The sequence below is a fragment of the Accipiter gentilis genome, chromosome 9 (assembly GCF_929443795.1).
Source record: "Accipiter gentilis chromosome 9, bAccGen1.1, whole genome shotgun sequence".
NCBI classification, from domain to species: domain Eukaryota; kingdom Metazoa; phylum Chordata; class Aves; order Accipitriformes; family Accipitridae; genus Astur; species Astur gentilis.
The window spans coordinates 14980012-15124190 of record NC_064888.1 but is presented as its reverse complement, the minus strand read 5'-3'; the positions used below and the strand labels follow the sequence as shown (position 1 = coordinate 15124190).

The 144179-nt window shown below is 39.2% G+C and overlaps 1 protein-coding gene across 1 annotated transcript; it reads left to right on the top strand.

Annotated features, from left to right (window-relative positions):
- The first annotated feature begins 56736 nt into the window (after nucleotides 1–56736).
- On the top strand, nucleotides 56737–142487 carry RET (ret proto-oncogene). The gene is made up of 20 exons (XM_049809828.1): nucleotides 56737–56842; nucleotides 102746–102997; nucleotides 104743–105036; nucleotides 105508–105749; nucleotides 107475–107676; nucleotides 108144–108343; nucleotides 112496–112754; nucleotides 113912–114037; nucleotides 114930–115040; nucleotides 118844–118963; nucleotides 120561–120817; nucleotides 122586–122733; nucleotides 125980–126087; nucleotides 127641–127855; nucleotides 127964–128086; nucleotides 130991–131061; nucleotides 135091–135228; nucleotides 137174–137273; nucleotides 138913–139060; nucleotides 140950–142487. The coding sequence occupies exons 1-20, from the start codon at nucleotides 56794–56796 to the stop codon at nucleotides 141105–141107; spliced, it is 3321 nt and encodes a 1106-aa protein (XP_049665785.1). The 5' UTR covers nucleotides 56737–56793; the 3' UTR covers nucleotides 141108–142487.
- The last annotated feature ends 1692 nt before the right edge of the window (nucleotides 142488–144179 follow it).

Here is a 144179-nt window from a genome sequence, read left to right as displayed (position 1 = left end):
TCCGATGTAGTACTCAGAAACACTTCAGGAAAGTTTAAATGTTGAATTCATAAACAAGTGAAGTAGAACATTGCTGATGTGTAAAAAGATGCTTCTAAGAAGAAGACTATAAATCAGTTTGCTAAGATGTATATGGGGTCCCTCCAGTTGTCCTCTGTTTTTGGTGGAAGAAGCATCCACTCTTGTCCACAAGTTTGGGTTCACTAGAATTTTAGAGAAAATCAGAAGAAATTACCATTAAGGAATCAATTCATATCTTTTCTTTTTCTTTTAAAACTTATATTTAATTTGTTATTCATATTAATGACTCTACTTGGCAATTTTTCAGTAGGACTGGCAAAATTCAATGCTTTCCTTATTAGTTTCTATCCAGAGCACACCATATTCTCAGATAAATTTGAGTTAATTTTCTGCCAAAGAGTATGTTTTCTGAAATTTTTTTTTTGTTTTGCAGAAGTCTTGACTAATTCCCATGTCCATATTGGTCCATTGGCACTTCTAAGGTTGAGCTCATTAAATCTCAGAAGTCTTCTCAGAAGGTCAGTTGGTGACAGGGTGTTGATTAAATTTGTTAACTGTAGAAGGAAATTGAGTCAGCTTTGGGTTATGTGATCTACAACTGAGCTTAAAGAACTCATTTGCATTCCATTTCACCCTGTAGGAAAAGATTTTGTCTTTTGTTTCCTGCTTCACAGTAGATGCGGTTACCAAACATCCACATTTCCAGACAGGCATCTCAAACAGTCAAAAGGTGAATGTCTCAAATAAAACAGATACATATATATATTAGAATTTATTTTTTCTTGTGCATGAGTGAACTTTTTTTTGCTATGACTTTCCTGTGTCAATGTTTTCCCTGGCTTGTAAGTGGAAGAGGGGAAAGAAACACTATATGCCATGGGAAACCGATGTTCCCTTCTTGTATTAGCATGTATTAACTAATTTTTATGACTAGCTTCTAAACATCTTTTTTGTTGCATCTCAGTATTCTGTTCTATCTAGTCCTGGGAATGTGTGCCTTCATACATACTCTCACAATCTTTGATAATACCAGCCATTTCACTACCAGTAGTGATAGGACATGATTTTTTTGCTACACAGGAAATCCAAATGACCTGCTGAATTGGTTTATGTTTCAAAATGATGGGAGGCATGTAACTGCCGCAGACAAATTCAAAAATGATAATTTGCATAGATAAGAAGGCTAGCACTCTTATTCTGACAAAATATGGATTTAATACTTCAGTGTGCTTGTATTTTTCCTTATCACATTTAAAAGGTAATAAAGGCTTTTTATTTCTGCGAATGAAGTTCTTTATATTTTGTAGCAGAGGGAAGATTATCACCTGCTGAGTCACTGATACCACCTTGTTCACAGGTATAATTTTTTCAGTGTTCACATGGAGAGCCAAGACTTGAGCTTTGCACACGTCATGAAACTTAAGCAAAGAAAAAGCCTTACAAATCTAGTAACTGGATGTGGCAATTAGGGAGACCTGGATCCTTATCAGAAGTAGCGGTCACCAATTCAAGCGTATCTGTTGTTCCTTTGAAACTCCAAATCTCTTTTTAAAAATATGCTGGTCTCAAAAGTTTCAGGTGCAGACTAGAAGTTTGGGGAAACTGGCTTCCATCCCCACCTCTGCTGTGATCTTAAAATGTGACTTTGAGAAAACTTTTTCTTGTTTGTCCCATGGTGATTTGGTGATAATGTTCAACAATACTTATTTCAGTTGCAGCATCCAAGAGAAGCAGTGGGTCAACAGACCATATGTGGTCCCAGTATTTGTTTATTTCAATCTGTATATAATTACCATTCATCTGAAAGACACGAGCCTTTTATTAAATTGACAGGGTCGCTGAAGAAAATAAAGAAAAAACCTGATGGTAGCCAGGTACAGAAGTTTTATATTAACAGCATTTTTCTTGTTAAGAGTACAATGCGGGAGGCACAGTGCAAATTACACTCTCAGCTCTCTTCGTGGGTATCTGTAGAAAATATTATGTCTCTTGTTCCTCTTGTGTGCAGAACGCTATCAATCCAAAACTGCATAACATGAATAAACATATACTAGCAACTGGAACAAGTCTGCCAAAACTTGTGTTTTTCCAAGGCCCGGTCCTCCAAAATGGATACATGTTTTTAATTAGCCATGTGATGACAAGATTAAGAAGGCAGGCACTTATTTTTACTTACCATAGTCCCACAGCTGTTATGGGCAAAAGTATAAAACTAGCTTTTGGGGTGGGGGGGAAGTGAGGTTAATAATTAGAACTGAATTCCCCTAGTTACAGCTGAATGGGTACATTGCAATACTTAAGGCACAGCATTTGTAGGAGTAAATTGCTATAGATCCATTAAGTTAATTGAAATTAAGATAATTTAAACTTGCTGAGAATTTAACTATTATGGTGAAAAACACAAGGGAAGGCCAACACGTTTTTTTGCCATTTATTTCATGGGGGAAGGAAAGACACCTTCAGGTCTGTCTTCTGTTTGCCATGCAATGGGGCAAATCTGTGACTGTTTCCATGCCTATAAAATGCGATAAGTTCCATTTAGGGATGGACTAACTTTATAAAATAGTCCCTTTATTGACTTTCGAGAACTAACCTTGGTTTACAACAGTTGTACACCATTTGTAAAGAACTTGGGGATCACTGAATGAAAGGTGGTATGGACATGCAGATGATTTTACATTAATATAAATACAGTATCAATTGCTTGTTCTTACTTGTCAAATTTTAGATCTTGAATATCCTCCTTCATTAAACTATATAGTAAAAAATGGTCTACCTCTTTTTCCCTGGATAACCGTCTTTGAAACACTCATTCAAATATCTAATTATTTGCTGACTACCCTGAAGTTCAGTTTCTATATCTTAGTGCTGTGCATGCACCTTTTTTTCTTTCTCTGTGCTGGGAAACTGTTGCAAATTATTTCCTTTGGCTGGGTCAGGAAGTATTTTTCCATTTGGCTACTCTTTATTCCTGCTTTTCATTTACAGAGTAATTTCATAGTTAGGCACTAGGCAGCTGCTCTTCTAATGTGTGGACTGGCTTAGCATATAATTTTATTATGTCTACAGTGCACCAGGTTGCATTATAAAGTTTCAGACAAGGCTATCTCCTTCCTTTCTCATTCATAGCTTTTAGCTATGCCTATGCAATTAAATGGGGTAGCTGACTCTCTGCACATCTTGATAGATTCAAAGAGGAATAGCCTCTTTGGGTACTAAGGGTATTGCTTCAAGATTAGTTTAAGCCAATCTAATTGCAGGCTGTTCCTGTTGACCCTCATTGTCCCTGTTTCTCCTCCTCCCCAGCTAATTTTCAGCTGAATTGGTTCCCTGAACCCTGTTCTTGGCATAGTTATGTGTGTGTGCCAGTGACAGCAAAAGGGAAAAGTAGGAATGAATAGGAGGGAGGAGGAAAGGACTGGCATAGTCATGACTTGGGCCATGCCAAGCCAGGACCAGAATGGTGCCCTCAGCGACTCATACTCAGGAGGCTGAACAGTTGAATTTCATTTTACTTATGAAGGTGACTTTCGTGAGCACTCTTATCTCCTCAGTTCTGCTCTGGTAACACACTATACATTAATGGCAGAATTTGTTCTACCTTATTCCAGATTCTGAATCTTGTAAGATTCTGTAAAATTTGGAAGGCATGCTAAGGTAAAGGACATGAGTACAGGGTTTCATTTTTATTGTTCCCATGTTTATGTTGAAGACAGATTAAAGTGTTCATTCAGAGATACAGTAAGTCATTTTTAGTAAGCAGTATAGCTAATGTATTTTGTGATACTACTTTTGGTTTTGCAAATAGTATAGATTTAGGACACAATGGTACAAAGATAAGACAAAAAAAAAAAAAGTCATAGTTATATTTCATGGCAGACTTTGCCTTGAGTTTAGGAAGACCAGCTCCAGCATGTGCTTTTCTCAGTGGCAGAGCTATTTCAATTTAAAGAAGTCATTCAGAGAAAACAAATAAGCTTTAATTCTTCTTAACAGATATCAATCTGAGGCATGCAGATATGCCCATCATATGTAAAGAAGCCAATTGCAATCTTGTTAACATCAAAAGAAAGCATTCTAGGCACATGATCAGAGAAAGCATGTTCCTAGTCTTAGAGCCAATAGGAAACACTAGTCAATGCTATTTTGATGTCTCTTGATGATACACTTGAAAGGATCCTCACTAAACACCGTTGAGTGATGCTGGGGACTAAACTCTGAAATCTGTCTGCTCTTTCTATCACTGTCTTCAGTAAGACTCCCATAACTGCATATATTTCTGAGCTGTCTCTTACTGTAGGATTTGGAGAACATGTATACAATTACTTTTAGAAGAATGACCAGTTCTGGCATGTATGTAACCTCAGCAAATTAAAATTTCCACTAATAAGAGCCAGAAAGCAATTATAACAGCAGCCTATTTGCAAAGCTGAGACTCACCACACTGAAGTGACAAATTCTGGCTTTGTGAGGCTGATAATGGCAGAAAGAGGCTGGCTATAGCGTAAGTCAGGAGCTTATGAGAAGCTGTTGCCATTTAGAAAAATATTTCCTTTCTGTTCTTTATATGAAAGAGCTATAAGTAGTTGGTATATATAAAAATGGGGCTTTCTGTAGTCTTGTGCTGAGGTAGTTCATTTGTGTAGCTGCTGTACCCATTCACTGTAGGTTTGTGGATCCCCTTTCTGTAGTGCCATTAACAAAATGTGCTAAACCACATTAATTTAATCTATTTCCATCTGGAAAGTAAGTAGATAGCATGGGGGGGGGAATGAACTTTTATCAAGGCATAATTGAGAAATGCATTAATTGTTCTTGTCTAGCCATTTCCTCTCTGTAATTCTTTCACAAATTTGAAAAGACTGTTTTTGCCTTTTCTGCTAATAGGGACAGAAGTCATTGTCTTTGTAGATTTCAGAAGTGCTTTAGGATGTACAGTTGATACACGTATGTTGGAGCATGTTCTGTTTAGTAGAACCTATTTAACAGTGCTATTTGTCTGATTGTAGCCTCGGAGGAGATCAGATGCCCAGGCTGAGATTACACAGCCAGCTCCATTTGGCATAATTCTGCAGTGTTGTTGAAAGGGACAGTCCCCACCTCGGTCCCTATCACTGCCAGCTGCTCACCCTGTTCCCTCTGCAGGCCTGAGTAAGTGTCTGTGTGATCATGCCCTGCACCTAGAACAAGGGACCTGATCCAGCCTGAGAACTAATCTTTTTTTACTTAGGAAGTTTTCTGTTGAATCAGGTTCCTGACCTAGCACATGTTACAGTAGCATGGTTGTTAGTGTCAGCCCGAGGTAGGAGCAAAGAACTGGAAACAGAGGGTAAGGCCACACTTTACATGGCAGCTCGTAATGATGTTTGATTAAGATGATTTTATGATTAACTTCTTAATTATTACTTTTACGCTTTCCTTACAAATGAACCATGTTGAGTACTGTAAGATGCCATTTTGCTTGTATCTCACAAAAGCCTTTTATCATCATTGTGTTAATGTGCATTTAATTAAAAGTAACAATGATGCAGATGATTGCTGTGGAAGTTCCCAGTGAGAGTGGATATATGATCTGTTTTGCTGGAGTCATACCTTTCCGCTGTGCTCTTCTCTTGTGCTGGTGAGACTGATTGCTTCTGTTGCCTAAATCCACATATTCAGAAGGGTCTATTGCGTGTGTGAGCTCTCACTTTTTTTTTTAAATTTTATTTTATTTATTCCACTGAAGTTGTTGATATGTTTGATCAGGGGTTACAGCTGATATTACTGAATTTTTCCTTTAGGAGTTCCTGTGCTCCATCGCGAATCCCTAAAAGGAAGCAGAGATGGGCTACCTCTCTTTGGAACATACTGCTCGAGTTTTAATATATTTTTCCCTGAGCGACTTCTCTGTGATTCCATACGGCAACTCTCCAGCATTGGGCTGGAAAGCAATTTCATATTTCCTTGAATTTCTCTGGCAGCACTGCCTTGGACTCTGACTAATGCTAACCAGTGCAATTATCTGTGACTTTCCTTCTATGCTTTCCATTTCCACTCAATCCACAGAACGATATTCTTCAATCCACAGCAATTATGAGTACGATATATGAGGTAGCTGGAAGAGGGCATTGAGGATAAAAAAATGAGATGGTAAACTAAACAGCCACTGCTAAATCAAATGCATAACAGGTCTGAACTTAAGCTGTCTTCAAAACTCCCATTAAAATCATTGAGGATTCTGCTTCTACACTTGCATGTCCAATGCTTTGATCTTTATTCTTGGAAGTCTGTGTTTGAACTTATCTCAGTCTGTTAAGGTATTTGAAACAGACAGTGTTGAATTGTTCTTGCTTTTCTGCATGCAAGAGCCAAGGCCAGCCTGTTTTTTTTTCAAACAGATGGAAACATTGTCCGTGTTCGTATAGAGATGTGTGGAGAATCATGTAAAGATTCTTGTGTATGTCCTAAAATAACAACATCCACATTAGATGACATTTGTACTGATAGTAGGGATATAAGATAGAAGGGATAGTGGATTTCTGCCTGAGTCCCAGGAAAACAGGGTTATGCAGTCAAGAGTCTAGGTTGGTTGGAAGAGTCTCATGATACTGTGTTTGCTAGGTGCTGGTAAGCATCTCCTGCAGGTCCCCCTCAGCTCCAGCTGTTTCTAGCCAGTGAATGCACAAATCCCAGAGGGTTAGTTACCAATCTCAGATAGGCAGTACTCTTTCTTGCTTTCGTTTGTGCTGAATTTCAAGATTTTTCTTATCTATTTAATAGAAATATATATGAGAGATTTCTCAATTTCTGTTGTTGGCCTCTGACCTTTGCTTTTGCTGTTACCTCCTTGTGGATTCTGATGTGGAGGAATCTACAGACAGATGGCAATACAACTCAGGCAGAAGGGCATATCTTCTGAAGAAACTACGTACATCCTGTATGTACCAAAAAGATGTGGTATAGAATTTGATGATTTTATAGAAATACTGGAAATATAAGATATACATGCTGAAAAAATAGTAGCAAATCATGGAGAAAGCAAGTAATGCAAAGGACATTGTTTATTGAAATAAATATCATCTGCATTATTAGATATTTCTGTTGCTGTAGGAAATTAAAAAAATGGGGAAGATTGTCTCAAGGCTAATGTCTGCTTTTTTGTATATTGAATAGGTAAATGTGTGATTTTCTCTTTTCTTATTTCTCATGCAAAGCTTTAAACTTTTATCTTATTGTTTCTTTGTTTTATCTTTTTTACTGTGTTAGGTGCAAAATACAGGTTCCATTTCCTGAATGTCTTTATTTTGAATTTTATTCCCCATCCCAAGTCTGCAACTAATATTTGCTACCGCAGTATCTGCCAGTTTGGATTACCTTCTAAACTCTGCTGCAAGAAGATCAAGTTTTTGGGAAACATTTATATAGCAATGTGTAGTTTCCTTGTGCTTAAACAGTGATGCACTGTGATCGTCTTCTTTAATAGCTATTTTTTTAGTTTCTTAATGACATCAATCACCTTACCGGTTCAAAGGAGATTTGAGAATGGTTGTAGTGAGGCCAAATGCTGTAATCAGAGCCCCACTGTCTTCCTTTGATAAACCTTGTAATAGAGGACACAAAAAATATTGATACTTTAACTACTGCAAGCTCCCCACCCCAGGCCCCTGTGTGTGCACGCGCACACACACATACACACGTGTGCGTTTAATCTCTAACACTGAAAATGTGCCTCCAGTTGTGGTAGACAAAGACATTACTTGAGAGCTGGTGATGCAGCAAAACAAATGAGCTGCTGAATGAAACTCTAAAGTCAGAGAGTGCCTATTCATAGTTTTCCAGAAGGCTATTGGTTTTGGTTGCCTGCAGAAACAGGAAGGTTGCAGAATGTTTAATCATGTTCTGAAACTTGTTTTGCAAATGTTAAACCTAGGAACTGAAATTCTGCTGTTTCACTTGTCAGGTAAGGAATTAAGTGTTAGTGAGCTGCAAAAAAACATCTCCTGCTGATCATTTGTAGCTTGTGGGGCTCAGAGACAGTATCAGAGTGTAGCAGCAATAAAATAAAATTGTGTTTAATAGTTTTGGAGAGACATAGGACCTAATGTGTTATAGTCCTGTTTTAGGCCTATGCCTCAGTTCCACTTTTTAGCACCTGCAAGTTAGAAGACTGTTGTTGGTTCCACTCAAGCTGAAAGAAACAGAAGATTCCTGAAAAATGTTGTGTTTTTTACACTGAGTTAATAGGGTACACAGAAAGTCAGGGTATGCAAAATTCTAGTCTTAGGGGAAGAAAAAAATAATAGAATAGGTTTATGCCAATTATCAACCAATTAACCTTTTTTTTTTCCTGAATGATGTCTACTAATGTCTGCTTTTGATTTTGTTTTTTGATTTTATTTATTTATTTATTTGTTTGTTTCCAGGCTGGAAAGATTATCCTGTTGCACTGTAAACAACCACTGAACCTTCTGAAGAGATTTCTCATCTGGGCTGTTTTGCTGGTGAGTTGCTTGAAGCCTGATGCTATAAAGATAATAGAATTAGCAGACCTAGCAGGCCTCATTATTTTTAATTACTATTACTGCTGCTCACATACTACATGTAATTCAGTAAAGCTGGAGTGGAGTGAGGGGAGAACCCAACAACTCTGCATTTCAAAATGGGCTATCATAGAAGCGGCTGTTGTCAAATCCTCTGTGAATTATGTGTTTTTCAGATTTATCGTTCTAATAATATTCTGGACGAACCTCAGAAACCCAACAAAGCAAAGAAGAAAAGGGAATGTGGGCTGTAAATAGGTCAAAATCTAAGTACCTTCAAGCTCACATTTTGGTTCATTTATCAAAGCAAAATCAATTGTTATTATTAGCCTATTATCATCATCCTTCCAGTGAGCTGGCTTCATTTTAATCAATATTTCTAATTAGACTACATCAAATACAGTTTTAAATTGTAGCAACCTAGCTCAATGTAGGCTAAATTTATATGCGTATCTGTATCCATTCTTTTCATTCTATCTTTATTAATAAGATATTTCTTTACAAATAAGTAACAAACAGCTGTATTTCAAACAGCTTTGATATTTCTTTAGAAGTAAGTAATAAGCAGCTGTGTTTCAAACAGCTTTGAAGCATTTATACATCAGAGTTGGTAACAGACCAGCTACTATGTTGGAATGCTGTTTGTCTTTGTATGAACTGTATGCTTTAAATAGCTCTGAATCCATCATTGCATTTTCAGGTCACAACGCAGAGAGACTAAGGACCAATGCTCTGTGCCATGGTTTCCATTGGCTCCTTTGGACTTAGTAAGTATTCATGGAAGTGGACACAAGCAGCCCATTTCCCATTCCTTGGTAGTTTCTTTTCATCCTATAAGTATCTGTTCTACTCTTTCAGGGTTTGTCTGATAGCTCAGTCTGTGTTTCATCATTCTGATTTCCCTCTGTGAAATTGGTATTGCTGCTTTATGCATGCAATGCTAAAAGCAAAAGCAGAATTAGTCCACACTTGGACTGTCTTGCTCTCATGTCTTGCAGTGGGCAAAGCAGGGATTTCACAGCTTCTAAATGAGCAACAAAAATGCACTGTTGAAATTGTTGGGGTATTTTTTTATTGCGGCTGTCTATTAGAAGGCTCTGCAGATGGCCCTCCTCTTCCCTCCCATTAATACAAATACAGGAACTGTGCTATGGCAAAGAATAATCGTTTAGCTTCCCTGTAGAGATTTAGACACTAGTTAATGATGCAATAGCAGTTTCCATAAGATGTACTTTCCAGGACAATGATAGAAACATAGAATCATTTAGGTTGGAAAAGACGTTCAAGATCATCGAGTCCAACCATCAACCATGCCCACTAAACCATGTCCTGAAGTACCCTGTCCACTCGCTTTTTTAATACCTCCAGGGATGGTGACTCAACCACTTCCCTGGGCAGCCCATTCCAATGTTTGACAACCCTCTCAGTAAAAAAAATTTTCCTAATATCTAACCTAAATCTCCCTTGCCTCAACTTGAGGCCATTTCCTCTTGTCCTATCTCCAGCCACCTGACAGAAGAGACCAGCACCCACCTCACTACAACCCCCTTCAGGTAGTTGTAGAGAGCGATAAGGTCTCCCCTCAGCCTCCTCTAAACAGCCCCAGCTCCCTCAGCCGCTCCTCATAAGAGTTATGCTCCAGGCCCCTCACCAACTTGGTTGCCCTTCTCTGGACACGCTCCAGCACCTCGATGTCTTTCCTGTAGTGAGGGGCCCAAAACTGAACACAGGACTCGAGGTGCAGCCTCACCAGTGCCAAGTACAGGGGGACGATCACCTCCCTGCTGCTGCTGGCCACACTCTTTCTGATACAGGCCAGGATGCTGTTGGCCTTCGTGGCCACCTGGGCACACTGCTGGCTCATATTCAGCCGGCTGTCAACCAGCACCCCCAGGTCTTTCTCTGCCGGGCAGCTTTCCAGCCACTATTCCCCAAGCCTGTAGCGCTGCATGGGGTTGCTGTGACCAAAGTGCAGGACCTGGCACTTGGCCTTGTTGAACTTCATACAATTGGCCTCAGCCCATCGATCCAGCCTGTCCACATCTCTCTGTAGAGCCTCCCTACCCTCAAGCAGATCGACCCTGCCTCCCAACTGGGTGTCGTCTGCAAACTTGCTGAGGATGCACTCAATCCCCTCATCCAAATCATCAATAAAGATATTAAACAGAACGGGGCCCAACACCGAGCCCTGAGGAACACCACTTGTGACCCGCCGCCAACTGGATTTCACCCCATTCACCACAACCCTCTGGGCTCGTCCATCAAGCCAGTTTTTCACCCAGCGAAGTGTACACTTATCCAGGCCACAAGACACTAGTTTCTTGAGGAGTATGCCATGAGAGACAGTGTCAAAGGCTTTGCTGAAGTCGAGGAGGATAACATCCACAGCCTTTCCCTCATCCACTGGGTGGGTCACCCGGTCATAGAAAGAGATCAGGTTGGTCAAGCAGGACCTGCCTTTCGTAAACCCATGCTGACTGGGCCTGATCCCCTTCTTATCCTGGACTTGCCATGACGTGGTTCTAGTTCAAGCATTCATGACTCAGGAGTATTCAAGATCTCTATGTCTCACCTAATTTATGACAGCGAGAGAAGCCTTACCTCCACTATGTTTTTCCTAAGCACATGTATACATGGGTGGGCGTTTGCACAGATGTTTATGCATGTGCGTGTTTGTATATATAAATCAGAAGCCTTTCTTTGGCTGTCAATGAAGAGATTATTGGAAGAAGTCTAATTCCGTTGCCTGTGTATGGAAGTAATTTTGAACAGTGAGGTTAGAAAGGGCACACTTTGTACTGCATCTTTCCAAATAATTCTGTTGTAGTTTAATTGATGTGACTCTAGGACCATGTTTTGCATTTAAAAATAATTCTAAACCTTAGCCTGTTTACTTATGTATGTTGTAACTGGTCATCCAAACATTCCTCTTAGCAATGGACATATAAATTCAGAACAACCAGACCTTCCTTGACTGTGGTCCCCTAAATATGCAGTTTCTGTGTTTTTTGCTTTGACAGGCTGTTATGTCTGTTTAGAGTCTCATACTTCCTTCAGTGTATGCTCTGGTGTCAGCTGCAGTTTTCAGTAATACTTTTATCATAAGGGATGTTTAAAAGCATAAAACCAAAGTGACCATTACCCTAATGGGAACTGAAGTGCAAGTAAGTATATCAAAATGTTACTATGCTTACTCGTATGCCAGTCATACGTGCGGTCAGTATACATGTGTAGAGTGCAAAGGAGAAAGTAGTTTTAGAAGTGGGACAGGCAGAATCTCTAAATGTTTCAAGGCACATTCAATTCTTTCTTCACAAAGTTTATTCATTCCCTTTCTTCCTAGGAGACTGTATAATCTAACATACCCACAGCCTAAATTAGGCAGGTATTGTGGAAGAAAATGTATGGAAAACCCATATAATCAAAGACTGGATCACAATATATTTCTATACAGGACCAAATTTGAGTTACAAGTCACAATAGTTCTGGTGTTTCCTAACTTTTTAACACATAACTCAGCATGTTTATATTTTTTTCTGGTTTTTGTATATCTAATAGTGACTAGCCCTCATTTACATGGAATATATGTACTATGTGTGTATATAAGGGCACAACAATGTCAGTTTTCTGTTGTTCATGCCAGAACCATACATGGATAGGGTGAGTACTTGACTGCTAATGCATGTTTTGCCCACAGCTCTTCAGTTTGAATTAGACTGCTACTCATGTGAGTTCAGCAAACTGACCTGCTTCACCTCTCTGGTGTCTCTTTCTTGGTCTGTGCACCTCTGCTATAATTTTCCATGGCCAAGATCATAAACATGAGAGAGGTATTGTGTTTTCTTTAGCACAAGTGAGCTTCATATCCTAATGAGTTGAACTCTTGAGACACCAGAGAAATGCTGTAGGGAGATGATAATCTTTTGTAGTAGATTTCTACAAATATGCTGAAATAGATCTATTAGAGTTAAGAATACTTTTATTCATATATGTATTCAAATACATGTACATTTTCATCCAACTGTGTTATACTCTTCCTAGGATAAAAGGTTGAAGTAATTTTTTAATATTAATTCTGTCACAGGATTCATGTGAGTCAAAGAACTAAATCATTCCATATATGGTGAAACTGATGCCCTGGAATATTATTGTTGAAATGTGAAGAAGTAAGATGCCCTTTTGTCAGAGAATTTCAGTGGAATTTCTCTGTGGAATTCCTTTAGGCTCCATTATAAATCCCATCTCAATAATAGGCCAATGATCACAGAAAAGTTAATGGAGGAGCTGGAAGGAGAATCAGGTGTCTTTTCACCCAGATACCTTAATCTGGGATATAATTATTTGACAAGCTCATCTGAGGATACAACAAGCTTCGCAAACTTCGAAGTCAGGCAGATGGATAGTGTGCATAGTTCAGCATGTGAATACTTTTCACAATATACTTGAAGGTACCTGATTCTGTGCCTCCCACCATCTCTTTTTTTTTTAATGTTTTAAAGGCTTTATAAAGTTCTCAATTAAGAATGCTTCTCTACATGGTATGAAACATTCCTTGCAATAAAAAATTACCTCTTCCAGTATTTACTCTGGTATCATAAGTGTTATAGACGTTCGTTAAGGATTGAGGTCTGTGATAAGAATTTTAGCATCGTATGTATTTTAGAACATTTTCTTCATTCATAGATATGAAATATGGCACTTTCTCATGTGATAGTACTTTGTAATTTAGAAAATTATAGTTAGTTGTGTGTGAATTAATCTTAGCACACAGTACTTTAAAACCAGAATAATCAAGAGTGCTAAGCTAAACAGATCCTCTGTAGAAGTTGATCATGATTTTCTCTAAGCCATGTAAGCACTATCCTGCATATTTCCAACATACTCCTTGTACTGTTCTGTGTATTTTAACTGAGCAGTTGTTTGATTTATTGTATATACACCAGAACTGATCAAAAGCTATCAAAATCCACCCGCCCCCCCCCCCCCCCCCCCCCCCGCAATACTGGGGGGACTCTGTGAGGCTCTATGAGGACTGAATTAGTGTATTCCACATAATTAAAGAAATAATGGGTACCAGAGTGCTCAAGCCTCAGCCTTTTAATCCTGATTTCAATGTTGTTGCATACACTTGGACTCCTTCTTGCTCATTCCTCCCTTTTACTCTGCTGATGGTATGTGAGATGACTTTCATGACAGAGGAAAGCTATGAGGTTTCTGATAAGTGTAACAACATACAGTCTTCTCTGCAGTGGTATCCTAGTAAAGTAAAACGTCACTTGTAGGTCAAAAAAAGTGTTTTGCCACTGGTAGCTGTTAGTCTTTTCTGCAACAGCTTATCCCTTAGACTCTTGGCCCTCCATCAGGGGGTTCCTTACCACATATAGTACAGGTGACTGAATCAAGTGGAGTCAACAAAAAAGGCAGTATTTACTCACTGATTTTTATTTTTTATGTGAGAAGTTGTTTGTATTGTAGCTGTGCAAGACAATTTTTTAATTTATTTTTTTTTTAAATACATGGATCTTAAAGCACATTCAGAAGAGTTAATATAACTTTTCCTGACTGCTGTAGCTATGAAGAAGTCATGGCATTGATCAGATGTGGCAATGAAGACAGTAACATAAGCACCTTCAAAGAATTGGTTTAACATAGGACAAAATACATTTGGTGAATCAGTCTTTGTTCAGTTAACCATGTGCTAAAACTGGTGGCCTGTTAATGTACTTGTCACAGTATTCAAGACTAAATATGTCATTAGCTGTCATGAACTTCACAGTACACAGGCATGCTACTGTGTGCACAATTGAAATCCTCCATTTGTAAGAAAGCTTGGGGATATGTAATATGGACTGGAGTTCACTTACATGGTGGAGGGAGGAGTAGGGAGAGCAGTTAAAGTGTTAGTACCTCATGCGATTCATGCTTCTGGGAAAATAGCAGCACAGTCAGTTCTGTAACATTCCCATTCATGTCACTGCTGAATACAACCACAGCAAAGTGGGTGAAGTTTTATGAAGTTTCTGTATTGTAAATAGAAAAATACTGGAAATAGCATAGAAACAAAAATATAATTTATATTAATCAGAAAAAAAGTTGCTACAATACATGAATACTCACTCATTCCTTTGCTTCTGCAGTTTTTCTTCCAGGCTTTGGGATATTGAGGTGATTTTAAGAGCATCTTTGTTTCAGAAGAAAGCAATTTAAATACAAATTTGCATGTTCTTTTGTGGTTCAGGTTAATTAAAGGTCAATATTTGGGGAGAGATTAAGGAATATATGTAGTTTCCATGGGATGAACCTCAAAAAGATTTCAGTGGTTTGTTCATTCATGTGCATTTGTGTGTGCATGTAAGGTATGGTACTTAAACATCTATTACAGAAAACAGCACACTGGGGATTCGTGTAATAGATCATTTTAATGTATGAATAGGTTACATTCCTAACTACTAGTTGCGAAGGGTTAGTTCGTATGGGAAGGGGAATAAAGTAAATGGCCAAGAAAATTTATAGTGTTGCAATTCAACAAAAATATTGATTAGAAGATGAGGAACTCCATTTTTATAAACTTAATCAACACTGATTGTTTGATATTCAGCTAGTAGTCTGTCAGGGAGAAACAAGAGCTATGAGCCTGGAGAAGGGGGGTGGGGAAAGCAAGCTGGCAATATTCTGGGAAAAAAACCCAACCGTAGAAAAAAACCACAAATCCAACCAAAAACACTAATGTAATTTTCCAGAAGGCTAAATATTTAACAGGGGATAGAGACTGTCTATCTTTTGTTTTGTTTGTATTGCTGTATAGTTGCCTGATTGGAAATTATATTTCAACAAGCAACTGCTGTATATATTGTCTTATATTTTATTATGCTAATATTCTACTAGTGTCCTGTATTTCCCTAGTAATCATCTGATAATCCATTCCACAAAATAGGGGGTTGCCGAGATCCATTTAGGGCTGTGAGTGCCATGGCCAAAGGTCAGTGCCGGCGGAGCTCTGCTCCGTGGTGTGCAGGTGCCCCTTGTGTCGCAGCCATTAAGCGTAAAACTAAAATCAATTTCACTGCATCTTTGCAAGCTGGCAAACATAGTAGTCACCTCAGCAGAAAAAAAGACACAACTTGCACATGTGATGTGCCTTTATGAAGAGCTGCACAGAGTCTGAAAGAAGTTTTAAAGAGCCTGTAACTCTGGTTGTATCTCCAAAACCAGCTGTTGTGTTGTCTCTGCTGCCACCAACCAGGACCTCTCTGCTGCCTTTGTATATTGTGTTTGAAGTGACTTGCCAACGACAGTCTGTTTCATAGTTTTGCTTAATGCAGTAAGGTTTACAGTGGTATCAGAGAGAAAGTGTTTCAGAGTATGGACTTCTGACTCTGGATTTAAAATTACGAAGTGTGGCGGCTCCTCAGTATGTAATCCATCATGACTGTACACTTCTGGGCATTTCCATGCTAGAGATTTTGCTCCACCTCCTCTTTTGGAAAATTGCCTTTCCTTCTCTCATTGGTGTCACAGAGAAGATGAACTCCTGGAAAGCTTTTCCTCCTGAACTTGAGATGATTCATCAGAAGGAAATTGATGACAATGTCTTTCAGGTCATTTAGTGAAAGGACACCAAAATAATTGATGTATCAATTTTTAAAAATCAGTTGAATGCCTTTCAGTTGCCATAACAGTCTTGGCTACTTTAAAGTCAAAGTTTAATTCATGGTGAATTGAACGGAAAAACATCCTAAACCCGTTTGGCCCATGAGTGCAGTTTAAGTTGTAAGTATATGAGTAAGGTTTGTTGGTTATTATTTCTTCAGAGTTTTCACCTAATTTTATCCTTATTGCTTTTATTCATGAGTGATTTACAAGCACAGTGGTATAAGGCACTGAAGTACCAGTCACAAGGCTCCATCTACTTGGATTGTCATACGCATTACAAGCACTTTTTACCTCAAAGCCTCACGTGTTTTCAGGGCCCCAGGCTGAAGGCTTCCTGCTTTGGCACAGCTATCTAGAGCAAGAAGGAAGCTGTAGTTTTCCCTGCAGATGCTTTCCCTTTTAAATAGTCCTTGGACTGGGGAGCGATCCATGGCTCCGAGGAGGGGTGAGGAGCTGCTCCCGTGGTGCACCCTGTAGGACCTGGGCTCTGTAGGGTGCCTGTCGCCCACCTTGGCTGCTGGGAAAGCCTTTCTCTCTTCTCTCACATGCTTCCTTGGTTCTGGATTGACTGGTGGATCACTCTGGTTTCCATTTCCTTCTGTCAAACTTGTTTTGGGCAAGATGGCCACTAGTGAGCGCTCTTAAATTGACATTTTCTTTAGAAGCTATCAACATCCCTGGAAATAACATTCATCAGGGAGGTGGCAAGCTGGGAATTGGGTGCCTGCCCAGCCATAGCATAACAAGGCTGCAGGGCACAATTGACTAGAGTGAACAGGAAAATTTCTGAGCCATTGATCCACAAGCTCACATAATGTGTGAAATTGAAAATGTAGCCTGTCAGAGGAAGCTAGCCATATATTTTTAGATTATCTTCCAAAGAATACCCTTAACCATTGTTCAATAGAAAACATTCTTTGGGTTTTTTTTTGCTGGGGACTGTTTTGTGTTTGGGTTTTTTAAAAAAAATGTTTTCCTACTGGTAAAGATTGTAGTTTTTCCTTTTAAAATCATTTTACTAGGCCAGTTTCTCTTTCACATCATGTAGCTTTACGTGTGAGCACATATACACGTGTAGTTGTTTACATAAAAGCTTTTTAGACACCAGCACGAAGAATCATTTTGCATTATAATTCTGGATGGTAGAAATAACACTTGGCAGGACAAGAAAGAGTGCCGAGACCTGCTTAACATGCATTGTCACCAAGACAAATGAACATGTAACTACATCCTTAGAGAAGTCTAATGCTCTTCCCATTTACTTTCGTGTTATGCTTATAAATATCAGTTGATTTCAGTGGAATTATTTCTGATTAGCACATATGTGAAACAGCCCCAGAGACTGTCACATATTCCTCTTCTGTCATTCTTCCCTCTTTTTGAAGGGTTGTTACTGTGCCAGTACTATATTTCCCACCAGAGGTTTCCTAGTGGCTCTGAGAAGTTTGTTGGAGCCCGCACCATTCCTGCCTGAAGTAGTTTCTTACCCTCTGAATGCATTTTTTTGTCTCATTTGCCAAAAGAATGTATGAAATAAGGTGGCTGGGCTGGGGCAGCACAACCTTTCAGCACAGCTGCCTTCTTGTTTAGTCCATCCACTCCTACTGAGCAGTAGCAATTACCCCTTGCATGAATCTTTTTGTCGTCTTAGGCATGAAGTGAACATTAGCTATTCAGAAACATATTATTACGGTCTCTCCTCTACTTGTGGAGGAGGAAGAGATGGCTGGTCGGACACTGACTGCATATTTGTGTTTGCAATTCAAATTTGGGAGATTATCTTTTGTACTAGATGATGGTCTCCTACCAAAGCCTTTTAGCATACAAAGTTCAGCATTTTTGTTCTTTTTCAGCATAAAACTGAAAGCTGTACGTAGTTTGAGAAATAGGTGTTTCTATATGTATAGATACATACGTACATTTCACAAACTACTATTTAGCGGTGTCTGTCTCTCAAGGAAAATAAAACAGCTTTACTACATATTTAGTGTCAGTAATGGTAATTACATGGGATATTTAAAATGAAAGATTTTCTATGAACCTCACTACAGAGATAGCAGATCATTCCTGTAGGGCCCATTAATGTTTACAGATTTGAGAACAAAGTACAGTTAAAGACCTTCCACTTGGCTCTGAGACAGTGAGAAACAAACTAGAATTCTAACTTACCTGATGTTTTAAAGAGTCAGCTGATGTAAAAGGAAACTAATGAACTGTGATGTTATTTTGGCAAGAATTAAAAAGGGAATGAGATCATAAGCACGTGTGGCTTTTCCTACAATCTCTGATGAGTTTCCCTACTTTTGATTGCTGAGGGCAAGTGTTTTTAAAGTGTTAGTCCTGTAAATATTCTGTATCCTAAGCAGCAAAGTAATTAGAAAAATCTAGAAAATTATGACCTAATGTCCCATTTTCCCTTTGGTGCTTACCCAGGGCACATTAAAACCAGTTTCTCAAGAATTAGGCCAACCCAGTTTGTGTCTAAAGTTTGCTCTGAAAAGCAAATATTGCTGTTTTATTAAAATGATGAAACTCTTTCTTTTTAAAATAAAAAAAGCATAGTCAAGAAGATATCCTTTAAATACACTCATTTATTCAAATAGTGAACTTTTTATTTTCATAGATATTAAATTAAGAAAAGGAGAAAGAGCCTTTGGTGAGGAAAGTTGTGACATTTCCTTCCTTACATTGTGTACCAGCAGTACTTATACTCTTTTACGCAAGAGAGGGAGAAAGGTTGTGTTTCAAAATCTAAAGATATTTACTGTGATTATAATCTTGATAGAAAAATCAACTAGACACCGAAGAAGTTCCTTATAATTATTTTATTTAAACTTTATATTCTAACTTTTTTTATATGCAATTAAACTGAGACTTATTTGTGTACATCTCTAGCCTGTAGCCTTTAATGCTCCTATAAAGATTAGTTTTAATACTATCTCAGTGTTTCCAGTATTGCTGGTTCACATACCGATTTATGCTCTTTATAAATTACATAAGTTTTGTTATTACAGCATCATAGGGATAAGTGGATTTGCCTGGAATTTAAACTGTTCAAATTTTGCTTGAGAAGTTAAGAAATCATAGTAATTTTTATTATTTATCCACATTTATCAGACATTTTGCAGATGCAGAGCAAAAACTGCTCATTGCCTCAAACACCTTATAACTTAGGTAACTTTATTTTCAGATGTAAGCTTCTCGGAAAATGTTGAAATTGTTTTTCCAAAATAAAGCATTTTAAACTTGTGTTGCAAATTCAGCTAACAGCTTTCTCAGAGCTAGCTGATTTCTGATAGCAGAATTATTTCTAACATGAGTTCAAAAAAACTCATGGGGAGGTATAGGACCATGTGCAGTTTTCTTGCTTTTTTTAGGTTTTATCATATTATACGTCTGGGTAACACTTTTATTCAGGTGGTCAACAGGGCCTGTTGAGCCTCTGTTGATGGCTTAATATACGTATTTATTGTATCATCCTTGTGTTCCATGGGTTTCCTCCTTGAAGGGCAGAAAGAGTCAAATTCCAGCAGTTTTATGTGAAGACCGTCTAATATATGAGAAGTCAGGCAGAGGAGAGAGGCGTGTGGACCCTCACCAAGATACTTATTTTTTGTTGTTGCAATGATTCATGGATCTGTCTGATCTCGCCCTCTTAGAGTACATGTCATTAATGAACATTGTCATGACACAAAATCAAAACTAATTTCATTTTGTAAGGGACACCCACAGCTGTGACTCTTGCTGTAAATATGATCATGTTGTTTTTCTGTCATAGTGAGGACTAGACGCATGTAATCTTAATAAGATAGCATTTCTAGCAATGATAGGTGAGAAAGAGCTCAAGCTGTATTGTGTAAAGCTTAGACTTTATATAAATAGGCTGATAAGGATATTTCTAGCTATTCATCATATTAAGACAGTTCACAAATCAGGTGCAGTGTTCTTTGCTTAATTTGAAACTGTTGGATTAAGTATTTTATAAACCTAACATCAATATTATGAAGGAAGCCTACTATAAAGCTTTTCTATACCAGAGTAGGAGGGCAGCTCTGGAACAAAAGTCATGCATGGGATTTATCAGTTCACTTCAGTTATTTTTTCAGTACTCTTGTAAAATAAAGACACAGTGCTTTATGATTGCCATGTGTCACAACAGCAGCATAAGCAACTGAAAGGTTTAGAGGGAAAGATCTTGTATCACCTACTACTCTTGGATAAAATCACCATTGAAACGTGATAAGGGGAATTTATCCCCCAAGTTCTCAAGGTAGTTTATCCATTTCTGAAATCTGCTGTCATCAATGGATGTATTATTATGCCATACTGTAGACTAGAGAGGGACAGAAAATCAAAAATGAGCAACTGCTCCTGGGATCCCACAGTCACAGCTGCCCATCAATTTTTCTTTTTTTCTGTGATAAATCTACATGGGAAAATCTTGCTGCTTCTGTGCAAAACTTGCTCTCACATGCTGCATGACAGTTGTTAACAGTAAGCAGTTTAGAGATTAATATAAACCAGACTGTCAAATCTGAGTCTCCCTGTTCTTTCGCTGGTGCTTTTTGAGGACTAGTCTTGAAGTCATACCTAAATTAGGCTGCTTGGACTCTTGTCCAGTGGAAGCAGAGCTGGTTTTGCTGCTTTTTTTTCTTGAAGATGATGACTTTATTAATTGTATGTGGTATTATTTTTATTGTTAATTTTGGTTTTATTATTATCATCTCTACTTCTGACCTCCCAAATCAATGTGAAATGGCTTGGCACATAGATAGGTCAGCTGTTAACTGCATTGTTTTGAATGTGTGTGCATTGTTGGCATATCCACGCAGTACTCACCCCAGTCATAAATATTTTTTTGGTTCACTCAAGTGCCGTAAGGCTTTGTGCCATGATATTGCAATTTTTTGAATAACAATATCAGTACTAGCTGAGCTATTCCATATTGTGTCACCGGAGTGATGCAATCTGTACCAGTGGTGTGATCTCAAGTTTAAGTTTAGGAAGCCAAGATCAGAAGTCTGCTCTGTATTTAAATATTTAATTTTTAACTGAATTGTGACATGGACACTAAGAGCATATTGCATTGAAGACCACATTTAACCTATTTGAATATTATATGTTTCTATTAAGAATAAGGGCATTTTCAAAATGTTGGGGTTTTTTCCCCCAACACAGAAAATAGCTTACTTTAACGGACATTTAAAAATAGAGAAGAATAGAATAGAATAGAATAGAAATCAACCCCACCATGCCAAAAAAAACCCCAAACCAACCCAACAGCAACAGAAAACCTGATTTTACCTCTTCATTAAATTAGTCAACTTTTTAGTCTATTCCTGTGTGCCTTCTTATTTGCAGGTTAGTGGCTGAAATGCAGAACTGTTGGAAACAATTGCTTCTGTTCATTCTCTAATTACAGAACATCTGTCCTCTTCCCTCTCATTTGTATCCCACCCCAAAGGTTTGATGTCGAAACCATTATAACTATTCTCAGAACATGAAAGCGTATAATTTCAACAGGTCAGTATTAACTATTTCAATCACAACCCCTTCTTATTTTCAGGTTTTTGCTGCAAATAAAAACTAGCATTAGTGTCCACCACCCATAAAAAAAAAAAGAAGAAGAAAATAAAAAAGACTGGAAAGGAAAATTTTAATTGCATTTTTCTGAAACTGATAAAGTTTAGAATTCTCTTATAGAAGCAGTCATTAAGGTCTTTTATCTAGACCACATAACAGATGGTTTTGTTAAGCAATTTCACTTTCTCTTGAATGTACTATGATCTTGACAAATAGGCTGTTGACTACCATGATTAAAGAGAAACAAAATAACTATTCAACTTCCAATATAAATAGGCTGCAATTATCCAGCAAGTTTATGAGATCTGAAAATTAATATTAAAGCAAATGTTCTGGATCTGTGGTTTGTAGTTCTGAGGTTGTAATGTTAGTGTCAATTAAAATTCATTCTTGATGTTTAAGTGCTTAAGGCTTGGTTTTATACATCTAAGCTTTCAAATATGCCTCACAAATAACAGAGTAGGAAGAAAGAATGATAAGCTAATGAGTGGTAGGTATAATGGTGTATGGAATCCTTAAACTTTCAAAATCATAAAAGTATGGTAGATGATGACATGTGAAGGTAGAGTAACAGCATGTAATTTTCTCGGCTCTGTACTGACCCTGTTCTATTAGACTGGCTTCTGGAAACTCCTGAATTTTAAGACTGACTCTGATCATGATTAGCGTTCACCTCAGGATAGATGCACTATGTCTCTTTGCATGTTTCTGTCCATAAACAGTGAGGATGCAGGCTGGGAAATTGGGAGGTACAGTATAGTTACCAAGTCCAGGCACCTCAGTGGGAAAAAGAAATGCCCATCTCTCTCCCTACGGCTTGAGCTCTGTCTGTGCATGCCACCAGCCTCAAGCAGTGCTCCCAGAAAAATAAGGGTGGTATTATCTGTCTTTTATTGCCTTTAGTAGTTAGTATTTGGGCAGATGCTCATTACAATGTTTAATATGTTACCACAGTTAAGCCTTATTTCTAAGGCCAGCTTTAAGTGAGGAGGGGAGATGAATTCTAATCCAGTGGCCTCAGCCTGCACTGTACAGGAATCATTCCCATTTGTCAGAGTGCGGTACTTAGATATGATCATTTTCCAGACTCCCTGGTCTTCCTTTCCCATCTGATTCATGTTTTGGAGATTACCTTTGCTACTTATCAGAGCTTGATGACAATTTTGAGAGAGAATTGAAAAAACCATAAACTCAAATCCGGCAGAGCGTATGGAAGGATTTGTACCGCCTTTGGTACACTTTTGGATGAGACTGCAAGTTGTTGCAAAGCAACCTTATTTGATTCTTCAGCATCACTCTCCGTCGATCCCTCCCACCCCAGGAGAGGAAGCAGCATGCACGCTGGTCTGCTCTGATGAGGACGGTGCACATTGCTCTGCACCGTGCCATTTTTCCCCTGGGAACCTGAAGGTGAAAATAGAGACCAAGAGGTGCCTACCACCCTCCCGTTCTCCCACATCACTGTCTCATGACTTGAAGAATAAAACACGGAGCAAAGCAGCTCTGGCAGTTTCCAGCAAGCTGCCAGAGCTGCTGCAAGCAGCATGCAGCTCCACATGCAGTAAATCCACTTGCACAGGCTCCTGGCTGAGGGGCTCAGCCCGCTCCTCCCAGCCGAGCTGGCAGCTCCACCTTAGGCACAGCTATAAATTGTTCCAGAAACAATTTCCAAGTCGCCTCCATTTTCACTTGGGACATATTGACTATTCAAAATTATTTTTATTTAACATATTCTCTTCCTTCCTGTTCACTTTGGATGGTGTAAAGGCGAACTAAGAAGTTTCAGTTCTAGCTAGCCTAAAGCATGTAGTTTTCTGTTTGAGGCGCTGCCTGTGGTGAGCTAAATTCGGATTGCTTGTTGGTACTGAAGCTTGAACTTCAGAGGAAACAAGTACCATTGTTGAAGGAACTCTGTTTAATGTACAGTGCACGAGAGGACAACAGGGAGGATCATTTCACTTCTTAATGGACTACAATTAAACTTACAGCCAACTTTTGTCCTCACTTCCTCCAGTGTAACACAGGCCAGGATTTTCCTCCTATGAGTGAACGAAAAGTGAAAGGTACAGTTCTGCAGCTGCTTTGTTTGCATGGGCAGTTTCCTGACAGTGAAGTACCGTGCAAGAAGCAGCTGCAGAATCAGGCCCTTTGTACGCATGCACTTGTAGTAATCTCAAAAGAAATAGAATGGGACCAGCAAAATGGCACTTCAGCTCAAGGAAAAATCCAGCGTCTTCCATCTGCTCCCTGCTCTTGCAGCTGCAGTGAATTATGATGTGCTGTCACATTTATAGGGTGATTTCATCAACTGATTTATTTAATTAATTTAGATTTAACATTGTACAAAGGGTATGTGATAAAGTGGTGTAACTCTTTCCTCAGCCACCACACCAGCCAAGATTTATTTTAAGTATCCTCTGCCTCACTGTGTCCTCCCTTGTTCTTTTCAAGCAGCAGCCAAGAGAGAGTTTGAAATAGCGGATCAGACCTAAAGCTGCTTAACTAACAGTGCTGCCATGGAGCAGAACTGGCAACTTCAACCTTGTGCTATGATGCTACAGATAAAACAGCCCTATGTTCTTTCCACCAAAAAAATATCTATCATACTGATGCATCCCTAGTGCTCTTGAATCCGCACAATGTTTCATGTAGAAGTATGGGTGCATCTGTGGTCAAATTGTTACTGGGGGTGTTAACATTTTTAAGAATATGCTTCTTGAATACCCTTCTTGGATAGGATCTTGAAACAGCACAGACCACACTCTTTTATTTTGTTTGTGTGGAACAATGAAGTCTGTGAGTGCTAATAGATAAAAATTAGTAGCAATACAAATCCATGCTTTTTTGCGAGTTTTGTGATTTGGTGTCATGCTGGTTACAAAGATAAGGGACTCTTTCCTGGTGATGGTTTCAGTAATAATAGTGCATTTATATTATGCTAATGTATAATGCAGAAATAGGAAAATTAGGGAACGGTTTTTGGTAGCAGCTGTATGCAGACATAGGAAGTCATCATTCCTCTGCTGAAAAACTTCATATCAAATAGATAAGACAAGTTAGTAGAAGTATTCCAGATTGAACATATTCTGACATACATATGTGTGTGTGCATGTGAGAAAGAGAGCAAGAGAGGGATGTTTAATTATGCTTCTTGGCTGGGTGGACATAACTGAGAAGCCAGAGGAAGTCGCAGTTTCAAAATTTTTTCTCTTAATGATTCTCCAGTGCTTGCTTAAAATGGGGGCAAGGGTTGTGCTGAATAAATCCCAGTAAAATACCAAGCACAGTTTAACTGCGTCAATGTAAAATACCTACATTTATAACACTTATTTTGTAGTATTGATCATGCTGCAGTTATGAGCCATAAGAAGTTGGTGATTCTCATTTATGAGGAAATAAATCCAATTATTTTCAGTGGAAGAGAGAATGCAAGCAGTCAAAAAGGACTGAATATTTATTACAATGTGTACAGAGAAGTGGTCTGAGCATCTTTTGTGTGACCCTGAATAATGGACTAGGCTTTATGAAGCCAGAGATGGTAGGAATATTTTCTGTGTTTCATCTTCATTTGTCTTGCTGTGTTTTTCATAGTCCTGAAAAACATTCAATTTTCTGAACTGTATTTTGTTATTTTATTTTCCCATAAATGAATATTTACTAAAAACATAGCTTATTTCTGTGGAGTGAGACCACAGAAATAAAAGGTTTTTCACTAGTAGCAAAACTGTAAAATAAAAGCTCTGTAAAAAAATAAATGTATGTGCTTCATCTGAAAAGTTTCAATGTTCTGTATTGTTGGCTGTTCTGATTTCACAATTTTGGATAAAATCAGGGCAAAGGGAAAAATGCTGTTACAGAAAGTAGGTTTGTTTCCACAGTGCTAGAATTATGATTGTGACCCTAGAATTCCAGGCAGCATTCAAAAAACAAAATTGAAGTAAAACCCAGTAATTTAAAGTGTTAGATAATCATAAAAAGGAGTCATCACATGGTAGTTTGGAAAAAAATGAGTCAAAAAAGTGTAGGAACTATATCTTGTTTTCAACAGTGACCTGGGTAATTAGAAGTTGAGAATGTCATTGAGATACAGACTTGCTTAGACATTTTGGAAGTTTATTAATTTCATAACAAAAAGGTAGAGATGGGAGGGAAAAAACAGCATAGATTGTTCAGTAGTACAGAGTCGTGACCTAAGATTAAATTACATATAAGATCTATTTTTGTAGTAATACCCATTTCTAAATAATTTTTACCTGATATCTACAGCTAAATGTACATATTTGTGCCGCAATCAAATTAGATTTGCTTTCTACATCAGGGTAGTTTGTTTATCTGAGTTAATACCGCCCTCCCCCCCCCCCCCCCCCCCAAGAGGTCTTGCAATTCTTGTGTTGCAACAGAACCACATCTAAAATCAGAGCTGGTTCCCTGTCACTACTGCATAGATTAACTGCTGTTCTTATTGAGCAATTCACCTTTTGATTATCCAATCAATAAGAACACTTACAGCTTGGTATGGATACCGATGCCTGCCGCCTTCTCTCACTCTTTATTTTCGGTGATTTCTACACCAGATACTGCTTGCCATGGACCCATGTCCTGGTTTTTCTCCCTAGGGGGATTATTTTGGCTGCCCTAGCTGAGTGCATGCAAAGTTAAGGATTCATTCTTGTAAAAAAAAACCTCTAGTAAGTGCTTTCAAATCCAAAGCAGCATGCGAGTTGATAGTTATGGGGAAATATAGTAGAAAATACTATGTTTAGTCAGAAATTGTATCTATTAGTGTCGGGGGGGGGGGGGGGGGGTGGGGTGGAATTTTTATGGTCTTGTCATATTTGGCAGATCCCTTCAGGGCCGTGTTTAGTCTTTTTTCAGTTTTACCTTTTTTTTCCTTCCTCCTGCTGATGTTAAAGTTGAAAACTAGCACCACCCACGTAACTTCCAGACCAAACTGTAGTTTGCCTAGGAAGCGAAAATGAAATGCTTCTGAATCAGAAGTCTGATCTCCATATGGATTCTCTCAACATTACTAAGAAGCTAACAAAAAATTATCCCCTCCTGTCAAACTCGGAATGTTTGACTTTCATATCCACTTTTTAACTAGAGAAATATGTATGAACCTGCGAGATCGAGCAATTCACAGAAAACAAGCTAATCCATCAAAAGTCTGACAAATCAGCCTTTAAAAATAGCCTCAATACTAGCCTTTAGTCCTTAACAAACCTTATATTATTGTTACTTTGTTATTAATGTGCTTTTACTAGGAGCAGTAGTAGTCATCTGAGAGGTCTTCATCAAACAGGGTATGATTTGGTTAATGAAGTAATGGTGCGAAATATATTATTGCCCCTAGCCCAGGAGAAGAGAGGAGTGGCTAAGAAAAAATGGATTTATTTATCTTTACTTATCCTACACAAAATGATCATGAGACTTTCTGTGGACAAATCAAAACATTCTCTGTTAGACACGTTAACAGATTCCAATTTTTTTTACACTAAACCACTGGAGGAGCTTATAGAGAAAAAAACTCCTTCAAAGATTTCTCTATAGGGTTCATTACTTGCTGTTTGATGGGAAAGGAATAGTAAATTGCTTCCACTTCAAAACAGAACATTAGTGTAGCTATTCTAGCAGAAGACTACACATATACATAGCTAAGAAAAATATCTAGAATCACTGCAGTGAATATTACTGAGAATCAGAAAATATTTGAACCCACTGCTCATTCACGAGAGGTAACATCTAATTAGGTGGCAGATTAAGACCTTGGTCACAGTAAGATCATCTAAGTTGAAGTAAATGACACGATGTGTGCGTACTATGCAACTGCTTGCCAGCTTCCTCTAAAGTATATGTTGAAGACAAGGTTCTTGTGGATCACTATTTGAGCCCTCTAGTTTGCCTTTTCTAGCAGTACTTATCTCTTTGTGGTCATCCTCACCACCCGCATTAGACTCCTTTTTCTAACTCCCAGAATTTTCCTGCCTCATGTACTGTTTATGGCTGTCTTCCTACTCCTTCTGCATTTTATGCCCCATAGCCTTTCTCTTCAGTGTCTGCCTCTGCACTGTGTGATCACTCCATTTTCTTTCTGCCCTCAAAAATCTCATCTCCTGTGTCATGTGTTTTAATTCCATGGCTGGTTATATATCAGTGGTGAAGGGGCCATCATCTCCCCTGAGAAAAGTGCAGTTTTAATGCTCTGTAGCCGTCCGAAATAGTAATATTCTCCTGTGCGCTTGCCTAGGCTGTAAGCATGCTGCACTTAAGCAAAAGGAGCCTGTGCATCATATCGATAACAGAAGTATGCAGTGACTATTTTGGTCATTTGAAGCAGATGAACAAGAGACAGTGAGCAAAAATACCCTCTAACCAAAATCGGGAGGAAATGCTGTGATAATTGCAAACTACATAGCAATGGCAACTCTTGAGTATCACAGCTGTGTAAATCCTTCTACTTGTTTGTCAAGAAAGGCAAAAATACCATTTTGTTTCCAGAGATTCATGCAGTCTTCTGTCTCTTTTTGCTTTCCCTGGTCTTCCTTTGACTTTTATGCTTGAACCTTTGGTAGAGTACAGGATAAAAGTCATCCAAAATTGCCAAGATTTGCCTGGTTTCACATTAAATGATACAAAACCTCTGAGTTCAGCATCATTTCCACCTGAAATCATAAATCCGCTTACAGTCACTCAGCCTGGGATCATGGAGAAAGTTTTTAAAGGGCCCAAATGTAGGTTTCGTAATAAAACCTGTCAGCAGGTTTGGATTTCATTACGAACAGTTTGTGCAGTTCTTTTTCAAAAGCATGCATGAAACTGAGAAACTAGCCAAAAGACAAATCTCAACTGAATCATTCAGTCACCAGAATAAGGACCTGAATTTTGCCTACTGATCATGGAAAAAAATGCTAGTAATGTTCACTGCTGGCCTTTTTTTTTGGGCAGAGCAAGTCATCTTGTGCTGCTCAAGGTTAGAATTTTGGCAGTCTATCTAGTCTACCAACACAAAAAAGCAGCGAGATTAAAAGCTTTTGGAAAGTTACTGAATACAGCGCATATAATGTAAAAAGGTGCCTAGTCTACTAGAAGGTAATAAATGCACCGTAAGATACCAAATCAGGACCAGTTGTCTGATAACTGAAAGAAGACAGTAGGTTAATGTTATGTGTGAAGAAATGCCTGCCTTTAGAATTATCAGAAGCCACAAAGGCTGGAGCTGGTCTGTCCAAATGTTCATGTCGTTTTGATTAGTATTGAGATGAGCAATAAAGAAAGTATAATTCTAAAGATTTCTGTCTGCTATGAGCTGTGCTGCCATTTTTAAAAATTAACTTTTTAATAAAATGACAGGACTCTGAAGGCCAAAACAGCTGATATCTTTTAAAAATGGGGAAATTGCTAAACCCATGAATAGAATTTGAGAAACTGTCATGAAACTACAGCATTCTTGCAGACATATCATCCTTGCTTGAGATATATGACAGGACTCTGAGCACCTATGTATAATATATCTTAAATGGCTTGCTAGAAAGGTCTTGCTAAATATACTGCTGTCTGTCTTCCTAATTGAATGGTTCTAAAATGTGCCTTTTAAAATGCTTATGTCCAGAAATTGTAGTAAGGCTACTGTTCTTCTAGAAGTTCCTTAAATGGGGGATGGGGTGGGGTGAAAATCACCTGTTTTTATGTGATATTGATTAGAATATGATATATTAATTCACAGTGTCCTTCTGATTTTTTTTTTATTTCTTTAATGAATAAAGGGGATTTAATTTAAAATATTGAATTTATTTTATATTCTTCATGAAACACAAGGAAATGCATTTCTCTTAATGGAGAGTTAACTAGTCTTAAGGCTTTACGAGTTTCTTTGAAAAACTGTGTGTCTATGTACTATCTTCCAGTCCTTTACATTGGATGTTTAAGAAAAATATTGGAAGAAGCCACGATGGTTTTAAAAGAGAAGCAAAAATCAATAGGCAGCTACTTAGAGTATTGCAGGATGCAGATAAGCAGCTTTGCTAAGTCTGAACTTTGCACAGCAACATCAATACAACTTGTAGAACAATGAACTTCAATACAAATGCTGTGGAGGGAGAGAGGAAAAATGCCTCTTATAAATGAAGCAGTAAAAGGTGTTAATGCATGTTGACAAGAGCCTGCTTGAGTTATTTACTGTGTTCAAATACTTTGCAAACGAATTCCTAGCAGTAACTGCTTCAGAGAAATAGGCATGGAATTGATGTGGCCTATTTGTGTGAAATGTAACCTTCTACCAATACAAAACTAACACGTTGAGAAAGGCTTCATTTCCACAGGGTGTATCGAGAGAATAATAGATTATTTTTTAATTGCGTAGAATTTAAATGTCTGTATACAAAGAAGTATTTTACATGTGATAAATAATATTTCAATGTAAAAGATTTGAAATATTTTGTGCATCATATCTTCTTAAATGTATGCTCTAAAGATTATATAGGCATGTGTCCTGGATAACTGCATTACACTTATGAGTGGTGAAGGCATGAATAAGTTATTGGTTACACTAAAGAAAGGATGTGGTGAGGTGTAAGAATTTTAAGTACCTGGTCTTTATGCCTCAAGAAAATAATTCATTGCATACCTGGCTATTTATTCAGCTTTCTAAAATGGAGTAGTGACAATGATCTAGCCTTCAGATTTTCCAAGCACTGAGTAGGGCCAAAATAGTAATTCCAGATGTAAAAGACAGATGCTTCTGTGAAAATTCTACCTTTCCTGGGAAGGCTGGCTTCTAGGAAATTCTTGGGCAATCCTTTGAAGAACTTCAAGTGATCATCTGTCCTCATGCCTGTGTCTGGGAGGTCTAATAGTCTGCCAGACTTCTGGTTTCTTATTTTTGGGGAGCATCTGATACCTGTGTGACTGAGTTTTTCCTGTCTCTTAATATGTGTACTGAGGATGAATATACTGGAGACTATCTGGCTTGGTCAGTCAAAACAGTTGTTAAAATAACCAGTGGCCCCTGAACTAGTTGTTAGAAATTGCTATCAGAAAGCTCTTAGGGTCCTTGTAGCTGCTGCCCCCCACTTCTCTGTAACTTGGACTACATGTATGTTCTTAGGGGGGCGATTGTTCTTTCCCTGCCCCTGCACACCCAAGCCTTTGAACCTTGGCCTCACGGATCCCACCCCACGCTGGAGTTAGGCTTGACAGCACTGCAGGAGTTGTTGGTTTGACCTTCCCTAATGTGTACATGGAGGATTTTTAAAAATTTATTTACGTATTTATTTTTTAGTAAAAGCTGTCCCCAACAGTTTAGGTGCAGAAACTGAATCATCTCTGAATAATAAGTTTTTTCTTTGTCCCCAAATTCTGCTGCTGCTTTATAATATATGAGTAAACACTAGTGATTTCTTACTCGTCAAGTTCACTGTCAAAATCAGATGAGAAATCAGCCACTGCTTATAATATCAAAAATTAGTTTATGTCATATGAAGTCCTGGACATTTTGATAACGACAATACTTAAGTTTAAAATGGATAGCTAGGAAATCTAAGGAAAAAGGCTGGAATTAGTCACATGAAACAAACAGTATAAGCATGGGAAGCAATGATCTGCAAACTACACATCTTGGTTCGATTCCCAAAGTATTACATACAGATCCTAGCAGAGAAAAAGTACCTTCTCAACTGTTACCTAGATCAATTATAAGCAGAAAAAGTAAACGTGTTCATTTTTATGAAAATGTAATAGCTAAATGTTTATCTATTTCTACGTATTAAAACTGTGAATATTGCAGTAGCGGGGAAAAAGTGGAATTGAATGTTGTTTTAATTAAATACATAACGAAAAGTGGCACTTCATTATGGCATAAGCAATTTCAGCTACTCTCATTGAAATGTTCAGAACTATTTAATATCTCATTTTTAGATAATTGTAACTTTCTAAAGATTGCAGGATTTCATGCATTGATCTTGGCCCAGAAAAGGAAAAAAGCTTTCAGCGAGCAGTCTTCAGTATACAAGGGAAAACAAAAGGCTATGGTGCTGTAAGAAGCCAGAGATCAGATCCAGGGATACACCTTGGCACCTTTGTCAATCCTTGCAGATCATTTAATGCCCCGTGGCCTCAGAGAGTGTTACAGACGTAAGTCTTTCTGCCCTGATGCCTCCTGAATGTCACCCAAAAGTTGTGCTTTGCCCCAGAGTACTTTTATTATGTAAGCCCCAACCCAAAATATTGTTGGGGGGGGGGGTGGGGGTGGGGTGTTGTTTTGGTTTTTTAATTGTTCAGGACAATTCAGCATAAGACCTTTAAGATAAGATGACAGTATTGCGAAATGGCCAGCTACAATTTCAGGTATGTCTTTTGGGAAATGATTCTAATACTGTGATACTTCTGAATCAAAGACATTAATCCTGCATGAAAGTCAGTAAGAATCAAACTGTTCTTGTTGCCCTTCTGTCTTTGCTGGATACTTAAAAGTCTATCCAAACTTTAAGGCATTGCACCTTTTACTGTTTTGTGAGTGTTAATAAAATGATGGACTTATAAAGATCTGAACGAGTTGGTATGGTTGAAATAGGGACCCAGACTGGTAAGACATTTTTTTGAAACTTTCTTGGAACACTTTATATCACTTTCTTTTGGAAATTTGAGTTAAGCAATTTTTTGAGAATTTTAAAATATTTTGAGTATTTCTGCTTCTAGTAAAGTTGTGTGAATGTTTTTGCTCATGGTGTCCCTGTTAGCATGGAACATGTCTAACTTCTGTTGTCTTTGGTGACAAACAACTACAAATCCGCTGTTTTCAGCTAGCTGCCTGAATTTTGATACTTATGCTTGCCTCACCCACAAGAAAGCTTGACTGGTCTTTGTTAATGGCACAGGTTAAAGCTAACCACGTATCTCTTCCTAAAGCTGAACTGTTCAGCTCCAAGCCCAACAACTCCTTAGCAAGTGAGAGGACAACACAACTCTACTTGCTTCACTGCCGCGATGCTGTGGTACATCTGCTTGAAGATCCAGGTCCATGGATTTTGCTGATCTTTTTAATGTCTGCAAGAAGATATTGCTACTGTGCGCTTTGATTGTTTTCCACACTTTTCTCTCCTGCAGTGGCAGAAGTAAATCTAAATGTTCACTGTAAATGGCGGTGGCTTATCAGCATTCTCTGCTATCAATCCGATAGGGGTTTTTCTGTTACACCTCTGCCCTCTGTGACTACAGTGATTTGTTTCTTTTCTGCCCGAGACTAATGTTATGTGATGTTGATTTGAAAAACTGGTAGAGTGGCCAGCCTTTCATTTATCTTGGGGAGGACACTGGAACTAAATCATTACTCCACTGCTGAAGTAAAGGAATTATGCAGGAATTGTTCAGCAGTGAGGACCCTAAGCTTGTTCCCAGAACAGTTTGGCTTACTGAAAAATAACTGCTGTGTGAATAAACCCCTGTTCCTCATCTAATATGCCACAATGTCCATCCAAATAAGTGAAAAGGCTGTTCTTTGATGTATTTTACGTGCTTATTAACACGAACCACTTAGAAAATAGGGTGTATATTTCCAAGGGAAGTCAGAGATAAATCACTCATCATTTTTGTTTAATCCAAAATCTCCTCTGGACACATTTGGAAAAACTCTACTTAATTGTATATTTGTTCAGGGATATCAATTTGTAATTTATGAAGTTGTGATGCCAAATGTACTGTTTCTGCAGTAGGTCATAATTCAACACTCCAAGTACACAGCAGCATACTGTTGATACTCAGCCCCAAGAGACGGGGTGGGCAAAACATTTGAAAGTCTGATTTCTAGGACTGATTTTGGCAGAGAGTAATTTAAATAATGTATCAGTTTCCATGTCTTTCATAAGGATTGCTTCCCTTTTAATTCCTATTTTCCTATATGGGAAATGGGGCTTTATTTGCAAATTGCTGCATGCCAACCTTTCCTGTTTCAATTTCTAAAGATTTATTTTATTTTTTTTTTCAGATTTTTCACCTATGATGTTTGTATGTGCAGTATTATTTAATCCTAAGGAAGAGCAAAGTGGTTGATTTTCATAGTTTTAAGGTATGAACACTGTCATTTTTGGGGCATCTACTTCCCTTTTGACTAGGAAATGAAATTTCCAAACTTTACATGCTCAGCTGCTCTTTCCAAACCCAGTGGGCACATCTCTGTTGGATGCAGTTATATTTTGAAGAACTACTTCTTCCTACAGAGGAGAATAAACAGCAAATATCCAATGATTTGTTTTGCCTCTTAGGCTTCAGTGTTTGAAAACATTTGTTATATGGAAACAATGAGTCAGGTAATGTAAGAGGAATTATTAGTGGGTTATGGATGATGCTAAGCTCTTTTTATTCCATATTAATGAGAAATCAAATGACTTATGAGGCCTTTAAAAAATGTATAGGCACAAGTTTAATGCTCTGAACTTCATGAGGAGCTGTCACTCACATTTAACATATGAGGAAAACATTGAAATCGGGGGTTTCGGTGTCAGAAAATTAAAAATACTGCTTTTAATAATGGAATATCTGCTCAGCTGTTTGGAAAATGGAAATCTAAATATGTTAAACATATTTAAAAGATGTGGTGCACAAAGTTTTATAATGAAATGCAAACTAATACACAGACTTGGTTCACCAATATTGGCTTTCGCATGTATCAGCAAGCTGAGTCAGATTTTGGAGAGATTTAACTAATTTATGCTTACTCATTTGAGGGTTGGTTTGGGGGAAAGAGTCGGAATACACCCTCTGCTTATTCTTTTAAAATGTGGTCTGAATACTTTAAATTTTTTAGGACATAGGGCAAGTAATTTTAATTTTACTCTCCAGATTGCACTAAATAGCCTTTTCCATACTGTATTTGCTAAGAAAATTCTATCTGTGATAAATGTAAGCAATGTGGAACGGAAAAATGCTCAGAATTTGAAACTTGTTCTGCAATGATTTCCCACCTAATCACCATTATGGTTTTTTGAGAACTGTCTCTGAAATGGAACGCCCTAAATAGACAGTCACTTATATGCATTACTAACTCATGCGTTACTTGTTTTCTGTGATTTTCCTGAGATAATCAATAGGGGCAGGGACATTGCTGCTTGAATTTTATTCAAACTGATCAATCAGGAGAGAAAATTAAGGCATTATTAACATTCAAACTGCATTTTCACTTCCCACAGAAATGTTTTTTATTATTATGGCTAACTGTGTCAGCAGCCAGACTAGACATAGACTCATTGCCAATTAATATAAAAATTCCTTTCTTTGATTTACTAGGAGAGGCTGAGGGGACAGAATTGTTTTATTTTATTTCATGCATTTCCTTTCCCCAGGCTTCACCTGATTGAGGTATTGGCTCTCTGTGGGTCAGTGTACTTTAAAGTTATTAATTACTTCACTTCAATCTATAATACTTAACCAATTTATTTTTGTTTTAAGCTTTAATTATGTTTGGTGCAAATGTTGTCAGCCAGATGGGATTTTAGCAACATAATAGAGCCGATAGCTCTGTTTTGTTTATAGCAATACTGGATGACGCTGAAGTGTTCATCTGGCCAATGTGGACTCTTTAAGATAAGAACCCAATTTCTTTTCTTCTCTTTACCTGGGTTAGGATTAACAGTTTGCATTATCAAAAGGATATTAGTACATGACAAGCCTACAGATATTTCTAACGTTATTTTGCTTGCTGTCATTTGCAGCCAGCATGAAGGCACTGTCAGCAGAACTCATACATGTTTGACTGCAGCTCTGGCTGTACAGAGAAGAAGGTAGCTTCAATATTTACCCTCCAAGATTTGCTTCTGCATTTCTTAAAGTCTTGTTTTGTGACTGAGCAGAAGAACGTTGTTTTTTTTGTTGTTCTGAGAGGCAGAATTTAGAAATGGAAAAGTTATTAGATTGAAACCGCCATTTCCCTGCATCCTTAGTACAGAGAGCAACTAGATTAAGAGTTAGGTATTAAACTCTTCCAACCATTCTCTCCTTTGCTGGAATGATTAAAGTCCAAAGGACTTTGTGTTTGGTATCATTTAAAACCAGCTGGGCAAGAAAAGCCTTTTCAAAATGCCTCAAAATAGTCTGCCCTATCCTAGACATCAGTGATAGCTGCTCTGCTATTTCTATACTTTTCAGTTGCCAGTCAGGACTAGAAGCACATGTTCTCACCATAATAAAAGCAGAAACCTTTCCAGTAATCAACTCCATTAAAGTCTTAACATTTTTATCCCAAATTCCACATGTATGCAACATACCGTGATGCCCTAGTTTACATCCATCTGTTTCTTTAAGGTTAATTCTCTGTGAGAAGAACTTGCTTTTGATATCCTAGAGAGATTTTTATACCTTTTAAATAACATAGAAGCTCTGTTTTGTTTTGAATAACAGCTATGGCCTCCTGAGGTGCTTCCTCCCATCTTCCTCCCTTCTATAGTACAAATGCATTCCTTTAAAGGCAGCACCTGGGCTGAAGTTTTCTCCCGCTTATATAAAACCAAATGTTAAAAATGAATTTTAAAAAGGTCATTGGATGGGCTACGAGTGCTGATCAGATATAGATGTTGCTCCAAACTGAATACAGGCAAGTGCCCTTTTGGCTAAGATCAAGTTTAGCTCTGGTTTAATATCGGATACATCTTACATCTAGCGTTTTCAAGGGTCATGCTTTAAAAAAATGGTATGTAATTTCCACTACTTTTGTTTGGTATTGTATACTCTTAAAGATCTAGGATCCAGCTTTTCAAATGTCTTTAGGTGTATGTATTCATTGGAAGTTGAACACTTTTACAATACCTTTAAAAATTTGCCCTCCAACTACTCCAGCTCTCACTAGTCTGTAAACAATTGCATGGTAACATAGGTTGCTATCCTGCTGATCCTGAAAGACAAACCTTCCCCTTCCACCCTGCTATTTTCAGTGTGTATAATCTTCACGCTCAGAACACTGTGAAGATTCGGATTGTCAACATGTACCTTGCTGGTTGGAAAATGCTGTCTCCTGCCTCCTGGGACTGCTAACACTCAGGAAGCAGGCTGAGCTGAGGTGCTAACAGTCACAGAGGAAATAAAAGGGAATAACCGGAGTTTAAAGAGGAAATGTACAGAGAGACAGAAAATGCATGAAAATCTCTTCTCCCCCTCCAAGTCTCATAATTCTGTCACATGGAGCCTTTGCTGCATGGATTTGGCAGGCTCTTTAGTGGAACCTGTAGCTATTTGGCAAGAGTAGGGGCATAACGTCAATTTATCTGAATCAAAAAAAGAGTCAGAGTTTACTGAAGCATGAATTTGCAGTGTACCTTAAAGTGTAGGCGTGGATATACAAGCAGAACTTCATGTTTACATTCCCATCGCATAAGAAAGATTTTCACAGAGATTTTCATAGAGATTTTTCTCTACAAACAATATCACATTCAGCAGAGATTCTTAACACAGAAAAGACTTACACAAGGTATGCAATTCCATGCCTTCCTTGAATACCTGGCTCAGTTACTGAATATTAAGTCTTGAGGGTGTACAAGGAAGCACTGAGAGAAGATGCACAGAGAGAAACATAAACCCTATATATATATATAGAGAGAGATATTTACATCTGAAAATTTTTCTTTGGGGTTGAGTATGTAGTCAGTTTCATTTTTCTAGAAATACAAAGTTGGGAAATAATATAAACATCATACACAAGTAAAAGGCAAACAGCATGCAGCCAGACCAGAAAAATGAAATTCCTGACTGTGATAATTTTTTTAAATTATGAGATATTGGTGGTTGTTTAGCCTGTGCAAAATAGATCAATAAATTGAAAAGATGTTGTTCAGAGAAAGCTTAATCAGTTCAGGTTTCCAATTGTCTTTGACTTAGTAATTACGTAACTCTGGATCCTTCCTACCTGTAGCATCTCCTCACAATTACTCTATTTCCCTTTAGTGTCACTATATCATATCTTAAATTAGTTGATAATGACTTTGGTAGAGTCATATCTTGGATTTTATAACCTATTACTGATTTTGCATCTGAAGTGTGGACCTCATGGTACCGTGTAATGTTAATAAATTCACACTGAATTTAGAATCTATAACTGTTTATCACTTGGCTTAGATAAAAGAGAAATTGCTGATCTGTTGGTTGTTTATGAGTGTCATAACCTGAGCCGTCAGGTATCAGGAAAACGGATGCTGAGGCTGTAAAGAATTTGGTTTCATTAAACATCTTAGACACCGCTGGAGTTTGTTTGTTTGGTTGGTTGGTTTTTAATTCGATGCAAGATCTTTGCAACAGCTTACTTGAAAATGCACGTAGGTAAATTTTCTGAGCTGTATTCATTTTTCCATGTCCGTGCAGATAGAGCTTTGACTTTCAAAGACTCCTAAACCGCGGAAAGAGTGATTAGCTCAGCAAGAATACTATCCTCAGCACATCTGAGAGTCACATGCAGAGGGCTTCAGTTATTTTAAGCCAACACTTTTGTCTAGAAATAGACAAAAAAATACTGTGAGAAAGTTGATTATTACGGCAACTGGATGCTGGCACTGTGGACAGCAATGTGGATAAAGGTGTCAGCAGAGCTGTGCGGTCAGTTATTTCTTGCACGCCCAGAGCCTAGTAGCAGCACTACGGCTGACCAAAGGCTCAGGTAACACTCTGATGTTACTCCTGCTCTGGTTCCTGGCGTTACAAATCATGCTGTATTGACAGAGGGGTCAGTCCTCCGAAGGTGTTGTCATATGATAGGGGATGCTGACATTACCAGTGCTCCCCTAGCAGAAGGCAATATGTGGGTGTGAAGTAGGCTTAGAGAACATAAGCTTTGTACAAACATTGTGCTCTTTCTGCAGGTTAATCAGGTCTTTAATAAAAGACCATGGAAATGTCAGCAGTCTGAACAAATAAACCAGAATTGTAACTGAATGTTCATTCAAACAAAGAAATATAACCCCTTTTTTTTATTAATGTTCTTCACATAGAGAGGAAATGGATTAGAGTTATAATTAGGAAATATATATTTTCTAAATATTATCTACAAGCTTCAGTACCTACTGGAATATGCATTACACATTAATCTTATAGACATGATCACAATTTAAGGCCTGCCATCCAAATTTTTTTGATGAAAAATGTTGCTTGGTAAACAGATTAAATAAATGGAAGAATTAACTAATTAAGCAACCCTTTGTATTGGATTAAATAAGAGATGATAATGATAGGAGGAAAGAAAAGATATTTTTTGTATCAAGGCAAAAAGCCAATCGTGCATCTTGTTGGTCAGAAATATAAAATGCTCTTTAGCCAACCTTTTCTTCCAGGTAGTGGTGAAATACAGCTATCTATGGAAAAATATTTTTCTGAATACTGGATGATGAGACTGAAGGGTGACTAATAATACCTGCTCTTAAAAGATCCCATTATTGTGTCTTGAATCCTAAATTAGATATAACCTATTATCCCTCCAGGTAGTAGTATTCCTATGATAATTTCTGGGAGGGTGTTGGGAGGTTTTGTGTCTGTTGGTTTTTTGTGGTTTTTTTTCTTTAAATATGAAAACTGGCTGACAAGTTGGTTTGCTTGCTTGCTCGCTCTTCTTATAACACTTCTCCCTCTACTCTTGAAATACTGTATTGAATTTTTCTCTGGTTTGTTTATCTGCAGAATAAGGTCAAAATAATGACAGATCTCCTAATCAGTGGAATGTAGATACACAGACAGGAAAACTGTACTTTTTGTCTACTGCAGATAGATGGGAATACAGTTGGTAAAGCAAAATAGTTTAAATTGCAGCGAGGAAAATTTACATTTGGTATAGGGAAAAACATTTTCTATCCTCTAATGTTGAGGATATAAAGCATTAGAACAGGAAGCCTAGCCAGGTTCTGGAATTTCCATTTTTTAAAGAAATATTAGACAAATATTAGTCAGGAATGACAGTCATGTCTGATCTTTCTCCGGAACAGGGGAAAGACTGTGTAACCTTTGGAGAAGAAGGAGCGTGGAAGGAATCATGCATTACCTGTCTAAAAAGACTGATGAGAATGTCAGTATGCACCTCATAATTTTTCACCATATGGAATGGTTTCTGCTTTTTTTGTTGTTGTTGTATTGTTTCTTTTCATTGTTTCCAGATGAAATGGAACAGGTTTTCCTAAACGCGTGTCATAGACCTTGCCGAAATTTGAGAATGCTGCAGAACCATGACCATAGCCTCTGCATCCTCCCTGTACTCTCAGATTTGCCACTATTTGCATTGCCCAGCTGGAGAGAAGGTTAAAATGAAGATTTATACTTAGTGATGCAAGGTAAATTCTAACTGACATTTAGTTTTGGCGAGGCTTCTCCTTTTTTCTGTGCTGAGCTCTAAGCTCTGGTGTTTGGGCAGTTTTTGAGACAGGTGTGGTGTAGTGCCATCGTGTGGATTCAGGATGGGTGGAGGCAGGAGATAGGCTTGAAAAATAAAAGTAGGTGTGGGGCAGGTGTACAGGTAGTTTGAATCACCACAGCCAAAGAAATCAAAGTGTTATTCTAGATGATCAGGCTCTGAATAGCCACTCCTCCAAGATTTCTTGGATACTGAGCATCATTTAATCCAGTAAATTGCAGAAGCAATAAAAATGTTTAATTGTAATCCAGAATTTGTTTATCACAAGCAAAACAATGGATAAAGAACAGTTGTTTGACAATATTCTTCTCCTGTCCTAGATGCCTTTTTTTTTTCTTGCATATCTATCATGCTTATTGCAAATGTCAATGCAGGTTGGTCTACTTGCAAGAAATTTTTGCTCTAACCACGATAGTCACCTAACTAAGCTCAGGAGCATAAATAGTGTTAATGATGCCAGGACGGTGGAATCCAGAATGGGACTGTAAAAAGAGGCACACAGAACAGTCTGTAGTATGAATACAGCTATGGCAGTGGGACTATAAACTGTTGTTTATATGGAAGCAACTAAGGCTGAAATGGGGTTTTACAAGGAATCCCCCAAACCAGACCATATTTTGGAGTTGCTATTAAAGAGAAATACATGGATGAGATCACCAAGTGGGATGTGAATTAAAATATAATGTGATGCATTGTGTTGCAATTGCCTATGGAAGACAAATGCTTTATGGTTTGCTATGTAGAAAATAGTAGTGCACATTTTGAAACTTTGTAATGAGTAAAAATAATAATCATTCATAAAAATAATAATTCATGCAATAACAGATTAGAAACCTGTAATGGATACATTGTTAGATGAGTATTCTGCTATTGGGTAGCTGATCTAGCTTGCTGATTTTAGACCAAAGCTTGTTGAGCAGTATAAGTTTTCATCATCATTAGTCTTTGCAGAAAGGTGTTTGAGTGTCTAACAGAGTTCCTGTTGGGTACTGTCCCTGTCACTGAACGTATTATCCAGACATTACTGTTGATAACTTTGCCAGTGTGTTTATGAGAAAGGCCAAAATCTGAAGAGGCACAGACTAAACTAAATCCTTCCTTCCTTCCTTGTCAAGGCCTTGATACTGTACGTGGATAGGAAACCTAATGCTACCTCTGCAGTGCCTTTCTCATGGATTAATAGCAGAATTTAGTCTCCCTGCATGTTAACATGCACTACCCCCTCAGCAGCAATAAATTCACACAAAAGTACCAGCAGTTCACCAAAAACATTGAGTCCTGTGCTCTCTTGACTGACCTCAGGTGCACTATGCCTGAGATTTCATATGACTGAGTCTGCTTGATGACTTGTGCATGAGAAGAGCCTTATTACTGCTTTAATTACTTATAATGAAGGATCATGGGATGGTGATGTCATCATTTTAAGACTTGCTATGTCTAAGTGCACTGCCAGGAAGAGGAAAGATGAATGATGATTTATGTACCTTGGACAAAATTCAGATAAAAACCACTTCAAAAATGTTAATTATTTGAGGTCATTTTCTATTACATAGGATCTGTTCTTCAGAATTTCTTACAGGTTAATAGAGATGATTCAGGAATGTTCAGCCTGGATTGGTTTGACAGGAAAAAGCAGCAACTGTGTGGGGGAGGGAAAAGAAAGAGACAAAGGGTGTGATTTATCAATGTGCACTTCGCTATTTGTGACTAACAAAGAGATGGTTCACAAATGTCTCGGACTCAAAGCTGTGATCTGTCAGAACTGCTGAGCTGGGGAAATACTACTACTAAGTAAAAAATAGATTGGTCAGCAATTGCAGACTTATCTGTAAGCAGGTCATCCCATACTATCTATATGTGCAGCAGGCAGATCATTTTGCTGGGTTAGGAGTAAGATAACTTTGTTGCAGTGTTGTCTGTTATCAATCAATATTTTTAATTAGTTACATGATTGACTAATAAAAATCCTCACTGATTAATTAAATCTGGCTAACACTTGCTTTATTATGAAGTGAACTAAATACTTTCTTATCAAAATGCAGAAGGTTTTTACCATTTCTGAGGGAGTGAAGGAGTAAAAGGGTACAGAGGGGAAGGAATACTGACATCTGTCAGGAAAAAAGATATTAAAGGTACTACTGATCAGTGTTAGTCCGATAAAAATTATTTGGCGGCTCTGTGATAGTTGTGAGGATCCACACATATTTTTTTGAAATCTACTGCCATTTGCCACAAATCAACATTTTTGTAATGATGAAAGAGATAGGAGAATTGTAATAACATTAAACCCCATGTTCTGTAATAATGCCGATTACATCATCATCTGTAGATACTCTTATATTTACTAAATAATAAACCTAAAGCTTATTTACAGTTTTCTTAGCACTTCAACTCAAACACAGTTATATATATACACACGCGAACGTTCTCTCTGCTTTGAATGGGCAAACTGTGTTATCGTGGGTAGTTATGTGCATGTGAATTTGCTCATTATAGATCTGAGGCAGGCTGGGCTGCAACTAGCAGGACCCATCACAGTAAACAAGTGATGACATTGACTTGGCTCACAAGATCCTGATTCCCCACACATGTATGTCATTATATCTTGTGGTAGTATCTATGGAGTGGCAAATATGTATATCCCAGAAACGATTTTGCAGGCTGCCTGGAAATACTGAAAGAGCAACAACCCATCTTGCATGGAGCAGTTAAGCTGCCATTAATATTAGCAATCTAAATGTGTACTTAGAAAGTAAGCTGTTAGAAACTAAGTCTTCCGGGGGAATGGCCTAAGCTGTACTACATGTAGGGTTGTAGCACTTTTAGATGCTAGGCTTTAAAGCGTGAGCCTTGAATAAAACAGAGTCTAAGTAAATCCGATAAGCAAAGCAATTTCTCTTGGCATATGGACCAGGATTCAATTTCATTTTTCTTCCCCTCAGTGCCTTATACTGTTCTAGCATTGAATACCTTTTCATTTAATGTTCCAGTGTCTGTCACTGACCATGTTGGCTGTTTCTCTTGATTGAGAAAGTGTTCTTCCTTACTCGTTTCTGTCTTGAGACATGTGTTTTATTAGACTAGTGACCCAGAACATTAATACAGTAATGTGACTGAAGCCCTCCAAAGACTATCGTCAGTTCATCCACAAGCCTAGCAATCTGACTAACCCCTGCAGGATCAAAATGAATTACATCATTATAATCTTCAAGGGATGGAGGCCTAAGGAGAAAACATCAAACTGGCTCAAGACGAAGCAGCCTAGTAACTGATTTTCAATGATGTCAAATAGTGGGTCCTTTGTGAGGACTGGAAGTCACAGGGAATGAGCAATGTACACAGCAAAGCTTACCTGGGGCTCCCCGCCAACTTGCAGCGGGCAGGTGAAACTTTCCTTTGTCTCCTCCTGCCCACCAAATACTGTGGTCCACTGAACAGGTCTGTAGATATTGACTCTGAGCTATGTTCCCGGCTATGCTACTGAGTCTGGGCAACTCACTTCATATCAGAGTCTGCCTTTGTGGTCTCTAATAATAAATGTGTTTTTCACTGAATCCCTTTCGAGATGGGAAATACAAATCTGAGAACACACAGCATGTGGTTAATGTTCTTGCAACTCTAAAAGCAACGGGCATGTGAGTTATTTCTACAAACAATATTGTATTTATATTACAGAAAGATAAATTACAAGCTTTTTCGCATAGTAGCAATAAAAGCAAAATATGTTGTTCTAATACTTGTAGCGAGCTCTTTTTCTGTCAGCTAGATAGGAAGTAGTAGTAATGTTTTTGCCACAGCAACTATGTAAATGAGAAATACTCCACCCCTGCTAAGGCACAGTAGCTCTTTCCTTTGCTGCCTGGTGGTTTAAATGCCTATTGTTAGCTGTAGTTTCTCGAGCCATTCAGCTATTTTGGGTAGCTAATGAATGATCTGCTTTCGGCAAAGGCAGAGTATTACTGTAATTACTTTGTGTGTGTAATATTTTCAGCTACAAGTATTCCTGAAGCTTTAGATCACCCTTATGCAAGAGCAGTGAAGCAGATGATGCGCAAAAGGGAAAACCGTCACTGCCAGATCCTGTATCTCAGAGCACGTCCGCTCACCCAGTGGAGATGCAGCGCAGCTGCCTTAGCCAGGCTCTGAGTCTCAACTGGCTGGTGACAAACTTGCTGGGATTATTCACCGGAGCCCAGTGCAGCCCTTATACTCCTAGCTGTGGAGTCAAGGTCTCTGCGCTGTGCTAGGGGGGATAAACATTTGAACAGGTGAAATATTCTGTTTGGGAAAGAAATTTCCTGACTCCTGCCTTTCAACTCGATCATGACTCCTGTCCCAAACGCTGCAGGCTCTAACAGCTGAGGCTAGCTTTAGATGCTGACGATGTAGATTGCGGTCTGATGTGAGCCATATGTGAGCTGCTTGCTAATTTGTACTGGTCAGCAGTGGCAGCAAAACCACTTTCCTAGGCTTGCTGAGTAGCTTGGAGCAACCAGGCCACTCTTGCGGGCTCTGTCAGCAGGCTCTGGGCCACTTTGTCATTGCTCTGTGACTTGCAGCTGGGCTGCAGCTGCCCAGTACCAAAGTCTAGGAGATGACTTGGACCTGGGACTCTTAACTTCACCAGGAAGTTGATCCTGGTGGGCCCTATACAGGTCAGAAGCCTTAAGTTATTCGGGACATTTTACTCAACGTTGGTGCTGGGAAGGTGACTGTTGGACAGGGTATTGACAAGGACTGAGCTAGTCCTGCCTCAGGGTGTCCTGCTGGATGGTATTCACCGCTCCATTAGGCAGTGATGCACATCCTTAGTTCAGGTCCCTTCACTGTGCTTTGTGTTAGCCTTAGTGGCCTCGTGCCCATAGTATATGGTCTTCAGGGAAGTACTTGAACCATCGTTAGCAGAAGACTCGTATAGCGGAGAGAGGAATTATATAGAGAAGTACAATGAGCTGTAGACAAGTAGAAAGAGTACCTCAAAGTTCATGGAGGAATCTGGAAGTATGAAAAAGAAAAGTTCAGAGGACAAATTTCTAGTGTGATCACACAGTGGAAGTATTTTGAATTCCTATTCATGCAGGATTTTGTAGTGACATTGAGTCACCCTGCCTAAGCTAAGCTCTGAGTCATCTTTATGAAGTCACTGAAGGTTTCTTATGGCAATAATCAATAGAAACTTCTTTTCAGTCTAATTTCAAGCATTCCCTGGAAGGAAAAGTTTTCCTAGGCATTCTATCTCATGGGTAATCACAGGAAGTTTAAAGGGATAGACACATTGCTGACCCAGGTATAAGGGCATTTCAGGACACCTTTAGAAAGACTGGACTGGATTCACAAAGAACACGCAGAACAAAATAACTTTGAAAAGTCCAGAAAATAGTTTGATTTACATTCTAGAGCAAGACTCCTAAGCTAGCACCAACAAATTCAGGATCTGTGAGAGACTGTTAGGTGATGTTAAAGCCTTGAAATCCAAGGTGGAAGATGTTGAAGGCAGTAGGTCATTTACGATGTTTTCGGGGTTGTGGCGTGGAGTTTTTGTTTAATAGCTCAGAAGCTGTTAAACAGAAACTCATCAGCACTGAATATTACGAACTTCATGCTCTGACAGTGCGGTTCCAATTGGTTTGGGCTAGAGCCTCCTGTCTTTTTTTGTCTATTTACACTTCTTCAAGTCCCCAGTGACTTGGAAACCAGCTGTGACAGAGCAGGCATTCTTGTTTTCAGTTTTCTGCTGAACAAAATGTCAGCAGGTGACCACCAGTGTTACCTTAGTGTAGTTAACAAGGTTAAAGAGTCTTAATCTACAGCCCTTTCTTGTGAATGTCTTATTATTCTGACACGGTTTCCTACTAGCCTCTTAGATGCTGAGTATTGAGGACTGTCAGCTTAATGTCTAATGTTGTACTGCAGTGCAAACTGCTTAATTTCATGTCCTCTTTTCTGTGGAATCTCATTAAGAATATTGTGTTGGGTGTGCAAAATAACAAAAGTAGATTCACCAAAGGCAGTGTCCCGTCTAGCTTCTTTCAAGCCAGTCTCAGGTCCACTGAGCCAGTGCTTTTCTGTGTTTTCTGGCCAGTGCCACAGAAAGATATGCTTTGTTTCAAACAGCTAACTTTTTTCGTGTGCCATCAATATATAATTCTTTTTAAATTTGGTTTGACATTAAGTATCTCTTCCATGTAGACATACTGCACCCCTTGAAAAAAAGCAAGTACAACACCTCTGCAATATTTTCCTGATAGAGTTGGGATTGTGGTCAGCAGAGTGCAATTAAAATTCCCTCCAAAATAATATACAGAAAGTTACTATTATATAGGGGGTCAAACTGTATTATACAGGGAGTCCTTATCAGTTCAGGCTGCTTCCGTGGCCCCACCACAACCTGAGGTGCTTTCAGGAGAACCAGCCTGCCAGTGTGACATTCCCTGGCTGCAGAAGTCAACATCGTGTATGTTAACATCCCTACAAGTCTCTGCCCTAGGATTTTATTTCTTACAGTCTCAATCATCAGTAGTTCAAGGGATTGCAGCTTTTTTTATAAACCAGATATTCCTTTCATTCAGAGATGCCTTATGCAAAGCACTCGCTGAGGAACCAACATAAAAAAATTAAGACAAAACCACCTTCCCCATGGGAGCACTTCCTCAGTACATGTTGATGAAACATGTCAAGACTCTCTAAATGGACTTCTTAGGTTCACTGCACGGTTCCTCTTTCAATCACAATCTTTTGTCCTGTCTGTGCCTTAGTTGTACATATTTTTTTTCTCCTTCAGCAGCTGATTTATTGGTGGAGAGACCAGCTGTGCCTAGTTTACATGAGATGTATTACAGGGGGGCTGAAAAGGTCTGGTTTAACTTAGAAATATTGGAGCTGTAAAATGTTGATTGCAAGTTGATAGAGCATTGATTTGCCTGATTTCTGTTTACCTGGATTGGTCAAACCAGTTTCTCCCAGGTGTTAACTGAGTAATATTCCAGTGTAGTAAGTTCAATGGAAAAAAGATAATTTCAAATCATATCTCATTAATTTTGTTTGTCAGAGTCTAAGGGACAATAGCCAACGTTCCAAAATGTTCTCTTCCACTTAATGAGCAGTGTACCTGCTCCATAACTATTGCCCCTCATGAAACACCACCTGTGTGGCCTTGCTTGTATTCGCTGAGCTCTTAGTTTTAGTTAAATGTTGTTGTACCTGCTAACAAAACTGAAACAGCTGTGTTGAATTGCTCTGAGTTACTGTGTAGTTGTGAGTTAGAAACAAGAAACTATTTCCTTGATATATGCTGCTTCAGAGAAATTCCAAGCAAGACAAATTTCTCTGAGCTAAAACACAGGCTTCACAGCCCAAAGAGAAATAGACTTTAAGTAGCTGAACTGACTGTGCTAACTTAAAAGAGAAACAGCCTAGCCATTGATAATAGGAGACATACATATGACTGTCATCTCGTCTTGTAATATGCATAAATTAAAAATATGATGGTAACCTACTTTTGGTTATCTGCTTTAGGTGTTTAAAGTTCCTCTTGTCTTTCTCCCTTGGGCTCTGATTCCTACTCTTCAAGTTCATGGAAGTCAAGACACAAAGGAATAGTAGAATGAACTTCTGAGGGCTTATATTATTTCTGTGCATGTGCGTAAAGGTAGCTGTAATTTCACTACAACAGAAATATTCTCATCTACCTGAAAACACGAAGAATAAATATGAAACTGTCCTCAGTGATTTGATTTGCAACACCAAGACAAAAAATACTTTTCAAATAATATTTTTATAATATGTGTGTTACAGGCAGAGTCTTGTTTAAAGTTACCTCATGCTGTTGTTGCTGTTTGTACTAGAGAAACTGCAGTCAAGAGCCTTGTTGTGGTAGATAATGGGTAACTGCAACAGAGACTCTTATCTCCTTTCCCCAAAATACAACTTATACAGTATTTTGCACTTTTGTATAGGTAAGTGTGTCTTTTCTAAAAGAAATGCTAGGAAATGCTCTTTCAGTATATACTTTGAAAACCTGCCATGACCTGGCATTTTGAACAGGGACCTAAGGGAAGAGGGGACTGGGTTTTTCCCATGTCCTTGAAAATCAACCCACATCTGCCTGTGCGTTAAGCCTCTAACTAAAGGAACTTGCACACCCAGCACTTTCTGAAGACTTTCTGCTAAAATCCCAGAGTGATCCATTTGTCTGTAATGTGTTCTCTTCTCTACAGAGCCTTAGGGCCGTGAAGGATGTTAGAGGGTCAGGGACCTCTTGTCTTGGGGTGAATCTCTACCGGGCTGGCCATGACTTAGCATCTGTTTCTCCTTTTATTGGTCTTGATGATTTTGAGAACTTTATAGTCCTTTTTAAGCTCAAATTATGATTGAATTCCAAAGTTAAGGGGCAGATGTGAATCATGGGACTTTTTTGTTCGTTTTACGGTGGTGGTGGTAGTTGGTGTTTTGGTGTTTGTTACACCACCACCCCCCCCCCCCCCCCCCAGATTATACTAATATGCTTGGCATCTTGTGTATTTATAATATATCATGTATACCCGCAGTAACTGGTTCCTTTGAAAGGTTGTTTTCAGCCATTTAAACTCTTCTGGTAACTTATGCAGCACTCAGTGTGGTTCCATGTGAAATTTTGATTTTAAAAAAGATTTTAGGAAATGACATACTGGAAAAGCTTACACTCGAGGACAGCGTTATAGCATTAAGCACTCAAAATAGGAACCAAGTTTAACTTTTCAATCTGAGTTCACCCCCTTTGTGCAGAGTATTTGTTAGAGTATATGTAATTGTATATTCTTGCATTTACAGGACTCTAGCCTTACTCAATGCACAGGAAGAACAAAGCAGAGTCCTCTGTTAGTCTCAGGTATGTTATTTGGAGGTTAAATCTTTGGGTTGGACCCCAAGAATTTACAAGTTCCAGCACTAGTTCTGACACTGACTTCCAGCTGTACCTGAATGAGACTTAGAAGGCATATTAATGAGCAAATAAAAGATGTATGGGGCAATCTCCCTTCTCACATTTCCTCACAAGCAAGCTCTTGATTTCATTTTTAATGTAATGTTCTTTAAATGTAGAGACTGTGTGCATGTGTAATATAAAAACACATCCTGTTAGGTCGATAGAATGCAGGGGCAAACGTGCCTCTATAAACCATGGCGAGAAGGGAGATGTGTGACCTGACTATCTGAGTGCTTTCTTTTATGACCATGATACCATATATTTAAAGATACATTTTAGTATGAATCCAGATCTCTTGAAATAGCCTAGGATCATATTTTGTGGTTTCTAATAATTACAATTTAGTAACATATGGTGCTGAAAGTAAATCAGATTATGTAGATCATTTAACCCAATACAGGTTAACTTAGAGGTGAAGTCCCTTGTAAGTCCTGAATCTGATATTTTTATACTAATTCCTATAGTGACAAAATTAATTGTTATTCCATTGAATGTGATCTGCTCTTCATTAACTGTAGTGTGCCTTCATGCTTATGTTCATAACTGAATAATGCTCATGATTTTGTTGGCTTTTCCCTGGCAGAATTTGACCCGCTGATTTAGGAGATTGAAAACTATCAGATTACTGTTTCTCCTTATGGTATTGGGGCAAATCCCCCCAGTAATATAAGTTATTGTAGCTCTATTCTGAAGCTGTGAAAGTTTACAACAACCGAGGACCTTACCTGCTTTTACCATAATGCTGTTGTGTTACAAATAAGACATAGAAGATCTACCTTTTTTTTCATTTTTATTTTTTCTTCTAGTACTAGAACATACATAGGAGTAGCAGGGTCTACCACTTCTGCTGCTGGTGGCTTCTTTTGTGGAAGACAAAGATTTGAGATCATGCCTAGCGCCCTTGGCCCCAGGCTCTGTAGAAGCTCTGCTGTGGATTTTGTTTGATCTGTATGGGAACTCTGTAAGGTGGTGAGTCAGCAGCTACCATGCTTTTCCAACCACTTGGTTCCCACCACGGTATCCCATTAGAACTGAAGATGGCTGGCTCTGGCAGAACCCCACCTGTGATTGTGGATGACGTTGCCAGCAGCACTATGGCATGTACCGAACCTTACTGTGGGTTGCAGAAAGAGTAGCCTGGCTGGAAACTCTCTCTTAGCTCCCCCCCTCCAGAGGTGTCTGTGCAAGGAGAGTGAGGCCTTTTCCCAGTAGCAATGTGGCAAAGGGAAAGCTGAAAAGATTTCAGAGGTTCGTTAGTGAAATTAAAGCAACTCCGATTTTATACTGCCCAAGAAAGGTACAGTTTTGTTAGTCCAATTTAATTACATTTCATATTGAACCCCAAGCATTTGTATATTTTGAGTTAGCTTCTCTACATCGTTATTTATTTTTTTTTAATTAGCGTATCTGAAGCTCCTTAGATTTGCTCTTCAGGTTTGAAACCTCTAGGGTATGCCGTCATCGAGTTTTCAAGTTCTCTGCAGCCAGGAGTACTATTTAAGGAATAAATAAAATGAAAGCTGAGGTTCACAAATACTGGGTATTTAGAAAGTATCCCAGCTTTATCTCACTGTTACTATTTTTATTAGAGTTGGTAATGGAGTATTTTTTAGGGTCATCTACATACTTCAGAAATGGTTTTGGTGAGCTGCAAAACATGGTGGGTAGATCTGACTGTATGTTGAACAGAAACCTTCGCTAACGCGCTCACTTCCCCCAGGTCGCTGTAGGGGTACTTTAGCCCGGGCAGTGAGCAGGAAGCTTGCCTTGGCCATAACCCGGGTTGCAAGTTCTTTATGAATAAGTAGGGAATTGAGCTTTCACATCTCTCAGGTGGGCTATTGTATTTGACACCAAATGTTAAGAAACAAGGATGAAAATAACCTTTTTATCGTTATGATCATAGTAGCACATTATCTACTGGAAACGGACCTGGAGAAGAGTCAACAAAGGATGTTTTATATTTTGTTAGCTGTTTTTAATTTATCAGCTGCCAGTTTCAATATATTTCTCTAACTAGTTGTACTGTAACTTCTGGAAAAATATCTACCCCCTACCATTCAAATTCTGATGGGAGATGTGTGAATGTGCTTGTGCGTGTTCATAGTGTTTCCAGGCAGAGTCAAAATGTTTGTTTAAAAGCTAGAAAAATCCGGTCTTCAAAGTTCAGAATAACTTTACTGCTCATACTGATGTGGAGAGATTTATCATACTAATGTTTGTTAATACCTCAGGGAAATTAATGCCTCTTGAGTAATGGAATAAACGTTGAGCCTCAATGCCAAGGTGCCTGTGGGTTACAACTGTTGGGATTATGTTATAGTATGGTTCCAGGCAATAAGGATTGTCTGTGCAAATGAGATAATCGTGAGTCATCAGCCCCATTGCTGTCCCTGATACTAGCTGGGGGATACTCCTGCGGCGAAGGAAAGGCCGCCGCTGGCTCAGCTCTGCCAGATGCCCTGCAATGTGCACATCAGCCTTGCGACATTGCGGGCTCACTTGCATGGGGCAGCGTGCATCATGGCAGCGAGAGGTTTACATCCTGTTTTAATCACACTCCTGTTGTCCTGCTGGTCCACAATAGTATACCAAATGCAGATCTGGATTTGACTCAGAGTTTTGAAACTCGTGCTACTGGAAGTACAACAGTTGAGCGTCAGTGTGTGCATCGTGGTGAACACACACCCCATATGCCTTTCGACTGATAGAAGAGGTAGCATTTGTGGCACTCCCAGGACTACCCTTAGAACAATGACATGAAAACTAAGCTATAGTTGTTGGTTTTCAGGGCTAAAGTAACCAGACAGGTGGAAGACAACGTGAGATTCTTAGTGGAAATGAAACAAGAAACACCCCTTGTTTGCAAGGATTGGGAGAACTTGTTTCCTCTTTGCATGGAAACGTTCTAGCATAGTCATCCTGTGCTTCACATAAACCTGCAGCAAGAATGTCAAGCAGGTGATAATTTTGGATAAATCAGTGGTTTGAGAACTATTTTATTACTGACTTCTGATGGCATCAGGCACGGAGGTCTGTTTTGCCCAAGAAAACAGATGGCTATGATTTATGATTTCATGGTGGTTTTGATAGTTAAGTTTATGCTTTCGGTGAAACAATCCGATGGCCAGAAATCAGGCATTGTTGTGGATTTATGTATTTTCAAAAGCTCTGTATTATATTTACAGTGACACGAACTACCCTTTGTTGGAGGAACTTACAGTCTTATTGCCAAGAAGAGGCAGTGGGGTCTGAAGAGGGCAGTCGCTGTGGCAGCCAGCTCACGGGAGGGATAGCTTTGTCAAGTTGACGAAGGATTTTGGTTCTTCCCGGTCTATCCCAGGCTCACGATCTGCCATTCTGCTTTCCCTCACACAGCATTTTCACTGATGCAACTCCCTTGTTGCTGTTTTCGTGAGGATCTCAGTTTTGCTGTGACATCTGTGTGTTGGACAATGCTGAGCCCTTGCTTAAACTTCTTATGATCAGGACAGTTAGTGGCATTCTTTCTCCCCAAGAATGATTTATTTCCTCCTGACTTGAAAGAAGTATATTCTTGGTTCTCTTCTCTAGATGCTGCAGTGGAGACATTCCTTACCACAGGTTTGCTGCTTTCTCATGGTAACAGGTGTTTCTGACCAGTTCACAGCACTTTTGGATGAGTACTCCAGGAAAACACACTGCTCTTCTGGTGATCTCAAATGGACAAAAATTAAATAGATGGTGTGGATATTGCACCGTTTAAATGTGAGCTCTGCATAACAAGTAGAGAAGAAAGGAGTAGACAGAAGGATAAGAAAATAAAGCACAAGGATTGTGGAAAAACATGTATATAACAACTTGAATTAAGTATGCCATGCAGATAAATTCTTTGTGATCAAACCATCAAATCTTTCATACAGTTACAACTAGGATGGCACTGAACAGATATTCTTCCTGCGGTAGATCCAATGACAAAAGGACAGATCAAATTTTGATCCTGAAAACAACAAAGTAGTGTTAAGTGTTAATAAGCAATTTTTATCATTCCAAAATATTTTTTTCCTAACATGATCAACAATAGCACTTCAGACTCTGAGACTACAACAACCAACATCATAGCATGGGGAAAAAAGTGTTTAAGTGCTGACCTGATCAAGAACTGGATTTCAGACATAATGTTCTAGGAGGAGTTTCATCTATGAAAATATTTTGGTGTTTGTGCGTGAATATTTGGAAAACACGGAAAGGTGGAACAGTCCTCAAATGTCCTGCTCTGATGCTAAATGAACATGACCTAAGACTTCTGATGAAACCAAGAAACAGTTATCAATTAGCATCAGTTTCAGGAAGCATTATCATATCAAGACATCTCAGGGTGCCTTTATAAAAGAAAAAAAATACAATAATTTAATAGCTTAGTCTGCTGTGCCAAATGAATGACTCAAAGCAGGAAAAAAAAAAAAAAAAAAAAAAAGAGTATGAGCCATAGTTTCACAATTGCACCAGCCTGCAAGAAAGTGTCGATTTGTTTCCAAAGTATTTTTTCTAGGAGAGTGATGGGAGATGTCACTACAAAGCTTGAGCTTGTCTGGAATGTCAAGGACACCGAGCTTTTTATTCCCCATTTACTAGCACTGATTTTCATTCCATTTTCAAAAGGCCTGCAGACAAAGAAACCAAGCGAATGACATGAACATCTATTTTATGCGCATTCGAGCAGAAGTCAGCTGTTGGAAGGAGATGGTGGTCGTAGGCTTGTATTCCTCTAGTAAACTCAAGGGCAGATGCTTCACAGTCTGCGTTGGGCATCTTTAGGGGTGTGGAAATAAGGCTGGGCAGGAAGGGTTTTGGTTTTTCCCCCTGAAGTTTGAATTCTGAGTGAAAGTTCAAAATGCCTCCATTTTGATAGGCTTTTGCAGGGTTTCATGAGATGCTGCAGTTAAGTTATTTTTGTCTTCCGTATGGTAGGCTATGTCTCCTGGATGAACTACGTTTCCTCAATATACCATCACTTTTCCTTGTTTTGAAGGCTTGCATTGTACTGGAGAACCATAAAGGAGAACAGCTCCAGGAAGGATGGTGACTATATTAACATTAGAGTGATGATCACAGTAGCTGCAACACCGAAGACACTAGTATTTAGTCCTTTCCTTATCCAAGTTGGCAACTTTTTCCCACGCGTGCTGTGCGTAAGCTACGATCCTCTGAAAAACGTATAAATCTGCTTAACTTAAAAGCCTGGAAATCAAATGAAAAAATTATTCTGGTGACCTTACTTCTGCTGCTTGTATGACGAACACGATGGCATCTAAAACCAGTTTTAATGTGCTGGAGCAGAGCCTGAAGTTGGCAGAAGAGTACAGCTTTGGCTTCAGTTGCTGAGATGCCAGAAGAGATTGGAAGTCCTTGAAATTCTTCCAAGAAGTCACTTTGTCCTGGATGGAAACTGGCATTTATCAGTGCAGATGATAGTGGTGTATTTTAGATGGCATCAATATTGATTTGTATACTGCGCGAGCTTTTAAATATGATTTAAGATAAAGCTCAGCTTAACGTAAGACGTTTCTCCACAAAGCATTGATTTAATGTTAATGTTTTATACGGGGCTTTCTTTGCTACAGCCTTTGCTTTGGTTTATGGATATGTCCCAAATACGCTTCTCGGTTCCCCCTTTCAGGCGTTTGTGAAAGCCCCACAAACACTTGTGCACGTGAGTAAGTATTCAAAAGTTTAATTTATACTATCTGTCAGGCAGCTTAAAACGCAATCCATTCATGGCGGTCGCTAGCGTTCACCTCGAATTCGTTATTCCCCTTCAGGTGCTTGCACTTGGCTTATTGCTTTCCCAAGCCTGATGAAGACCGTGGGAATGCTCGGTGGAGATCGAACAGAAAAGTTAAAGCGGGCTAGGGGTTTTTTTAATCGGTTCTACCGGGCAATTTCTTGTATATTTGCCTCTTACGGTGTTGCGTATTTTAAGCAGGGTCCTCCCCAGGCTAGAGAGAGAATTTCCCATTTGATGTGTCTTTAAGCAATCTACGGCAGCTCTTGCGAGGGGAAATCGCACCGAGTAATCATTCTGCCGTGCGTGTGCGAGTCTCCTGGCTGCCGCTCGGGCGTTTCAAAGTGCGAAGGCTGAGACAGACGAGAGCTGTAGCTGCTGCTCTGTCTCGATCCTGACGTCGAGGTCTCCATCCAGAGCGGCGCGGCTGTGCCGAGGCACCATCAGCCGTGGGGAGGGAGGGGGGGGGACGATATCTCCCCGGCAGGCTGAAGATGACCTTGGGAGGAGAGGTGAAGGGAAAGGGGCAGGCTTTTCCTTCAGCCCGAGGGCTCCGTGTGGCCCCTCGGGGCGGGCGGGGGCCGCTGCCCGGCGCCGGGGAGCGCGGAGCCTGCGCGGGCGCGGGGGGCGGCGGGCGGCGCGGGGCTGGGCCCGGCCCGGCCCGGCCCGGCCCGGCCCGGCCCGGCCCGTCGCGGGGCTTGCCGGCGGGGTCCGGCCCGGCTGCCGCAGCCCGCGGCCGGGTTTGCCGGGCGGAGGCAGGTCCGGCCGCGGCGCACCGAACGCTCCGGCCGGCGTTTGTTAGCGGCGGCTGTTTCGGACCGCTCTCGGCAGCGAGCCCGACCCGTAGTTTTGGTTCGGCTCGGTAAGGTTTGGTGGTCGTTTCCTGTTCGGGCTGCTTCCCCCCCCCTCTCCCGCTTGCGGTTTAAAAGTGGCGTTTCGCCGCTAAGCGGGATGCTCGCGCTCCGGCTTACTTTGGTTGCCTGCCAGGTAGAGCTCATCTCTTACTGCACCCTCCTACCATCGCGCAAAAATTGTCTTCTCCGCCAAGGATTAATTATTCAGCACGTTTAATGTGTTCGGGGCGGGGGGGGAGGCGGCCACTTGGATACACCCCGGTGCCGCAGCGCCTGTCCCTGCTTTGTCTCGCACCTGGTGTGTTTGCGCGGCTCGCCTGCCTCCCCTCCCGCCCCCCCGGCCGCCGCCCGCGCCCCGCTAACCTCCCCGCGGCGGCCGGGGGACGCGGGACCCCGCCGCGGGACCCCGCGGGGGGCGGCCCCGCGCCGCCGCTCCGCGCCGCTCCGCGCCGCGCCGCGCCGCCCCGGTCCCCCGCACCGCGCCCGCGGGGATGCTCGGGGCGGAGCCGCCGCCGCGCCCCCTCCGCTCCCCTGCGCGGGCGGGGCGGGGCGGCAGGCGCGGGGCGGCCCCGGTAGCGCGGACCGGCGGCCTCGTCCGGGCGCGGAGGAGGGGCCGGGGGCTGGCCCCAGCCGGGCGGTGCCGCCGGCCGGGCGGCGCGGGGGGCTCGGCGGCAGGCGCGGCGCGGCGGAGCGGAGCGGAGCGGGGCTGGGCTGGGCTTCGCCTGCGACTTCGGCTTCTCCCCGCAGAGCCCGAGAGGCGCCGGCACCGCTGAGGGGACGAGGGCGCTTCTGCCCGGCCGGCGGCGGCGGCGGGGCGGGAGCCCGGAGGACCGACGCGAGCAGCCGGCGGAGAGGCATCCCGAGGAGGCACGGCGGCGCGGTCCGGTCCAGTCCCGTCCGTGCCCGGCTCGGCGCGTCCCGTCGCGGCCCGCCGCCCCCGCCGCCGCCGCCGCCCCGGGCCATGGGCCGGCCCGACTGAGAGCCCGCGGGGACCGGCCCGCAGCCCGCCCGGCGCTGCCCGGGGCGCCGGCGGCCGAGGCGGGGCCGCGGGAGTCGTGGCGCGGGCGAAGATGCCCTCCTGCGCGGGGCGGACGGCGGGCTTCCTCCTCCTCTGCGGGGGTAAGTACCGCCGAGCCCGGCCCCGCGGGAAGTTCGCGGCGCTGGGGTGGTCGGTGCCCCCCGCGGCTGGCTCCGGCTCCGGCTCCGGCTCCGGCTCCGCAAATCTTTCCCCAAATGCAAACGCGGTGTAAATAACCCTCGTACTTTTCCTTTGCTTCTGAAGCTCTAAGGCTAAATTAGAACAGATGTGAGTTTCCCTGGTCTTTGAATTTATGATGTGGAAGGGAAGAACGTTCAAGTGTATTCCTAGTGTAAGTTTCTAAAACGTTGCTCCTTCTCTGCTGTCCCCCTCCCAGAGCTTTTTTTGCATCATCAGATTGAACGAGGTTCAGATTGATAAACGGAAATGACCGAAATATGAAAAGTTATTGGATCGTAACTTAGATGATGCTACCCGCAGATGTCAAGTTTCTGAAGCAAACAGAAAATCCATTATCTCTCTCTCTCTCTTCCATATGGCTTTGTTTGCCAATGCATTTCTGATGTTTACATGAATAAATCAAAGTTGTTTGCTAGAGAATGCCGTACGACCTTGCGCATCAAAAATGCATTTATGAAAAAGGCAAACCCCAAACCAGCCCAGTAGTTCGCTAGTTGGTATAACAGAGCGAAAAGTGCAATATTAATTCTGTACTTGCGATTCTACGTAAAACGTGCGACTTGTTCCTTCTCCTTATTGTTTCAGATTAATTGTAATAGTTCACGCTGTCTTAAACCACTCTGTAACTTGCACAGATTATAAAGCCTCTATTTGATTTGATTTTTTCTTCAGTATGGTAAAATATTTCCAGTTGCCCTTATGCTCTCTCTTCCTAGTACACTTGTGTTAAGGCCCGATCTTCACAAAAACTGACAGGTACTCAAATCTAGGATGTCTGGGAATAAACTGTGTGGGATATGCTACGTCTAAACACTCACTAAAAAAAAAAAATATAGAATGGGTTGTATCCCAAGTCATTTCACTGTCAGGAAGAATAAGCCATCCTTGTATTTCTAACGGATGATCTATCACACCTACTTTGCTTTTATCTTTGGCGAATCTGTTTTCTTTAATGTTTTTGGCAGAATTAGGAGAAATGCAATTTACCTAAGTTCTTCAGTTTGAGGCGTATGTTTTCATTAGCCAAAATGAGTCACATGCGTTTGCTTGAAAATGATTTTCAGTGATTTCTGTTTGAGCTGGACAGATGATCTTACTCCTATTCATGCTGTGATGCCCCAGAATATTGTACGTAGTGAACTAACTGCTGCTTGCAAGTCCCAAGCTGCTTTCTAGTATGGGGTTTTTTTTCTTTCTTTCTTTGTTCCCTTTCAGTTGGATGGTCATTTGATTTTACTTTTACTCGTATAACTTCGTATGAATTTCACTCTGAAAGTCACAGGTGGGAAAGGGGGTTGTCTCTGTGTGTTCACCCCACTCAAGATGAATTTCTACACCCTTCTGCTTTAAGTGTCAGACCTAAGCAGTTAGAAATCAGTTTGAAATACTTTTTATTATTAAACGTGGCCATGAATTGTTAATTCTTGGATCTGTCCGTAGCTTGGAGGAATATTATAAGACTTAATTTATTTGAATAGGATAGACTGCCAAGTAGACTTTTTTATACCACTTGCTTATACTTATAATTGCAAATATTAATTTTGTTTATGCTCTTAGCTTTGGCTGGTGAGCCTTAATACTTGATTCCTCTTAAGTTTTCCTAAAAGTATGGGGGAGAGAAGTTATATACATTTAGGATCACACTTTAGGGTAATTGTATTCATAGTTATTTCAAGAAGTCTAGCATATTAGCAATGTCGTTCATATGGGTGTCTGTTGCTGAAGAAGCACTGTTTCACATTGTTTAGATGTGTGACACTAATTCCTATTTATGTAATAAAAGCTGAGTTGACAACAGGGGTAAGATGAGTCGTTATGGCTTGGAGGTATTAGCAAAATCCCTGCGTGCATAGAGTTCCAGTTTAGAAAGAGAGCTATGTTACGTGTGATGCTGCGGTCGGTCCCCTGGCAGGAGGAGGAATGCAGGGAAACTTCGGTGGGCTCAATCCTAGCGGAGAGCCAGAGATTCTTCAATGGTAACATGTCATGCTCTTGCCAGGTGTTGTGAAGGAATCTCTCTTGCCTGGGCAAGCCTTTGTCATGGAGGATTCCCACCCAAAGTTAACATGCAGTGATACCCTTGCACTCACCTCCTCTTGGTACATCTTTGGTTTATCTAACGGTGGGGTTTGGAAACCTTGAAACTACAGTAGTTCTTAAAACCTGTGCTCACAACTAACGCAGAGGTTTTCTCTGACTTGGAACGAGATTGCATTTTACCAACTGAGCTGGATTAATCTGGTGAGCGTGCTGTTAGTTGAAAGGATTAGATCTGGTTCTTTTGTATCGGTGGGCTTCAAGAGGCACACCGGACCATTTGTTCTGAAGCAGAAAGGCTGCAGCCTTGCTGCCTTTGCACCATAAGCAATGTGTGAGTCTCTTGCAGGCGCTGGTATTAACATGCAGCAGCCTAGAAATAGAGAAAATAAACGGAATGTTTCTTCTCAAATTAAGACTTCTCTCTCTCTCATCAATATCAATGAAAAGAAATGCATATTTGTATTATGGAGTGTGCACACGTATCTTTCGAAAGTTTCGCATCTTGTCAGTTGTAGGGCTTCAGGGTGTTTACTTGCACGCTGCACGGCACGGCTGTTTGGCACTGGAGTCTTGATTCATTTCTGAAAGCTCATTGATAGAAGGACCTTGTTCACTTAAGTGTAGAAAAGAGTGCCGGTGGGAAAGACTTGGTAGGAGTGTCTTGTCTGGAAAGTTATTTTTGTTATTAAAGGGAATACTTTTGAAGAGATAATCTATTTTCAGTGAATAAAATGAAGTTTGTAAGCGTTACAGTATGCATATTTTGTAAAATTGGAAGGGAAGCCTGCTTCTACATGGAAATGATAGAGATGCTACTTCAACAAATGTGCTCTCGAATACAGATTATTCAAACTTTTTTTGTATTTTACTGACTGCGCTATGAAACTGCTGATGAATGTATTAGTTCTGATATTCATTTAAATGCTGTATGGGATCGATTCTTACAGTGCATTTTCATGCTGCTAGGGTTACTGTTAATGTTTTATTTCAACTGGTTACAATTTACAAGAAGTCCTGCCTCAACTCATGCATCCAGATCAAGGACAGACTGTAGAAATCAACTGTGCAAATATTGACTTTCTTCTCTCAAAAGTTTAGATATTTTGTGTAACATTTGTCTTTCATGATAGAAAACGGATGTTTTCCCTAGGAAAAGAACACCTATGTGATTCTCCCAAAAAAGGAGCACCTGTGCACTAACATCTTTAGATCAAAACAGTGCTAATCAGGATCAAAGAGTGGGGCACAGACCATTGACTTGAGTCAGGGACCAGGCTAAAGATAGACATAAATTTTTTTGTGTGCCTGTCATTTTGGCAGTGAACTGGTCGAACAATATGTGATTTTTGATTTTACCTTCTTTAGATTATAACCTTGGCTGTAGGGCAAGGGCAAAAGGGAATCTGTGGAGAAAAACGAGAGGCACTTCATTAGTTCTTAGGTGTCTTATTTGGAGAGGGCCTAAGAATTATGAGGAAATTTCAAACCTTGCTGCTCTTTTTGGTTGGAAAAAGAATATTAATTACAGCACTTTGGTTCTTTCCTACATTGTAGTTTTCCTCTGCCCAGAGTTTCAGCATCTTATGTGCTGGCTCTCCCCCAGGCACCTCAGCCTGCTGGTGGTGCCCGTGCTTCCCTTCCCTCCGGTCACCTGCTTCTGCCTGCTTGGACCATGAAACTGCTGCTTCACTCACCCAGGACCGATTGGGTGCGGGGTTCATCCCAGCGCCCCTGCTAATTTCTGGGGAAGGTGCCTGGGCCCTGTATGGCCCTCTAGGCTCAGTGTCTTTCCTCACTTAATTCCAGTTCCCAGGTCCTTCACCTTCCCGTTCCTCCACAGACAAAATTTTGCAAGTTCACAACCTGCAGCATTTTCCATTTCACAAAAAGCGATGTACCGTGTTGGGTTTTTTTTAACTCGTGCTGATAGGATCCATATTTGTGCTATATTTAATCCCCTTTACTTCCTGTTGTTGTTTTTGCTGTACCTTCTGTCCCTTGGGTGCCTGTATTTGCCTATCTGCCCATCTTGTCGGGGGGTGTGTCAGGGCAATATGCAGTATTGCCTTGATTAGTTCTGCCAGTCAGTCTGTTGGAGTCTTGGTCTTTGACTTCATTCATGGGTTTTCTTACTATCATAAAGGCAGTGTAAAGGAAATTAATATGAAGACTACAAAAAGCCAGTATTTTAATGCTAAAAACCTAATTCATTAGGCTTTGATTAACAGACAAGATTTCTTGTAGTATTAACATAAGCAGTCGGTTTGTATGACAGTGTTGGTTCAGCACCTGAATGCAAGATGCACATTCAGGAGCATGCCCACATTCAGTTTTCCATCTGTATATCATATTAGAGTATTTTAATTTTTTATTTTTTTTTTTTAATATACTGAAACAACAGACACGTCTGGTGAGAAAGCATGTATTTTCTTCCCTGTTTCTTCCCCTCTCCCCCACTTTGGCCCCTGGCAGGGGGAAAAAGATTTGTTCACTTGTTGCTGTACTTGCATTCTTGGCACTGCTGCTCAGGCTGGTAACGAGGCGAGTACTAATTCTAGTCTTTCAGGGTTTGAACTGAGGTAACTGGTTTGAGGGAAACCAAATAGTAGCTCTCTCCTCAGTACCTCATTTGGCAACTGAACTGTTTTATGCATACTGTATATTTTAAGAGACACGCTAACAGTAAACAAGCATTCATAGCTCCCACTCCTCCTGGGCTGCTATCTCCCCCATAATGCAGACCAGCCAACACAAAGATGCTGTGGGTTTGAAAAAATCCATACTGTAGCAGCTTGGTGTTTTCTAGAGAGCCTTTTCATGTAAAGGTCACTTAGAGTCCATCTGCAGTGAGGAGAGGGTTTGCTTTATTCGTACGTTGGCATCCTTCAGCTTTCTGGCAGAACCAAAAGTGCTGCCAGCTGGTGATGGACTGGAATTGTCTCTTGGTTTTGAAATGTAACAAATTGCCCAACACTGCTTATTGGGTGCGAGCGTTTGTATTAATAACATTGCAAAACTTTAACACAGATGGTGATTTCTTACGTGAACAAGGTGTATGTTAAAAGCATGGTTTTTCACGTTCATGGTGCAGTCTGTTCTTAGCTCTTACTTTCTACTTTTGTTTGGATTGGCAGAAGCAGAGCTTAAAAATTCACCAAATTATCCAGAAGAAACTTTGGAATTGTTCATTCTCCAGATGATTTTTTTTTTTTTTTTTTTTAAACTATTACATTTTGGAAAGCAAACAACTGAGGCATTGCAAGGATAAATAAAGCAATCACTGTAGGAGAAGGATAGATTTGAGGTTTGCATATTAGTTGGGTTAGATCAGGATTCAAGTTCAGTTAACAGCTGTGCTACAGATTTGCTCGTTGTCTCATACTCTCTCTCCTAGTTTTCTGTAAAATACCACCATCAATAGTGTTCTCCTTTGTATGTCATGCGCATTGTTGATTGCCTATCACATAACTCCATACTGGGGCATACTGGAGCTGACACAAAGTGGGGAAAATACACTGGAAACCTTTACAGAATCTCTAGAGTGTTGATGCATCAATAAAAAATCAGCATCTGAGAAGCTCTAGGTAGCTGTAGAATAAAATCTGTGCAGAGGCTTTATTTTTCCAATGGAATCTCGTGTTTCATCAGAGAGATATATTGGCTACTTGCACAATGTTTTGGCGAAGTCATCATGAGCCTTGTGACAAGTTTTCATGTATATATGTTGCTAATTAATAAGGTTATTAAGAAAGTTTTTGTTAATAAAATAGTAAGTCAGCTGAGGTGTGAATAGCCAGATGAATTTTGCTCCTTTTGGAGCTCAGTTTTTTTATAAAGGTATCTAAAGCCATCTTATTCTTCAGATGTCTTGTCTTTTTTCCCCACATAAAGAGAACACAAAGCTGGTTTTCCTAAAGATTACTTCATAAAAATAGCTGAATAGTTTCAGATTTCTGGATCTTCAAATGGGACCATAAACACACCAGACACATTTTTACCTGAAAGAGATGCTCTGTAAATCTGCCGAAATGAAGATGATCATCAGCACTTTAGAGCTTAAGAGAGAATTACAGTGATCGCAGTCAAAAAAAGGGAATTGGAAACTTTACTGGGATAATAGTGCCAAAAATGTTGTTTGACTGAATTACTTTAGAAATTTGGCTAACTAAATCAGGTGATTGTAAAACGAAAATGGATATATTACTCTTAATGGCTGTCTAATGGCTTTTCAGTGTATGCATTTAGAAAACTAATTAAACATTATATTTAACTGATATAACAAAGTTGCTTGTGTTGCTGTAATGGGTGTTTTTTTAAGTGTCCATTATGGCTTTCTTCTAAATGAGACAAATTTCAAACTCAGATAATGAAATTAAATCCAGGTTTTTCTCCTGATTCAGAGACGCCAAGTTTTCTAATACAGACAATTCCATTATCTGTTCTTTTCACATGTGAAATGGCAGAACTCATATTGACATCAGTAGACCAGAATTTCACGTACCTCTGAAGCCCTGTAAAGCTAGTTCCGCCACTGAATTAGAGCAGGCGTCCAGTAGTCCTGTCACTGCCATTCCAAAGCTGACTTGGAGATGAGACTTAAATCTCCCAGTGGCTTAAAGACACAGAGAAGTTTCTCTGGTTTTGTGAACAGTAGATGCATAATTTTGGGTAGTTCTTTACCACACTATTCCTATGTTAAGACCTTAGCCTTCAGAATGGTCCCTAACAAGGATGTTGCAGAGCAGCTACCTTTGACTCCCTTATAAAGATACTTCTACGGTGACGGGCTTCTGGAGTTTTCTGCCGTTGTTGTTAAGGTGGCCTTCCATGTCCTATTATCTAAAAGCAGACATTGAAAAGTATTTCTGTGCAAAGAGAAATGAGGATATAAGAGATACGAATGGTTTACAAAATGTTGGTGAGAAAGGATTTGATTCTCTAGGCTATCTCGTCCACCCCCTGCCACTGTGTTCCACAAAAATTACCGATCAGGTGAAAGCAGCTCTTTGTGTTGCTGCTGTGTGTTTGGGAGGGAGATACTGACCACCAGTATTCCCGCTATTTTGCACAGAATGGGCGGAGGGGAGAAAGAATTCGGATTAGTACAAACAAAGTGGAACATAAAGTCAAAGAGAAGCTATGGCTGACTGAAAACTTAGCCCATAACAGTCCTCTATGGCTTTAAACAGCTACTTTTTTTTTTTTTTTTTTTTTTTTTCAATTAAATGAATTATGTCTGTTTGGATGAGAATACTCAGTATAGAATGATTGATACGTACATTTATGACAGTCAGTCATCTCAAAGTAGGAGAGGGTTTGAAATGTGCAGGTACTCCAGGGCTGCAATCAGGCTTTCTTTTACAAAAATAAAAACAGGCACTGGCAAATTATATGAACATATTTCTAAGTTATATAGCCATTGCTTAGTGGTCTGTAAGACAAAGGGGTGCTGTTCATGAAATCTAAATAACAGCAAAGGGAAAGGAGAGGATACAAAAACTCTCATCAGGAAAAGGCTTAAAGTTTTGATTTTGCTAGGAAAAGGAGAAGTTTATTTTCCAGGAAAAAAAATATTAAAAATTCAAACTGGGAGTAGGGGAACGAGAGTGGATTTGGGTAGAGGGCATTGGCTGTTTTGATACTGTCATGTGAAATTGCACTGTGGTAACTGGGAAGTTCTGACAGGACCTTTGGAGAAAGTCTCCAATGCTCGTCATTCACGACAACAAGTGCTGCTTTGGCACCTCCAGTATGAAGAACATCATTTTGTAAAGCACTGTAACAGACCCTTCTCACATTAGGCATATGCTTAGGTTTATCCCCTATCAGCAAAGCATTTTAGGCTGGGACTGATGAATCCGAAGCCCTGTAGAGAATTGCACAGAAGTTCCCAAAGTTAAAACTGTGGCAGTACATTTTCAGATGCCAAATTTCCCTTTGCTACCCTTTGATGTAAACTTCCCCTTTCCAGGCGTGTACCTAGACTAACAATTGCCATGGGTCTGAAGCGCAGGTTTTCCTGTTGTGTGAGTAACAAATTACAAGTAAATGTAACATCTCAAACTTCTTTTGGTGCCTGCAGAATACAAAGGCTCAGCTAGTTTGGAAGCAGCACATGTTATTACTCAGGAGTGTAGGTGAGGTTAGCTTGCCCTGAGCTCCATGTTGCCTTAGTTTACGGTATCTAGGCTAGTACTTTTAGAGGTAATCTGGATGTCTTTGTCCTACCGTGTCATCTGAGGGTTAGACACAATGCCCCTGACCACCTTCTCAGTGTGACTAAGGTACACATTTGAGACACTTTTCACTGACAGCACACAGTTATCTCTATGTGTGTATATTTATTTATTTATTTATTTAACTGGATAGTTTTACTGAGTAGCCTTCCAACTAACTTCCCTGAATTAGACCAGGTAAGATCTGCCCTTAACTTTCTATAAGCCTGTTGTTTCCTCGAACTGTAGATGTTTGGCAACGGTTTCTGGTGCTCCGCTACCTCGGATCACTTGTGCTGCTGTGGAACGGTGAGTTAGGTACTAGGCACCCCACTTGTATTTTGATAGTCACAGTGCATTTCTTTGGAAAGAAATACAGAAACAAATACAAAGAAATTGCAATTGCCTGTTACTGCTTTTGAGCAATTCAGGGTAGAGATTTCTCTAGTTGAGCCTGTGGATGTCATTGAACTAAAAAAGACTGAGGAAGATGACTTCTGTGCAATGGCTTATCCCAATCCCAATTATGAAACAAAAAAAACAATGGGAGTGTTTAAATTTGGGGTTTGAACATACAAGTTTTAAAGTAATGAGGGGGAACAATATGGCTGTAATATAAATTTTATTGCACATTTCAATTCAGCATTGCTGACATGCTCTGAATGAGAAAGCATTTTAAACAGTTTTATTGCTTTTATAAACTTTTGCCTTTGTGAAGATCAGAAGAGTTGTCCTAAATTGCTTTGCTATGGACTTTTTGGATAGTGAGAGAGTTTATAACATACATTTTCCAGATTTTTTTGTATTTTAAAAAAGAGAGAGAGAAAGAAAGAGACAAAATAACCCAAATGTTTAAAACTTAATTTCTGTGAATTCAACAACAACCAGGATCAACTTAAGAGAGTGCGATAGATCACTCATAAAACTTCTATTAAAAAATGGAAACATTTATAAATTTTTTTTTTTTTATAATATTGAGGCATTTAAGCGAGCCTGTTCTGGTTGGGGAAAGGGCCTTTATTTAACTCTTTCTCTTAGATTTTAGTCCAATGAAATTTGAAATGAAAATTGGGCCAAAAGTTTCAGGGCAGTAAATGCCTAAAGAAAATAAATAAGAATAGAAAGCCTAAGGTTTTACTTCTCCCTGCCCCCCCCCCCTTCTTTTTGCCCCTCCCCCCTCTAAAATCTGGCTGCCACAGACTCTTATTTTTGTTTGTATTTTTATAATTTTTCCAATAATTTATTAAAGCCTTGTCTCCTGGCATCATGCAGATAGGTGGGAATTTTTCACTTTATTGAAAAAAATTCTGTCCTTTGTCTCAGCATAAGAAATCTTGGCATCATGGCATACATACCCTAAGTACCTGACAATTAGAAAGCAAGGTAGAAGAATCTCTACAAGTCTCTACTTCAGCGTTTCAGAATTTGTTTGTCCACAACACAACTTCTGGGAGACAACAAGGGAAAGGCACGTTATTTAAGTGTTTAGGTTGGTAATCACAAACTCAGTTTAGCTTTTATATAGTAGTTACATGTGTCAGTAGTTACATGTGTCACAACTTCTGGGAGACAACAAGGGAAAGGCACGTTATTTAAGTGTTTAGGTTGGTAATCACAAACTCAGTTTAGCTTTTATATAGTAGTTACATGTGTCAGAGCGATAAGGAGACTGGTAACAAGGATTTATTTTATGCTAAAAAATCGCTCTGACAAAAGATTCCCCCTCCTCTCCCCCATTAATCGTTTGTGGTGGTGATAGTTCAAGAATTACTACATGGAGTCACACCAAAAGTCAGTCTGGCCCAGTAGTGTATTTTCTGATGATGACTGGCAGTATGCAGCTTTGACTGGTACATTTTGGCCTTCATACTTCTTGGAAAGTGATGGATAATAACAAGAAGTTTAGGAAATGCTGTTTTTGAAGAAAAATAGAAACGATTGGCAATATTTATTCACAAAGACAAGACAACTGAGAAAGCACAGAGTTCAAATTTTTCAGTTTATGCAGAAGTATTATAAAGATGGATGTAATGGTGAAAATGGGCTAACGGTGGAAACAATACAATAGGGCTTATATGGTAGCAAGTAACATTCAGGAAACATTTTGGTAACGGAGCTACAGGAATTGGTTGTCTGCCGTCACGGTGGGATTTCTGTCACTGGGAGTGTCTTAAGAACAGGTGGGACAGCAATGTATTGATGCTGGTTATGTATCATTGGTTCTACTTTGAGTGAGTTAGATGACCTCTGTTGGAAACTTTTGAGTTCATCTTATGGTTTTGTGCTTATGGTGTAAGAAATAGGACAAAGGCAGCCTTTATGTCTGCTTAAGTTGATGCCTGGTTTTTGATCAATCAGGGCTCTTTAAGAGATTATGATAACTTGAGTCTGTGGTCAATGCCATCTGAGACTTGATATCAAAATACTTACATAGTTAATCATCGACAGCTGAAAAGACAGGAGCTAGATGCTTTTGATTTCAAGACAAGCCTCTGGAGTTTCTGGTTCCCAGAATATCCCCAGGGATATGTTTGATATGTGGTGGTCTTTGTCTTTTTAAAAATCAAGTTCCGAGTACCACACCCAGAATTCTCAAATCCCAGGCAGTGATTTGGAGACCTCACACACTGGCACTGAGCATTTCCAGTTAGGGCCTTGAAAAAGTCTATATACCTATGGCCTGACCTTGTCACCCAGAAGAGCAGAAAGAGTGCTGTTTTCTTCAGACAGAAAGCAAAATGCACTGGAATGATAATATTTGTTGAAGTAGACAAGGATTTGAGGATCTGTTTTCTTAAGGGTTAAACTGGATTTGTGGTTTGGTAGGCAGTTCTTATTAAATGAGAATTTAATGATAGCAGAAAGACCATGAAAAAAAATCAGTGCCGGTATTATAACTCTACTGTCAGTATTTTCCACCCTGAATCCTAAATTGCAATTGCCAGGACCATTTGTCTGTCTTTGACTTTTGCTGCTGAGAACTCTCCTCTAGTTTTTGCTTTTATCAATGCAATGCTTTGCTAGATTTTAATCTTTTGAAGAACTGCAGCTTGTATTTTTCCATCTTTGGCTTGGTTTCACAGTATCTTGTGCTGCAATAATGCATTTGTTGTAGTTCCACAACGTTTTCAAATTAAGTGTTTATGTTTAAATGTGCTTAATTTAAAATAGGGTTTGGGGCATGAGCTGCTTAACTGCTGTTGGTTGGCAGTACTGATCTCATGGAAGGAACTGATAAGGTGTTTTACAAAATAAAACTATGGGGGAATATGGTGCAGTCCTATAATGTTATCTTATTTCCTATTCTGAGAAGATTTTTGTTTATCCTATATGTGCCAGCATGGCATAACAATAGGTTTATCGCATTCTGAATGCAAGATAGAGGCAGGAAATCACTATGAAGAAGAGAGAGACTATTATTCCTCCTTTCCAAGGACTGAATTCAATCCTAGTTAGTCTTGATTTAAAGCAGAATTGTTACCTTGTCACCTTTTCTGGCATTTGGACAGAAATCTACAAATGTGTGGAACTGCTGTTGAAAATGAAATTGCACTGGGCTACGTGATTACCTTTCCAAATGTCCTGATAAAGAGTGCAGACACTGTCACAGCATCTGTGATTTTTTTAGACATGTGATTTTTGTCTGGGAGGAATGTTTTGTTTGGATTTCCCCCCCCACACACACATCTAGCTTTTGAATAGCTTGTGAGTACCATCAGTCTTGCGATAGAATGAAAACCTTGAGCCTTAACTCTTTTTTCATTAATTAAAAAGATAGGAAGGAGCATTATTGTCACAGAGCTGACTTGGAGAAACTGCAGAACGCTTCATCTTCCCCTTTTCAAAACAGACAGCTCCTTTTAGCAACTTTAATTACGACTGCCCTTAGATATCACTGGATAATAGATGCAGATACACCCATGTATCACAGAGTATATTGCCTGAACTGTTAAAAACACTGAATTTTTTTGTGCAAAGACTTGCCTGTACCCTTTTCTGTTAGAAACCTATATGTAGTTGGGGTTAACAAAAGCCCCAAAATGTAGCCCTGCTTAGAAAGAATGAGCTTAAAAAAAAAGTTGTCAATGAGAGAAGAAATTAAAAATTAAAAAAAAAAAAACCATAACAAATTAATTCATGTACTACCCTCCAGCTTCTGTGCTTCTCTTACTTGCTTGGGGAAATTCCAGCAAAGTTGGTGTTAAAATGCATGTTTCTTTTCTGTTGGTAATGTCAGATCTACTTAATGAGGGAAACATGAACGAAGTGTAGGGGAAATCAGGAAACTGTCAATGCAGAAGCTACTGTCAAAAGCAGAATGGGCAAGATTTTCAAATGATGGTTCGCTAGTGCATTTAATGGGGTCATAATCTTTTCTAGCATCACTTAATGAAGATTGGTGTTTCCCCTAGATTTTAGGTAACCTGTAGACCGTATATTAATTAAAACAGGAATGAAATTGCTGCTACTATTAATAGCAGGGGGTGGGGTGGTGTTTCTTCTTTTAAAGATGCTATACTTGCTTCTGGAGAGCACATTGAGACTAGTTTCCATTCCTTCTGCCCTGGTAACTTTTCCCAACATCAAGTAATGAAAGCCAAATTTGGTGACAACTTCCAGAGTTTGCAAATTACTTTGGAATAAAAACTGTAAAAGGGGGGGATTGTTCCATTTATCTCAATGAGACATTAACACTGAAGTCTTAAAGTCATTTGAATGTGGTCATTAGTAGCTCTCTCATTGCTGATCGTTTTAGTAGAGCTATCTGGATAAACAAGTTACCCATTTGAATTGTTGTGGGAAACAAATGGCCAGTGATGGGCATCATGATTACTGCCAGAGTTAGGTGAATATTTAACAGGGTCTTCAGGCCCTTGGCAAAGACTATCTAGCAATCCTACCAATAGAGTAAGACACAGAAATTTTGCAGTGGCTCTCTTTTTTAAATATCTATGGTTGTTTTTCAATAACAAGATGTTGTATGGTAAAATATGAAGTGGGAGGTTGCAGGCTGACATAAAATGAGTATACTAGAAATTAAATACGCCACATGGGCTGTTTTGCTGATTTTATCTCACTAAATAATGTAACTGTTATTTTGAAAATGCTGGAGGGAAATCAGGTGCATTTCAGGTGCCTTGCATTTGCAGGAGTCTGGCTTTCTCATTATAAAATTAAGAGGCAACTTGTCGAGTACACAAATAAATATGTGTAAGTTTATTTGGTTTTACTCTCTCTGGAGTGGTACTTTTAAAATTATGGTTTAGTTCAGTACATGATCCAGAGATGTTGGTGGTTTTTCTCTCCATGTCAGTGTTTCTGTATTGTGCCTCTGGCAGCTGAATATCCATGGGAAAATGTGTTAAATTTTGATCACTGGCTCTTGAACTGTGGGCTTTATGCTACTGATGGTCTGTCAACCATAGTAAAGATCCAAGAAGCCATATTAAATGACTACTTCAGTAGTGCATGCAATTAAAACCTTGATGATAAACATGCATGTTGTCATGAAAGAGAGGATGAAGATTGAGGGACATATAGTGACATAAAATGCTGGGAACCCCTGTTGCAGGTGATGATATTCCATAACAAATTTTTTATTAACTTTGAATATGCAGGTGTCCCTCCTCTTTTTTGGGGGGGGTTGGGGGGTGGGGTGTGTGTGTGTGTTCGGTTTTCTGTGGAAAAAACTTTAATGTACCTATTTAATGGTGTAAGAATAACACGCCAATTGAAAAAAGTCAAAGCAAGCAAAAAATTCTGTCAAATGACTTGAGGGCATTTGTTTGCCACTATTTTTAAGGCACACAAAAAGGACTGTAAAGTAACTTTCTGAAACAATGGGCATTTTCACTATAGGAGGCTTAAAAAAATGTTTAAAAATAAATTTAGAATCAAGCCTGTTTCCAAATACTAAAGGTTTGTCTGATCTGTCTGCAGCTCTCGGGTTACTTGGTTTGTTTCAATAAGAAGTCTGTAAAGTAGGGAGTTATCTGCTTGATCTGTAAGGTAAGGATTTCCTCTTCGTACACTTAGGCCTGTCAGATCTGGTCCAGGACAGTTCTGGGCACTGATGTCATACTTTATATATTTTAGCAACGGTTTATTAACACCTATTGCTGTCAGCAAAGCTGGATACATTTGTCGAGTGAGAAAGTGAGAAACTACCATTTCTCGTCACACTGTCACATCTCCAACAGCTGTGGTATTAAGCCTTGCTTCCCTACACTCGGTACGCAGAATGAATGAGGCTGTTTGAGTATGACTTCTGTTTTTATAGTTAACTGAGCTTTGAAATTGTCTCCTAAATCATCCTTGCCAATAGCATTAACTACCCCTTTGCTGGTAGTCCGAGATTATTCTACAGTAAGTTAAAGGGTAACTCATCTTCTTTTGTGATGACAGGAAACATGGAGGGATGTAAAAGATAATGGCTAATTCAAAGCAGATCACTCCACTCTGCTTCTGGAAATCCATCAACTCCATTCAAACACAGATCTGAAATTTTGCAACAAACTTTGAAAGCTCTTTCCCTTTCACTGCTTCAGTAAATTGTTATCTGGGGGCGGATGATGCAGATGCCCTTGAATTACGATGCCTTTCATTACGAAGGGGTGAATTGCACATTAGCCTGGCATTCAGAAGCCTGAAGGATTCAACCACTGTGCTTTTGCTGCTTCAAAACAGGTAAAAGAGGGATGCAAAGTAGATAAGTGATGTGGTATTAAAGAAAGGTCTTTATCCTTCCTTCTCCTTTTGCAGAAACAAACCCCTGAAAATACATCATTTAAGAAATGTGCTCACGCAGAGATGAGTCATCCCAGCTGTACGGCTGGACCAGGTAGTGAGGTGACAGGGGCAGGTGGAACAGCAGAACAGCAGGTGAACTGATCCTTGAGTAAACACCTGTGTTTGCTTTTTAAAATTTTCTTCTTAAAGACAGCTGCAGCAAGGGAACAAGAAAACTAATGTAATAGCAAGCCACAGAAGGGTATTTCAGAGAGGTAATTTTTTTAGGAACAAGCTGTATCTAGCTCTCTTCATATGGCAGTTCCATCCATACTTCCTTGTTCGTCACCTGGGGTTGCTTCTGATACGCAAAAGCTAGTTTTCTTTGATAGCCACATTGTTGCGGCTGTCATTAGCTGCCTCAGAGAAATAATGTTATTTACTGCGGATGTGGGGGTGGGATCAAGAAAACATTCCTGCTAAGTTTGCCTCAGTCTAGACCAAGAGCATTACCCCTTGATTTACTGTGTTCTTCTGGAGCAAGGCATCTTGCAAGACCTCGAGCAGAGCACATGAAAATGACCTGGCAATGTGCGCTCGCAGCCCAGAAAGCTGACCGTATCCTGGGCTGCATCAAAAGAAGCGTGACCAGCAGGTCGAGGGGGGTGATTCTCCCCCTCTGCTCTGCTCTCGTGAGCCCCCACCTGGAGTGCTGCCTTCAGCTCTGGGGCCCCCAACATAAGAAGGACATGGACCTGTCGGACTGAGTCCAGGGGAGGGCCACAAAAATGATCAGAGGGCTGGCGCACCTCTCTCTCCTATGAGGACAGGCTGAGAGAGTTGAGGTTGTTCAGCCTGGAGAAGAGGAGGCTCTGGGGAGAGCTTATAGCAGCCTTCCAGTACCTAAAGGGGGCCTACAGGAAAGACGGGGAAGGACTCTTTAACAGGGAGTGTAGTGATAGGATGAGGGGTAATGGTTTTAAACTGAAAGAGCGTAGATTTAGATTAGATATTAGGAAAAAATTCCTTACTGTGAGGGTGATGAGGCACTGGCACAGGTTGCCCAGAGAAGTTGTGGATGCCCCATCCCTGGAAGTCTTCAAAGTCAGGTTGGATGGGACTTTGAGCAACCTGGTCTAGTGGAAGGTGTCCCTGCCCATGGCAGCGGGGTTGGAACTAGATGATCTTTAACGTCCCTTCCGACCCAACCTTTTCTAGGATTCTATGAAAAATCAGGATCAGACTGCTTGCTCACTGGGAAACTGGACAGTGAAAAGGCTGGTTTGAGACTGGAGCAGCCCACTCTTTAAACGCTCCAAAAAACCTTAGTAAACGCTATGTCCAAGACAGATTTAAGGACAGTTCTGAGAGACGCTGAAGACAGGGGCAAAGACTAGATTCTTCTGCTACGGCTGCTCTTAATCTTTGAGTGTAGAAGTACTTAGGCAACATTTAGGTATGATAGTCGCAAACACTATAAAAAATTATGAATTAGATTGTTTTAGTTAGGCTGTGATTATAATTACTCACAACTCTTGATATGTATCATGTACCATGAACTGTTTTTAATTTCCTGAGAACAATGCAACTTAAGATATCTTTCTTCATCAGGCTGTTTGATTTATTAGAAAACTGCTAGATCCATGTATCTCAAACTCTGTTAATGATTGTTGTGTATCATTCCTACTGTGAAAAAGTGAGAAACATGGTAGCTTGTGTGTGTTAAAATGTGAACATACATTTTAACATGCTATGTATCTCCCTGTATAAGCTCTGTCAAAGATAAATAAAGCAAATATTTACTGCCATCCCTCCACAGTCATTGTAAAGCAGAGTAGGAGTTGCTTTATTAAAGTGGTCTTTCTTCCTATGCTACCACATGCAAAAGAGATTTATTGAAAATAGAGAAAAAACCTAATGAAATAAACAGATTTACAGTGAAAACCACTATCCCAATATAGCTACACTGTTCAACAAACACCTTGTGGAAAACAATACAATATGCCAGCAAGGCCGCTTTTATTTTCCGGTATTTCTTTACAAGCTAATTGACAGTGTGCTTGATAAAATTAGTCTTGATTTGATATATGTATTTCCATTACAAGTAAATTCTATGAAATGAATTAATTTGTTTCACTTACTCCTTACAAAGTCAGTATGTTACTTGAGAATCAAGCATTTCTTTAATGCCAGTATGTTAAATGATTAAGGAATAAATAAATAAATAAATGAACTAGTAGGAAATAAGATGGCCATCCACCAAAAAGAGTTTAAGTTTTGTCCAAACAATGTAACAAGCTCTGCTGCCTTCAGAAGGCTTGGATCAATCCTTATGACTCGCTCCTTAAAAAAAAAAAAAAAAAAATCCCTGAATGTCTGCATCCACAAACTTATTATCCATGATAAATCAGGAAAGGATATTTTGCACAAAGTTGGCTATTGTCTGAAAAGTTTATAGCTGTTTAGTAAAACAAGTAATCGGTATATTTTTGTTGCAAGGATGTACTTGTTTTTTCTAAATAGTACACTTGCATGCTTCTGACTTGTAGTATGGTTCAGACTTCTTTTTTATTGGCAGCTTTCATGATTTATGGCTTGATGAGTGACATTTTATTTCCTATTCAAGGTAGTAGCAGCTCAGATTCTTCAACTAATCACTTTTATAAGTAAAACTGATGCACTGGATATTTAGAGAGATATTTTCGGGTCAGGGTCTTTGCAATATTCAAATTACCAAGAAAACCATGGGGACAAACACAACCTGGTGCATGCAGATATATATGAGTCAGAGAAGATTAAAGAAGGAGTCTGTAGCTGTAATGTCTAGACGAGCATTTTTGACTCCTAATCCATTACTAATATGGGGCTGTTTTTTCAAACCGAGGTGTTCAAAGGGAGCTTAAGGTCTATTATGAATTTTCCCCTTGTGATAGAAGTCAAATAACTTTGGATAGGATCAAGCTTTGTGGATTTCAGCTGCAACACTCTCATTAAGCTCAATTTCACCTTTTGTGTTGGTTTTGAGACCCTGTCAGAATTTCATTTGGCACAGAGAGAGCAGCAAGTTCACTGAGGAAATACAGAGTTTTTAGAAACCGTGATTACTTTTATAGTCCTGCGGTATGTAATCTGGCAGGACACGTGTCTGTGCCCAAAGACACTGTAGTTCATATCCTTGTGTTCATGATTAGATTCAATTTCTTAATAAAAACATTAAGTGTGGTTTAGGGAAAACACTGCAGTGTCAGATGATTAGTGGTGGAATGGAAAGACATGCTCTTACTGGAAATCGAGTGTTTTCCTCTGATTTTAAGGCATACAACGATGAATATGATGCTGCTAATGTGCATTTTTCACTCTTAGCCTTAGAAGTAGAGGAACACTTAAGAGCCACATGAGTATAAATGCCTCAGAAAGAAAACTAGCGTAGGTAGTTTTCTGAAGGGAGGTTTGCTCATAGCTTGGAAAATAATAAGAACTTGAATGAACATGTTATTGTCAGAGCTTCTGCATATCAGGGTTCTTTATGTCGAAGAGAATAACGTACGTGATCTCATGGGATTCTGACTGCTGAGAGAGCATCAGGCTGGCTTCTCAAGAAGTGCTTGATAGGCTGCAGAGGACAAAATGTTAGATGAGGAGTTGGGAAAAATGGTTTCCTTGTCATTTCAGTTCTTGGCCAAATCTCTTCCATTTCACTCTTTATTTCCTCCTCCAATTTATGGTGATAAAGACCCAATATTGTAAAAGCTCTTTGTGGTCTGTGAATGGAAAAGCACTCGTAGTTCTAGTAACTAAATATTACAGTTTTCTTGTTTGCTATTGTCAAGCATTGGTGTAAATTTTTAACCATTTCAGTATACAGCTTAGTGGAAAAATTTGTCTTTGTGTTTCTCTTAGAGATAATTCTTATCAATTTCATCATGTGAGAGGCTGGAGCATAGTGGGAATGGTGGAAAACGATAAATGCTGTTAATTCATGCTTTTGTTGGTTTAAGTAGGATTCTCTCTTGGGTATTTCTTCCATTCGATAGAATCAGGCAGTACTTGGGCCTGTTGTACTATGGTGTTTGTTTAAAGGCAGAATTCCAAATACATTTGTTGGCTTCTCTCCTGAAACATGACTATAACAGGGACACGGATACCTTAGAGAGCTAAATATCCTGCAGTCTGGTTTGCTACTGATGTGCATACATAATTTCCACTGACAGTAATGGGAGTTACATGTGTATAGAAAGCAAAACAGACCCTTAAAAAATGTTGCTCAAGTAATAAAAGCTAGTCTAAAGAGAGTGTGGAAGTAGGGAGTGGGAGGGTGACCTTTTTCTTTTTTTTTAACTTGCCTTCTCTTTAACTTATCCTCACTCCACTAGTGTTAGCTTAATATTATTCTTATGGATTCACTCCTGATTTATTATGGCATGAGAGGTAAGACGAGATCCATGTGGAATAGGTAAGCAGAAGATGACTTTAAAATATACCTACTCTAAAGAGAATGAGAGGAAACTAAAGAGGCTGGAAAAGGTTTTCCCTTCCCTGCTCCCAAAAGAATTGCAAGAGAAGTTTTCCCACCCAAAAGAATTGCAAGAGAAGTTTTCCCACGCAGCGGTTGTACGGTAGAAGAGTCTGCCGTACCGCCGTGCCGCTAAATATCTTTTGCGCGGTAGCAGGTAGTGGCGCTGAGTTCATCCCGCCGAGGCTCTGTGCGCGGTTGCCCTCGCTGCAGCGCTGGCAGGGCTGCGCGCAGCCCCCCTGCGGCTGAGCTGCTGACACCGGCGCAGGGCACGCCGGCTGCCGGGAAGGAGCTCGAGTGTCCTTAGCCATTGCAGGGCCCGAGGACTGGCGTTGCGCCTTGCTCCAGACCAGGGCCGCTCTGCCTGTGTAAGTCACAAACGAAAACTTCGAGATTCCCTTCGGCAAAACCAACCGGCAGTCCCGCGTCCCGGTAGCAGCCAGGGTCCAAAATGTGAAACTCTCTGCCCCGGCGTATTTGATGGGAACTTCACCGTCCTTTGCACAATATGTTTGATTCTGAACTCTGAAAACAAGAGACGTACCTGCTTTGGGTGCTGTTGGGATTTTGAGTGTTTTCCTCGAGCTTCAAATGAGAAGGGAGAAGCAAATTCCTGGACAGTTAGACCCAGCAATCTGTAGTCTATCCCCTAATTAAATTCTCTGCAACCAGTGTGTTTTCGTTGTTAATCAATGGACATTTGTCCTCAGAAGAAACTAACCCTGCGGAGTGCAAGAAAGGATAAAACTGTTGAGAAATCTAAATGTTACACAAAACGCATACAAATCAAATTGTGCTTTTTCAAAGTAGCTGAACATTATGGCATCTTAATAAATGGAGCGCTAGAATATGTTCTCCTAATAAACCTCGGTATACCCTCTAAAAATAACTACACAGATATATTCTAAGTTGATTAGCAGTAATTGAACTGACTTAATGTAGTTGGATGATGTCATGTATAATATTCCTCTAAAGTAATTTCTGTAGACAAGCCATTTGAAGTCCTCTTGCAGCCAGCATAAACATCTTTGTGTTGCTAAACTGAGCGCTCAGACTAAAGCACTCAGCGGGAGAGCTCTGACATCTGACTGCTTTATCTTGTTCCTTTGAGCTCCTGTGGCTTGCCTGTTAGAAGCAGCTTTGCAATGACAAATATCCTTGTTTTAGTCAGAATGTGGAAACTATATAATTGTTTAACAATTTAGACCTGTTGGTTGTAGAATAATAAATGCTGAAGATGGAAAGGACCTTTGGAAGTGTCTGGTTTCAGAGTTTCCCTGTGGTATGCATTTCCAGTGTTCTCTCCAACTTGGTTCAGCCTGTCCCGAGCAATGGGGACTGTTCCATGTTCTAATTCCTCTCACTAGAAGGAAGCTTGGAAACTTATTTTCCTAGGTTTTGGTCTTGTTTTTGCATCTGCTTATACATCGCCTTGTATATCTGCTCTTGTCTTTTTACAACCTTTAAAAGCTTGTAGTTGGTTAATGCAGGTGGTATCTTTTTATAAATCTTGGTAGCTTGGATTGTTGCTTTTGTGGCAATGGTTTTGAAGGGTTGTGTGGGTTGGTTGTTTTTTTTGGTTTTGTTTTGATTTTTTTTCCCAAGGGCTATTACACCCATAACTGATTTAAATTTTCAGTGTGGTGCAGGGTGTAAATGTGGTTTCTACAGAAAGAAGTTGCTGTGTCCTTACTCTGAGTTTTTTCTATTCACTGACCTAGATGGCTTTAATTTAGAAGCATCTCATAAGTTTTTCTTCATCAGCTCTCTGTGTTGTTGACAGCTTCCCTCTTTGTGCCACGGGATACTGGGGTATCAGTCATTCTTGAGCGATTTTTGATTGGGGCACCAGTATATCAATTACTGAATATTCATTTTGCTGATACAGTGGAGAAATGCAACTGTCTGAGATTGGCAGCTGCTGCACTGCTTTTTACTACCTGTAAAGGTCAGGAGCAATACCTTGTAAGACAGTTTCATAATTTTTGCTGATTTATTTCTGAAACCACAGGATTTTTTTCTTTTCTTTTTTTCTTTTTTTTTTTTTTTTTTTTTGTCCAGAATGATTGGACAGCAATTCAGTAAAGCATTGATGTGCAAATCCTGTCAGAAATTTGCACTAACCTCCTGAAACTGTCAAAGTGCCAAAGGTACTGTTAGTTACAATGCTGCCCTTAATCAAGAGGCCTGGCAAGTCCAGGACTGTAGCTGCTGTTCCTGTATTACTAAATATCAACAGCTAATAGCGTGCTTAGTTAATACTAGTCGATTCTTTAAATGATAGCTTATGGGGGGAGAACACATCATGTATGGGGGGAGAACACATCATGCGGCAGAGGGGAAGAGTCATTAATTTCCTCTTGAATAATGAGACTTAGGAGCAGGCTTCATCATGCCCATATTTTGCCCCTTTCGCTGTTGGCCTTTGAGGAGAAGATTTCCTCTTTCTCTCATAATGTTGCTTTGCCAACTGTCCTGGATTGCTTGCCCAGAGCACTTAGCAGTTCAGTTTTCCCAGAGGGCTTGCGGACATGTTTCTCTGGCTCCTGCTGGAGCATGGACCTCGCTGGCTGAAATGGGTATCTATCTTAAAACCTCTGTTCTCTGTGCGCTTAAGTGATATGTCAGTTGTGACCTTCTGCAGAATCGGATGTATGTCTTCCAGGTTTGAGCGTTGCTGGTGAAAGCTATTGTCTTCTTAGGAGTGGAATGCCAGCAGGACAAGGACTGACAGACTTTGGAGTCTTTCTGTCTCTTAAAGACAAGTCTTAGTCATTCAAATCAGGATTGAACCTATAGTGTTTTCAGAGAGGCTGACAATGCCATTTTTATGTGCAACAGTGCACTCTCTATTCATCAAGGAAATGACCACAGAAATGTGTACCCAGCTGTCTCCGTATCAGTAGCATCTATGCATAGCAGCTGCTGATGTTTGCAATGATCATTTCCTATAAGACCCTTCCTATTTTGGTGGATAAGCATCAAAAAATTAGTTAAAATCTTGGAACTCGAAGACACCAAAGAGCCCAATGCAAAACTATTTCGGTAACACCACTGTTGCATTGCCTTAATCCCTTAAATTTAAGCCACCTTGGATGATGTTCCCTACACAGCAGGGAGCTGTGCGGTATGCCCTGCAGTCCTTGTCCTTGAGTATCCCCTGCTGCAGCCCTGGTCTCCGGTCACTTAGACCAGAGGAGCCTTTGGGGCTGCGCAGCACCCTGCAGACCCCAGGGTACCCCACGCGCTGCGTGGGAGTGGGGTGTTCGCATCTCCTCCAGCTGCGCAGGAGATGCCTGCGGTGCTCGCTGCAGAGCGTGCCTTGGCCATTAGCAGATACCATCTGAGCAAAGTCCTGCTCTAATGCTTTGATTTTTTTTTTTTTTTTGTTATTTTTAAATCTATGTCTCTGCTTTCATAAAAAGACTTTTCAAAAAATTTTTTTGAAAGTCCTTTTCGTACAATTTTACAAGAATCACAGCAAGAGAAGAGATGATATCGCGACCAGGGCTTTAATCTATTATTTATTAGACCTCAGTTAAATGAGGTGCCTGTGACAAAGCAGGGTGTGTGGTTTTGGTTAAGTCCCCTGGGTCCACTGGTATGCAGTGTATTAGGACTGTCGGTGCAAAGCAGTCTTCGAGAGGAACTTCGTATTTGGATCGTAACCCCCCTTACTATTTCCAGCTCCTCTTTGCAAAGGAAATTATATCCTTAAAGGCACAGATTGTAGATGGATTAGGTCTGTGCTGAAGACACAGCTGTGTTAGAGATTTTACCTGATGGATGTAGTTTTGCCAGCAAAACCCATTTAGATATGGTCCTTAACCTTTCTGTGCCCCAGTTCTCCAGGTCTAAAACGGGGATAGGATTCTCGACAAGTCAAGGAGGAAGTGGGAATACATTAAAATATGGCAAGACCACTTAGTACTACAGTGATGGGGAGGGATTCTGTAACGAGGAGATATTATTTCACGTTTATGTTTTTAAGGGCTTGGGAACACCAATCCACACAGAAACCACACCGTGTAATTTGTGTTCATTATTCTATGAAAACCCTCTGCAGGAAAGAAACATTTTGCATCTTAGAATAGCTTACAGCTGTTGTAGAACTGCACATTCAAACTGTCCTGTGCTTTTCCTGATTGGACAAGTAAATATTTATCAACATAGTGTTGGGAATGCTTTTTCTTGTCCTCAGTCAGATGTTGTGAAAAGAGCGTGAGGTCTGTGAAAAGGGATGAAAGCAACATGCTGGGGATTTAAAAACTTTGTTTACACTACTGAACAAATATGGATGCATAAACAAACATGGCTATTTTGGTGGGTTTTTTTACTCTTCATATGTTATTAAACCATAGGAGTACTCAGCCAGTCAGCATGAGAAGTATTTGATCATTTTATGGTGTTGGGAGTTCGGGCAGGAGGACATGTGGACTGGGAGACCTTGGACAGTGAGATTCTTTGTGGCTCTTTTGGTCCTTAAAGTGGCAATACCCCATCAGACACTTGTCAGAAACCTTATTTTTTCAGTAACCTTAAAGCCGTCTTTCAACGAACGTTACTTCTTTGAGAACAGAACATACCAAATACTTACTTACAGGGGATTCTCAGGGCAGGAACAACCTTTAAGCTCGCGTTTGAGTTTTCCAACCACCTGCCAATGTACACAACCAAAGGAAACCGAAATGATCTAGCCGACAGTGTGGGTCGATCCAGGAGGCCACTCCAAGCAGGTGTTTTTTCAACCAGTTGTTAGAGTTCCCAGTCCAGGCTTTGCTTCCCAAGCTATTGAAGCCTTCCTCTGTTAGATCAGTGACTTGGAACAGTGATCAGTGCAGTGGGCTTCTCATTTGCGTGGGTTCCTGGCAGGAGGTAGACTTCCTTTATTTGTAAGTGCCGATAAAAGCAGGACTCGATTGCTAGGCTCCTAGCCTACATCCGTGTCAGTATGTATTGTTAGGATACCTTCATTTTCTAAGGTGGTTAGGTTGCTACTAGAATGTCTGCAGTGCACCTATCCTCTTGACAGAAATTCTAATGAACTATTCATTTAGTTTGGCCCTCTGTTTTCCCATTAATAATATCTAACCAATAGCAACAAATTATCTTAATACTTCAGTTTCACTGTTGGTTGGTTGTTTTGTTTTGGCTTTTTTTCTTCAAGTTCTGTGAACAGCTGTAGTAGTTGTCTTTAGATGGAAAACTGGCAAATTTGTAGTCATTACAAACTCAGTTCAGAGATCGAAGCCTAAAAAAGAGGAAGAGTTCAGCAGTATGCTTCCCATGTTTTTAAGAATGTATAGGAAAACACGGACAGAAAACTGGGGAACAGTTGTACTGAAGTAGTATATACAGTAGATTAGACACAGAGACGCTTTTCTCTTTAGGCATACCAATTGATAATTTGTATTTGTGACCACCTAACTGTACAACGGTATCTTTTGTATGATACCCTGCTAAAGCTGTAATTTTTGTAATCACCTAAAAGTTTTAAGAAAAGTAAAGAACAAATTCATTGAGTAGAATAGCATGCAGAATATGGCACTTGCCTGCTCAATCTGGTGTTGTAGTATCAATGAAGATTGATTTAATGATGTTTTCCTCATAAGAAGTGTTCAGGAAAGCAATTTCCCATTTTTTCCTAGTACATTGTCCAGGAAAACAGAATTGGAATGAATTCTGTTAAAGTTATTGGAAAAATCATGGCTGCTTTCCTCCTGGAAAGAATAATGGCAAATTTATTGGGACATCTGTTTGGTTATTTGAGGGGGGGGGGGGGGGAGATAAAATTGACGTGAGGTTAACTTGATTTTTTTTCAGAGTGGTTATTTAAAATATTATTTGATTGAAAATAAATATTTTGGATTTTAATTAAAAGTACATCTAGAGCTTTTCTGGGTGCACATGTTTACACACATGCAGGGTAATAAAAGGTCATTGTTGTCTTACTTAGGTGCTCCTTTGTGACATAGTTTTATTCCATTCATGGGAGAATAAATAGAGAAAATGTAATAATAAATCAAACTTTATTGTGGTTAATGCCTTAAACATTGGAAATCATCTGGAATCTGTGATCAAATTACCAACCCACTATTATAATTATTCTAAGTACCCATTTGCTGTTTCCATGAAAATAATTAGGAGCAATAGCAAACTGCTATGTTACTTAGCACATTTGTTACCAGTTTTTCCTTTTGCTGGGACTTTTGAAGAAAAAAAAAAAAAAAAAAAAGGAGGTGGGAAGAAGCTGAGAGTCTGGAGGTAATGCTGACTTGGATTAAGTTAATAATGATATTTCCATTTGGAATGTTCCAAAGAGTGAAGTACAGACCCAAATTAAACTGTATGTAAATTAAGCCTTTTTTGAGGCTGAAGCAAAACAGGGGTTAAGGTTTTTCATGTCTCTCTCTTGAATTGTGGTAATTTCATGAAATTGCTTTGCAGCTGATCTGGGCAGGAAACCAAACCTCTCAGTCTGAAGACTGATCCAGATCTGTAACTCTGAGAGCAAATTTGTATACATGGAACTCAATATCACCTCTTCAGTCATTCAAAAAAATTTTAATTAAGGCATCTTTTTTAGCTCAATTGTAATTTCAGAAGCTTATTCCCACTAGTTTGCTAATCTGCCTCTGTCTCTTGCCTTTACCAGATTTATGTAGCAAATTATGCACAATATAAAAATACATTAAACCATTTGAAGTATTATAAATGTCACATGATCTGAGCAGCCAGAATAATTTTTAGATGCTTAGAACATGTTTTCAAAAACTACTTCACAAAAATAACCTAACAATCTCCAAACTCATGATACCTTGGAGGATACCTGTATTTTGTGGAGTCAATGTTATTGGGCTGTAATGCAGATAAATCATTGTAAATTGTAAGAGTGCAGTCAACCTACTAAAATTAATTCCTCCTTAGATATTTGCTGAACACTTCTACTTTAAGGTGAGATAGGTGTGGGGTAGCTGTGTAGCCTGACTTTTGATCAGGCTGTGGTTGTACTTTCCCTGAACGAATTTCTGCTTTTCAAGGTCTGTGGTCATAGTGGAGTTTTGGAAGAACAAGTAGTTTAGATGTTAAAAAAGTCATAACGGAGAATCTGCGTTATATCCAGATATGGTTTTCCATTGTTATCTTTGTGCTGAAAATTTTACTTCTATTTCTCTAGCTGTGAGCACCCAGTTGTTGGATGTACTTAATCTTGGTTTACTAGTTTCCAGAATCTTATTTTGTCTTGTAGTTTCTGATGGTTTCTGTTGAGTTATCCATTAATACACCTTTGACATAAAAGCACATTCATAGTTTTTTCAGTACAACTGCCCGATTAAATGTTGTATTTCCTCCATGCACTGTTTTATAGGTATCCAAACAGACTGTAGAGGACTTGGGTGTTCCGTCTGTTGTCTGAAGTACAAGAGCTGTAGTTCGTTCATTAGGAGCATGAGGCTCGGGGTTGCAGATTAACCAGCTGCACTGCCTGCATTCATGTGGTCACAACCTTCCAAATTTACCCCATCATGAGAGGAAGAATTAATTATAGTCCTAATTGACTGTTTCCTTGGATATAAGCAGGAAGGAACTGCTAGGAGGCAAAGTGATTAATCAGTTAAGCTAGTTACATCAATCAAATGTGTGAGAAAGTTCATCATCCCAAAGGCAGAGAAAAGTGATCTCAGAAGCCATCAGCTCTCTCATTGAGGTTTTTGCTGTGTTTGTCAGCTTTCAGAGGGATTGCAAAAAATAAAAAGTAGGTGCAATTGACCCAGTCTGTGCTCAAAGATCTGCCTGGATTATCGTGGGAGAGGTAATACAGCAAGATGTTCTCTTATCAGACGTTGCGTGTAGTCCTCATTAAAAGACCTTAGCGTGTGTTTTTCATGCAGATGGACAAGTCGCATGTATCTCCCAACAAGTAACTCGACGCCGCTATCTCATCGGTCCTGTCAGTTGTGCCAGTGAACTGGAAGCCTCTTGGTTGCAGCCTCGGTGAAGTGAGCTTGATCTAGTGAAACCATAAAGCCTTAACTCGCAGCTGGCAGTGCCTCGTAGTGGTGCCCCCGCTTCCCCCGGCTGCCGGCCCTTCCTCTCCCAGGGAACACGTAGCACTTTGAGGGCAAGTGAAAAACTTCTGGAAGATCCCCTTGGACCATGTTTTGGCTTATTTTAATAGACTGGATTGGAAACGGCAGCTCTTAAAGAACGGTTCAGTTGTCCTAGCTTTGGCTGGCAACCTCTGTCAGAGAGAAAGCGAGGTGAGAAAGGATGGGTAAGCGCCCTTCTCCCTTGCACTGGAGCGCCTTTGTACGGGGCTAGGCACCACAGATTTGGGTTGTCCGTGCAGCCTTTCTTCTGGGCAGAGTTGCTTTAAACCCAGCACGCTCCTTTAGTCTTGCGCAGCTCTGCGATGCATCCGCACAGCTGAGGCGGCGGTGCGGGAGGCGAAAAGCTGAACTGTGGGCGAGAACGGCTTTTGCTGGTGTTGCCAATAATGCAAAGGTCTGCGGAGAGCGTACGAGTAACTTCCTTCGCTTCAGGGGAGCCTCTCATGTGCTTGTATTTAGCCACCGTGTTTCCAGGACTGGAAACTTTGTTGCCGTGCATTATTTTAGGAAACAATCCAGTTTCACTCACTTTTATCTTGTCGATAACTAGAAGCCCAGTTCAGATGGAGACAGAAGGATTTCTGTTTGCCTGAGCTCTGGGCCAATCTTGTGACAATTCAAAGAAAACTTGGGAAATAAAGCTGCATAGGAGGTTACGAGGGGTGTGAAACTATAAGAAAAATAAAGCTTCTATGAAGTTAACATTGGAAAAATAAATTACGATTTTCTAAGATCCACTGGATGTAGTCATGTATTCAGATATAAAATCTGTACCTACTAACTGAACAAGCTATCTAGAAAAAAAGCATATGAGCGGTTATGCTAAACAGTTCTTGACTGCAGCTAAAAGATTAGGGTTCAAAGTCTGTGTGTATCTGTATTATCACTTTTGTTTGATTTTCCCAGATGTGTGTTCATGCTTATGAATGAGCATGTACTAGTACGTAGTCTAGTCTGTGGGTAACTAATATGAATTTTAAGTGTTGAGATGTAAATTGTTTAAATCAGAATAAAAATATGAGGAGTATTATTCTTATCTTTGCTTTGTTTCCGTATTTTAAACATTGGACTCAATTGACATGCTGAATGTTAGCTAGCAACTTCACTTACGAGCTTTCCAGGGTAAATTAATTGGTTTAGAAAACAGGGGTTTCTGCATACTTAAGAGACAGATTTCATCCATATTGCTCCAGAAGAGACACGGTTACAGTTTAAAGAAGCAATTTAATATTTTTTTTCTGATTCTAATTAGGATCTATACAGTTCTGTTTGTTTTAGCATATATACTTAAGTCTGGATTTTATTTATATATGTTTGCTTTTATAAATATCAAATCCACAGCTGCATTAAAAAGTTGCTACTTTTAATGTTTTAGCACGATGCTACATCTTAGGCAGATGTTTCTCATCTTGTAAAATGAAACATTTCTAGGAAGGTCATCTTTCACTTGCGCATAACTTTTTTAAGTTTCTTGAATCAAAGAAAGGTAAAATATAGGAAGTAACATTGGGACTGTAAATGTCTCTGTGTAATCAAAATGTCTTTTTGGCTAGCATTCTTTTGGGCTCAGCATAAAAGAGGTTACCTTAAATAATAAGGCAAGTGGCTCTAGGTGGCCTTGCTTGAGTAGGGGTGTTGACTAGATGATCTCCAGAGGTCCCTGCCAACCTTAAGCATTCTGTGATTCTGCGATATGCTGTTTCTTAAAAAAATCTATAGCACAAGACAATGATTTCTGAACAAGTGCCATCTGTTCGCGCCTTTCCAATTTTCCTTTAAAACTGGAAAATATATTGCTAACTAGATGGACAAGGTGTCTCAAAAAGGAACCAACCTACCATGACTAGGGTAATGCTGAGGAAACAGAAATATAGTCTGCAGGTGAGCAAGCTGCTTATTCCAGATCCAAGCCATATGGGCACGGAGGTTGCCCATTCTATTCTGGACCTCAGCCTTATGACCATGGAGGTCTGCTCTATAACTCTACTCTCTGTCTCTTGCTTCAGAAGAGAGTTATATTTTGCTCATATAGCTGTGTAAGTTGATTTACTCTGCCTTTATTCAGAGAAAAGTGAATTAAGCCTGTAATGAATAAATCTAATTTAAAAATTACATTGTTGGTCATCACTGCAGCAACATGCAAGATCCGTTCTGAGGTTTGCCAATCAAATGTATGAAGTACAATACAAAATAAAATGTATGCAGCTAGGCATTCCCGTTTTGAGAGTCAGAGCAATGGGATCTTTGTAAAAAGCAGAATTTTGGCAAAATTGGGTCAGCCAAAGAGCTTTGAGTTGAGTAGGTCCACAAAGTCCTTATGGCATCCAATAAAAAAATAGTGGGTTTAATGATATGTAGACTGACTAACTCCACTGGGCTTTTTGGTAAAGTAGCGTTCATTCAAATGGATGGGGATCATTGAAGAATTACAGTTGATGTACTACATTAATTTTGGTTTAAAAGGAAATATTGTCCAACCTTAAAAACAAAGTATTGCTGAATTATACCCACAGAGAAACATATTAAACACATTAAACTCTTCTAAGAGTGCTAATAGTCCAAATACCATTTTGAACCTAAATTCTGGACAAAGAAGTTTGAAACAACACACATTGTTACCCAGGGTGTTGTTAGGAGCTGAAACTTTTAAATATGTTTTCCTTAGCGTAAGTTCTTAAAACATAGCACTTTCTCATTCTTTTTGACTAAACATTTTTATGCAACAGTCCCCAAGCATACATCTTTCTCTCCTTAGGTGTAACCCATACTCACGCATTTATGTCATTGTGGATATGCTAAAATTTGTCATCTTACCCTGTCTGCAAGCATTTGCAAAGTGTTGCCTGTAGTCTCAAACCTGGTGAAGTCTATAGGGTTCTTGACCTCAGCAAGTTTAGATGAGGCCAGCGACTGCATTAAAAATAGATATTTTCGTCAGGTGTGCCTGCACTGCCAGTTGATCTGAGTCTATAGTCTGGTACAGGCTCAGCATTACTCACACAGTGGCATGAACTCACGTGCATTTAACCTGTGGTCTCTGAGGAGGAGAGCTGAAGTGCTGGACGTCCAGGCTCTCCTTTGCGAAGGCTGGACAGGCTTGGCACAGCAGTGCCAACTGTGGTATCTCCCAGCCAATTAGCCTACACCTTCCACCCAGCTCTTCTCAAACTGTTTCCAATCTAAGAGCCAAGGCTGCTGATGAAAAATACCTGATCCTTAAAACTTGAAGCATTTAAGGAAACTTTTGAGCCCACTGTGCATCCTTTAATGAGACATAGTCGTCCCTCTGTGGTTCCAAGATTCTCCTCTTCCAGTGAGACGGGTGAGATGCCGAGCTTGAAAATTACCCCAAAGTGTTGGCAAATAGTAGGTCCACGCCTGTGAATCTTACCCTCATATATTGCTACCCTAATTCCCATCCTCAGTTCAGTGCGAACTATAATCCATGTAACTAAGCATCTGATGGCTACTCGTTGTTTTCCATCTTTCCGAAGCACTCAGTGTTACGTGCAAGTAGATAAGTGTGTGGCGGAAGGCCACGCAGTCAGTAGGGGAGGTATATTGTGTTTGCATCACCAGAAATGGGGCTACAGGCTGAGCGCTTCCAGTGCTCTTGACGTTTGGGGTTTTTTAAGTTTTGTTTAACGTAGTATAAAAATGTTGTATGTGTGATGCTATCCCTAAAAATGTTAGTGAGGAGGACACCTTTGGAGCAGATCAGGTAGCCTTCATCTAAAGTTCTTCCCACAACTGTCTCGTCTCTCAGTGGACTACTGTATTTGCAGCATTAAATGGAACCGCTACGCTGAAGGACTTGGAGGCAGATGTATGCAGAATACCTCCGGAGGACTGGGCGCAGCAGTATGAGGGTGCCAGGCTTCACTGGCAGTGTCTTTGTACCAAAAGCCAAGGGGCTGTTTTTAGCTCTGCGTTGTGTTCCCAATGCACAAGTCCGTGGGGTTAGCTAGCTGAGCAGAGTCGTCTCCAGTGCGTGGAAAAATATGGGAGGTCAGACCCCTTTCTAATAACATATAAAAACTAGGGAATAGTCACTGGAAACAGCAGTGCCTTTGGACTGATTCATGCAAGCCTAAAGCCAGAATCTTATCTCTTTCCTGGAAATCAATGTTTATTAAATTGGTAATTGCTTTAAAAGTGGAGAAATATGCAACGGACTGACATGTACTTGTTTTCCTTCTGACCTCTTTCATCTTTGCCAGCCGGTGTGTGGGAACTCCCAGCAAGTGCCAGCAGAACTTGTCGATGTTCATTCCAGAGCAGAGCAACAGGAAAGCCACAAAATACTTTTAAGCAGCTCTGCCATCACTTTTCTCACACTGAAGCCTCCTTAGAAAAGTGAGCGGTTGTCCAGTGTATTTTGCTGTCCTTCACTCAGAAAAATATTAGCGCATCAGCAAAAGAAATGCGCACCAAATACACATAAAAACTGACACCTGTGGTTGGTTAATGCTCTGGGAAATAGCCTTAGTCCTCATCAGTGAACCTCTGAGACGTGAAGATCGATTTATACGCTGGACCTTTTATTCTGCAGCCTGAAACTAGGAGAATGTTACTCAAGAAAGTTCCTGGGTACCTGGCTTAGTCGATTGTTGTATGCATTTTGCATCATACACGTAGCGGCAGTGTTTACAGTCAGTGCAGATCCACGTTGAAACTGAAACCGAGTTTCTTATTTTCAGTAAGACCCAAGTTACTAAATAATACTTTAGGTCACTTTTTTTTCCCCAGAGTAATCATCACTCGAGTTCTGCTCAGGTTTTGAATACAAAGATACACAGATAACATTTGTTATGGATATTTCATTATGTGGCAGAGATCATGTTATATTTCCTCCTTCTTCCCTTTTTCCATTTTTTTTTTTTTTTAAATTGAAACTGCAAATTGGAACTTTGATCTGAAATTTCCTAATCCTGCATTTTTTGATCCTGTGTAGCATGCGATCTCAGGAGTTTAGTCCAGCAGGTTGTTTTTTTCTATTTCTTTTCTTTCTGTCACACTGACTTCACAAATTCTAGGAAAGTTCAGCTTCAGTCTTGAGCCCTGAGCCTGTCAGTGGAGAAGATTTATGAAAGGAAGAGTATACCCTACTGCCAGCGTTTTATTGTTAGGTGTAGCATAGAAAGAAATCTGAAAGTTATAAATGTTTGTATGTTGTGGTCTCTCTTTGGCATGAAATGTAACAGCTATCCTTAATGATAAAATGGGAATAAATAAGTGTATGTCTTAAGTTTAGGCTTTGTTAAGTTTTTACAACAAAAAGCAGCAAGCCAGGCAGCTATTTATTCCTGATCCATGGAAACTCTACTTCATGAAAAAGCATTCATGGAAAAGTCAATGCGTTTGAGTCTTAGCCATGACATAAACCCCTGCTTGGTTTGTTGATGCAAATGTGTTTGGGGGCGGCGGGTTTAAGGCACAGGTAAGAGTTTCTGAACAGAGAGACTAAACCTGCAATTTTGAATTTACATTTCTGTCGTATTCATTTGAAATATGAACTTCTATTTTCATTGTGCATTTTAGTCTTTTAGCCTGTGAATATTGCTGCCCTGAGAAGCAAATAGGGGAAGCAGAAGAAATAAGGCTTTTGATGACACTTAAATTTAAAACATGAGCTCTTGATGAAATGGTGCAGCAAGCACCTTTGCAGAGGACTTGAAAAATCAAAATGTCTTGATAAAATGCGCATGGAGATACTGTGCTGGAGCAAGACCTGATTACTTCTTTGCCACTGGAAATGCCACTGGAGATGTTCCCAGCTCATAAACTGAGCAGAAAGCATTGATTTCACGATCTGAGAAAAATGTAAATGTATAAACTTTGGGCTTCAGTATTCTTTTTGGGTCGGGTTGCCCAGGGGCTAGTCGGTGAAAGACAACAGCATTTCCTTTGACTCTGGGACTGTCACTTACATGTTGTTTATACATTAAAAAAAATGTGATCAGAATGACTGCTCTGGTAGTCTTACCGTTCAGAATAAATGTCAATATCAAGGACTATCTGTGTGCATCAGTGCAACCCAAGACTCGGTACAGACCTTAATATAGAAATTGCTAATAATTAAAGACAGTAAGTGATCAGAAGTTACCCGACAGAAATGCTGCTGCTTTCTGATTAGTGAAACCTTTATCAAAAGTGACTGTGGGAGAGAAATAATGGAATTGCCTCCTCTTCTACTGGCAGTGGAGATACAAGCATGGGGCAAAGATTTAACTTTATAGTAAAGACATTTTTAAAGTAAAAAAGGCATTGAAATAGCTATGAAATACGTTAAGCAAATTCAGTCTTTAATACTCCAAGGAGTATTGTTTTCTATCTGATTGTTTGGCAGTGTGTGATTGTTTGGCGTGCCCTGTAGCAAGGGACTGGGCTAGAACCCAGAAGTTCACCTAAAAGAAAATAAAGCTTTTGTAAACTCCTGTAAAGGCCCCTGCTATTCCAGGTTTTATTAGTGCTTTTATTATGGTTTCTTTTAGGCTTCTCTAGTTCATTCCTATAACTTGTCAGGCATACAATGTAGTTCATGTCTGTCTTAAAGCTAGCTGAGAAGAGCTGTCTAGAAAAGCCATCAGTGTCAAACGTGTATCGTTAGTGTTATGTCAGCCCATTTCCAAGCCTTGTCAATACAATTTCTGCCCTTTTGCTGACAACATTTATGCTTTAAGACAACAGCATAATGACTAGCTACTGTGTGGTAATGACTAAAAGTCCCCAAAGGAAAAGTTCCTCTGTTTTATTAAACATGATGTTCACAGCTGGGATAGGGGGGTTTCATGGGTTTGGTTTTTTTTTTTTTGGTTTGGGTTTTTACTGATGGTGGGTGTAATAGGGATTTTCATGAAACTATTTTAAAAGCAGGTCTGTATTGTAAGAGCATTTAAGAAAATGTCTTGTCTGCCAGGGTGTCCTGAGGAATTAAAGGTTCAAATGCAGATGTGTCATACCAGTATTTTAGGTCTTCTCATATATTTTTGTTTGAAGCATATATGTATATTTCTTAGAAGAAGATTATATAAATCAAAAATTAAAAAATAACAAAATTACAACATCCTACCTTCTGCATTTCATAGATCACCTAAATTATAATAATCTGCACCTAAAATATAATAATCTAAACCAAAATGCTCTGTTAATTCATGACAAAACTGTAAATAAATAAATAAATAAATAAGCAAGCTCACAATTACACTGAGATTTCACTTCCTGGATTGAAAAATTGAATTGCAGGCTCATAGCTCCCTTGAGTGTTTGAAAAGAGAATAGCAGCTCTTAATAACAGTGCACTTTCCTGTGAGAGGTGGATGTTCATATCATTACCATTTTTCTGGCAAATTTTCAACCACCAGCAGCAAAAGTTTTCATTGATTGCCTCCTGCTGTAAGGCAGTAATGATACCGCTGCCTCTTTCTTTCATGAACTGTGGGAATTGGAGAAAATAAGGGAAGCTAGAGCTATTAGATATGGATAAAACACAATTCAGGCAGAGCTATTTCCGATGTCACTACATAAGGTCTGGCAGACTAATTCTTACACAGCTGCACTAAATATAGAAAATAGGTTTACAATGCAACAGTGGAGAATCCAAAGTAAAAATCGATCAAGATGCTGTAAAGTCAGCCGCTCCCTAGAAAATGAGAAGGTGTCGCGTGCACCTTTTCTCTGAAAATCAGATCCCTCTTGCCATGACTAGCGGAGAGGAGCTGCTGTTGTTGATCAAGAAGAATAAAACATTGTGCAATTATCCCAAAGCAATACTGTTACCATTTGGTCAAGGGTTACCATTTTCTTAATTGTTACAATCCAGTGATGGTAAGGGGGGGAAAAAGCTATTTGTGAGAAATATTGGTACATATTTCACTTGAGTGTGTTTGCCCTGTGAAGGTGGCTTAGGCATAGGAAATAGATGGAGGTGTTTGTGGTTATTAGCATCAGAATTGCACTGAGCTGTCAGAAAGTGATCCCTGATGTCTGACTCTGTCTATTTATAATTGACAGGAAAACTTGCGTTCATTTTGATGATGCAGAATCAAGTGCAGCTGGAGGAAGGGAAATGGGGAAACTTGAGCTAATGTAGTAATGGAATGCAGGAGTTTGTGCATATACAAATCTTTGTCATAAATCTACAGTTAATTGTTTTTCATTCATTTTCATGACTTGGGATTGTGAAAATTTAGTACTTCATTAAGGAAGCAGCACAGTGATCTAAATCTGTATCTTAATGTAGGAAATGCTTCGTGATACTGATGTCCTTTTGACTAAGATACTGAATTTAAGCTTATTTGTCTTTACCATTAAGGAACCTTTCATCTATCAAGTATGACGAACAATTTCCTCAGATAAAAGTGCCTTGTGATTTACTTTTATTTTTTTTTGTGAAACAAATATATTTAGTTGTCAGTACCTTGTTCTCCAAATCACTGCTGTAATGTTTACCTTGCATGCGAGCTCAGCGCTGTTGCAGTAAATATATGTGAAAGCTAAATAAAGTATAACAAGAGTTCAGAGCACTTGTGTGTTGCTAAATTATTAATTGAGGATTTTATGGTTTTGAGATTTACAACTAGTGTATCAGTTTTAGCACAAGACAGTGATACGTACATCTCTGGTCTGCTCTAGCTTCTCATTATCACAATCTCTGCATATACATAATGCATAAACGCATCTAGAAGGCACATAGAGAGTGTGCACAGAGGGTGAATAGAACAACAGGTCTTTATTTAAAAAATTAGAAATAAACCAGCAGACTGAGACCACCTTCTTGTCTTGGCATCTCTTGTCATATAATGCGGAATAATTCCACTTGCCAGAAATACAAGCAACATGAATGAACCTCAAATGTGTTGGGTTGTTGGGGTTCACTGAAATTAGTGAAAGCAAAAGAAAATTACTAAAAAAGCAGTGGGAGATTAGGGTGACACAGTGGTTGCAGAGCCTGTCTACAACAGAGCTGGGAGCTTTATAAAGACGGTATTGCAACACTTACACTCAGTTTTGCCTTTCTCCTTGATAATCTTATACCCTTTCTACAAACCTGCATAATGCAGAAAAGACAGGACCATTTAAAATGTAAAATGAACCTTTGATGTCTTGTATCTCTTACTCGTATGTCTTCAGCAGTGCTAGGTTAGCCCCTAGTCCTATCCAGTTCCTTCTGGGGGGGGAATACGTTGAGAGAATGCATGCTGTGAACCATTATTATTCCAATTTACCTTTAAAAAATAACAAAGAAGGTACATGGGATTGTACAAGATGTTTCCAGTGATAGGGAAGTACTTAAAGCAATCTCAGTAGAGATACTTCCTGGTTTCTGATGCTGAAATGGCTGAAACCTTTGTCTATCTCCAAGGACTGAGCTACTATTTTTTAAAATTAATTTCTCTTGGGTTTAGTGTTCCTTTTGTTTTAGGCAGATTCACACTGAATAAGGTGCTATTTAGTTACAAAAAAGTGATTTGCATTATCTCATGCAAAAATGAAAAGCCATTGTTTAAAATATTTCCAATTAGCCTTCCATATTAAAGTTGGAAAAGGCTATGTATGCATGGGGCACAATCTGAATCTATCGTTAATCCTGTTTCTTTTATTGTTTGTATAATTATTAGACACTTATATAGATGCTACTTCCGGATCAGGTAATAGAAGAAATAATGTCTTGACATTATGGATTTGTGGATTGATATTTCTCTTATGTTTACAACCATGGGCTTTATGATCCTGCGTATGACTGTTGAGCTGAGATGTAGGGAAAGCCTTTCATAGGGACATTGCGGTGTAAGCGTTTCCTTTTATTTCTGTATAAACAGACTAAGTCACCTCCAGGTAGTCCTGATGGTTGTTCTAGCTGAACTATTTAAAGAAAAGAAATGGTTGAAAATACAGCTCTGTGTGCATATGCATGTCTATTTTCAGAAATGCTTAATCCAACTAATATTTTTTTAGGATCTTATTTTAATCTTGATACATATGTAAATATGTATGTACACACATGCACTCTACCTGCACAAGTTTCAAGTGAAGATTTTTACCTGTCACCTACTGTAAGCAAGCCCAAACAAACCCTCAAGCTTCGCAGCTTTTAGCAAGGGCTCTCTTTGTGAGATCCTTTCTCTGATGCTTGTAAACTCAGGATTAGTTGTCAAAGCAAAATACAGAGAGGTCATTGGAAATACAAAAGTACGGAATATGATAAATCGTGTCTGTACAGAGCTGAATTGGAGTGGTATAAAAATGAAGCATTATGTCATCTTCATTTTTTTATGCTGCCTCGTAAACACCCTAAATTTGACCCAGATGTAAATAAATTACATTAAATATTTATTAATGTAATTTGTGCTGCATTACGATAGTCAGTCAGTTTCCTTGTCTTGCATTTCAGCTCCGTACTCCTACAGAGAAAAATTATATCCAGTTGCTCTCAAGCAATTAAACCATACTTTAAAACAGGAGTATTTAATCACACAAATAAGGAGGAGTGACAGAATCAGGATCTGAAGAATTTTCAGGAACCCCTGCAATCTCTTGCAGAAACTTTCCATGCACGTTCATTACTATGAGGGATGGTTTAAGTTTTAGTAACACTGGTATTTAGAACAATGAAGCATCAAAACCTTGTCTTTTTGCTAAAGTAAAAAACCAACCAACCAACCAAAAAACCCAAAAACCATAAGCAAGCAAGAGAAAGGAAGCTTCTAGCCTTTTTTGCACTTACAGAAGTTCAAAAGTGAGTTTCTGAAACTTACCTAGAAGTACAGGCTCTGAAAGGAAAGCGTAGGCACAGGTTTGACCTTGGTCTGAACTGGGCATCAGTGAACTAGTAAGTGGAGCCTTAGCAGAAGCATTGTCCCATTCTCTGGTAGATAGTGTGCTCCGCAGATTTTCCGTTCTTGAATAGAGGCAAAAATGGAAATCTTGACAGCTCTCACAAATCTGATTGAAATACTTTCTTTTTGACAAATTTAGGGTTTGTCTTTGACCTTGACATTTTGAAAATTTATGTTCAGTATGCCTGATACAGGAAGCAAACTTTCTTTTTGTCTGATCCATCTTTTGGCTTTACCAGGTCTATCTCATTAACGTCTTGTAGAATTCATTCTCATTTTCCTTACTAACAGGTTAATACAGGTGGTCAACTGAGCTTTTTTATCTAATATTTTATCTACTTAATTTCGATGTTTTCAGTCTAAAATTCGGGGTTGTTTTCAGTACGAGCATGGGAGTCTGGTGAGGAAAATCACAAGAGAGGCAATTAACTTAAAGCAAACCAGTTTAATGGGTCTGGAATATATTCTAGTTAAGTATTGTTTCTGCTTACCATTACTTTGCGAGGACCTGTTCCCTCTGGAAGTATCATGTTCTGTAAAACGTATGTATTTCACTGATACTGCTGCTCTTGAAATTCGTTCTATCAGTCTCTTAACAATTGTGCTGCATTTAAATGTACGCAACAGGTGAAACTCCGCAATTACCCAGCTCCCTAAATTCTGAGCATACTTTCAGAAAATTCTGGTATGAAGCTCTACAGTGCTCTTTCCCCAGTCCACTCTAACGTAGGGTCCAGACGAGCGGCTTTATAAAGAAGGAATTAATTTCATTTTCACTTTAGCACATTTTCTTGTGTTCTCTGGTTCATATCACATCTGTTACAATTTCTGTAATGAGCAGCTTAAAAATAACACACCTAAAAATAAGTAACGTCATGCCGCTGAGCCGCGTTGACGGCTTGCTAGCTAATGAAGCGTATGCCAGTTGCTCTGCCTGTCGTTGTTCTAGTGCATTTGCGAGTCACTAGGAGTTAGTTACACCTGGGCGCTAGTGCTGCAGCCTGAACTCCATGAGCCGGTGGCAGAATTCGCCTGGACTCGTCTGTCAAAAACCAGGAGGAATTTTTAATAACGGCGCTTGTGCAGGAAACGGTCCCCCCTGAGCGGTGGCCGTACCTAGAGGGGAGCGTGGCAGCCCTGGGGTCCCGCCGCCGCCGGGGCCGTGTCCCCGTCCGGCGCGGGCTGCCTCGTGCCGTGACGCCCTGGGCAGCCACGGACCCCGCGGTCAGGCGAGGGGTGAGCGGTGCTGCGGGGCACGAGCTCTTCCCCGGCCTGCGGTCGCTGACACGGGAACTCTCACCCTGGCTTGGAAAAGGGAACTTGTCGGCCTGTGCTCTGCCGGGAGCTGCAGGTGGGAGCCGAGCTCCAGAGCCGGTCCTTGTTGACGCGCCCCTCTCGGAGGGGTTCGAATAGCTTCTCGGGGGGCTTCGTTTAAACCGTGGTTATGTTTTGCCCTGGTGAGTATTAGTTCTCCGAGCGGTTATCTCAGGTGATGTGCAGCCAGGTCCGCTGGAAATAGTTCCTGTGGGATTTCCTTGTAAAGGAGTCCCAGTGCAGGGAGGAGTTCCTCGTTTTAAATCCTGCTGCTGAACCGAAGGAAAGGTTGGAGCGATTCCCTACGTGATGTGGAGATTGTTCTCCCCGTTAAACTGTCTCTGACAGAAGAAACATTCATCAAAATGCTGGCAAAACCACTTGTATTCTTACGGGATGGATCAGCCTGTGTTAAATGGTGGATATTGTCTTGGAATACCTTGCAGGGTGTTCAATCCCTGTAGCGTTGTTTCCAGCTATGCTGTTTCGTGCTACCTTTCCGTTAAGCGACAGTGTTTTTTCCTAAATTACCGGCATTTTGGTTTATGAGGGGGAGTTTATTTCTTAATTCTGTAAGGGCTAGAAGGGTATGAAGCGGGCAAGCCCTTTAATTAAAATATACAAGTGCATTGCTGCTCTTGTTCTCTGATGAATCGAACACTGAGTATATTAATACTAGTAATGGAACATAATGGCTCCTTTTCAAAAGTAAAGATAATTATTTCACAAACACGAAACTAACCTTGCTAGATAATTGCTTATTGAAATCTGATGCTGTGCAACAAGTGGGGGATTATTAACAGCAGACTCCCATGGTCATCTGTTATATCATTATATCCTGTATGTTACAGTGATAGGGCTATCATTGCATTAAAAGCATACCCCTTTTCTTGGAGATGCATGTCAATTCTTGATTAAGGATTTTGATTGCATTAAATTGTTGTGTTGTCCTCCAAAATGCTGGGGAGCTCTGCATAAGTTTTGTCAGATGTGGGTCATATAGGTGTATGTTACTTGCTGAATGAAAAACAACCTTTACTCCATTTCCATTTTGCTGATTTTTTTTTTTTTCTTGTGTTTTCTTAAAACCACAAACCAGTCCTTGTGTTTTTAAATGCATGTTCATCCAGCAGGCACCATGAGATCCGTGGAGATTTTAATCTACTGGAAAAAAGTGTAACTTATATCATGAACTGGTGAAAAGAAGGTGGAAGGTAGCAAACTCTCAGGCTGGAGAGACAATTTTCAGATTACATGAGTAATGAAACCCAAAATAACTTTAAAGAGATATATTAGATTTCAGTCATTTGAAGTCTTTAAATCAAGAGCGAGCCTTTTGTTCAAATACATGGTGTAACTTAAACCAAGCAGCGGTCATTTAAGCTTTGAATTTTCCCTATGAGCTACATAAGACACCTGCTTACTTAGCTTGAGGCAAATGGCTTGGCTAAGTGGAGAGCCTTGAATTTGAACGGTGCACTGCTTCACTGCTTTTGCTCTTAGGTTCTCAATCCCAGGTTCAAGAGCAAGCTAGCTGCTGCATTTTACTGACTGGCAGCTCACTGGCTGCTACAACCTGCACCGGCTTCCCTTCAGAAGAGGATGTTTTGGATGGGTCTTTTGCCTTGTGGACCAGGGTGACGGGATGCTCCTGACAACTGACCCTGCCATGTGCTGGTTGTCCTCTCTTCTCACCACCTCCAGTGTGCTTTGAGATTCTGCAAGTGGTCCACACAGACCTGAGATGGTTTTCCGGTTATCTAAGTGCGTCCTTTCCAGAGCAAATCTTGTGACGAGGATTACTGGCTTCAAAACAGGTTTTCTGAAGCCTGCAATGGTACCTTGTAAGATGGTTACAAACATTGTTTGGGACAATGTCTTACAGTGAAATCTTCCTCTACGCTAATAAAAAATTTCATGCCACTTCATTTTGTGACTAAGAAGTTAAATTATGTTTTTCATCATCATGGTTGATGGTAAGAGCTTAACCTTGCTATAGTCAGTTTAACAGTTTTCATCGAGAGTAGTCCACCAACGCTACTCAAGACTATAGTGGCAAGCATAAAAAGCACTAAAAACATGTAAAGTTTTCTACAACAAATGTTGTACAAAAAAATCAATTTGTATCAAAAAGGCATTACTTACCTAATCATTCATGACTGAAAAAAGCCACGTGAAAAATTGCCTTATTTCAAAAGGCAATCATGAAGGCTTCAAAGTATATATAATCTCATTTCTCCACTCTCATTTTATCTGCTTTCTCTCCCTGAACTGGAAAACTGCTGTCATAACTGTATCTATTTCCTGTAGGAGCTATTAGTCAGTAGCATTACATCCGCTTAAATGTGATCACTTTTCTGTATGTTACTGATATGCTATTATCACGTAATATTGCTCATCCATCAGAGGTTGCTGTGTTTTCTGCGCTGATTGTAGAATAGGGGAGAGCTGAAGTGTCCTCTAAAAAAAAAAAGTTCAGATTCCAAAACATTTCAATAACACTCTCTCTCTCTCTCTCTCTCGTTACTCACCTATGTTACAGTGCACAGCCTTCTTGTGGTGTATTTCAAGGTTGTAACGTGAAATGTTTCTCTGCTTTTAATTCCTAAGCAATAGCGCTTTAACCATCAGTTTTGAGTGTAACCATCTCGGTTCTTCTTTATTTAAACGGGAGATTCAATAAAAACTCCATCTGGCTTCCATAGGAGCTTGCACTAGTCCTTGGAAATTGATTTTATTTTAATTTTTTTTAAGGACACAAGGAACTGTGGCCAGGATTAGAACCTCTTCCTCCTGCAGAATACTTGCCAGATGGCAAGTTTATTGAATCTGGTTTTAACTTACTAGGGCTTAAAGGAATGAACGCAGCTCGGAGAAGTGGGTGCTACGTTTCTACTTCAAAGGTCTCCTTCAAAATCAGCCTCCAAAGATTTATATGCAGAGTGTAGTTGTGACCTGGGCAGTCTGTTGCATACCTCTCATCTCTTTCAGTGCTTGAAACGGAGTTAGAGAGTGACACAAACCACTTTACAAAATCCCAGTTATTTTGTGATCAGCAGCACTGGGTGAATCTTGTTACATGGCTAAATCAAATTTAGATTATTTTATTTTATTTTATTTTACATCCTAAGTTTCTACAGTGTTGTAAAGTCTCTTCACTTGAAATACTGGTTTTCTAAGTAAAACATGGAAGTATGTCATATCTACTGGTGTCACTTAAAACTATCCTTAGGTGTTGTCCTTAATGCAGAAGTGTGCTCTGTACTAAAAACTAACACTTTTTATGGTCAGAATTTAGTTTAATCAGCTTTTAGGTTTGGATCAGGGAGAAAAAGATCATGCTTCTACTTAAATTTCTTACAGCGGCTTTTCCTAATTTATTAAAGTGGCTTTTATATTTGTCAAAAACATCTCTGATTAATTAGTGATGCAAATTCTAAATTATTTTGTGAAGGAATCCTCCTCTCTTTTCAAAATACAAAGCATTGGTTTGCATTTCTGTTATCTACAGAGAAATCAAATTTTTATATTACAGGATTTTCCCCCCCTTTTTTCCTGAGAACAGAGACGACTGCTCCTGTCAACTGATGCCAAAGAATTTCAGAAAGTCTGCAGCATAAATACTAACTTTTTCTTTCCAATGCGGAGCAGTCAGGATGCATGCAGAGTTTCAGATGTTTAAGTGGCAATGTCTGTCTTAGTTATTCATGTGATTTGTTAAACACGACTGCGTACATACTAGCGTGCAGTGTGGGCCCAGATTTGTAGAGCAAAGCATGTGAAGTTTAACATACTTATTTAAGACAAGGAAATAAATAATTACAACTCAAAGTATCCCATTTTTCCCTTTTCCTTTCCAATTTCACACTTACACATCCATACTGTTTATATATATTCTAGTTTCTCTATGCTCCTTTTACTGGAGGTGATTTCATGTCTCTTGCTACGGTGCCAGCTCTTACACTGCGTGATGTGTTTGTGATGCTGAGCACACAGCATCACTTGTGTTAGAACTGTTCACGCCAGTCTTAGAAATAAGGGAAAAAGTAAATATTCCTCTGTCCTGTAGCTAATGTTGTATAAGCCTCATCTGTATACATCAGTGGGTTAAAAGTCATTTTTTAGTCTTGAGCGGTGAATTTTCAGTGTTGAATTTCTTGTGAGGAAGTTTTCATAATTCTAGAACCAAGATTTTGTAGAAAATACCTCAAGGATATCTATTTGCTTGCACTGGGACTGGGCTTACTATCTGGGTATCACCTTATCCCTCTTGTTAACGAACTGGTTTGTTAGGACTTCTAGCAGTGCATATTCACCAGGTTTTCCTGCACTTCAAAAAAGATAGACGGACTGGAAAAACATTTGAAATTTATTATGAATGTTCAGGAATCTACTTACAAAAAAAGATGATGGTAGCACCAGAATCAGAAGTAATAGTCTTCTTCCAGACAGGGGACGTCAGGAGTTAATGATTTTCTCAAACTCTCCAAAAGATTGTCATTGGCTTCCCTTTGAATTAATTACTTTGGAGTGAATTCACCTACCATATTACTACTTCACCACTTTATTCATATATTGCAGACTATATGTAGGGGAAAAAAAAGGAGCCTCTGTAAATCCAGGGATACTGATGATGTCAGGAATCATTGCAAGGTACAGTGGTTTCTGTGGTATCTCCAAATGAAATTAGAGGTCTCTTGTTTACAGTTTGTTTGTGGTCCTCTCTGTTCAGTAGAACAGTGTATGGATCCAATAATAATAAAAAATAAATACGTGCTACAGCCTGATACTATTTTGAAGATGTTTTGGCATTATGTCCCTAATTTTACTGCTGTATTACTATCGTTTCCAGTTGTATCTGGCTTGATTTAAGCTAAGATAGTCTTGTATCAGTAACATATGGAAACTGTTATTATTTTCATTTGTTCAGCAGATGTGTGAGCCTTTTATATGCCTTACTCCTTATCAAATCAGATTAAATGATGCAAAATTCTGCAGTATGCAAGTATTCTTTTGTGTGGGAGCAAGTATTGACTGTGAGTGCAGGTGAAGTACAAGAGTGACAGTTCCAGTGTTTCAGTGCACACAAATGCAATGAGCATCCCTTTGTACCTTCCTTGCTTATCAAGCGTTCCACTGTCATCATATTTGCAAGCAGTAGAATTGGAAGGAGAGCATTGGAAAGGCATAGGGAGGCCATTCCAAGGTGACCTGGTAAGATGAGATTGGCTCAAGAAACAGGTATCAGGGGGCAGTTGAGCCCTACCAAATGTAAATGTCTGCAGTGTCAGAGGGGTAAAAAATCGGAGAAGAACAATGGGTCAGTCACAGTCATGGTATTAAAAATAAATGTACGTTTCCCTCCCCATTTCAGGCAAGTCAGTTCTCAGCTTTCCCATCTGTCATTTTTTAAATACTTGTAAGACTTTCATATCGATTTTATTTAAACAACTCCCATTTTCTGTACCGGAAATATTGTGCTGGCCTGTTTAGAAAGGGAGGGAGCCACGAAAGGACTTCTATGTAAGAGAAGCTTTATGTAATCCAAGGAAAAGTGTGCGGACCATCAATACATTTCTGTGTTTTCTCTCAACAGAGAGTGTGTTTAGGCTTTTAAAGTGTGTGATTTCATCAAAGGTTTTCTCCTTCTTTGAATATCATCTGTGAGAGAATGGAATGACAGCTGAACGCTCCAGATATGAGCCTAAGTAAAATTTGGCAAGCAAAGCTTCATTAAGTGTTCTGCTTAAACTGGGCCATGTTTACAGCAAAGCATTTTTGCTTTCAAAAAGCAGATGATTTTGTAACTTGAACATAAACTATAGGCCAAATTTTTGGTGGCTACGTCCCTGGCTTGATAGTGGTGAAACTGTACTTATTTACACCAGATGAGGATCTACCTTTTTCCACATCTTTTTTTAATGCTTCCTTAAGCTCTAGAGAGTGAAGCCTTGGTTCTTTGGAAATGCATCTCTTAAGAAAATACTAGTGCAAAAATCACTTAACTTGGAGCACCTCTCCTCTTGTGTGCCTTCCTTTGCAGCTGCCTTTGGTCTCTACTTCCCCAGGAAAGAGTACTCGGAGAATGTTTACATTGAGCAGCCAGCAGGTACGCCACTCCTGCGCATCCATGCCTTGAGGGATTCACATGGGGAAGCGGCCCACTTTCATCTGTGCCAGAATCTTGTCATTTCTCGAGCAAGATCCCATGAAAATCATTGGTTTCAAATCAGAGAAAAAACAGGACTTCTCTACCTCAGTAAAAGCCTGGATAGAGAAGACTTTAACATGCTGTGTAAGTATGAGAAGACGAGCTTTTCTTGTTGAAGTATCTGTTGTTAAAGCAAAGTACGTTCAGATCATGGGATTTATATCCATCAGCATATGAGCGTCAAATTTGGAAAAAACACATCTGCCCTTTTAAAATGAGGAACCAGACCCAACGAAACCCACAACAAATGCAGGGAACCATTTGCCAAAGCAAACACTGACCTGGGACAGATCCAGTTGCTCATACTGTGGACTACAGTACAGTGGGAAAGTTGCATTACTCAAAATACTTTTTTCTGCATTTCACAGCTGTATAAATCACAGCTTTACATTGAGATTTGCAGTTTGTTCATCTACTCATGCAAATTAAGCCAATTCTACTGTGTTAATGCTAGGCGCTTAATGCCCAGACCAATGCAGTTAGATTAGTTCAGACTCTTATATAAAACAGTCCTTGAACTCTGGTAACATGGATTCACAAAGTACATTTGCATGCAACAGCAAACAGCTCTTGGAAGAAATGGTTAAGTGTACCACCTCTCTCCCTCACTTGAGATTTGGCTTTGTTAGAGAAGCTTACTATTGAACGACAGAAATGAATTATCTCAGTTTTTTCCCCTTCTTTTTTATGCTCTAGCACTAAATTGGTTTTGGTGATTTTGATCTATGAGGAAATTAGGTATCATTAGATGGTGGAGAAGGAAATGGGTGAGGAGTTAATGGCATACTGCTGTGATCAGTTGCAGAAATTCTGCTGTTGGAGAGAGTCTGTAGTAACTGTCGAGTCTGTAAGAGCCATATATCAACACTACCCTTTGACTTAGGTGCCTTGATGTTGAAATGTTCCACTTCAGATGCTTACAGCTTTATTTTTTTAAGTGCCGAGTGCTTCGTATCTCACCCATTTTCGCTGCATTTTTGGTACTCGGTCTTCATGAATATCAGATAGCTATTTGTAATTGAACAAAGAAAGAACAGCTATCCAGAACTTGAGAGTCTTGTTTTGTTCATATGGATCAAAGTGACCTAGAGCATCTTTTCAAGTTAATTAGATCTGTTACAGAGATACTATCATTCTGACTATAGTCAAAGCAAGGTAGTCAAAATAATTGAGGCTTGAGGGTGTATTAGTAGATGCCACAGGTTGGTTTTAACTTCTATGTTATCTTTTGACCAGCTCTTTATATTTCAAAACGATGAAGCAATTTGTCGTCTAAACGTAAACGGTTTGGCCCGTATCCTTGACTGGTATAAACTATCAGAATGCTGTGACTTAAATGATAGTAGTTTTGGGTCTGTCCTGAATATCTCTTGCCATTCAGGCACTTTTTTTTCCCTGCTGCCACCCCACTCTGTCCTAGTGCCTCCAGAAACCAGTCCTATCAAAAAGCTGATTACTAATAGTGGCCCGGTTTATATCAGTGTCTTACAGACAGAATGCTGATATTGTTCTGTAAGGTTCTACAACATAAAATTGGTGCTAACGCCCATAGTGTTTTGGCTAGTGGAGTTACTAAGATTAAGGTTTAAGGTCTTCCCACCAGCAGGTGACGTATTGAAGAATTGTTTTATTACATAATAGGACTATATGGTTGTTTGTGGAATAATGGACTAGAGTACAAAATGAGTAAAAGAAATGTTGGCTTGTCTTCTGTAAAATATTTCTGGTGGTTTGGTTTTTTGTTTTGGTTTTGGTTTTTTTTGTTTGTCTGTTTTTGTTTGTTTGGTTTTTTTGTTTTTGTTTTGGTTTTGTTTGTTTTTTTTCTGAAGCTGTAGGAAACTGGATGCCGTTATCAAAGGTGATGCTGTATGTCTTCCTTTCATCCCACCCTTTCCAAGAGAAGGAATGCGATTCTGCTACGCGCACCACGGTTTTCCTCTCCTTGATCAATGCTACTGCACCAGCTTGCAGTTCCCTGACAGCAAGGCAGCTTTGCTTCACAGAAATGGATCTCTCCTTTCACATCAAGGAGAATAAACCACCTGGCACGTTTCATCAGCTCCAGTTACCCTCAGTTCATCATCTGTGTCAGAATCTCAGCATTTCCTACAAACTGCTGGCAGGTAAAACTAGAACTGAGCCACTCACGTACCAGCAATAGATGTAAACAGGTGCACTGTTAAGATCTCTTTTGTAGGAGATCCTCTAGATTGAGTCTATAAAGGAAATTCCGTTGCAAACGTGAACTGAGCCTGAAGATTTTGCCTTTGATATATACAGAGGGGATGGCAAGGAGGACTATCCCCTCCTGTAAGGAAAAGATTGGTTTTAGAAGTTTGCACCTGCAAAGAGCAGATTGGGAATATCCTGAGCTTTAAATTGTGCTGCTTGTAGACCGTAGGATCTTTCCGTCTCTTCCATGTTTTCTGCCTACTCTAATATAACCCCACAACTCCCTTCTGTTTTACTTCCAAGTTTGCCTTTTATCATGCAGTCCAAATGGATTTACTGTATTGGAAAAGAGTATTAAAGAAGGAAACTATCGGAGTCCTGTAATGGGAAGTGATTGTCCCTATTCATACTGTGTGTTTCAGCTGAAGGTATGCCCTTTCGATACAATGAGAACACCACCGGCGTGAGTGTGACACAGCGCCTAGATCGAGAAGAGAGAGAGAGATATGAGCTGATTGCCAAATGTACCGTGAGAGAGGGCTTCAGGGAAATGCAGGTTGAGGTGCCCTTCCTGGTGAATGTGTTAGATGAAGATGACTCTCCTCCCTTCCTTCCCAATGGCACTGATACTGCAGATGCTGTCGTGGAGTTCAACAGGAAAGAGGTAATGTTCTCCTATAGTCCCTGAAGTAGGAGTGCAGTGGTGGAGGCAGGACTACTGGGAAACACCGTGCTCTGGGTAATGGATCTCAGCAACGAGCACATCACCACGCCATACTCTACAGACCTGTGATTGTAAAATGCTGGGTTTGTAGGATTCCTCTCCCCCGAGTTATATCTTATGCAGACCCCAAAGAATGAAGAGTTTGGGTTAGGAATTAAACAGTGTAAAGAAACGTGAGCAGTTCCTGAGGTCAGGATGGACCATTGCTGAGACTGTGGTCAAGATCACCATATCTCCCCATACTGAGCTCTGGCTCTGTATTTGTTACGGGGTTGCTTCCCCTAGGTGGCTGAAATTGCATGTTGTTAGAGCAAGTGTATGTGTGTATCTTCCCATATATGCAAATCTATATAAGATATTGGGACTACATTCAGAACATATATTAGGATGCTGTACCAGTAACAGAAAGCTAAAAGAAGCGGTTGCCTTCTGCAGGCGAACATTGTGCCTGCAAAGGTGTTAAAGTTTCCAGTGTCAGGCTGTTAAGGGAGTGCTCCAGGGTCCTGCTTTGATGGTGTCCTCCCACTTTTCCCGTACGGTGCCAAGGTGATCTTCCAGGAGGTCTGAACCCATGGGTGGCTTTGTGTGTGCCCCCTGCACACATACACACCCCTTGCTTTGGTGGAGAAGTATACAGGTTGGCTCTTTGGCTCTTCTACCGGAGCAACAACCTTTTATAAATCAATGGTATAAAGAAGGCACTTCTTTTAGGGCCTAAATGATGCAATTTTTGTGAGAGAACTTCTGTTCCATAACAACAACATCTTTTTTCGTAGTCAAATTTCCCTTCAAAGTACGTTTTCCTCTTCTTTGTGTCTGGAAGGGAAAATAATGATTTTGGGAGTTTGCTGCCACCTCCCGACTAGAACAAGTCTTGACAAGACACCTATGAACACATTATATTTGCCTGGGCAGAAAGTAATTCCTTTTTACTTTTGTTTTGGTAATTTTCAGATTTGGGAGTTTCATGTAGCTCTGTATGATAGAAAGTGAAGGTCTCATAAAACCGTTTTCTAAAATAAAATATCCTCTTTGAAGTTACATGCCTGAAAAGTGTTCAGAACGTAGTGAATTTCACTGCCATTTTGCAGTGAGCAAAAAAATCATTATCTTTGGAAACTAAACGAACTTGAAACAACAGAATTTCTAATAAAAATCTTAAAAGGCCTTGTGACTTCAGTGTCCAGGTAGACAACAGCAATCTAGTAGACTAAGCAGAAGACAAGACAACCCAGGCCGCTTCTGTCATTTGGGTAATGAGTTTGACCTGTCTGAATGTATTTCATGTCTTTTAAATGCATATATTACTTACCTGCTTTTTTTTTAGTAGTATTGTAGAATAACATTGTTTTTAAAAAATGACAAAATCAAGAGCTGTGCTCGTGCACTCATTTCCTACCTCAAAAGTTTAGCACTGTATTGAGACATAGACTCAAATGATTATATGACAAGTTCTTTTTCACTGCTGCCTTCTTTTGACCTTTCAACTCAGATTCAAATAGGTGTGAAATAGTGGTAACCTGAAGCTTAAAATGAATTTGAATGAAAGTGGGCTTGAGTGAAAATTGTAAGGTTTTATTTGACCAATATTTCAATCTCTTAAACACATATCAGAGGAAGACAGCTTCAGGTCATTCAGCAATGTCATTTATTATTTCCTTCTAGGGAACTGTTCTTGCAACACTAACTGTATACGATGCAGACACCACACCTATTTATCCCCTTGAAAGCAGCAGAAAGAAATACACAGGAACCATCATTACCGATGATCCCTGGATAAGTGAAACATTTCGGGTAGAGCACATCTTCGATGAAATCCACTTCAGCCCAAATGGCAGCCAAGTGAGGGGAACTCGACATGAGTACAGTAAGGTCTCTTTCTTCAGATAAAGGAGAAGTTGCTTGTTAGTAATTGACCGATAAGCTCTTGAACTTTTCCAAGCATTTTGTAAATATTGAGTCAAAGAAAGCTGAGAAATTTCAAGTTAAGCAAATGCAGACTTTTAAGCATGTACTGAAAAAAATGGAGTTTGTGCATCTTTGGGATAGGGAGCATACGGGATAATGTTGTGTATACCGATAACCAAGAGGTTCTGATTGCAGGGTTCTCGGCATGGTAGGTAGAAGGGAAGGGGACCTCTCCAAACATCTTGCATGGCACAGACTGTAACTCTATGGGAGCATATTTTCATATTTAACTCACCTTCTGTTTCCTGTTAGGAATAACTCTGATATGTATCATTTCGATATGTATAATTTTGTTGGGATTGCAGTATCAAAATACACATTTGCAGATGATGTGGGTTGGTAATGAACTAATCTTTTCCTTTGCAGAGCTGGTACTGAATAAAAGTATTTCAGTCACAGAGCATCGTTCCTTCCAGTTGGATGTTTTGGTGAATGACACAGAATTTCATGGCCCAGAAAGATCAGTGATTCTTCATTTCAATGTCTCCATCCTCCCTGTTAGCATTCAGTTTCCAAACATGACTTACCAGTTCACAGTGAATAGAAATGCTGAACGCTTTGCACAAGTAAGAACTGTGTTAATTATACTTACATGCTTTTAGAGACAGAGGTTAATAAATAGATTACTGTGGCGAGATGCGTTAAAGCATTGGTTTTAGCTGTTTTAAGTAGAATTAATGAAAAATGTGGTATCAGTGGTTGTTGCTGGAAGCAGTGGGTAGCAGGTAGACTGGACACTAGCTCTCCTGTCACGCAATAACAGAGGAGGGGCCACACATGGAAGTACTAATAGAGAAAAATAACATGTGTTATAGACAGGAGGACTTACAACCATGAGTGGCTTAGGCATGAATAACTGGAAGAATGTCAAGGACAAAAAAAGAAACTTGACCCAGCTATTGGAGTCCCAGCTGTACATATTCCAGTATCTTAATGGCTTTTCTCTAGATAACGGCTAGTTAGTAATTAATGTGTTTCCTAATCTAACCGTCCTTTTAGCTTAATCACTACCGTTGCCATTAATAATGCCTTCCAGAAACACTTTCTAACAGGTTGACATTAATCAGGTGAAAATTACAATGTAATTCCTATGGAACATGTACATTAATAAAGAACTAGTTCAATATAATTAATGTTATGAAAGTGAATATTAAAAACATCAGTGATGAGCCATTTTGGGAGATCTGCTGGAAAGCATACCTCATAACTAAATAAAGCTATACAACTGCCTCTGTATTTGTAGCAGAGAGGAGGACTGAGACTAAAATACGGTGATCCCAATTGCAGAGAAAACCAATTCATTAGAAGACTTCTAAAGGAGAATTCAGTTTTATTAATATTTAAGCTTCTGGCTAATTGTAAAAAGAAACAAAAAAGAAAGTTAGTTATATTAGGTGTTCTTATATTTAATCTGATGAAATGCAGTATGGCTTGATAGCTCTTCACAGTACGGAACAGGTCTTACATGACCAATAAAAATGCTACTGCTTCGTCAAGAGACATTTTACCTGTAGTCTGCACTGAATATCCTAAATAAGAGAAAGATACCAAGTTTGCTCACATAGTGGGCTACCTACAAAAAGCTACTTCTTTATGACATTTTGTGATGCCTTGTGGCTGCAACTTTTAAATTTGCAGTCTGTTAGAAACTTCAGAGCATATTCTGTGCTTTTTGTGCAGAACACAATATTTTTTTATGTTAGGTTTGGGGTTTTTTGTAGCACCAGATTGTGAAAGCTTTATTCTCAGCAGTGTAAAAAAACTGTTGCCCAGAGATAGGGTGAAAACAGTGGGTTTCCCCTAGAAGAAATAATAGCATAGGTGTGTAAGATACTTGTGGTCAAGCTCTTAGTGTCTAGAAATGGGCTGCAACTGTATGTATGTCACAGCATGACTGTAATTGTAACAAGTGTGGAAACTTAACTTAGGTATGTATGAATATAGATGAATTAATTCATTTTTGGGGCATGTGCATGTGTGTGTATGTATATGTATAAATATACACATATACGCACAGATTTTATATATAGGTGTATGCATACAATAACATTATGAATGAATGAAAGAGTTCCAAATTAAATTTGGTTAAACCATATTTATCTGTGCATACCCTAGATTACTTGAACAGATTCGTTTGGAGTCTGGGACCATATAGTTTTCTAGGTCCAGAATGCAAAGCAAAACAAACAAACGAACAAAAAAAAACCAGAACAAAACCCGGTTAACTTTTAAAGCTGCTGGTTTTGCATGTTGTCAGGACAGTCAAACATCTGAAAGGGAATTTTAGGGCTTCTGGAAACCATGGTGCTTCCCAATAACTGTGCAGTTTCACTGGGTGGCAGTAGTAGCAGGGAAAACTGTTCCTGGCAAGAACTCCAGGTCTGTGGGAAGAGGTGTTTCTTTGTGCTGCCCAAACACAAATTCACAAAGAGATTTTGTTCTGATTCTCAACCATCAAAGTGCAAAATTCATCCTGGCTCTGGAGGTGGTGTTCTCAATCAGTTAAAGTGTCATCCACTTACTTCCGAGACGGGGTTTGAATTTACAGTGTGCGTGGCTTGGAGCACAAGTCAATGTAAGCAGCTTAGTCCCCAGCACTTCGCATTATTAAAGTCGTCTGCATAATTAGCCGTGATGTGCCAGAGCAGTGAGGAAAAGTACTGGGCCAAATCAATATGAAGGCTGAACTGTCTCTTGCCCTAAGGAAAACACAAGAGCGTGAAGAAATGATTAACTGCTGGGCTGATGCCATTTGTCTATTTGAGCAGCTAAATGAATTGAATAACAGAAGCATGGCCTGACGGTACAGGCTTGCCCAGTGGCATTTAACTTATCAAAGGACTTAAAGCTCTATTGACATTTACCGAGACAAATGACGAATAACATTGGCTGAGATTTTTAGAGAGGTTATATGTCCAAATGTCCCTGGAATTCAGTGAAGAGGAACATTATCATTATCCAGACTTTATTAAACTCTGGAGCTCAAAAGATGGATTTTTCTGTTCCTATTTCTGATAATGGTATTTCTGTGTTAACTATTGAGAGTCTTGCAAAATGCACCTTTGTAGGTTACTCCCCTGTATGTTGATAATTCCGATTACCAGGCTATTTTTCACCCTCCTCATGAGAAAGAGGAGCTGCCTGCTTCCCCCTCCTTCCCCTGGGGCTGTACTGAGAGCTGTGCTGACTCCAAGAACCTTGGTGCAGAGTGAAGTTACGAGCTTGGGCTTTCCCACATGGAATCAGGCAAAAAAAGAAAGCCTATCTTTCTTGTAGAAATTTCAGGGGGGAGGGCGGGGAGAGGGGCATTTTTAGCTTCCCCTGAAATTATACAGAGAAAGCAAAACTGGCCCATGTGCTACTCTAAGGATAATCTGCTCTTCAGGGACCCCGAATTTATGGGGTCTTCTCCATCCCCTTTGCAGGAAATTTCGTTTCATAAAAAGGTGCCTGGAAAAAGCAGTTATGACAGTAGGCAGAAAGGACAGTTTAAGCTAGTCTATATAAAGGGTAATGCCGTGGAACATCATTATGTTCTCCTACTGCCTCAAAGAAACACCATCTAAGCAGTTGCAAAACACAGCCAGCTGCAATGTAGCACCAAAGCTAAGATGACGTGGTTCTGGAAGGGACTTGTCTAGACCTTGTGTCTAGACAGAGTTTATGAACAGTTGAAGTCTTGTCTTTACTTCCTTTTCTTCTTGCCAGTCCCAGCACGCTGTGGAGAGGAGACGGCATGGAAGAAATGGCCTAGCTTCTGATTGCTTTAATAGTCTTTGTATGTTATCCTGCCACAAAAAAGCCAGCAAAAGTGGTGCCAAGTGACCGGTCAGTGATGTGAATGGGAATAATTCTTCAATAAGAATGCTAAAACCAAGATGTACAGATACGCTTTTACCAGCAGTGGTCTTACTTGAAAAGACATCTTAACTGCAGCATTTGAAAAGAATCCATCACCAAGTTCCCTTCAGTAACACCCCACCCTTCACATTGTGGTTTTCCCTGCAAAGAAAGCCAATGCCTCTGGGCCTGATCCGAATCCCACTCTTGTAAATGGAAAAACCAAAGTGAGCTTTGGATCAGTTCCTATAGGAGCTGGACAGGAGACAGGGCTTTACATTCCTGTGCTTCTTAGATAAATTGTTTCAGACTGAAGAGACCTCTAGCACAGATATTCTGGCAGGCAGAAGGTCAAATATGGCAAACCAATGTATTTTCATTTTTAGATGAAAATGTTTTAAAAATTGCAAATGGGAAACAATGAGGTTCTTACTCCTTTTAAGGCTTTCAGAGAACTCTGCTGGCGAGAAACTTTTTGACTGTAATATTACGAAAATTATGTATTGGCAATTTCTATCTGATTTGAAAAGAGTCTCAGCTTTGATCTTGCTGAGCTCTTTGCTTTCTCAAGCAAGACCGAAGTTTTTCTCACTGATCGGCCTAGGACAGAACAGGGACTGAACTTAGACTTTCCCAAATCACGGAGTCTTGTTCTCCCTGAACACTGATGACCATCAGCAGTAGGCACCAAATGTCACTGAGTCTCTGCATTTCTGCTGCTAGCCTGAAAACAATGGTAATGCTTTACCTTCCATTTTTACTGAGAATAAATCACATTTGAAGCATTCACATACTGCATTGGTAGTAAAACATCAGATATTTTTGGGAATAGTTTTGTTTCTGTTGTCTGTGATTTCTTTTTTGGTGTTTGAGCCTAGATAGGAAAAATCTGCATTGAAAACTGTATGAAATTCCGTGGTGTGAACATCACCTACAAGTTACTGTCCCCCAGCGTAAGCTGTTACCCTGTCAGTGTACTTCAAGGCCGAGAAGACAAATATGGAAGCCTTTATGTGAATGATTCCTCTGTGCTGCACAGACCTGAGTGCAAGGAAATACAATACACTATTCAAGCTACAGACAAGCAGAGCAGGAAACATACCAAAACCCTCCTTACTATTGTATTGGAAGGAACTCGTAAGTACCTGAGTCAATTAAAATTATTTACTTATTTACCAATGTTACTGGTCTTAGGCGGTGTATTAGTAGGGTGATCTATAAACTGATGGCATTAGCAATGAAAATGAGTCTGAGCTACAAGATACAGATTGCAAAATTTGCATTTTGAGTTCCGATTCAGACGTGCCTGTAGCAGATACTTGTTTGCAGAACAAATGCACAGAAAGGTGGTGTATCATATGCAATTCCTAATATTCATTTGATTTAGTAGAATCTTTTTTGTGTGTCTGTGTGACCTTTATTTTGTATTTCACATATTCCTATGGAGGAAAAAAAAAGTGTGCGTGTGTGGATATATATCAAACCACGAATCTCTGGCCTATGTATATTTATTCAATCGTCTTTCTCCCCACTTCTCTCTCCAATTTTTCTTTTTTTAAAAAATATTTTTGCTTAACATTCATGTAGTAATCGCACTGGCTTTATTTTACTGAAAAGTTCCTAAGGGCAGTATGTTAGAAGTATTCTGTAACAGCCACAGCAGAGGAGGGTTACACTGGATACGCTGGAAACATAATAATTTCTCTCAAAACGTATCGCGCTTTATGCAAAACCTTACAATTCTACCTGATAATTGCCTCTGTTCCCTTCCATCATAGCAGAACTCCTATGGCAAAAGCGAATGGGTTGAGGAAGAAGAAACAAAAGCCTGCAGTGGGCTTTTCTTCTTGCAGGAGCCTTGGGCTGTCTGAAATTGCACATTTCTAGCTGGTGCTCTTTGGGCTACTACTCATTAGCCCAAGTACTAAGTGTTTTTCCCTGAATTAAAAGTATTGTATGAAGCTGTAAGTACTTGTAGTCACCATTTTTTTGTTATCAGTACATTTCTACAGTTCTAGGCATTGACAGTGTGCTATCAAGCAAAGATAACCATGCATCTTGATCTTGCTGTTTATCTTTTATTTCACAGAAGAGAAACACCTGGACTTTTCTTTAAGTGTTCTCTAAGTTTACTGACAGTTTGATCAGTCAGTGTTCAGTCTTTCACTCCTTTCTTCATCTTTCTTTCCTTCCTATCTACCCCTAAGAATGGAGTTTTCCTTCTGATTTGAGCTGACTTGCTTGTGTATTCATCTCCTTTGTCCTCAACTGACAGCAAACACTTTTCCCAACAGTTTTAAAAAAAGAGGAGGACTGCCCTGACTCTTGTGCTGTGAGTAAGCACCATGCTGAATGTGAAGAGTGTGGTGGCCTGGGAGTGCTAACAGGAAGATGCCAGTGGAGACAGGGGAGTGGAAAAGGTACATTTCTGTTGTGTGAAATCGAGCTTCTCTTTAGTTGTAACTGTGCATTTGTCTTCCAGAGATATTAACTGATTTATTGTGGCTGAACAACATGGTACAGTAAACTACACAGAAGCAGGGGCTAAAGAAATTAATCCTAATAACTAAAAGAAACATGCACTAGGAAGGAAAATGAGGTTAAGTTGGAATGGTCATTCTTGATCTCGTCCCTGGTGATGTTGAACACGATACGTAAAACACCAGGTAGTGAATTGGGTTTGCAGCAGTGTAACCGGAACGGGTGACTCCGGCTTGCGAGATAATCTCTGTGACCACAAGTTGAGTTTGGAACATAGCAGCGAGCCCCTGAGGGGGTATGCCCCAGCAGGCAGTTAGCGAGCGCAGAAGCAGTGTCTCTGTTGTCTGTTTTCTGTGGTCTGTAGCACAGATCTGATGGGTAACAGTACTCGGCTCTTCCAGAACAATGCTTCTGTGCCGATGCTTTATCCCTTCAAACTGCCTGAGTATCACAAATTCTCTTCGACTGCTTGTAACCTTCATATTCAAGTCTGTGTGAAATTGTGTAGAGACATCCTGAGTTGTGAAAGCCACTCTTCAGTCGCAAAGTGGTCAGCTAGCTCTTTTTCAAGTAGTACTCGCTGTAACTGCAAGTGACATGCCCAAAGGGCTGTCAAAAGCAGAAAACACAGTGAAAAATATATTTCTTCCAGTTGCTTTTAGCTGTTGTCTTGCCTGGTACTTTAGCAGATGATGTTTATATTCACAGATGTTTATTTTAAAAAGAACAGTAACCTGTGCTTGGGTGTGTCGGTGTGCACTGAGAAGATGCAATAAGCTGTCCTTCAAAGCCTGGTGGTATTTGTGCAGCTGCCTGTTTCTGTGTTAACAGGGATCACCACAAACTATTCCACGTGCACCCCGAGTATCAAGACTTGTCCAGATGGCACCTGTGATGTGGTTGAGAGCAAAGATCCGGCTGTGTGCCCCCAAGACTGCACAAGTACGGAAATGTTTTAGGATGGGCTTTTCTGTGTCACTGCCGATCGCGGTTCAAATTCCGCTTTCTTGATCCCAGATACCTTTACAAGCTCAACATATTTAGCATCTCTGCATCGTCATACCTGCATTTGAATCATACGGGAGAGTTAAGGTTATGGGGACTAATCTTATTCTTGTTTAAGCCAGTCAGCCAACACCTATTGGCTGACGATGATGGAAAGATAAGGTTTTCTCAGTAATTCTCATTCTGCTCCCGCTGTTAATTCACAGGCAGTGTTTTTCAGTGGGGTTATTTGCTCAAACAGGTATAGGGTTTAGGCAAGTAAATGCCCTATTTCCAAACTCTAGCACGATATGATGGAAACCATGCCTATTTGAAATCCAATTTAGATAAGTAAGAAGAAACAAATTTCAATTTAAAATAAACTTGCTTACAGAGGATCATTTGGGGAAATGCACCTGGCCTTATTTGACAGGTGACCATCAAAATGATCCAATGCCTTATCTGTTTGAAGATACAGGCAGAGATTTATATGAACAGCGTTTCTGAAGGAAGAACTGAAATGCATTTGTGTTTTTTCTTGAATACATCTTTCTACATTCTGCTCATATGCCTGCTCATACCTGCAAGTTCACAAATCACCCTGAAGATAAAAAGGTTAGAAAAACAGTGTTGCACTTGAGCAATTTCAGTCTGTTATAAGATGATAATTTTTAAGTGGATCTTTTTATCTATCAGTATCTAATTCAGGTATAAAGACATAGATGTTTCTTGAATAATTCTTCTGGCTCTGACATTGTATACTCCAAGTTTACATTTTGAAATGGAGTCTTAGAGGAACTAGCATTTTCTTACAGGCTAGGGCTTATGTTCTTTTATAAAATGGATGAATAAAGAGGCATCTTTGTATTTTTTATATGCAAGAGTGGGATTTTGTATTGTAAATTACTTTTATCACAAAGATAATTATTTCATTAGAGTGCATAAAAACAATCCTTAAAGTGGCAGAAATGCTTGAAGTGAATGCAAGTAACTTCTCTAATGATCTGAAAAGAATTCTGTATTGGTAATAACCACAGTCAGTTGTCATTCTAAAAGTGGAAATATTTGTGCCAGCGGCTGCAATGCTAAAACATGTAATGTGCAACATATGCAGCATCAGACATTTTGCTTAAAAGAAGCCTGAAAGAAATACTGTCTTATTAGATAATAGAAGCAGACAAGTAAGACAAGCTTTCAAGATGTTATGTATGCCTTTCTCATGCCTGAGTTGGATAATTTTAAACATGATTTGATGCAATTCAGAACCTGAGCAGGTGCCCGAAATCAGTGTATTTACAGACAAAGAAATGAGTGTGTTTTGGGAGCTCAGATGTGCAGGAGTGCCATTATACCAGCTTTTATTGGAAGGGAACATTTCTTTGAGAATGGCAAGCAATAAATAGAAAGCCCAGATGTGTTAAGATCAAGGATATTCTTTAAGTACAGACAGTTGCTAAAATACTTATTTTTGTAATTCATCTATCATTATGATGGCTATGTACCGGAGTCCCCAGATTGCTTTCTCACACTAACGCTATTACATTCAAGGGCACTCAGCTGAAACAACTGGTGCTGTGGCTGTGCCTATCAAATAGAGGCAACCTAATTGCATTTTAAGCAAAAGACTTTCTTGTAGTAAGTAACTGCTTCGGGGCTGGTTGCAGTGTGTGAATCTGGCTGAACATTTGTAAGTGACTCATCTTTGTAGGTTCCTCTGAACTTTGGCTTTCTGATCAGGGAAAAAAAAAAGTACAGTGCTTAGGCTTCTACCTTGCTTTGTATGTCTTTGTTTGTAGTGTTAGTTGGACGTCGTCTTTGGCTTTGTCCGACAACCAGTATTTTTACTTTCTGAATTTCTTGAGTTTCTACATGGTGTGGGATAGGGTCACGGTTTTCCCTTTTTCCAAGTGACCTTGAAGCAGGGAAAGCTCTTTCTCACCACAGGGCAAAGGAAACAGCTAATGATTTAAAACAGGAGCGTGTGAAACACAATGCAATTCAAAACAATATTGATAACTCTTGGAATTTCCCTACCAGCAACACATTGGTGAAAAATACATTTTTGGGTCTCTGGAATGCTTATAGACAGCTGCATGTTTCCAAAGTACATCTGCAGTGACAAGGCACTCCTTTCCCTGCTGTGTAAAAACCCCTTATCTTCAGATCCCTCGCTCAAGACCAGTTTAGATAGGACCTGCTCATCCCCTGCTTCCTGCTTCTTCCAGGTCCTCAGACATAGGCAGACCTAGATAAATAAATACATGTGATTTTTCTGAGGCTAATGGAAACTTTATTTCATCACCTCTCCACAATAGAGAAAGTTGGCTGGTGGGGGAATAATCAAGAATTCTTTGGAACACCAATGCTTCTTCAAACAAGTGTCAGCTCAGAGAGCAGGCACTCAGGACAGTCTCTTCCAAAATGACCCAGCTGAGCTGCATACAATTTAGTAGGTGTGGCCTCTCTAGAAAGATGGTCAAAATCTATTTTGCTTAAATACTCAAGTCCCTGTTTCACTTTTTCTAAGAAAGGATGTTTGCCTTTACGTTGCCAAAAAATATCCTCTTTCTCAATTTGTGTTACACGTCCAAAGAAATGTGAAAGAAACAGTCATTCATTCTACTGTCGACTTAGATGGGATAGAGGAAAATGAGTTGAAATAAAAAGACGACTGCATTGAACAAAACATCTTTTGAATCCCCTTATGGTTTAGGCGATTTTTCCAAGAGGTGGCTAAACTTGCAGAACTTGATTAGTTTCTGTCTATACAATGCTGTTTGTGATTAAAGGCAGTTTATAGATGAAAAATGTCACAACTAACGGTCATTTTTATAATATATGCAGGAAAAACATTATTTACTTGGAAATACAGTTGCAATTACTTTGCCTGAAGAATGCCTCCTTGAAATCAAGAGTAGCTCTGTATGAGTTTCTGCACTTTTTTCCTAATATTAAACAATGAATTTTTAGATAAGGAAAGATTCATTTTTTTATCACTTACACTTGGCACTTACTCTTAGTGCTGTTACTGGAGTATCCCATGGCATTTTACAGACGTGATTAATTATTGTTACCTCCATTTGACAATGGAACAAATGATATCTAGAACAGTACACTGACTTTTCCAAGGTAAGAGGAAATTGTCATCAGAACCAGGAATGGAACTCAAGTCTGCAGACCACTGGTCTATACCACTGGGCTGTACATCAACTCATGAGTTAAAAAATACCTAAGACAATGGTGGAGAGAAACTAAAATAAGTAGGCTAGAGAAGATATTTTAGGGACAATTTTAAAATGTAAGATGACCTCACTGATACAGAACCATAATGCTTTATGAAGAAACCGAGTCAGGACAGCCATGAGATGAACATTTGAGGTAGGTGTTTGGCATGAAGTAATGGGATTCTATGTAAGGTTTTAAGGGGTACATGAAATTGGGAAGTATCTCAACTATGCAATGCAAAGAGTACTATTATATTTTTATTATAGATAAATTTTAATCCAGTCTTCCATAATGGGAATAACTGCTAATCAGGGCTAATGTTCAAGCAGTCTAAGGTCCCCTCATTTCAGGATCTCAGAAATTTCAGAATTTAGACTTTCCCCTAATTCTCAGGAATCCCTGTCATTATTGCTGCACTGTGCTGCCCTGTCAAATTTCAAATGCATGCTAGGATACACCCATAGAAAACTTTGAGCCTTTTTTTTTTTCCCTTTAACTACATGTGAGTATCTTAGCTTGTGTCTGTATTTGATTAGGTGGAAACATTATTGGTGGTCATGGGAAAGGCATTGGAAATCTTGGAATTAAGTCAGGACACGGGATTTGTTACTGCTTCCCAAGACAGAACTGTTACTGTGAGAAAGATGATATCAAGGGTAAGTCTAAACATTATCTGCTGTTGTCGTATTAATCTTTTTCTCTCTCTGTACCTACCATCTGAATATATACAATGATCTAAACTCGTCAGCATGTTAATAAGCAATATCTTTGGTCAGAGACTGCTAATATAAAATTAAGAACTGGCACCTTGACTTCCACTATGGAGCCCGAAAATTTCCAGAGGGGTTTATTTCTAGCCTTGGCTAAAGATTTGTTTGTATCCATTACTACATGACAAACAGGTTGGTCATCCTTTGATTTCTAGCAGCATTTGCATTTCAGTGAGACTCACCTGATATTTGCAAAGACAGCTAGGAGACATAGAATAATGACTTCTATTACTTTCAAGTAATTCCAGCTTCCTAATCATTTCTGAAAATCTCGGCTTCAAAATGTCAGAGATATCCAGCACCCATTGTGTTAGGAGGAGTGGATTACTTTTGAAATTGACCTTTGTTTAAACTGAAAAGCTCTACACAGTTGTTTGAAACAGATTGATGGGGGTTAAATAATGTGGTTTTAAAATAGTTTTTATTATTGCTAATAACAAACATAACATGAAATATTTTGCATCTCTAAAACCGAACTGTTTAGAATATATCTCAGTTTGCTCTTTTGAGTAAATTTCTATAGGCATAGGAAAAAAAGGAAGCATTAAAGCTTCTCGCTTTTTTTTTTTTTTTTTTTTTTTTGCTTTTGTTTTCTTTTTTTTTCCCCTCCCCATTCTACAAAGGTATTGTGCTGTTTCCACTTAGCTACATCCGCAAGCTCTACCTCAGAAATAAGTTAACTATGTATCTGAAGTCAGGATTATCTGATGAACAACAGCACAAAGGACAGTATTTTGGATCTCACAGTGTCTTTGGGAAGCAACCCCCCCCAGGGATGCTGTCTAGGGGCACTTAGACTTAAAGAAACTTAGCTTCCAAAGAAAGATACTAAAAGTGCTTCTGCAAAAGGGGAAGTAGTAAATGGGGAGGAAAAAAATGCATATTACCTGAGAAGCAGTTGCAGCATTGGGCAATGTTTTCAGAAACAATTATTTTGCTAAATACAAGGCAGAAATATTCTGTCTCCTTATAATCTAAAAAGATGAAGAGAAATATTCTTTAATATCTAACAATTGACATAATGAATTAAATTCATATTCGAACAAAATTTTATTTGATGGGTTGAACAGCTCTAACATAAATGGTTGTCCACAAGCAAAATTCAGTCGTAGGTCTCCAGAGAGATAAGTGGTATCAGAAGATCAATATATGGTAGGTTGGGTCTTAAAGAAGTGTGTCAGAAGTAGCCTACATCTATAAAGATAAGGAACACAGGGTCAAGCTAGCTATCCTTACATTTACACAGGCAGTTAGGCAAACAATTACCTGCTGGTGTCCAAAATAATAAAAAAAGAATTGGTAGGGGCAGTGGGCATATTTGCAAGTTCTCAAATTTCACTGAGAATTAGGTATTAAGTTTTCTTCTAGGTTGTTAAATTATTTTGAGTTCTGTTTCTGCCACACCTGTGTATATTATATGCACTGCCAAATGAGAAGTAGGGGACAACAAGCAAAGTTCTAAGAAGCTCTTCTTGGTCCACAGAGCAACTATGCGATGACGTGTGCAAGACTGTGATAGCAGGGGCAGTGCTGCTGTCCTTCATCATCTCCGTGCTGCTTTCTTCCTATTTCATCCATCGCTACCACAAGAATTCTCCAAAGCCACCTATTGCCTCCGCAGAAATGACGTTCCGGCGCCCAGCCCAGTCCTACCCCATCAGTTATTCTTCCACTAACGTCCGCCGGCCCTCTTTAGATTCCATGGAGAACCAGGTGTCTGTAGACACCTTTAAAATACCAGTAAGCCTGATGTCATTTTGCATGCCCTTTTTTGATGTCTGTCTTGTTCCTAAAGAATGTTGTTTATGCATGCAGAAAATGTTATAGAAATACAATCTATTCATAGAAATACCCAACTAAAATAAGTAAATCAGAAATCATGTGTACAGGCAGGGAACTGAAGGTACTTAATGAGTAATTGGATAAACGATATAATTTACTCTATAAGGCCAATATATTCTTCCATTAATTTGAGCCGATTTTTTTTTTCTAAGTGTAACTCTGCATTTGACAGTAATGTGGTTTTACTTTAACATTGTCCAATTAAATACTAATAATCAGTGGGTTTGTAGCCTCTGTGGTGAGCCATAGTACTACAACAAGGGTAAGCTTAAAACAAAACAAAAAACCCCACTGAGATCCGTTCCTGATTTCTGATACACAGACTGCAGGTGTCAGTTGGAGTGGCAGTTTTACCCACATTTAAAGGATTTTTGCCAACTCATACCATCATATCTTTAAACTAGTTTCTTCTGTGTTAAATCACATACTACCAAGGATCCCTGCCAGCTGGTGCATTTTAATGGATCAACACGGTAGAGAAACACTGCCACTTTCTATGACATATATGGCGACATCATATCTATTTGAATGTTATATATTGAGGTCTTCACAGACCTTGTGCTCTAGTTTACTTTAATTTCTTGTCTGGTTTGTACATCTGTGTCCTGGTTTCAGCTGGGATAGAGTTAACTGTCTTCCTAGTAGCTGGTACGGTGCTATGGTTTGAGTTCAGTATGAGAAGAATGTTGATAACACAGTGATGTTTTCAGTTGTTGCTCAGTAGTATTTAGACTATAGTCAAGGATTTTTCAGCTTCTCATGCCCAGCCAGCGAGAAAGCTGGAGGGGCACAAGAAGTTGGCACAGGACACAGCCAGGGCACCTGACCCAAAGTGGCCAACGGAGTATTCCATACCATGGGACGTCACATCCAGTATAGGAACTGGGGGAGTGGGGGCAGGGGATCACCACTTGGGGACTAACTGGGTGTCGGTCGGCGGGTGGCGAGCAATTGCACTGCGCATTATTTGTACATTCCAATCCTTTTATTATTACTGTTGTCATTTTATTAGTGTTATCATTATCATTGTTAGTTTCTTCTGTTCTATTAAACTGTTCTTATCTCAACCCATGAGTTTTACTTCTTTCTTCCCGATTTTCTCCCCCATCCCACTGGGTGTGGGGGGAGTGAGTGAGCGGCTGCGTGGTGCTTAGTTGCTGGCTGGGGTTAAACCACGACAATCTGTCATTGTTTTGCAACCTTAAGGCTTAATAATGCTAATTTCGTAAAAGGAGGATTGTTGTCTCTGATGAATTCTTAAGGGAAAGCCTTATTCTGTGAGTAAAACTGATTTACTTCTCTGTGAAGTCCGAGGTCACATATTCATAGTTATTCTCAAAGCAAGCACTTATCCCGTATTACTTCATTTTTCATTTGTACCCAGTTTCCCAGACCTGTAAATATAATCCATTATCCATAGACTACACGTACAGCCTGTTTTGAAGGAGGTGTTTTCAAGGTAATGGAAAAAACACTTGCAAAATACTTAGAGATTCAGAAGCTTTTATAGGAATACACTGATATTGATAACAAGAGCAACCAAACATTATACACTAAATTGTATCTATTCCGGAAGCATGGTCTCCTATTGAACATTAATGCTTCGGGTGTAGCTAGCCAGTCCTTTTCTTGCTTCATCTTATCGGGTTCCTTTTCTCTCCTGCAGGAAGATCCAAAGTGGGAATTCCCTCGGAAAAACCTAGTTCTGGGTAAGACTCTTGGAGAAGGAGAATTTGGAAAGGTTGTCAAGGCAACAGCATTCCGACTCAAGGGAAGGGCTGGCTATACCACTGTAGCGGTGAAAATGTTAAAAGGTACATTCCCATCTGGGTCTGAAATGATTTGAAAACTATATTTGTTGTAACCTCTGAACAGATTTTATGAGAGGCTAGCATGAAAGTAAAAGGTCAGCTAAAAACAACCAGTGTCACAGCCTCTGTTTCTTCCAGCATTCTGTTATATTCTGAAAGATTTCTGACTTTAGGGAGCTAGCATCACATTGATCCAAGGGAGTAATTTCCACAAGTAATTCTAATTAATGATGTGCAAGGAGCCTCTGTCTTAACATAGCAAATGTATTTAATTTTGTTTGGCATTGATGGAAATATTGCAAGGGTTTGTTAAAGCTTTCTGATTTTTTTTTTTTCTCTACCCACTTTTCTTTGACAGAGCTTTAAAATAAATCATGTTATAATCATGTCAAGAGATAGAAAAGACCTATTAAGTTACTTTTCTGATTGAGAATTCGGTCTACTTTTATACTTTCTGATCTGCTTTTACGAGGAGCTCTGCCAAACTGGCTTGAGTAGTCCAGTGCCATCTCATAGTGTCTTCAATTTTTGCTAAGACTTTAAAGCTGGGGAAGACAAAGTATGCCTAGATAATGTTAAGATGATAATGTGAGACCTTGAGCTCAACCATTCACTGCTGCTTCTAAGTAAAAACATGTCCTTATAGGAAAATGTTATACTTCTCATTACCATTTCTATTATATGCAAGGGTTTTTTTTTTAAAAAACAACTACATCTGCTGCTGCTTGAGAGCGAAGATGCTGCATATCCCATCACTTTACCAAAGAAATAAATGAATTATGAAGTGCATGCCTGCATTGCAAGAGGTTCAGTGGAGAATAGGTCATATGGAGAAAGTCTAGGAACTAAGTTTTTTCAGAAGTTTAGTTAACCACTATAATACTCAAGTAATGACCTGTGTATCATTATCAATAGAACAGTCTTAGTCATTATTTTATTTCATATTTATTTGTGTGCTTAGTGTCACTGCTTTTTCTAGCACATTTTCATCAACAATGTGTGACTGAGTTAAGATTCTAAGACATAGTAGTAAGAATGTTGCTTTTACTTGCAGATAATTTAACATTCAGCTTTCCCTCACTATTATGAAGGAAAGAATTGACAGAATTGATAATGCGAAGGAGTAACCCTTTTTTTAAGCACCTTATTTTAATAAATTGATCTGACATTTACAGTAATACTTCAGGCTCTAATGAATCCCTTTGTAATGTAAATTACATTGCAGATAGTCACCTGAAATTCCATTTTCCAACTTGACTGTGGAGAACATTTGTCATTCTGCAAATATTTATCTATTGTTACCGGTTTGACTTTACTGTTAACGCATGACAACTCAAGTATAAGAAACACTGCGTTAGTTGACAGTGGTCTTTATTAATGCTGTCAGGAAGTATAACGGACGGTTATTTTGGATCAGGCCAACATCACCCGTTCTTTCCCTGTAACAGATGCAAAGGGGGTAATTTGTCCAAGTATTAAGGACTCTACCCTGCCTCATCTTTAAAAGGGAACAGTATGTATACCAGTATGTTAATGGAGAAAGCCTCTTGCTTATTGCGTAAAAGGTATCTCCTGCCTGAGCTGAGTAGATGGGCACAATCTGTGGTTAAGAACAGATCAGGGTAGGACTCTCCCTACTTTGTCAACTTGGCATTATCTACTGGGGAGGGAAGAAGGAGCAGTAAGTAATTAGCTGAGCCAAAATAGTCTTGGAGCTATGGATGGAGGTTTAAAGGAACAGAGGGATAATTTTTTTCAGCCCATTATTACCACTTTTCTCATATGAATTAAATCTGACCTCCTGCATGATACAAATGCCCTCATTACAATAAAATTAAAGGGGCAAACACCAACCAATACGTAAATAGACATTATTCACAATTTGTAGAAACAAGGGGCATAAAGCTTCAGAGCTAGTTGTCTCCATTTGTGTACTATCAAAGTTACTTTTTCCAGCAGACAAACAGGCATGGTACACGGGGTACTTTGTTCTGTTCTTGCATATGCTACACAGTTCCAGAGCTAGAAAAATAGGACTTTCTCACAGGTATTAAGTTGATATTGTTCATTTTTGTTTTACATAAATGCATATTTTTGTAGTCCCTATCAGTAGTGAGAGACCATCTGATATTGTAGTCCCTGGAGAAGAAGACTGAAGTCTAAGTGCAGGCTCAGACTATAAGATAATATATAGCAGATACAAACACATAGTAGAACAGAATAAAAAATTATCATGACCAGGGCAAACTATTAGCACACATATTTTAAACGGATATGTAAATAAATCCTTTGGTGCTTACAGCCTTTATGGAAAAACATCCAGTACAGTACCAAAGAGCAGAAGCTGAGCTTGTTTTTTATTAGTGTTAAGTAAAGGTGACCACATACTTGTCAACTCCCCAGTAATGACACTCTGTAGGAACTATTCCAGGGAGGCTCTGTGTGTCAGAGAGATTAAGAATGAGGTAGAAAAAGAGTTATCTCTGACCTGTGGTGTCTTTATGACTAGGGATCTCCTTCACGTCCCAGTGCATTCAAAGAGGAAGTTTGTTAGAATAATTCTGCAAAAACAAAATTATTGAAAGGCTAAGAAAGCCTCTAGGGGCTATATGTTGTTGTATGATTCCCACTGACATCAGCGAAGTCTGCATACATGTCTCCCAGTAAAATCAATCTGAGCTGTAGGTTTCCCTTCTGAACTCTAAACTTGGATGTGTGCTACAAGTGTAAGCCAATAGATTAATGGATTTTTACTCTATCAGAAAATGTATTTAGGAGTAGGAGGGCTATGTCATGGGAGTTTACTGAGCGAGTCTTTTTTTGTTTGAGCAACATAAAATCTTGGCTTTCCTACGCTTCTGAAGCTTTGATTGCACCGATTCACCCTCAGAAGTTGCTTCAGAACACTAGAAAAGGTCTGTAATAATTTCACGGCATCTGCAAGACATTACAGACTCTGGTCCTGATTCTTGGCTGACCTACTCTTTCTGTAGTCATTTGTATCAGGGCAGAGTGATGATTAGAGCGGGTTACCGCGCCAGAACAGCAGCAGTCCCGTTCACTTGGTTGATACGAATGACTGCAGGACAGTGGAGATGGGGAAGTTTCTCCCCTGTGGGAAAGTACACAGTTTTCCAACTTCTTGCTAATTCCAGGAGAAATGGTTGATCTCATACTTCAGACAGTACATAGAGAACTCTTGAGTAACGCTTTCCTAACCACAACTGTGTGTTTGGATGCTTTCTGCAGAAAATGCTTCCCAGAGTGAGCTGCGAGATCTACTTTCAGAGTTCAACCTTTTGAAACAGGTGAACCATCCTCATGTCATCAAACTTTATGGAGCCTGCAGTCAAGATGGTAAATATTAGAAGCTTGTTATTAAGATGAAAATGTCAAGCAAGGAAATAAAGAGCAGTTCATTGATGGGTTTGGACCGCTGCTTAGTAATTGCTGAGCACTTTTAAAATTTGCTGCTCGCTGAAAAAATGAGGGACATATAAGAAAAGCAATTTTTGAAGGGAAGGGGAAATGCTAATTCAGTGTAACTAAGCATTTTTCCTGTGGTTTTCTTCAATACACATTTTGATTCTGAAGCGATTTTAAATTTAACCAATCTACTACCAATTCTCTTCCAATCAATATATATTTTTATATTAAGCTGATGCTCAGTAAGTGGTTTTGAATATGGGTTATATTTAAAGTTTAATGGAGTTTTCAGTATTGTTATTCATACTAAAACAATGCTTTAAGACTTGAGCCAGGGAGTGAGATCTCCCTTTGGAAAAAAAAAACCCAAACCAAAACAAAACCAACCTCGTACAGATCCTTTTGTTAAACTATAGCTGGATGGTTAGATTGATACTCAGTTTTCCTCCTCTATCATAAAACCATCGTCTTCCTCTTGTTGTGAAATAGTTGCTAAAAGCCACAGTCATTGAAAGGTATATTTCAAGGGGAAAATTTTCAGACATATGTATTATAAATTGCCAGTGAAGCAAATTTTCATTGTGCATAGGAACTGATCTGAATGATTGCTGTTCATTTTAAATGAAGTTACATGGCAACATCCTCTTCCTTTTGCATCTGTAATTAAACAGCCTAAAAGCACAGTGTGCATGTTGCAACCTTGGGCAAGGGCCTGCCTTCTGTGCCCACCCAGTTCTGTTGCAAGTGGCACTTTTAGTTGTAGACAGAGAATATAATTCAGGACTGAGTCATCTCTGAGTCTTAGTAAGGTAATGGACCAGTGGGGTGGGATGTTTTGTTTTTTTCTTTTCAGTACAATGTATTTTTTCATCCCAAAGGAAATGAATTGTTTCTGAGTCACAGGCTTTTAATAAATATCAAGCTAATTCATTAGCGTATGAGGTGGGAGGGCTTTGATACAGCAGACAAATGTATTTAGCATTAAAGCACTGAGTGGGTATTATTCATGTGGGTAATGGGGAGGAGAAACTAATGGATTGAAATGTCAGAATGTTTCTAAGTGCTCTGAAAAGGCACCTTAAATACAGCACTGGAATTAGCAGATGATTTGTGAGCTTAGTATCACACACTCCAGAATTTTATTTTTTTATTATTATTTTTTTTAGATTTCTCCAAGTTAGGCTGTTTCACAGATCTGATTTCTAAGAAGTTTGTCTCTTTTTAGTCTCAGATGATCTAGATGAGGCAATATAGGCAAGAGCCTGAATTCTGCTTTGATTTAGGCTGAAACTCACTCCCTTTGCATAGAGGATGTAAGCTAAAAGTATTCTGTGGCTGATTCAGTGCCTTTTATGTAAAGGCCAGAGGTGTCTGGAGCCTCTGGTTGTTCAAAACAATGTGTTGATTAGAAGAGACTTTTTTGAAAAAAAAATAAAATGGTTATCTATTAATTGTTTGCTTAGCAGTGTGTTTGTTTATTTCAGGCCCACTATATTTAATTGTGGAATACGCTAAATATGGCTCCTTGCGCAGTTTTCTCAGGGAAAGTCGAAAAGTAGGACCAAGCTATGTGGGTAGTGATGGCAACAGAAACTCAAGTTATTTGGATAACCCTGATGAGAGAGCCTTAACAATGGGAGATCTGATATCATTTGCATGGCAAATATCACGAGGAATGCAGTACCTTGCAGAAATGAAGGTAGGGCAGTGTAATAGTGATCTGAGCATGTCCTTGTGATAGACAGACATGTCAGCAGTCGATTCCTCCACAAGAAGCATAAACACTCTTGTTGATTTCTTCCTAAAGCTCGTCCATCGTGATTTAGCAGCCAGAAATGTACTGGTGGCAGAAGGGCGCAAAATGAAGATTTCTGATTTTGGCCTCTCCCGTGATGTATATGAAGAAGATTCATATGTCAAGAGGAGCAAGGTACAGTGCATATTAAAAGCAGTAGTGGGAATTATTACCTAATAGTGAGAATGAATTTATACTGTAGACTTGAGCACAGAAGAAAAAGATAATAGCTATTTTTTATTAAGTTAGAATAATTCTCTATGTTGAAGAAATAAAAATGAAGATGAAGCGAAATTATGACTTTAATCGGTGGGACAGTAATATATATGTATGTATGTAAAAGATGTATCATATTTAAGTCACCATTACCACCTCCACCTCTTTTTTTTGACTCGTCAACAAAACTGATTGATTTCTAATATGTAAAAGTTAATAAAAGTAAAAAAAGCGTCACTCTGATGGTTAAGGCCTTGGAGCACCTGACATGCGAGGAGAGGCTGATAGAGCTGGGTTTGTTTAGCCTGGAGAAAAGAGGGCTCAGGGGATCTTATTGACGTGTATAAATACCTGATGGGAGGGAATACAGCCAACAGAGCCAGGCTCTTCTCGTTGTGGCCCAGTGACAGAACAAGAGGCAATGGGAGCTATTTTAAATATGAGAAATTCCATTTAAAGAAAAGAAAAAACTTCTTTACCGTAACAGTGAGTCAACACTGGAACAGGCTGGCCAGAGAATCTCTGTCCCTGGAGTTACTCAATACCTGGCTGGAAACAGTCTCAAGAAACTTGCTGTGGCTGACCATGCTCTGAGCAGAGGGGTGCGGTCCCTGCCCACCTCAGCGGTTCTGTGATCCTGAGAAAAAGTGCAAGACAATACGTAAAAACAGGATGAGATCTGCTGTTTTTCAAAAGCAATGTGCCACATAGACTGTAGTAAATTATTTCTTTTTCTTAAGGCTAGAGAGTTCACACAGGATGCTTAAAAATAGCATGTTTTGTTAATGTAAATACAGAAGAATGACACCTTTTTTCATTGCAGGAACTTTTTAGTAGTAACCTTTTTTACAGGTAGAGGGCAGCCCATTTTTAAATGAGGTGGGCCCTCTCATTTATCCAGTTCCCCATCACACTCCTTGAAAACACAAACAAAAAAACCCCATCATTTTTCTCTCTTTTCCTATTCATAATTAAAAATATAAACAAAAAAATTCCAAGGGGTTGAAAAAAATGCAGATGATTTCTACAAAGATCCTAAATTCAGGAATGATCACATCTATGTAGAAGACTTGAAGCAAAGCCCTCCTACAAATAAATACCTCCAAATGTTTGAAAGATACTAAATCTTAACCAAAATGGTCCATCATAGGTCAGGGTAGATTAGGAGCTAATGCTACCTGCCAGAGGTTATTTAAAGCAGTTCTATTTTGCCTGCCACAGTGAATTATTGTCAGGTGCCTAGATACAGTTCTGTCTGCTCGCAGTGCTCATGGCAGGATTCAGCATATGGTAATGTTTCACCTGCAGGACTGTGCAAAGGAAATTTGATGGAAAGACAAGTTGTTGAGTCACATCACGACTTTCCTGAAAAGAAACTCTTGAGCATAATAACTTTGAGACTAAGAAGATAAGTTAAGCCTTGCCATTTATTTATTCTTGTAAAAAATACTGTCAAATACAGCAAGCCAAATTCTGCTTTCTGCCTGTTTGCATCCACGTGGCACCGACATCAGCAGAACTTTTACAAGTTAATCCCAAGCTAGACTGTGACATTCACTAACACTACTTTTTATTGACTCTTTCCAAGACGAGTAGTGTTGGTTCAGTTCCCTCTTTGACTTAATACGAAAGAGTTGCCAACAGAATTTTTTGTGTGTGAAAATTTTAGAATTGAAATGAAAAGATTTCCATAAATACTGTGAATTTTCAGTTTAGCTTTCCCTGTTTTTTCAGGCCAGTTTGTGTGGATGTTTCTTAAGTCAAAATAAGTTGCAAAGAAAAAAAAACTTTTGGAAGACATGATCATATGTAAAAGGGCTTTGCACATTCATTTAGCTATCTTCTGCTGTATGTGGTTTACTTTGATCTATACCAGTTGCTCTGTATTTTAAAAATGATGCATTTACATAAAAGCAGTCTCATTTTATTTGGCGGGGTGTTGATGTACTGAATGGATATTTTCTCTTTACTTCTGAGACGTGCGTCGACAGAGTATTACTTGGAACCTAACAAGCATCTGTCTGCTTGCATAGGGAAACAGGGAAAAGAAAAAATTGAGAGGAAGAAGGATAACTTTCAAATCCTACTGAAACAGTTGTTGCGCATATATATATATATATATATATATATGAATTTCATGAGAACAAGAATGCTAGCAATATTGTGAAGGTTATGAAACATCTTGAAAATTTTGCAAAGCTAGTTTTTCATGAATATCTGGGGCAGATTTCTCAGATTTCATCAGTGAATTTCTGCCAGTGGAAGTAGCAATTTGTAGATTCAATTTAGTAACCAGTAACCGAATATGACTGTCCAGGTACAGTTCTGAAACCACTGAAACCAAAGGTATCTTAACATCTAGGTGCTTCCATTTATGCATCATCCCTGATATAAACAAGATAGCTCTTCCTCTTTAATCATCTTTCCCCATCATTTTTGCATTTGAACATTTCCAAAAAGCAATGGGAAGACAGATGTTCACGTTTGAAGAATATAACTCTTTGGATGAAAGTGTTTGTTAAAAGGAGAGTTGAGTTTATCTGATGTTAACTGGTGGCCATCTGGAAAAAACCCACACCACCTTACTGTATGTAATTAGATTACTGAAGTGTGTGGAAGGAAATGAATGAGTGATTTCAAAAGCTCTTACAATTGTTCTCCTCACTGTTTTTCTTATGAAATGCCAAATCATTCAGTCCACTGGAACATATTAGAGTATGGATAGACTACCTGTTACAGTTTTGAAAATAAAAACCTTGGTTTTCCACCTGGAAACTTAATTGTCTGACCAGTAATTGCACTGTTGCTTTTTTTTCCTCCTAGGGTCGGATACCTGTTAAATGGATGGCCATAGAGTCCCTATTTGATCATATCTATACAACACAAAGTGATGTGTAAGTGTAAATTCTTGCATTCTTTACGGTGTATGTACTTATTTAAGGGGATGAGGGAGGAAGCACAACAAGGTGCATAGTAGCCAAAGCTGCTACTCTTACGAGGAGACGTGAAGAGCACAGCCTAGATGGCACTGTCCGCTGGCAATGATACCCAAGATTTTTGCTGTTGAATTAAATCTGAAGAAAAGGTTATCAGAGGTATTTAGGTACATAATTCCTGTTGAAATCAACAAGGGTTGGGTCTGTTCATGTGACATGGTTGCCTTTGAATATATAGACACAAATTATTAGTCTTTGCTAAAGATAATGGTCATACCCAAACTTCCCAGTTCCTGTTCATTACTTGTCTGTAACACTTGCTGGCAGGTAAGGGATGGGGTAGGGAGAAAGGAAGAAGAATTTAACTCCTGGCCTAATTCCTATTGAAATCAATGACAAAACTCCAATTAATTTTAATGACAGCCAGCTCAGACCTTAGGGGAATACTCTGGTTCCAGTGCAAAGATGCAAGTTCATTTGCATGACTAGGAAAACAGAGATCCTGAAGATGGATATGCTCCTATCTCCACCTGTGATGATTAGGTGGTAAAGCAACCACAGCTAAGCTGTCTTCATGTCTGATAGGTAAGGAGACAGGCAGAGGAATTTTTGTATACATTTAACTCAGGATCAGATACTTTCATTTCTTTCTTTCTGGGATGAATGATTCTTGTGACTAGTCACCAGGCAGACACTGTAAAACTACGTACTATTTATTTAGGAGAAAAACCTCTAAGGGACTGTAAAAGCAGCTATACTTATATGCCTGATTTTCTGCTAGGTAGCATTTTCATACCTTCCAAGTTTCCCTTGAAAGAGGATCTGACTAAAGTAATGTTTTCATTAAAATCAAATGAAGTAAAACCTACCAATCTCAATGATGTTTCACTTTGGGGGAAAACACTTTGATAACAGCAGTATGTGCAAATAGAAACCTTTTGAGTTGTACTTCTAAAATTATCTGCATTCACTTTTTACTCTTCTCTCTGTAGATCAGAGCAGTTTTAGTGAAGTAAAATATTTTGCTTGCCTTGGAAATTCTTTACAAAATGAATTTCCAAAATATTTTCGTTTACTTTGTTTCACTTGGAGTAAGAAAAGGAAAAGCATTGGGGTAATTCTCAGGAGAATGTCGCTTTTACTTAGGTCTGCTTACAGGTTTTTCTGGGTCTTTTTATCCTCCTCAGAGCATCTTTGCAATGACTTTCCCCAGAGAACTGTTAAATTAAAAACTTCTTAGCGTATTTTTAATTTCTTAATTTTCTGCAAAACAGATTTGTCACTATGGTTTGGGGCCAGAACAGATTGTGTTGTCATGTAAGTGCCTCTTCTTTGATTGTTGGTTGATCTTCTGGATCCAAGGCCATTCCTCCCTGTTTGTTTTCCTGATGGGCTGCTATTAAGCCCAGGAGCCCATCTCTTGTACACGTGATATAATGCCACGCAGAGATCGCCCAGCGGGCGTCAAGCAAGCTAGCTCAGAGCCCTGGGCAGCATGCTGGTGCTGTGTAGCTTTACTGCTTCCCAGATCTGGATTAGTATCTCCATGTAAACCCGTGCTGATTTACCAGCTTTCTTGGAGATGCATTAGGTGTTCTTAACAGAGCACTGCATTGTTCTTTGTAGGTCCGCTTCAATACAGTGGTGTAAAAGGTCTAAATATCTGCCATGCTTACACAGTGCCTTTGACTCACTGGTGAGGTCACCTTCACTATTCATGTTTTTATATGTGAAGTAATTGAAGAGTGTTATATAGCAACTCCTAATTTAGCCATGTCCCTACGAAACAGTACTGAGACATGCATAGTGTTGCAAAGCAAATCCTCTCCAGCACTAGGTTCTATGAATGCCATTCCAACAGCAGCAAACTGATAAATGAAGTACTTTTTTGCAGCATTGATTGATATTTTAGATAATTACACTCACTGAAAATACTATTTTATGAATATTCTTTGTTGTTCATGGTGATGCAATTATATTTTAGGTGAACATATATATTAATATACTCAACAACCATTCCAATATGCTCTTTTTTCTGATACTCTGTGTTTCTGTTTTCCAGCCTCTTCCTTCTAAAGCCTTTCTGTGTAGTTAGTGGTTAGCCGTGCTTAATAGCAGTATCACTTGCCAGCATTCACAAAATCCCATTTTTGCTTCAGAAGTCGATGACATCAGTGGAAAGCTAGCCTACTGTCTTCCTCTTCCCATATTTTTCTTTCTTGGCTTTTTCTGATCACATTTTTATTCAGCAATAAACATATGACAATTGGAAATTTTTCATCTCCCATTTCTCCTCCCATAGTACTTAATTTGTATAATGATTTGAAAGCATTGCAGCATTCTACAGCATTCTATTCTAATATGCCCATTTACTAAACAACTTTAACTGAGAAATTATTCATCTGATTCCTCCTTCCATATTCTGTAAAATTCCTCTTATGCAGTAGAGGTGGATTTTAAAAATAAAACCTGCCACGCTACAAAGTTTATTTGAATTAATCATGGACAGAATTATAACCTGATGGCAGAGCATAATTGGCTTCAAAAAGGGTATGAGGACATATATTAATGAAGTCTATGAAAATGCTATAAATATTCATTAGCTTTCAAGAATGTGCAGAGTGATTAAAAATTAATTCCATGAATGGCATTAGGGAGAAAAATGGCAGCATACCACTGAGGACTGTGTGAGACTCACTTTGGCTTCTCTGCCCATTTTGGAAGTTTTACTGGTGTACTTTTGGGGTTACCATTGTTCTTCAAAATGTGAGAAGCACAGGTAGAATGTAGTCAGACAGGAGGTGAGGTTTGTGGCTAACATTTTGAGATGGAATTTTCAAAGGGAATTAGACACTGCTGTTTGGCATTAGGTGTGTAACACTTCCTAAAATCTTCTTAAAAGTGGAGTTTTCACAGAAATGACCCAATGATGAGAGCACAAAAGCTAACAGTTGTCATAAATTGTATGTAGTTTTGCTTCCAGATGCATCCCATTGGGTATCCCCTTTGAGTGAAACAGCGTTGGCTGGTTTCCTTCATTTTGAACAACCAAATTTTGGCAGTTCTGTCAGTTGAGCAGGTTCAGAGTAAATTTGCAGTTTCTTTGTGTCTCGAAAAAGCCTTCCGCTAAGGAAAGAAAAACATTTTTGCCTCTCTTCTCCTGGCCTACCCTCCAAAAATGAATGAAGTTAATCTGTCTAAATATTTCCAACCCATTGAGCAAGGTCTTTCTGTTTGAGCTCATCGATAAAGTAGGTTAAAAAAGTTGCCATTTTTTCTCTTCATTTCAGAAGAGCTTCTTCTGTCTTCTGTTCTATGTTAAACTATATTTTAGGCATTTGGTGTTTCCCAAATAAATTCCTTCCTCTTATTTCATCAACTCTTAAGAAGAAAATTAAGTCCTGAATCACTGAAATGGCCCAACAGACCAGCTGAAATCAAAGGGTGCTGCTTACGATTGAAATAAACACATTGTGCATATAAAGAAACACCATCTCACAGTCAAGACAGCAAACCAATCTGTTGGTAACTGGTTAAGCCGGCCTGTGTAATTTAGACAATTATTTCTGAATAGGACTATAAGGGCTAATTAGGAAGGTTAGACTCCCTCTGTAGCCAAAGGAAAAAGAGAGGCACCTCCAGGAGCACTGTACAAAAGAGAAACAAGCCTTTGGGCTGGGCCACCATGGGAAAGACTTTATCTTTCTGCTGTCTAGAGAAGATGGGCCTGGCCAGGATACAGTTAGCTTTTGTCAATGGATAAAAGAGGGGTATCGCTTATCTCTACAGTCTTGGTTGCTAATCTTTTTAATGAAGGTATTTGGGAACAAGGACGGCCCTGTATGCATCTGTACGGCCCCTCTGGCTCAGCAATGTCTTGAATTCAGTTGGGTTCTCAAAACACTGGAAAGAGATATGTTAGGTGAAAGCCACACTAAGCTCTTGAAACCTACCACTCTAAATAAAAACTCATTTTCTCTTTTTCAGATGGTCATTTGGAGTTCTGCTATGGGAGATTGTAACTTTGGGAGGCAATCCCTACCCAGGTATTGCTCCCGAAAGACTTTTTAACCTCCTAAAAACAGGCTACAGAATGGAGAGACCAGAAAACTGCAGTGAAGAAATGTAAGTAGCTCTTGATCTGATTAGACTCATAAAACATCTCTTGAATAAATACATTTAAAAAAAAAAGGTTTAAATAAATACCACGTAAATACTATTCTGTATATCTTGGAGGTATAATCAAAATATGTAGTGCTTAAAAGAATGTAATGAAACTAGTGAACAGTTAAGTGCAGGAAAACAATTGCCAAAATATTTGTAGGATACCGAATAACACACTTGCCAAACAATTAAAAGAGTTTGAATATTCAAAACTTTTAAGGGTGGAGGGAGGAGGAGAATTTCATAAAACAGTGGTAGTTGAAATAGTCAAGAAAATGTTTCAGTACTTTTCTGAAAATGAGATAGATGTTCCATCCACAGTCATTGTCTATTAGTAGTCCTGGCACTACATAGGAGAAATGATACCTTGACCCAGAAATCTATACCCTAGAAGACACAAATTTTCTGTGACTTGATAAGCCCATGGCATTTTCTTTTCTGTTTGGAGACAGTTCATATTTTATTGGCTGATTTATTAAAACACTCTCAATGTGAAAAATCTTCTCTCTGTGGTTCTTCCATGGCATTTGGAGATGAGGCATGATGATATGTTCAGCCTGCAAATCTGGTCATGGTCAGTTGTTTTGGTTTTTTTTAGAAAGTTACCACGCTATAATCACTCTGACATCTCTTTTGACTGATTTTCAATGTGAAGCATGCTTTGTCCACATCTGGGGTGAGAAAATACAGTATAAATACTATAATTTATTTTTTTTTAATACCATATACAGAGAAAAAAAGATAAAGCATTTCTGAATTTAGGGTAGGGTAGAAGTTTACAAATGTCACTGGCAAATATCCTCCTGCAAATACTTAATATTGAATTTTTTTTGTTTGTTTCTTCTCAACAGGGAATAAGACTTCATTCCTCAAACATATGTTATTTCATTGATAATTATTAGGTTAGGCAAGCTGACCACATCTGCGTCTCTTTTTTTTATTCAAGCCACATCATGGTTTTTCTGACTGGTTCAGATTTTTTCTGGTTTATTCAGAAATTTTTCTGACAGCCTTTGAGAGCCCACTTCAAGGACTGTTTTTCTTAAATTGCATTCTCTGCTTTACCCGGTTAAGTAAGAGAGAGATCACAGATGAGGGCAAAAAATGCAATGCTTTTCAATAGCTTGCTATAGTTCCTGTAGGCAACTATTTCCACAATTAGAGTACTTTTGTGGCTAGATCACTTAGTCCTGAAAACACTTGAGTTAGAAAAATAACGTGAACGATACAGGTTGGAGAGTTACACATCCAGAACTTGGCCATTGTCTGTCCGATAGTCACTCAACTATAAAACTTTAATTCTGCTCCCTTTTGTTTCCATGCTGTATGCTATAGAAGGCAGTTAAAGACAGAATAAGAATAGATATAATCAAAATAACGATAATAGAAGTAATCAAAAGAATGTTAGTTTGTGCAAATGGTCTTAGGCTTCACTGAAGAAAAGTTTACAGGAACTTTTCAGAATGTAAACAAATGAAGAACAAAATTCTACTTTCTGATATAGCAGCAGAGTTTTTCAGGTTGAGATATGCACATCCATGATGATATGCAATTTCTTCAGTGTCATATGCAAACGAAATCAATTAGAAATCTGGTATGCTGCCTAGACATGAGGTGGTCCTTTGATAAAGTGAAAATAATGAAAGAAAGCTAAGACTGCAGTCCTTCAAGGACAGCCAAGTGTATCATCATTTAAACTCATAAAGACTGATGAAAGTAAAAGCCCATTCTTCTGAATGTCAGTTGTTGATTCAAGGGAATGTTTAACAGAACACACAACAAAGATTGATGTACTTGTGGGTGGCCTTCATGCCACAGTTCAACTTCAATACTATAAATTATTTCCACAGAAGCATGACCCACTTCTAACAATTTGGGTTTTTTTTCACTTTGCGGCGGGTCACAGGTACAACCTGATGTTGCGCTGTTGGAAGCAAGAACCCGATAAAAGACCAACGTTTGCTGAGATCAGCAAGGAACTAGAGAAAATGATGGTGAAGAGTAGGGTAAGTGTGGGAAAGCATGAGTTTTAGAAAGTTTTTGTGAGCCTCTGAGTTTGAATATAGAGAACTGTGCTTTTTTTTTGTAAAAAAAGTAATTTACTTTTCATCAAATTTTGAAGCATTTACATATCTACTTTCTTCCAAATGCATCCAGTTTTTTGAAAACAGTGCTACTTCATATAGTGGCTTTGGTGACATCAACCCTAAATGCAGATGAGTTATCCTTAATCTGTCTGGTTTCTTTAATTTAAAAACAAAAATTAAAAATTACTGTGAAAAGTTACTCCTAAATTGCACTCCTGAATAAATAACCCTAGGAAGCCTAGAACTAGAAGAATGCAGTATTTCCTTGAATCTGATTTAGTTACGTGATGATAGCAACAGAGATACAAAAGCTGTATGATTCCACCATTCTGAATTACTTTAAAACTGTTATAATGCTGTATAGAATTTTTTTGAATGAATGGATGCTGAGGTCCAAAAATAAGTCCAAGTTGCATATATTTATAAAATGTATACGTTCCTACTTGTCCATAAACACATAATTAAAAAAAAAAAAAATCTACTAGTTATGGGAAGGGAGGCAGTTACAAATGAAAACAGAGGAAATCCTGTGACTGTTACCAGATTTGAGAATGGGATGGAATTTACATTGGGTGCAAATGGGACTAATAAACAAATGCGAACAATTTTGTTCAGAATGTGAATGTAAAAATAAGTTCTAAATTAAAACTGGCAAAGTGAAAGGTATAGGCTGTACATTAAATCACTCTGACTTATCAGCCACTAACTTACAGCTGCTGCGAATTGGTAGGCAAACAATCTGCATGTCCAGTGACAGACATGTAATACAGAGGCCGGCATGTTTTCTGAAATTTTCATCATTAAAACCAAAGATAATCCAAAAGAGCGCTCGACAAATTAGTCATTTTTTCTCCTTGCCTTTCTGAATTAAAAATTCTGAAGATGTTTCAATTTATAAAATTGGGTAACTTTACCTTTTTAAAGTTTAATTTCAGTAAATTTGCAAAGGAAAGTCCATTTTGAAAGGAAAAAGTATATTTTAGATAGTTGAAAATGCTTCATGTTTGTTTTTTGCATCAAAGCAATTCAGCAGCATAGACAAAAACCTATGAATTCTTATGGCTGACCTAAATATTTCGTTTTAGAACAGCAGCAGCAAAAGCTTTACTTGGCAATATTTACACAACTAATTTTATACATGATTATGTAATAGCTTTTGTAAAATGATTAGAAGATCTGAGTGCCTTCTCCTTTAAGCGCCTATAGGTATCTATCTATCTGTCTATACTTCAGGCATATGTGTCTATCGGGCATAACAGAAACTGAAGGTCAAACGAATCAGCTAGCACAGCCCTTTAACTTCTTGGTTATTTTACTGAATTAAGTAAGGGAAGTATTCCTAGTATGTCTAGTGTTCTGGCAAATCAGATACTTCCAGAGATGCTATGGTTGCTGAAAGGGAGACCCTATGCGGGTGCCAGAGGTACTATCAAAAGACAAATGCCGTGGGGTCTGTAGCTACTCGTTTTAAAGAAACCAGATGCACATTTAGCCTTTATACCCAACCAGCAACACTGCCACGTACGTTAACCCAGCTTTTTCTGTGTTCACTTCTTAGGACTACTTAGATCTTGCGGCTTCCACACCTTCTGATTCCTTACTTTATGATGATGGGCTCTCAGAAGAGGAGACACCACTCGTGGACTGTAATAATGCTCCCCTCCCTCGAACCCTCCCTTCCACATGGATTGAAAACAAACTCTATGGTAGAATTTCACATGCATTTACTAGATTCTAGCAACACAAAAAAATGATTTTTCTTCTGCACTGTTCTCAGACTCTGTAACCCCATTACAGTGTTTGTTGTCTGAATGAAGCCAATCAAAATTTGCTTGGAAGCTTCTTTTGGGTTTTTTTGTTTGTTTGTTTTTTCTTTTGGTAAATGTCAAAGTTTGCATCAGGATCATCCTTTAGTCATTTCGCAGCGGTGTTTAAAATAAATGTTTTTAAAAGGATGTGAAAATAAGTAAAATGACTAGATATCATACAGTAAAAGAAAAAAAGATCAGGGAAGTATTCTCAGGGGAAATATAAAATGCTAATGAGTATCTAATTCAACTATCCTGTTGGGGGAGGCTAGGAACATTTAAAGTATGTTAGATTCTGCACCTCTAATTTAAGCAATAGACTATTTTTCTTTTCCAATGCTGTTTTTTGCCATAGCTCAACGATAGCACCCATCTGCAACATTTTTCGTTTTATCAATAGGGATTTCTAAATTTCAGCTGCTGTTAATGCATTCTGGATCCATAAGCTGAAATGTCTATTTAATGTATCATAGAATGAAACCAGAGTATTATATACAGAAGGTAGAAATACTGTATATAAGTATTATATACAGACTAAATCAACATGTAAAGTCCTTTGAAAATTGAATTAATGGTGGGCATTTTGAAAATACACTCAGCTGTTTTCACGTCCTTTGATTTATTATGAAAATGTCAGTACTAAACCTTGATTGAATGATGTAGCAAGTGTTTTTAAAAAGAACATATGCTTTCATATTGTGATGGTGAGATGGACAGTAAAAATGGTTCTTGCCAAAACTCCTACATTTTGTCTCCTGATTAAATATTCGACATGTTTTTAGATATTTACTAACATCACGGATTTTTTTTTCATTCTTAAAGCAGTATGACTTTTGAAAAGTTGGAACTTTTAGCTTAGAAGTTGCCACTAATACATGGCTTTGGGTCTATTTTTGATCTATACCCTAGCTATAATTTTCTTTAATAGGTTCCCCCAACTCACGTTCACTTTGTGGCACTTAGTGGCCGGATTGTTAAAAGAATGCAGTAACAGAAAAAGTTGCCACCGAGGTTGATGGCAGATGCCGAATGCTTAATAAGCAACAAAATCAGATTTCTGTTTTTGAAAATCTTGGCCCTGGTATGGTTCTCTGCTTGTACAGCTAGATCAACATGGTGCTAAGCACTCTGCTTCCATTTTGATCACTTGTGCCTAAACTGAGAAGCAGTTACTGGACTCAATGCAAATAATTACACGCCTGAAATACACGTTTAAATGCGGAATCAAGACAGGAGTGCTCAGGATACTCAGTTGTGCTCCTGGGATTTCCTAAAATTAAGCAGGGGATCCCTGGTGAGGGTGTGAGAGTGTCCCCAAAACCTCACTGAAGCCAACGGAAAGGCGCCCATTTAAGTAAATGGAAATACTCTCAGTCATTGGAATAGACTTTGGATCCTGTCCCAAATAGGTTTATTAATTCTTGGAGCACTTCCTGTACAGCAAGAACTTCCTCTTGCAAAGCAATATATTGCTACATGATTGTTAAAAAAGAAAATTATGGAAAGTTGGAGGCTCATCAGAAGAAAAATTATTAGCTTTTTATTATGCACATGTGCGTGCGTGCATATAATTTTTTATCAAGTAAGCACTTTATTTTTTCAGGGTTTTTGCCTACATCTGAATTTGTGCTTCAGGGATTTTGAAACATCATTTATATGAATTGATTTGGGACAAAATCCAGTGGACTGGCTTAAAATATTGAAGGGAGTTTTGCCAAGGGCCTTACTGTCTGCACATGAAGTTATGGTTCTTCAGTGCAGAAAAAATTATCTGTTTTCATTTTTAGGCATGTCATACCCGAACTGGCCTGAGGAGAGCCCCGTTCCACTCACAAGATTCGATGGCACTAACTCTGTGTTTTCAAGATATGCAAATGATAGTGTATATGCTAACTGGATGGTTTCACACTCAGCGGCAAAATTTATGGACAAGTTTGATAGCTAAAATTTTCTTTGTGAAAGGTAATGGACTCCTGAGGGGAACAAAGATGCAAAGAATGGAAAGTCCATTGGCTCGTTCTTTGTACAATCAACAACTAACTTTTAAATTGGCAAACCCTTTTATTGGTAGTTTCTAAAGTGTGTTATTCATGCTGAAGACTATAATCGGTGATTTCCCCTTTCAGAAAACATATCAAGCTGGATAAGAGTTGTAGTTCCAGTACTTCTTTCTAGATTGCCATTTTGCATATGGTTCCATTTGGCAACTTCTTACTGCAAATGGCCTTGCACTTCATTCTCGCTGTTTTTTAGACTGACCATCCTGTGTTACAGCTTGCTTGGATGTGAAAATGTACTTGAACTGCTACTTTTATAGTGGCTGTTAGCATACGACCACTTGATCTAAGCAGGAAGCACAAACAATATATGGAAGGGAGGGGGGAAGTAGGCTCCCAAATTACTGAGCTTGCTATCAAATGAGAAGTGTTACGATGATGTTGGCACTAACAAAGCCTGTATCTTGGTTTGGAAGCAAACATTAAGTAACTCAATAGAGGACTTGAGATTCAACATTTGAAGTCTTGTAAATGTATTGTCTGTCTTAATGAGAAGAGAGTTTGTTTTATTAGTCGTAACTTCTCTTACCTTTAGCACAATGGAGATAAATTTGATACAAGATAAGCTGTATAGACTGATGGCAATCAAGAGTGTTCATCTGACACAATTTACTTTCTATCACCTACATCTTACTAATGTTAAAAAGTACAATCTTGTACAATCATAATTCCTCTTACGAGTTCAAAATAGACTGTACAGGATTTTTAGATTGAATTCAAGTAAAGAGATTTCAGTTGCAGTCATGTTCAGTGGGTTGGAGTCCTCCTCTCAGCTCCAAATTGGATACACTGCCATGCACAGAACACTGACAATGATGTAATTCCAAATAAACCTATTACCTTGAAAGTCATGAGTAAACAACACTTGCACAGCAAAATTGGTCTAAAACTCTACTGTTAGTGAAACTATCCAAGGAAAATGTCATCAGAATTTGTTAAGGTGAAATATAAAAATGTTGTGCTTACAACACTGACTTGATATTTGGGAGAACAATCAGACTGTGGGTCGTGTTCGATGTGGAAGAGTAAATGATCAGCACTACTTTTGTCTTTATTTGTAATCTAATAAGGTTAAAGATAATTTTTTGTTTGCTACAAATGTTGGGACGTAAATCCCGAGTGACTTGTTGTTAGCATTGTGATGGTTATTCTAAATAATCCAATTCTACCAAAGCTTGCTCCTGTCACTTACAATCCAATTTAGCTGTTTTCAGATGTTGTTTTGTGTATCAACTTTATGTTTCCATTAAAGTCTGTGATTTCAGAAACCAGAGAGTCAGACTGCCAAAACCCGAACACAGATTTTCGTTTTACAAAAAGTGGGATATAAAGTGCTGTGTTGGAATTTAAACTACTTCACTGTTGGATATCATACTTGATCCTGTCCTGGTTTTGGACAAGCACTAAGCAGAGTGACTTTTTCTTTGTACAAACATTTGCCATGTTCCGTAATGCTTATGTACGATAAACAGATGTAGCGATTTATACAGAAGGGGTTCAGTTGTGATATATCGGTGATCTTCACTGGCATGACACAACTGTCAGCATGCATATTTTGAAATAAATGGCACTGAAAATTAAGCCCATTATATGGGCTTTTTTTTTCTGTTTGGAGATCTATGAAAAATGGAGAGAAAAATGGCACTTGTGGTAACTTTTTGCTTTGTCCAGTCCTTTTCCTTTATTTGATGTCTGTAAATGGGAATTCTTTATTTCCCATGAGCAATCAAGGCATTAAGACTTTGTGGTTGGTTTTTATTTTTTATTCCTCCTTAAATTAAGAATTTCTTTTTATCAGCTATCTCAGCAAGTGTTCAGCTGGGAGATGTGAAACACCCAGTTTCTAACCTGAAAAGCCCTGGAACAACATTGCTGTAGAGTAGGTGAGTGGGATAGTAAGTGATGCTGAAATAACTTCCAGCATGAGGCAATGTTGTTTCAACCATTAATTCCTGTGAAAAATTTCACTAATAGTTATTGTCACCTATGTTACCGGACATAGATTCTGCATATAAAATACATACACTGTTCATAATTATAGTTGCCATACTCAGCTACCTGCATTAAGTGCAGCTTAATGAAAAATTCTTTACAAGTATTTCATAATCCAGCTACTTTTGACTCCCTTCCTGCTCATGAATGTTGGTAAGGAATAGATTATTATTTTCAAGTATTCACTCATGATTGGAAAGCTTCTTATGTCCTCTGTGTAAGCTATTTTTGTAAATATTTCCCTTGAAGTGCTTCCTATTTGTTCTGTGTTGCCATTAGTCATAATGGTGACAATCTTGTTTCAGTTCCCCATTAGAGAGTACACGTACTTCCCATGTGGGGAAAAAAGCGATACTGCAGATGATTATTTCCACTGGTGCCAGAAATACTTACGCACTTGGCTACCCTGAGGAAAGTGAATTCGAAGGGAACAAATGACTCACCTAAATGCACAGGTTGGAGGGAATAAATTTCTAAAAATTTCTGCCAGCCTTTTCTAAATATCCGCAGAGATGACATGGTTTACCTGGTCTGTACTTTCAGTTGTGACAGATGGGGGAGAGGGTGAATCTCGTGTGTCCTTCCAGTCATTACGGCAGCACAAGGAAGTTACTGTAACGTTCGTTTTTCAGAGGTATGATACTCAGAAAATCTACTGTGAGGTTGCAGATTTTAATCTGCAGATGTTAACCTGTTTCATATAATAGAAATTTTAAAAAATCTTGTCCTGTGAATATGAGGTACATAGGATTTAAATCATGTGGTTTTATCTACAATTTGTCACGCAAAATGTGCATTAATCTCTATGGTACACTCAACTGGACCTAAGTAAATCTCAGATAAGTACAGTAAAAGCAAGTTTCTACTCCTTGATGTTTTATAATCAATCTTATATGAATAATACAAGCCTCAAAGTATATCTAAAAAGGCTATTTCTACTGTAACTTCTAAAAGTTCAAAGAAATTAC

What these genes read in the sequence shown, in the direction of transcription:
- RET (XM_049809828.1), top strand. Translation starts at nt 56,794, where the DNA reads ATGCCCTCCTGCGCGGGGCGGACGGCGGGCTTCCTCCTCCTCTGCGGG. An exon ending in GAAAACTGCAGTGAAGAAAT is followed by an intron (nt 135,229 to 137,173) that starts GTAAGTAGCTCT and finishes GGCGGGTCACAG; the next exon opens with GTACAACCTGATGTTGCGCT. An exon ending in GATTGAAAACAAACTCTATG is followed by an intron (nt 139,061 to 140,949) that starts GTAGAATTTCAC and finishes TTTCATTTTTAG; the next exon opens with GCATGTCATACCCGAACTGG.